This window comes from Castor canadensis, chromosome 3 (assembly GCF_047511655.1).
Source record: "Castor canadensis chromosome 3, mCasCan1.hap1v2, whole genome shotgun sequence".
In the NCBI taxonomy this organism is placed as follows: Eukaryota; Metazoa; Chordata; class Mammalia; order Rodentia; family Castoridae; genus Castor; species Castor canadensis.
Window position 1 is genome coordinate 70534731 of NC_133388.1, and position 121896 is coordinate 70656626.

General features: G+C 43.7%; 1 protein-coding gene, 1 long non-coding RNA gene and 10 other non-coding genes across 15 annotated transcripts; 7 read left to right on the forward strand and 5 right to left on the reverse strand.

Moving 5' to 3' along the window:
* The first annotated feature begins 9921 nt into the window (after positions 1-9921).
* Positions 9922-10085, forward strand: LOC141421883 (U1 spliceosomal RNA). Its single transcript, XR_012446573.1, has one exon. It is a non-coding gene; the product is annotated as a U1 spliceosomal RNA (small nuclear RNA).
* A 10836-nt stretch (positions 10086-20921) lies between these two features.
* LOC141421884 (U1 spliceosomal RNA) lies at positions 20922-21085 on the reverse strand. The gene has a single exon (XR_012446574.1). It is a non-coding gene; the product is annotated as a U1 spliceosomal RNA (small nuclear RNA).
* A 9518-nt stretch (positions 21086-30603) lies between these two features.
* LOC141421890 (U1 spliceosomal RNA) lies at positions 30604-30767 on the forward strand. Its single transcript, XR_012446580.1, has one exon. It is a non-coding gene; the product is annotated as a U1 spliceosomal RNA (small nuclear RNA).
* A 6016-nt stretch (positions 30768-36783) lies between these two features.
* LOC141421885 (U1 spliceosomal RNA) lies at positions 36784-36947 on the reverse strand. Its single transcript, XR_012446575.1, has one exon. It is a non-coding gene; the product is annotated as a U1 spliceosomal RNA (small nuclear RNA).
* Positions 36948-48243: 11296 nt separating this feature from the next.
* On the forward strand, positions 48244-48407 carry LOC141421886 (U1 spliceosomal RNA). The gene has a single exon (XR_012446576.1). It is a non-coding gene; the product is annotated as a U1 spliceosomal RNA (small nuclear RNA).
* Positions 48408-53295: 4888 nt separating this feature from the next.
* Positions 53296-53459, reverse strand: LOC141421887 (U1 spliceosomal RNA). The gene has a single exon (XR_012446577.1). It is a non-coding gene; the product is annotated as a U1 spliceosomal RNA (small nuclear RNA).
* Positions 53460-61763: 8304 nt separating this feature from the next.
* LOC109700641 (uncharacterized) lies at positions 61764-68449 on the forward strand. Of its 2 annotated transcripts, none has more exons than XR_012446195.1 (4): positions 61764-61815; positions 62359-62486; positions 64577-64635; positions 67907-68449. It is a non-coding gene; the product is annotated as an uncharacterized lncRNA (long non-coding RNA). The 2 variants fall into 2 exon arrangements; XR_002213710.2 differs by having other exon boundaries at positions 61771-61959.
* Positions 68450-72868: 4419 nt separating this feature from the next.
* Positions 72869-73030, forward strand: LOC141421919 (U1 spliceosomal RNA). The gene has a single exon (XR_012446608.1). It is a non-coding gene; the product is annotated as a U1 spliceosomal RNA (small nuclear RNA).
* Positions 73031-77778: 4748 nt separating this feature from the next.
* On the reverse strand, positions 77779-77942 carry LOC141421888 (U1 spliceosomal RNA). The gene has a single exon (XR_012446578.1). It is a non-coding gene; the product is annotated as a U1 spliceosomal RNA (small nuclear RNA).
* Positions 77943-80779: 2837 nt separating this feature from the next.
* Eapp (E2F associated phosphoprotein) lies at positions 80780-103628 on the forward strand. 3 transcript variants are annotated; one of them, XM_020185913.2, is made up of 6 exons: positions 80782-80984; positions 87116-87297; positions 89641-89736; positions 91134-91251; positions 96100-96213; positions 103066-103628. In XM_020185913.2, the coding sequence occupies exons 1-6, from the start codon at positions 80911-80913 to the stop codon at positions 103340-103342; spliced, it is 861 nt and encodes a 286-aa protein (XP_020041502.1). In that variant the 5' UTR covers positions 80782-80910; the 3' UTR covers positions 103343-103628. The 3 variants fall into 3 exon arrangements, with proteins under 3 accessions (XP_073924267.1, XP_020041504.1, XP_020041502.1); XM_074068166.1 differs by lacking the exon at positions 96100-96213 and having other exon boundaries at positions 80780-80984; XM_020185915.2 differs by lacking the exons at positions 91134-91251; positions 103066-103628 and having other exon boundaries at positions 80780-80984; positions 96100-96191.
* Positions 103629-107415: 3787 nt separating this feature from the next.
* LOC141421891 (U1 spliceosomal RNA) lies at positions 107416-107579 on the forward strand. Its single transcript, XR_012446581.1, has one exon. It is a non-coding gene; the product is annotated as a U1 spliceosomal RNA (small nuclear RNA).
* A 3583-nt stretch (positions 107580-111162) lies between these two features.
* On the reverse strand, positions 111163-111326 carry LOC141421894 (U1 spliceosomal RNA). The gene has a single exon (XR_012446584.1). It is a non-coding gene; the product is annotated as a U1 spliceosomal RNA (small nuclear RNA).
* Positions 111327-121896: the final 10570 nt, after the last annotated feature.

Here is a 121896-nt window from a genome sequence, read left to right on the forward strand (position 1 = left end):
GAAAGGGTGCCAAGGCAAAAGAAAGAGGCCCAGAAAGAATCCTTGCACTTGGAAATTAGGGACTCATGGGACAGTTTTGTGAGACCAAGGCCAGACCGGAGTAGAAGAGCAGTGTGTGACCAGGTCCTGGAGCAGACAGGAAGATCAAATACTCAGGTGGATACACAGCTCAGCCCTCAGCAGGACCCAGCTCCAAATCTCTGAGAGCACAGAGCTGGTGGTGACCCAATTTATTGTAGAGAGGTTTATTGATGGTTCTGAGGGAAAAGCAGCTGCTGGCATTTATTTCCCTGGGACATGGGAGGCGAGGTCACTTGTTAGGAGCAAGGATGTTGTGAAAGAGGTTGACATGGTACAAATTTGGAGCAGTGGCTGCAGGGAATCAGGAGAGAGTACCCCTGTTGGGGAGGGCTGAGTGGTTTTGGGAGCCTAGTGGGATTTGGAGACCATTAATGTGTACTGGGTAGTGCAGACAGTCATGACTTAAGCTGCTATATGCAGCTTAACTGTAAAGGCACAGTAAGTGATAATTAAATTGATCCCAAGTGTGTACATTAGCAAGCCATGTATGGCACAAGATCAATGGGAGTGGCCCCTGATGGAGAGAATCCCAGAAGAAAGAGGAGCAGAAAGGGCATTGACAGTGTGGAAATCGGGACAAGTCACAGACCTGGAGGTGTTGATAAGGCCACGTTAAAAGTGGAGTGAGGAGGATTCCAAGATGGCAGCTAGAGGGAGGAAGCACAAAGCGAGCCTCCTATAATGAAATCTTCGAGAGATGTTGGAGACACACTTTGCAGGCAAAATCACCGAGAAGAGGCAAAACTTTGACCCCTCCACACCTCCAGCCGGCACAGAGAATCTCTACTTCACACTAAATGGAGAAACCAGAAAGGCCCCAGGGCCGCCAGTTGCCCGCACCCAGATGGCTTGGGAAGACGCGGACCAGGTGAGCTTCTCGGTACCACAGTACTCCCACAGACAAGCCTGGGCCAGAGCAGCATAGCCCCTGGACAGACCAACCCCCACCGGGGAAAAAAGAGAAACTGAGTAATAAGCAATAAGAACAATAAAGACACGCAGGAAAGAGGGTGGGGCGCCCTGAGCACCAAAAATTGGGGGAAGGGAATCCTTCCCAGGATTGTAAATAAACAAGCTGGTGGGCAGGAGAGGCTCTGGTGGGAGCAGGGTCGCATGCCCAGCAACCAGGAGCAGGAAAGCTTGTGAGAGTGGCGGAGGGAGGAGAACTCCACAGGAGAGGAGGGAAGACCCACTTCCCATGTGAACTGTAAACAAACATGGCGGCTGGCAGGAGCAGCAACACCGCCCAGTAATCAGGAGCAGGAAAACCTGTAAAAGTGGCGGTGGCAGGAAAACTGCACAGTAGAGTGGGGAAGACCCACTTCCCACATGAACTGTAAATAAACACACAGGCCTGAGAATGCGGGTGCAGTGTCACCTTTCCCAGTGCTTGGAAAGGGGAAAGCTTGTAGCAGAGGCTCCCGCACAGGAGAACTCTGAGCAAACAAAGCCTGTGGGACCAGGTAAGTGCTAGCTCACCCCAGAGATCTGCATAAATAACTCCTCCAGCAACAGCAGGCTGACAGCAGCGGGCAGGCAAGCCACAGCTGCAGATACCATTCTCAGAACTGTCTCCAGACTCTTTTTTTTCTTTTTCTACCTACCCTTGATGAGAGAACAACCAAATTACACCTGCATGCTGAAAAACTAACTGAAATTGTATTGCATTTGAACTTGGGACACTTGGTGGGGATTTTGTGTGTGTGTGTGTAGTTTTGTTCTACTTTATGCTTCCCCTTTGATGAGACAACTACAGAACAACATCTGAGGCACCATCTCCAGGACTGGAGACTGAGACAGACACCCAAATTATTAAGACTGAAACTTCATTGCATTTGAACTTGGAGGTTTTTTGGTTTTTTAAAAAAATTTTCTATTTTGCATTTTATTTTATTTTATTTTATTTTATTTTTATATATAGATATTTCTTTCATTTACCTATTTTTTATTTTTATCCTTTTTTTAAATTTTCAATCCACTCTCTGTCTCTCTAATGCCTGTTCAGCTTACTGTCAATTAGTACACTAATGCTCCCTGTTTATACCTTTGAAACTTTCTTGTCTGATTCCTTCTATTTTCTCCTTCTTGTCTGCTTATTTGCTTTTCCCTTTCCTTTAACTTCTTGCTTTCCATCTCCGCTCATCCTTCCATTCTAAATATTTCCATTGTTATTATTACAAGCTAGAAAATACTTAATTGCACACAGTACAGGAACAATAACAACACCAAAGACAATGCCGGGAAGACAGAAAAAACAGGGAAACCAGTTTCCCCACAGCAAAAAATTAGTACAGGAACCAGAGGGGAATGAAGAAAACAGATACTCAGATCCAGACTCCAAAAAAATGAAGATAAATTATGCCAAAGGACCCAATGAAGCCCACAAGAATAATTTAAAAGAAGACATACTACAGGTACTCAATGAAAATTTTATAGAGATGATACTGGATATGGTCAACCAAAACGTACAGGAGACACTCAAAAAATTTCAAGAAAACAAAAATAGAGAATTTGAAAAAGCAAAAGAAGAAATAAAGGAAACCATAGAAGCACTGTATAAACACCAAAGTGAAAGAGAGAACACAATGAATAAACAGATAAATGAACTCAGGACAAAAATAGACAACATTAAAGAGGAAACTACTCAGGATATGGAAAACCTCAGAAAAAAGAATGAAACAGAACTGCAAAACAAAACGGAAGGCCAATCCAGCAGAATAGAACAAACAGAAGAAAGAATCTCAGAACTCAAAGATGAAATGGTAATTAAAGGAAAAACTGAAGAACTATTAATTAAACAACTCAAGACCTGTGAAAAGAAAATGAAGAACTCACCAACTCCATCAAAAGACCAAACTTGGGAATCATGGGCATTGAAGAAGGAGAAGAGGTTCAAGCAAAGGGAATGCATAATATATTCAACAAAATAATAACGGAAAATTTCCCAAATCTAGAGAAAGATAGTCCCATACAGATGCAAGAGGCCTCCAGGACACCAAAAAGACCAGATCAAAATAGAACTACCCCACGACATATCAGCATTAAAACAACAAGTTCAACCCATTGTTCATTAAGTAATGAGTTATTCAGTTTCCAGTTGTTTGCATGTTTTTTGTCTTTACTTTTGTTGTTGAGTTCTAGTTTTACTGCATTGTGATCAGATAGAATGCATGGTATAATTTCTATTTTTTTATATTTGCTGAGTTTTGCTTTGTACCCTAGGATATGATCTATTTTGGAGAAGGTTCCATGGGCTGCTGAGAAGAATGTATATTCTGTAGAAATTGGATGAAATGTTCTGTAGACATCAAGTAGGTCCATTTGATCTATTGTATATTTTAGATCTAGGATTTCTTTATTGATTTTTTGTTTGGATGACCTATCTATTGATGATAATGGGATGTTAAAGTCTTCCCATGACCACTGTGTTGGAGTTAATATATGCTTTTAGGTCTTTCAGGGTATGTTTGATGAAATTGGGTGCGTTGACATTGGGTGTATACAGGTTGATAATTGTTATTTCCTTTTGGTCTATTTCCCCTTTTATTAGTATGGAATGTCCTTCTTTATCTCGTTTGATCAACGTAGGTTTGAAGTCTACTTTGTCAGAGATAAGTATTGCTACTCCTGCCTGTTTTCGGGGGCCATTGGTAAATCTTATTCCAGCCTTTCATCCTAAGCCTATGCTTATTTCTATTGGTGAGGTGAGTCTCCTGTAAGCAACAAATTGTTGGATCTTCCTTTTTAATCCATTTCTTCAAATGGTGCCTTTTGATGGGGGAATTAAGTCCATTAACATTAAGTGTTAATACTGATAGGTATGTGGTGATTCCTGTCATTTAGTTGACTTAGTTGTTTGAAGGTTTGATTGTGTGTGCCTAAGTTGAGGTTACTCTCTACTTTCTTGCTTTTTCTTTTCCTGTAGTTTGGTGCTGCCTGCCCTTTCATGGTTATTCTGTGTTTCACTTTGTGTGTGCAGAATCCCTTGAAGAATCTTTTGTAGTGGTGGCTTTGTGGTCACATATTGTTTTAGTTTCTGCTTATCATGGAAGACTTTTATTGCTCCATCTATTTTGAATGATAGTTTTGCTGGGTAGAGTATCCTGGGGTTGAAGTTATTTTCATTCAGTGCCCAGAAGATCTCACCCCAAACTCTTCTTGCCTTTAATGTTTCTGTTGAGAAGTCTGCTGTGATTTTGATGGGTTTACCTTTGTATGTTATTTGTTTTTTCTCTCTTACATCCTTCAATATTCTTTCCCTAGTTTCTGTACTTGTTGTTTTAATGCTGATATGTTGTGAGGTAGTTCTATTTTGATCTGGTCTGTTTGGTGTTCTGGAGGCCTCTTGCATCTGTATGGAATAGCTTTCTCTACATTTGGGAAATTTTCTCTTATTATTTTGTTGAATATATTACGCATTCCCTTTGCTTGCACCTCTTCTCCTTCTTCAATGCCCATGATTCTCAGGTTTGGTCTTTTGATGGAGTTGGTGAGTTCTTGCATTTTCTTTTCACAGGTCTTGAGTTGTTTAACTAATAGTTCTTCGGTTTTTCCTTTAATTACCATTTCATCTTTGAGTTCTGAGATTCTGTCTTCTGTTTGTTCTATTCTGCTGGATTGGCCTTCCGTTTTGTTTTGCAGTTCTGTTTCATTCTTTTTTCTGAGGTTTTCCATATTCTCAGTCATTTCCTCTTTAATGTTGTCTATTTTTGTCCTGAGTTCATTTATCTCTTTATTAATCATGTTCTTTGTTTCACTTTGTTGTTTATACAGTGCTTCTATGGTTTCTTTTATTTCTTTTTTTGCTTTTTCAAATTCTCTATTTTTGTTGTCTTGGAATTTCTTGAGTGTCTCCTGTACATTTTGGTTGACCATATCCAGTATCATCTCTATAAAATTCTCATTGATTATCTGTAGTATTTCTTCTTTTAGATTGTTCTTGTGGGCTTCATTGGGTACTTGGCATAGTTTATCTTCATTTTTTTGGAGTCTGGATCTGAGTATCTGTTTTCTTCATTTCTCTCTGGTTCCTGTACTAATTTTTTGCTGTGGGGAAACTGGTTTCCCTGTTTTTTCTGTCTTCCCATCATTGACCTTGGTGTTGTTATTGTCTCTGTACTGTGTGCAATTAAGTATTTTCTAGTTTCTAGTGGTGATATTTAGAATGGAAGGGTGAGAGGAGATGGAAAGCAAAGAAGTTAAAGAAAAAGGGAAAAACAAATAAACAAGTAGAAAAAATCAAACCAAACAAATAACAAAAAATTTCAAAGATATAAACAGGGAGAAATAGTGCACTAATCAACAGTAAGCAGAACAGGCATTAGAGAGACAGAGAGAGGATTGAAAATAAAAAATAAATAAAAATAAAAAATAAATAAATGAAAAAATATATTAAAAATATCTCCAAGTTCAAATGCAATAAAGTTTAAGTCTTAATAATTTTGGTGTCCATCCCTCAGCCTCCAATCCTGGAGATGATGTCTCAGAAGTTGTTCTGTTGTTGTCTCATCAAAGGGGGAAAAAAAAAAAAAACAAAACAGCACAAAACAAAAATAACCCCAGAAAGTGTCCCAAGTTCAAGTGCAATACAGTTTTAGTACGTTTTTCAGCATGCAGGTATAGTTTGGTTACTGCCTCATGAAAGGTAGGGAGAGAAAAAAGAGTCTGGAGACAGTTCCATGAAAGGCTATCTGTGGCTGTGGCTCACCTGTCTGCTGCTGTCAACCTGCTGTTGGTGGAGGTGTTATTTATGCAGCTCTCAGGAGTGAGCTTAACACTCACCTGGCCCCACACGCTTTGTTTACTCAGAGTTTTCCTGGGGGTGATGCCAATGCTACAAGCTTTCCCCTTTCCAAGCACACTGGGGGAGGTGACACTGCATCAGCTTTCTCCAGCCTGCGTGTTTATTTACAGTTACATGGGAAGTGGGTCTTCCCCTCTCTCCTGTGGAGTTTTCCTCCCACCAACACTTTTACAAGCTTTCCCACTCCTGGTTGCAGGGCGTGTGCTGCCGCTCTTGCCTTTTCCAGCCTGGCTTGTTTATTTACAGTTCTGTGAGGGATTCCCCTCCCCTGCCTTCCAGGTTCAGGGCACCCTGCCCCCTTTGCTATGTGACTTTTTTGTTGTTATTGCTTATTATTCAGTTTTTCTTTTTTCCCTGGGTGGGGGTTGGTCTCTCCAGGGGGCTATGTTGATCTGGCCCAGGGTTGTCTGTGGGAGTACCATGTGCCGCTCAGCTCACCTTGTGGTCTGTATCTTCCTGAGCCATCTGGGCCCTGGTGTCTGGCAGCAGCATGGGAGCCCTCCTGTTCTCCATTTAACATGAAGTGGAGATGCTATGTGCAGGCTGGAGGTGTGGAGGAGTCAACGTTTTGCCTCTTCTCAGTGGTTTTTCCTGTAAGGTGTATCTCCAGCATCTCTCCAAGATTTTATTTTAGGAGGCACGCTTTCTGCTTCCTCCCTCTAGCTGCCATCTTGGAATCCTATCTCCAATTCTTTTTTCTTTTGGATATTTGGGCAGACTCTTGCCTCATACCCCTGACTGGCCTTGAACTCTCCATTTATTTACCTCCCACTCCCAAGTGCTTGAATTGCTGGTATGCATCACTATTGGCTAAGAATTCTTTGAGACCAGTCTTTTTACCAGATTTGTGGTTTCTAAATATTTTTCCCCAGTCTGTGACTTGTCTCTCTCATTCTATTGACAGCGTCTTTTGCAGAACAGGAAGTTTTATTCTTGAATTTTTTGGTGCTGAGGATTGAATCCAGAGACTTGCAAATGGTAAGTTAGCTTGCTACCACTGAGCTACAACCTCAGCCCAGAAATTTTTATTATTTTTTTGGAGGCAATGGGGTTTGAACTCAGGGTCTCACACTTGCCAGGCAGGCACTCTTACTAATTGAGCCACTCTGCCAGCACAGCCTTTGGTGTTGTATCTAGAAATCATAGCTAAAAACAAGATCATTTAGATTCCCTTCTATGTCATTTCTAATAGTTTGGTTTTCCCTGGTGGTACTGGGATTTGAACTCAGGTGAGGTTTTGTTGTTTGTTTTTGGTGGGACTGGAGTTTGAACTCAGGGCTTCAGGCTTGAATCAGATTTCCAGTCTATTTTGCTCTGGTTATTTTGGAGATGGGGGGGCGGTCTGAGGAACTATTTGCCCATGCCAGCCTTGAACCTTGATCCTCCTGATCTCAGCCTCCCAAGATCCTAGGATTACAGGTGTGAGCCACCAGCCCCTGGGTGAAATCAGGGTTTTGTGCTTGCTAGGCCAGTGCTCTACTCTAACCATTCTAGGAGTTCTGCCTTTTGAATTTAGGATTATGATCAGTTTTAAGTTAATTTTTGTGAAAGCTGTAAAGTCTGTTTACAGATGGAATTTTGTTTTGTGTTTTGCAGGTGGCTTTCCAGTTGTTCCAGAACCTCTTGCTGAATAAAGCCATCTTTGCTCCATGGTACTGCCTTTGCTCCTTTGTGAAAGATCAGGTGACTGTGTTTGCATGGATCTGTTTCTGGGCTCTCTCTACCCTGTGCGTCTTTCATCATACCAAGCAGGCTTTCTGTAGCTTTAGAAAGGAAGTCTTCAAGTTGGGTAGTGTCAGTCTTCCCACTTTGCTCTTTTTCTTGTATTTTGTACTGGCTATTCTGGGTCATTTATCTCCATTTAAACTCTATGGTCAGTGTGTTGATATCCACAAAATAACTTCCTGGGATTTTGACTGGGATTGCATTGAATCTAGAGATCAAGTTGGGAAGAGCTGGCATTATGAACTGGGTGTGATGGTGCATGCCTGTACTCAGGAGGAAAGTCAGGAGGATTGCAAGCTTGAGGCCCTAGCTGAAAAACAATGTGAAAGCAAAAGGACTAGGGGCAAATAAATGGTAAGACACTTGCCTAGCATGTACCACAAAAAAAAGAAAACTGTCACCAGTACCACACTCACACAACACACTCACACACACACACTCACACATAGTCACAGACACTCACACACACTCTCATACACACTCACACGTGCACACAGACAAACACAGTCACAGACAGTCACACAGACTCACACACAGACTCACACACACTCACACACATACTCACACACAGTCACAGACACTTATACACACTCACACGTGCACACACACACTCACACACACACACTCACACACAGACACACACACAGGCACACAGCCCTGACATTTTTACAATATCGACTCTTCCTATCCATGAACATGGAATATCTGTATGTACCTCTTCTGTTTCTTTCATCACAGATGTGCAGTGTTCCTCTTTCAAGTGGGGACAATCCCTCGTTAGATTTGTACTGATCTCTCCCATGCAGCATGCTCCCTCTGGTGTTTGCAGATGTTCTTTATCAGGTTGAGAAAGTCCCCTTCTAGTTCTGCTTTAGGGAGACAGTCATTTGATTATGGACAGTGCTGCTGAGAACTCCAGTGCCAGCACGAATAAGTTCAACAATTGGTACTGAGACAACTGAATAGCCACAGGTAAAAGACGTTTGACCTCTTCCTCACAGAACATATAAACGAGCTAAAATGATTTAAAAACATTTAGAAATAGTAAAGATGCAAAAGTTCCCAGTTTACTGACAGAGACCTTGTGGGATCCACTGTCTGCGCACAGTGGAGATGGGGACAGATCAAAAGACTATTGCAGATGGCGTGGTTGACATGACCCACAACAGGACACTTAGAACTTTCAGGTGTTTTAAGTCGCTGTTTCCAGTGGTATGAACTCAACCACAGCACCATTCGCACACCTGGTCCTGGTTTATCTTCAGGACAAAATCTGGATTTTTTTTTCCCCTTTAGGTTATCCAAGCGGATCACCCGTGGTGTGGAAGCAAATTCCCACAGCAGTACGGAGAAAGATGTCTCGGAAAGCCTGGCACCCGTGGCTCACACCTGTAAATCCTACCTACTGGGGAGGCAGAGATCAGGAAGATCTGTTCGAAGCCAGCCCAGGGAAATAGTTTGCGAGATGCTATCTGGAAAAAACCCATCACAAAAAAGAGCTTGGTGAAGTGGATCAAGGTGTAGGCCCTGTGTTCAAACTCCAGTACCAAAAAAAAAAAAAAATTGTCACGGAAAAACGACTTCCCGTGCATGTGGTCAGGGAGATCTCAGTACTCAGAGCTGAAGGAGGGGAAATGGGGACTCTGTCACCTGTCAGGCAGGGACACGTGGGGCTCGTGAGAGCCGCACGGGCAGAAAGGCTCTTCGTGCTGTGAGAATCAGCTTAGTTTGCTTCTTCTCTGTCAAAGGATTTAATCAGTGACCACCGCTGTTACAAATGGTAGTCTTACTAACGCGCTTCCTGTGTGCTCTTCATGGACTGCTTAACGCGAGAAAAGTTGCTATTAAGAACAAAGGGGTGTTATCCTCAGCTGACAAAATGCCGCTAGATGCCCTGCTTCTGGAGCTGATAACCTAAAACAGTTACTGCTTCCATGAGCTTTTACACTTCTTTGTCTTTAAAGTCCCCTGCTGATGTCCCCTTTCCAGTTAGCTAACCGCGTGAACCCAAAAGCTGCGCAATTCAGGGGAGGGGTAGCATTGTTTTAGAGAAAACCCCAGGGAGTTCCAGCTGTGTGGGCTTGCAGCTTGTTGTGCCGCAGCCTTCTGCAGAAGTAAACTGACATGACATCGCGCGCACCTACGCCTGTCCTGGGACCTGGGTCGCCTCCTGTCCCTTAGTAGGCGGGGTCGGGGAGGGGACATGGCACAGAGGACATGGTGTATGCAGATGAGCTGGCTTGAGGCCGCCGGTCCCTGTCGCTTCGAGCCTCACGCCAGCGAGGGCGTGGGTGGCGCAGAAGAGACAACTCATACTTACCTGGCAGGGGAGATACCATGATCACGAAGGTGGTTTTCCCAGGGCGAGGCTTATCCATTGCACTCCGGATGTGCTGACCCCTGCGATTTCCCCAAATGTGGGAAACTCGACTGCATAATTTGTGGTAGTGGGGGACTGCGTTCGCGCTCTCCCCTGGACCTTTGGAGTTATTATAACAGGAACTTTTTTCTTTTTTATAGAAGGTGTCGTTTGCCACTTCAATAACGTCGTCAGTGCCTCAGGCTGGTGTACTTTTAGGTTTCGTTGTTGGGAGTGGAGGGCACTCCAGCTTTTTCTTTGGTATCGTGGTGTCATATGCTGGTCATATTGAGAGTAGGCCTTTCTTAACAGTAAGTCATTTCTATGGGGTGCTCCTATTTGTCCCTGCTCAGTTTTCCTTAGTCTTTCCCTCTTGTAGTCATTTTACAGTCAACTGCAATTGTAAATTCTTCAAAAGAAGTCAGGGCTGGTGGAGTGGCTTCAAGCAGTAAAGGTACCTGCCTAGTAAGCAGGAACCCCTGTGTTCAAACTCCAGTGCCGCCAAAAAAAAAAAAAAAAAAAGAATGAGAAAACTATTACACTTGGCTCTGGTGGCTCACCCCTGTAATCCTAGCTACTCAGAAGACAGAGATGAGAGGATCGCAATTTAGAGCCAGCAAGGGCAAATAGTCCGTGGAGACCCTCTCTCAAAAAAAAAAAAAAAAAAGAAAAAGAAAAATCATAAAAAAGGGGCTGGTGGACTGGCTGAAGCGGCAAGAGCACCTGCCTAGCAAGTGTTAAGGCTCTGAGTTCAAACTCCTGTGCCTCAAAAACAAAAATAAAAGATGCCTCTTCGCAGGTTCAGACCTTAACATGGCGCACGCCATGCGTCAACCTGACCGCTCTCTAAAGCCCTCTATTTCGGCTCCACTGAGGTGGGCGCTGGCTCACGCTGTGATCCTAGCTACCAGGAGGGGGCGGTCAGGAGGATCGCTGAGCATCGCTGTTCGGGCAAATTGTTCGCAAGACCCTATCTCGTGGCTCAAGGTGTAAACCCTGAGTTTAAACCCCAGTACCCCCGCCAAAAAAAAAAAAAAAAAAAAAAACCCTTAAGAACCAATGAATATCGGTGGCATCATGCATTCCAGGAAAATCCAGGCAGTCTACAGGAGCGCGCCAGAATGTTCCGAGTTACACACCAAGCGAGCCCTTGTCAAGCAAGCCTGTAAGTTACACCAGCCCCTCCAAATAATGCCGTCCAGATTTTCCCCCATTTACCCTCGAAACTGCTCATTGACAAAGGTAGGGGCGCTTTAGTCATGGCCCTGGTTCTCACGTGTATCCTCCTGCCTATTCTTTCACGTCACTTTTGGGTAAAACTTTGATGCTGTTTTGTAATGTGTGTGTCTTTGTCCAGTTCTTTGTTCAGGACCCGAAGAAACACAAAAATATTGTTCAATCATGTCTGCTTTCCACGTTAACTCTCTGTGTGTGTGTGTGTGTGTGTGTGTGTAAGAGCGAGAGCGAGAGTGAGAGAGAGAGAGAGAGAGAGAGAGAGAGAGAGAGAGAGAGAGAGAGAAACTCCGGGCTAAAATATTCAGGGTCCCCAGGCCAGGTTTGGAGGCACACAAACCCCTGTCCTCCAGCAGAGCAGGTAGTTTATGGCTAAAGTAATCAACCCTCATCCCTTTCCCTTCCCTTTCCTTTCCCTTTCCCTTCCCTTTCCCTTCCCTTTCCCTTCCCTTTCCCTTCCCTTTCCCTTTCCCTTTCCCTTTCCCTTTCCCTTTCCCTTTCCCTTTCCCAGGAGTTGATCTGGGGCAGAGAGGCATAAAGAGATGCTAGAGGACCAGGGCAAACAGCACAGCAGAGAAAAGGAAGACGATTTATGAGAGAGGAATTATTAGAATGAAAGAGGCACAGAATAGATAGGTCTTTTCTGTCAAAGAGTCCAATCAGTAATAACTGCATTACTAACTTGCTTCCCCTACATACGCTCACTTCATGGACTCAACTTAATCTGATAAAAGTTTCTATTAAGAACAAAGGGTTGTTATCCTTAGCTGGGCCAGGGCAAACAGAATTTAAAAAAAGAATTCCAGTAGATGTGCTGGTTCCAGAGCTGATAACCCACGACAGTTAATGCTTCCCTGAAATTTTAAACTTCTTTGTTCCCAAAGGCCCCTCCCTTTCTAATTAGCCAGCTGTGTAGACTGTGAACCCAAAACCTGCCCAATCCAGGGGCAGGGGAGGGGCAACATCACATTAAAGATAAAACCCAGGCACACTTCCGCCCAGTGTGCTTGCTTCCCTCACGTTCTAGTGTGCACTCTTCTGCAGAAGTAAATTTTGCCTTGCCTATTGACTTCTGAGTTGTGTTGTCTCTGTCGTGACACATGAATATCTTAAAGATATTTCTAACAGTGAGGTAGCTCCTCTGGGATTTTCACATCATCCAGGGGGCTGTGGATACCCCCTCCTCGGGGAGGCACATCCCACTGCCTTGTTGCATCAGCTTCAGGGCTGAGGGAATCTGTGATCTCTGGAGCCAACAATGAACTTGAAATCAAAAGTCAATTGGCAATGCTGGGAAAGGGTCCAGCCCAAGCAAGCACCACCGTGGACCAGGTTAACTCCATGCACAGACCCAAGGGCCCTGCCCCTGAACCTTCTCCATCTAAGAGGCCAGGGAGCCCACAGGCAAAGTCACCCAGGGAGAGAAAAGAGGTAGAGAACGAGGGCCCTTGAGGAGCAGCAGCACACTCAGCACCTCCCTTACCAGGCGTTTCCTTTTCCAGAGTGAAAGGGGAATTAGAGCAATGTAGACAGGTTATCCCAAACTTTCCCTTTCCTTCCCCCCTACCATGAAAATTGATCCCAGACCCTATACCCTCTCCGGGAGGTTCTCTTAGGGCGTGGGGGAATTGGGTTTGCTAACACCCCCTCACTAGATTGGAGGTAAGAAATTTAAAGAGCGCTGAGGTCTCTGCTAGAAGATCGGCATGGGGTAGCAGATCAACTTGACCAATTGCTTGTCCCACAGGTTTATACGTGGTAATGTCCTCCTGAGCATCTTCTTCTCCGGAGAGGAAAGAGGAATGATAAAGAGGACAGCTGTGATGATTTGGGAACATGAACATCCTCCCTGTCCCAATGTCCTCCCTGCAGATGTACTTTCCCAGTCACAAGCCCCAGTGGGATAATAGTGATGCCATTTGTCAGGGCCACGTGAGATCTCAGAGATTTAATTAGAAAGGGAATCTCAAACACAGCCCAGAGCCTTTGATGTCCAACAAGGCAAAGAGGAATTCGAGAAAATACTCAGAACTAAATGCCTACTCACATGCCTAGGTCAGGGCATGTGAAGATTCCATTTTGTAACAGGAATAGCTGGCCTGACATAGCAAAAAAGTTACAAAAATTGGAAAACTGGAAAGATAAAAATATGGAAGAACTATCAAGGGAATCCCAAAGGTTTATGTAAGGAGAGATGAAGAAAAACAAAAACAAAAGGCCAAGATAATGCTGTCCACCATAGAGCTAATGACACAAAATAAAGCGGGCCTCCAGGCCTAGAGACAGTGAGCTCCCCAAGGAGGATGCCAGAAAGGGCAACACCCCAAGGGACAACCAAGGGAGAAAGAAATGTTACAAGTGTGGTAACAAGGGACATTTCAAGAGAGAATGTCCAAATTGGAAAAGGAGGAACAGGTGATAACCCCTTAGGTCATTCAATGAAGACTAGGGCTGCCAGGAGCTCTTTTACATTAAGGGATCCTACCAAGAGTCCTTGATAATTCTAGAGGTAGGATTTGAGCTAAATGAAATAACCTTTTAAACTGATTCCAAGGCAGCTCGCTCATCTTTAGCCTTCCATCCCCTTTGTATGCAGTTGTCATCTGACAGCTTATTAGTTTCTGGAGTGGAAGGCGAGGGATACCATGTCCCTTTATCCAGAGAAGGCCACATAAGATATAAACATAGACAGACAAAAGTAGTCTTTCTCTTTGTCCCTGAAGCAGGAACCAATCTCTTTTTTTATTTTTATTTTTATTGTTTTATTATTCATATGTGCATAAAATGCTTGGGTCATTTCTCCCCCCTGCCCCCACCCCCTCCCTTACCACCCATTCCGCCCCCTCCCTCTCCCCCCAGGAACCAATCTCTTGGGCTGAGACTTAAAGTCAGAATTAGGGATAGAATTAAACTTACATCAAAAACAGATTCAGCTATCTCTCAACCTGTTATCTCTGGAGGAAGCATGACAAATTCTTCTGGATCTCTGGACTAGGAACAGAAACCAAGGAGGACTAAAAGCTCCTCCAATTCACATAAACTAAAAAGTCAGGGAAAGACTGTCAGAAGGAAATATATCCAATTCCCCGGACAGAAGGCTGGGATTGCGATCCGCCATCAAAGGACTACTGAGAGATGGCCTCCTTGAACCCTGCATGTCCCCTTACAACACCCCAATCCTCCCACTTAAGAAAACTGACTGCTCTTATAGATTAGTCCGGGATCTAAAAGCCATCAACCAAACTGTCCAAAGCAGACACTCGGTGCTCCCAATCCTCTACTCTTCTCAGTGAGAAAACACACAATCGTAAATGGTTTAGTGTAGTCAACTTACAGGATGCCTTTGGGGCCTGTCCCTTAGCTGAAGAAAGTTGAGGTCTCTTTGTCTTTGAATGAGAAGAGCCCCAAATGAGGAGAAAACAACAATACTGATGACAGTTCTGCCTCAGGGAGTCACAGAATCCGCTGTTTGGATGAATTCTTGAACACTGGAGACTTAGAACTTTCCACAGATTAAGTTACTTCAATATGTAGATGATTTGTTAATCTTCAGGGACAAAAAGAAAGGGGTAACAGAGGCAACTTATTGCCTTGCTTAATTTTCTGGGTCAGCAGGGACTGAGAGTGTCAAAGTCCAAACTGCAGTTTGTGGAGAATGAAGTTAAATACTTGGAATATTTTATTAGTGAAGAAAAATGGAGACTAAGCTCAGAACAGCTTTCTGGAATAATTAGTATGCCTCCACCAACTACCAAAGGGAGCTGAGGAAATTCTTGGGCCTTCTTGGGTACTGTAGATTATGGATGGATTCATACACCCTTAAGGCAAAGGGGCCTCATCTTAAACTTTTATTTTTTCATCTTAAACTTTTGGATAAAGAATCTGACCTTCTTCTTTGAAAATTGGAGGAATTGCAATCCCTAGATGACCTAAGGCAGGCCCTTATCACTACTCAGTGCTAGCTCTGTCCTCTCTAGAAAAGCCATTTCACTTATTTGTAACTGTAGATAAGGGAACAAACAGCCTTATCTATGCAGGATCATGGAGGACAAAGATAGCCAGTGGCCTCCCTCGCCAAGATCTTAGATCCGTTCTCAAAGGGGTGGCCAAAATGTATTCAATCATTTGCAGCCACTGCTCTTCTAACAGAGGAGAGCAGGAAATTGACCTTTGGGAGAGCCCTAATTGTAAGCATGCCTCATCAGGTAAGGGCAATCCCTTAACCAGAAGGCAGGGAGATGGTTAACTGACTTGAGGATTTTAAAATATGAGGCTATCCTGTTGAAGAAGGATGATCTGACACTAACCTCAGATCATTGCCTAACCCCAGCTGAATTACTAGTGGGAGGGCAGTCTTCAAGTCCTGTTGAACATTGCAGTCTAGATTTGATAGAATACCAGACCAAGGTGAGACCACACCTACTAGAGACTCCCTTTGAGACCGGTGATAAGTTCATTGTGGACAGTTCTTCCTGGGTAACTGAAGGAAAGAGACATAATGAATACTCAGTAATAGATGGAACTCACTTAACTGTAATTAATCAGGCATGAATCAGACCAACTACCTAATAATTGGTCAGCTCAAAACTGTGAATTATTTGCACTTAATCAGACCCTAAAACTTTTGGAGAAAAGGGAAGGAACTATCTACACAGAGTCCAAATATGCATTTGGAGTAGTACACACATTCAGAAAAATTTGGACTGAATGAGGTTTGAGTAACAGTAAAGATATTATTCACAAGGAACTTACCACTCAAGTCCTAGAAAAATTAATTAAACCTGAAGAAAGAGCAGTGGTTTACATACCACGGCATCACAAAGGCATAATTTGGAGGTCCAAGGAACTAGGATGGCAGATGAATTGCTAAAGAGACTGCCTTGCAACCTGAGGCATCCATTTTCCATCTTACCCCGGTCAGGCGTCCCCCTTCCATTACCCCAAAGTTTTGTCTTTAGAGGAAAAACAATTATCAGAACTGGGACTTCCAAAACTCCTGAAGGAAAAATGGATTTTACCTGGTGGTAGAGAATTGCTTACCAAACCAGTAATGAGAGAAATAATGTCTCATCTTCATAAAGGAAGTCACTGGGGACCTCAGGCTATGTGTGATGTAATCTTTAGAAAATATGTCTGTATAGGAATGTACACCATAGCTAAACAAGTAACCGAGTTGTCTGACCTATAGAAAGGTCAATAAACAAGCTTCAAGAAAACAGCTCCAGGAAGGAAGGAGCCCAGGATTAAGACCATTTCAAAGTGTTCAGGTCGATTATACCCAAATGCCCAAGGTAGGGTGACTGAGATACCTGCTGGTTACAGTAGATTATTTGACTAAGTGGGTGAAAGCAATCCCATTGTCCAGTGCCACTGCCCATAAGGTGGCCATAGTATTATTGAAATCCATAATTCCAAGATTTGGATTAGTAGAAAATATAGACTCAAGACAATGGGAGCCATTTCATGGCCGCCATCATCAAAGAGGGTACTCAAGTCCTAGATATGTCTTGGGAATATCATACTCCCTGGCACTCTCCATCCTTTGAAAGGGTAGAAAGAATGAACCAAACCCTAAAGAGAAAAATAACCAAACTAATACTAGGGACCACACTTCCATGGACCATATGCCTTCCTATAGCACTCCTCAGAATTAGAACAGCCCCTAGGAAAGACATTGGCCTGTCTCCATACGAGATGTTAATATGGGTTATCCTACTTAGGACAGTCCCCAGATCTTCCCACTATGGAGCCAAAGGACCAGTTTTTCAAAAACTGCACATTGGGTCTCTCCTCAACTTTACTTTCTCTTAAGCTATAAGGCCTTTTGGCCCAGACTCCTCCCCTTGAATTCCCAGCTCACCCTTACAGAACAGGAGACTATATCCTGATAAAAATGTGGAAAGACAGAAAACTTGAGCCCACATGGGAAGGACTCTATCAAGTCTTACTTATGACTGAGACAGCTCTCTGAATGGCCGAACAAGATTGGACCCAATATACCAGAACCAAGAATTCTCCTGATCCTTGCCAAGGAGAACAATGGACGGTCATGCCACACACGTCGCCAAGGAGAACGATGGGATGGCCACTCCACACATGGGCTCTATAACACCAACTATAAAAAGGCTATGAGAGCCTGCCTGGTAATCTTAGGTGCTATCTCCTGTGCTCAGGCTGCACTACCTATGCTCTATGAAGGTCATAAATGGCTCCTTGCTATCCAAGGTAGGATGCACCCTATAAATTTGGTTATGAATATTGCTAAAGCTTCTAACCCACAGGTTATCTGCTTTGGTGTCTGTCTAGCCTTACCATGTGGGGATTTATCAAAGGCAATTATCCCAAGAAGACAAATATTTGTGTCCAGAAGGGGACATCTCTACTAATGTGTGAGGTCCCTTGTCTGGACTGGGATGATGTTTGGTGGACTACTCAATATCAGGGATGGATAGCTGACCCCAATGCACCTAGCATTGAGGGGCATAGCCCTTCCAAAACCAAAGATAAGTCTAACTAAAGGTATCCCAACCAAAAATTGCCCACATCTTCAATGTAATCCTCTCCTACTGACCATCCTTAACCCAAAGGCTGCTTGAGAGAACCCACAGATTGCACCATACACTTATGGAGTCTCCAGGTTTCACCTCATAGGCAAGCTCAAAATCTAAATGGGAGAACCTTCCCAATCTTTGTATCCTTAACCTACCTTACCATCCCTACTCCAGGAGAGGATAATGGTGAAAAGTCACTAAACAGTTGGAAAAAGTTGTAGTAACTGACTTACGACAAACTCTAGAGATAGAGACTAGATATAGAGATAGAGACTGGTTGGAATGGATAAAATATTCTGTATCTGCCTTAAATAAGGTCAATTGCTATTCTTGCACTGCAGGTAGACTGGAGACTCAGGTGGTATCATTCCTGCTAAGATGGACCTCAGCCCCTAATGGTATGGCATGCATGCTATCTGTATCACGAGGATTCGGCTGGGGAAATGAGTGTGCAAGGCCTTACATTACTGCTTCCAGCATTAAAAGGCCAAGACAGAAGCCCCTTGAACCATCAGGCCCTCATCCCTTGACACCAACTATGCCTCATGCCTCTGTAATGGAGGTCGATCCTTCAATGAGATAAGCAACCAAATGCACTGGCCAAAGCCCGAGCAGATGGCTGGTGGTGCTGCAGTGGGCCTTTGAGATCCTCCCGGAAAATTGGAGGATCAATTGGCTATCCCTTTCACCCTGACATTTCAACAACCCAGCCAGTCTAAAATTGGACGCAAGTCCCAAGATAAAAGAAGTACAGACAGAATGCCTCCAGGTAGGACATTTGACCCACATGTTTTCATAGATACCATCACAGTCCCCTGAATGACCCCCAATGAATTCAAGGCTAGAAATATATAGCTTCGAGTCGGTACTATTCTGTGGTTCACACTCAATAAAAATGTAGTTTGGATCAATTATATCCATTATAACCAACAGAGATTTGTCAACTACACTAGAGATGCTATCAAGGGACTAGCAGAGCACTTAGATGCCACAAGTCAAATGGCATGGGAGAATAGATTAGCCCTAGACATGATGTTAGCAGAAAAGGGAGGAGTCTGTGTAAGGATAGGACATCAGTGCTGTACTTCCATCCCCAATACCGCCCCTTATGGCACCATCTCAAAGGCTTTACAGGGATTAGCTACTCCAATGAACTTGCAGAAAACTCTGGAGGTGTTAACCCATTTAATAGCTTGACGGAACAATGGTTTGGAGAATGGTGAAGGCAGAGAAAGGAGGTTTATTACATGACTCAGGACATGCCATAGGAAGAGGCAGAGTAAGCACTCAGCCTATTCAGTCATCTTCGGGGACACGAGTTATAGATTTAAATAGACAAAGATTTGGGGACAGGGGTCAAAAGGTATTCATGAACAGTTCCAGTCACAGGTGTGGCCTGGCTGGTCATTATCCCAGTCTTATCTGGAGCCAGGCAGGTGGTCCACCAAAGGAAGGTCTACTGTCAGGTGTAGTTTCTGTCCCTTGTCATAACATTGCTATCTGTCTTTCCTGGAATCCAAGATGATTGCAAAGTTACTGCAAACAGAATGACTTAGAGCAAAACCAGATACAAAATAGAGGCAGGGATGCCAAGCTTCTCCAGTTTTTCCTCCATTCGTGGGTTCAAGATGGAGTCAGTGCTTTTCAGCAAAAGCAGTTTGAGTACCTCTTACATCTTTATTATAGTTTTCTCTTTTTGGGGGGTGGGGTGGGTGTGGGACTGGGGTTTCTTTCTTTTATCCTTCAAGAGGATGACTCACTGTGTTGCCCAGGCTGGCCTCAGACTCAATCTTCCTGCCTTCACACAAATGAAAATAAAACATTTTGGTGACAAGCGATCATCTTCATCTTGGGGCCAGCCTCCCTTAGCTTAACTCCCAGGGAGACAGGACAACACCACCTTCCTTGATGGTTACATCTCACAGAGGGAGCTTCAGGCCCTAAGGAATTCAGGAAGGTTGTAAAACTGTAAAAGGCTTATTTAACTGTCAATAAGTAAGATAAATTACTGGGGCTGATGGTGTAGCTTGGTGGCACAGGCAGTGTACACAAAACCCTGGGTTGATTCCCCAGCACCAAAAATAAAAATGTACAACCTTCCTTTTTTGACAGGGTCATGCTGTGGCCAAGGCTGGCCTCAAATCTGGCAATCATCCTACTTGGATTACAGACCTGTGTCATCAAATCGAGTTAAATTCAAAAGTTTTCTAAGAATGAGAGTAAGAAATGTCTCTTTTCTTTTTGGCATCACCTCTATCACTGTAGGGAATTTTTTAACTCCCCCGCCCCCAGTTTTGTCTTTACTGTTGCATTACACATCTGTCACTATCACTGGCAGAATAGTAGCCGGCCCCAAACATCCCAGACTATCTCGTTTCTTTCTCGGTCTTCTCAAAAGCAGTCAGAAGATTCGAGAAGACTGAACTCCCTAGTTCTTGAAAACCCCGGAGTTGAGTCTTCTCTGTCACCGCGGGACAGGCACATACATCTGCATGTAGCTGGAAGTGGTTGTCTCCCTCCATCCCAAACCTTCCCGAATACTTTGCTGCCAGCCAGCCCAGCACCAGCCTGCTGTTGCAAAAGTGGGATCCCCACGCACTCAGCCCTCGTAGGCTCAGGAGTCCTTCTGGCTGGGTCTCACCGGGCCTCAGAGGCTGATACCTGTATGCACCAGAATCAATGCTCATATCTGCTTTATCCTTGAGTTTCTAGAGGCTGGAAGCCATTTTCCCCGGTTCGCGGTTCAAAACCCTTAACTGCTTAGATAAAAACACTACATGAAAAACAGCTGAAATAAATGCACAGCCATACTAAATGGGGTCAGAAACCTGCCCGATCAACGCGCCAGCTCAGGTATCTGCCCCTGACTCCGGGTTTCAGAGCCAGAAGAACACTCCTCTTAACCTACCCAATTTCACGATATTTTAGGTCTTCCTACAACTTTTTTATAACACTCTCGAGCTTTTTTTTTCTCTCGATCCCCGTATTCAGGATCAGACACTACACTCTCAAGACTTTTACACCAGAACTAGACTTTCCGAGAGCTTTTTCCTCTCTCGTTTTCTGCCAACGCTTTACACTTGTAACTGTAAGTACACAACACAAAAAACACATTCTGCGTTCCATTCTCACAACCAAAAAACATTTTCTATTATTTCCACATCACAATCAGGGGAGAGCGCGAACGCAGTCCCCCACTACCACAAATTATGCAGTCGAGTTTCCCACATTTGGGGAAATCGCAGGGGTCAGCACATCCGGAGTGCAATGGATAAGCCTCGCCCTGGGAAAACCACCTTCGTGATCATGGTATCTCCCCTGCCAGGTAAGTATGAGTTGTTTGTCCGCCTTACACCCTCACCCTGACGCCAGCCTCACTCTTCACTCACGGTCACTTGCCTCACGCGCCCTCCGCACCGTTAGACCCCACATGCCCTCTCGGTCCCTATCCGCATTCAGGAAAACCAATCCCGCACCATTTGGCTATTTTCCACGCAGGAATGGAGGCCCAGGATGAGCTGGACCGGCAGTCTCTGCGCGCTTGCTCATCTGCATACACCACGCCCCTGTGATGACGTCACGAAGCTCGATCCCCCTGCAGCCCGGTGAGGATCTTCAGCACTTGGGGAAGTCTACTCTGACTTCCCCTTAAAATGAGCATTATTCTTGTACCGTGAAGTTTCAGGTTGGATTTAGCAGTGTGGTTTTCCCGTTATCTTCTGACGTTCCCCCATTGGGACATCGCAGTCCTAAGGCTCAGGCAGTTCGGTGGTCCCAGGTCTCCTTGCGCTCCCGGCGTTTCCTAGATCTCTGCGCTTCGGAAGGCGTGAGGCAGGGACTCAGATGTGAGTGACAAACACAGCACCGATCAACCAGAATTGATCAATTACCTAAGGCTGAGTGCGATCACGGGAAGAGTGGCCCTGCCTTGTGTGCCTTTTTATGGTTTATAACTGTTACTTTTCCATAGTTTTCAAGAATAAAGGAGAGACCTGAATAACAAACATAAACAGGTAAACCTAATTGTGTCTCAAACGAACATAACCTCACTGAAGTAGAAAAATGTAACTGTCCCGACGGCTTTCGCGCACAATACATGGACTATAAGCATCTTCAAAGTCTAAATGTAAATAAATAAATAAACAGCCTGGAGCCGATGTCTCACACCTGTAATCCTAGCTACCAGGGAAGCTGAAATCAGGAGAATTGCAGTTGGAAGCCAGCCCTGGGTAAATAGTTCAGGAGAACCCCATCTCCAAAATAATCAGAGCAAAAAAGACTGGAGGTGTGGCCAAGTGGTAGAGCACCTGCTTGGAAGCACAAAGTCTTGAGTTCAAACCCAAGTCCTACCAGAGAAATGAATGCTGATGTTGACAATATTAGATAGTGACCAGGAAGCACCAAGAGAAAAATGGAAAGAGATTATTTGATGTGGCAGAGGGGATTAGGAGGAGAATAAAAGAAAACCCAGAAGTTAGAGTTTTAAACAGAGTCATGAGAAGGGTGCTAAGGCAAAAGAGAGAGGTCCAGAACGCTGGAAAGTATCCTTGAACTTGGAAATTAGGGACTCATGGGACAGTTTTGTGAGACAAAGGCCAGACTGGAGTAGAAGAGCAGTGTGTGACCAGGTCCTGGAGCAGACAGGAAGATCAAATACTCAGGTGGACACACAGCTCAGCCCTCATCAGGACCCAGCTCCAAATCTCCGAGAGCACAGAGCTGGTGGTGACCCAATTTATTTGTAGAGAGGTTTGTTGATGGTTCTGAGGGAAAAGCAGCTGCTGGCATTTATTTCTCTGGGACATGGGAGGCGAGGTCACTTGTTGGGAGTGAGGATGATTGTGTAAGAGGTTGACATGGTACAAGCTTGGAGCAGTGGCTGCAGGGAACCAGGAGACAGTACTCCCATTGGGGAGGGCTGAGTGGTTTTGGGAGCCTAGTGTGATTTGGAGACCATTAATGAGTACTGGACAGGACAGACAGTTGTGACTTAAGCTGCTATGTGCAGCTAAACCGTAAAGGCACAGAAAGTGATGAATAAATTGATCCCGAGTGTGGACATTTGCAAGCCATGTATGGCACAAGAGCAATGGGAATGGCCCCTGACGGAGAGAATCCCAGAAGAAAGAGGAGCAGAGAGGGCATTGACAGTGTGGAAATCGGGACAAGACACAGACCTGGAGGTGTTGATAAGGCCACATTAAAAGTGGGGTGAAAGTGGCAGAGAAAACAGGAAGGACCTACTTAATTTTGGACTTTTGGGGCTGCTTCCTGACTTGATTGCCTTCCCCCTCAGGGTCTATGCTGGGAGTTGCCAGGGTGAAGAGCTCTCCACGGTTGGTCCTACACCCAAGATTTCCACTGCTGGGCTGGTGAAGACCACAGCCTGTCAGCATGATTTCTGTAGAAAATATTTCCTGACTGCAATGAATTAAAGTGGAATACATTGTCCCCTGTGTCATGGAAATGTGACTAGAAGAGAAAGAGCATGTTCAGAACAGGCCTTAGGTCTTGAAAATATCATGAGGAAGTTTTCTGCTGGCTGCAGATGATGTGTAAAACAGAGGAAATTCTACCATACAAAAATGTATCAAGCTGATATCAAGTGATGTCTTCTGGAGATCCCACCTTTAAGTGTACCTTGTGTCAAGAGTCATCTTTTTTTTTTTATGATAGGGTTTTTTAAGATAGGGTCTCTCAAACTATTTGCCTGGTCTGGCTTTGAACCGAGATCCTCCTGATCTCTGCCTCCTAGTAGCTAGGATTACAGGCATAAGCCACCATGCCTGGCCCTAATCCATCTTTACTGTCTGAATAGCTGGGATTACAGGTATGAGCCTCCATGCCCAGCTCAAGCAATTTCTTTTGAAGGAAATCTGAATGGCATATTTCCTGGCTACCATAATCCTTATTTCCTTCAGTGTTTGTATGTTGTTCTGGTTATTTTTGCTGTGGAATGAGCTATCCAGAAATCAGTAGCAAAAACAACTTTTTAGTGTGCTAGTAAATTCTCTGGGGCAGGAATTCAGAAAGCACAGACATGGCTTGCTGTTCATCATATCTGAGGCCATGGCTGGAAACACAGAAGGCGTGGGCAGGAGTGGTCTGAATGATCTTTTACTCATGTCTCAGGCTGTCGCTGGCTGTCACCTGGGACTTCTGCTAGAATGCTGGATGGACACCTCCATGTGGTCCTGTCATGAGGGTGCTTAGGCTTCCTCTCAGTACGGTGGAAAGATTCCAAAGTGAGCACCCCATGTGGCAGGACGTGGAAGCTGCTAGTTTTTGAAGGCCTGGGCACCTGCTCAGTGTTGCCTCAGCTATATTGGTCAGGCAGTCTCAGAGTCTAGATTCAAGGTGAGGGGACATAGAGCCTACTTTTCAGTGGATGGAGAGGAGTCACACTGTAAAACACCCATATTGTTGATTACTCTTAATCAATTCTGACTCTACTTTCTCTCATCTGTTCTCAGCTGTGGATTTAAGGAGTTCCAGTGCTAGGGATACATGTCAGCACTAGTGCTTGTCTAGCATGAAAAAGGCCCTGGGTTTGATCCCCAGCACTGAAAAAAGCTTCTGTAAGTTTATTTCTCCATAAAGCAATCTTTTAGAAGCTTTTTTAAACCTGGGGCCTTGTGCATGCTAGGCAGGTGCTCTACCACTGAGCTACATGCCAGCCATTTCTGACATTTCAATGAATAAATTAGGCATGTGGGAAAGAACACCCAACAGAAATGTAGGGATCAGGAAAATTTTACACATTTAACACAGTCTGTGTAATCAGCTCCCAGATCAAGAAGTAGTAAATAGCTGGGCACCAGTGACTCACGTCTGTAACCCTAGCTACCTGGGAGGTCGAGATCAGCATGATCATGCTTCGAGGCCAGCCTGGGCAAATAGTTCTTGAGATCCCATCTCCAAAATAACCTAAAGAAAAAAATGGACTAGAGAAGCTCAAGCTGTAGAGTTCCTGCTGTGGAATCATGAAGTCCTGAGTTCAAACCCCAGTCCCACCAAAAAGCAAACAACAACAGCAACAAAGAACTAGAATGTTAGGAGCAATCGGGATTTCTTGCTCCTCTTCAGCTGCCTTCTGAGTCGTCGCCTCCTGCAAGAATGACACTATTTTAGCTTATGGCATGGGGATTAGTTGTACTTGCTTTTATATTATATACAAACGCATCATTTTCGCACCTGTTCTTTGACATGTATTTTCATTTACTCAACATCAGTTCGTGAGATTCATTCCCATGTTGTTGCATGTAGGTGTAGCTCCTTCATTCTTATCGATGGACAATATAGTTTTCCATGAAGTTATTTGTCTATTCTGTTGACAGGAACAGAATGGCTGCTTCTCTGTTTGGGGTTCTTTACAGATGCTGCTGCTAAAACCATTTACATATTCTGCACGGAAGCGTGCCTTTCTGTTGGCTACACAGAGCTAGAAAGGAACTTGGCAGTTTATAGTGTATCCATGCCAAAGGCTTTGTAGATGTGTCCAATGTGGTTCCCAAAGCAGCATCCCTATGTAACCCAGGCTGGCTCACACTCACACTTCACCTGCCTCAGCTTCCCCAGTGTTGGGATTACTGGTGCAAGCTACCACACCTGGCTCACCTATACCAATTTCTACTCCCTCCTAGAAGGAATGTGGGCATTCAGGCTGCTTCCTGAGCATTCTGATTCTTGCTGATTTCACCTTTATTTTAGCCATTTTGGCTGTTCTCTACAGTAATTTTGTCTCATTCATGTCTTGAGTTCATTTGGTTTTAACCAAGCATAGTAAAAGAATAGTAATGAATTTTTAAAAATCAAAAGAATCTTCAAAAGGGCTGGCTGCATGGCTCAGGTGGTAGAACACCTGCCTGGCAAGAGCAAGGTTCTGAGTTCAATTCCCAGTACTGTCAATAAAAAAAAGAAAAAAAAAAGAAAAGAATCTTCAAAAACAAAACTTTTCAATTCTTGTGGTCTTGTTATGCAGCTAGTGGATGTGGAGTAGTTAGCTCTGCTTTATTGTCACTTGTGTTTGAGTTGTGTCATCTGCTGAGTGTTTCCCTGTCCTTTATTTTGTGAAAATCTGCCCATCAAAAAGCAAATAGAGGCTGGGTGTGGTGACTCATGCTTGTAATCCCAGTTATTCAGGAGGCAGAAATCAAAGGACCTGGGTTTGATGGAAAGGTTAGGGAGACCACATCTCATTCAATAAGCTGAAGGTGGTGGTGTGTGCTTGTCATCCAAGCTATGATGCAGTTCAGGTTAGTCCAAGCAAAAATGTGAGTCTCTATTAGAAAACTAACTAAAGCAAAAAGGGCTACGAGTGTGGCTCAAGTGGTAGAGCACCTGCCTTACAGGTGCAAGGCCCTGAATTTAAACCCCAGTATGACTAAGAAAAAAAAAGAAAGAAAATACCATCTAAGATGGGTGCTAGAGGCTCATGCTTGTCATTCTGTCTACTCAAGAGGCTGAGATAAGGACCATCCAGGCAAATAGTTTGCGAGACCCTCTCTCAAAAAAAACCCACCACAAAAAAGGGCTGGTGGGGTGGCTCAAGAGTAGGCCCTGAGTTCAAGCCCCCTGTACTGAAAAAAAAGAAAATACCCAATACAGAAAGGCTGATGGAGGGCTCAAGTGATAGAGCACCTGCTTAGCCAGTGTGAGGCCCTGAGTTCAAACCCCATACTACCAAAAAAATGTATTCCATCTAAACAGTGGTGCACATAACTTTTATCAAATAATCAATAATCCTTTATCTTTGAATACTAGGGACTTAGAAATATCATAAAAATTATTTTTCTTTTTCTATATTTTGTGTTAGCATATTTTAGTTATACACAGGGATTTCATTGTAATATTTTCATGCATGAGTATAATGGACTTTGATCAAATTCACCCTATTACTCTTTTTTTCTTTTTCTTTTTTAATGGTACTGGGGCTTGAACTCAAGGCCTACACCTTCAGCACATCACCAGACCTTTTTTTGTGATGGGTTTTTTTGAGATAGGGTCTCTCAAACTATTTTCCCAGGCTGGCCTCGAACCTCAATCCTCCTGATTCTGCTTCCTGGGACCTTGGGATGACAGGCGTGATCCACCAACACCTGGCTATTACCCTTTCTTTTCCCTCTGCCCCAACTAATTATTTTAAATCAATTATGTCTTATGAACTACTGACATGGGATGAACAGATAAAAAGAACTATTCACTTTTTTGTTTCTTTTTCATAACAATAGGGATTGAACTCAGGGTTTGGGTATGCTAACCAAGTGTTCTACCATTAAACTATATCCGCAGCCCAACTGTTCACTCCTGAAGTCTTTAAATTCATTTTATCATTATATAATGTTGTTAATAGGTAACATTTTAGAACATGGCATTACAAGTAAATCCAATTCTTTTTTCTTTTGGATATTTGGGCAGAGTCTTGCCTCATACCCCTGACTGGCCTTGAACTCTCCATTTTTTTTACCTCCCCCTCCCAAGTGCTGGAATTGCTGGTATGCATCACTATTGGCTAAGAATTCTTTGAGACCAGTCTTTTTACCAGATTTGTGGTTTCTAAATATTTTTTTCCCAGTCTGTGATTTGTCTCTCTCATTCTATTGACAGTGTCTTTTGCAGAACAGAAAGTTTTATTCTTGAATTTTTTGGTGCTGAGGATTGAATCCAGAGACTTGCAAATGGTAAGTTAGCTTGCTACCACTGAGCTACAACCTCAGCCCAGAAATTTTTATTATTTTTTTGGAGGCAATGGGGTTTGAACTCAGGGTCTCACACTTGCCAGGCAGGCACTCTTACTAATTGAGTGACTCTGCCAGCACAGCCTTTGGTGTTGTATCTAGAAATCATAGCTAAAAACAAGATCATTTAGATTCCCTTCTATGTCATTTCTAATAGTTTGGTTTTCCCTGGTGGTACTGGGATTTGAACTCAGGTGAGGTTTTGTTGTTTGTTTTTGGTGGGACAGGAGTTTGAACTCAGGGCTTCAGGCTTGAATCAGATTTCCAGTCTATTTTGCTCTGGTTATTTTGGAGATGGGGGGGCGGTCTGAGGAACTATTTGCCCATGCCAGTCTTGAACCTTGATCCTCCTGATCTCAGCCTCCCAAGATCCTAGGATTACAGGTGTGAGCCACCAGCCCCTGGGTGAAATCAGGGTTTTGTGCTTGCTAGGCCAGTGCTCTACTCTAACCATTCTAGGAGTTCTGCCTTTTGAATTTAGGATTATGATCGGTTTTAAGTTAATTTTTGTGAAAGCGGTAAAGTCTGTTTACATATGGAATTTTGTTTTGTGTTTTGCAGGTGGCTTTCCAGTTGTTCCAGAACCTCTTGCTGAATAAAGCCATCTTTGCTCCATGGCACTGCCTTTGCTCCTTTGTGAAAGATCAGGTGACTGTGTTTGTGTGGATCTGTTTCTGGGCTCTCTTTACCCCGTGCGTCTTTCATCACACCAAGCGGGATTTCTGTAGCTTTAGAAAGGAAGTCTTCAAGTTGGGTAGTGTCAGTCTTCCCACTTTGCTCTTTTTCTTGTATTTTGTACTGGCTATTCTGGGTCATTTATCTCCACTTAAACTCTATGGTCAGTGTGTTGATATCCACAAAATAACTTCCTGGGATTTTGACTGGGATTGCATTGAATCTAGAGATCAAGTTGGGAAGAGCTGGCATTATGAACTGGGTGTGATGGTGCATGCCTGTACTCAGGAGGAAAGTCAGGAGGATTGCAAGCTTGAGGCCCTAGCTGAAAAACAATGTGAAAGCAAAAGGACTAGGGGCAAATAAATGGTAAGACACTTGCCTAGCATGTACCACAAAAAAAAGAAAACTGTCACCAGTACCACACTCACACAACACACTCACACACACACACTCACACATAGTCACAGACACTCACACACACTCTCATACACACTCACACGTGCACACAGACACACACAGTCACAGACAGTGACACACAGACTCACACACACTCACACACATACTCACACAGTCACAGACACTTATACACACTCACACGTGCACACACACACTCACACACACACTCACACACAGACTCACACACACACAGACACATAGCCCTTACATTTTGACAATATCAACTCTTGCTATCCATGAACATGGAATATCTGTATGTACCTCTTCTGTTTCTTTCATCACAGATGTGCAGTGTTCCTCTTTCAAGTGGGGACAATCCCTCGTTAGATTTGTACTGATCTCTCCCATGCAGCATGCTCCCTCTGGTGTTTGCAGATGTTCTTTATCAGGTTGAGAAAGTCCCCTTCTAGTTCTGCTTTAGGGAGACAGTCATTTGATTATGGACAGTGCTGCTGAGAACTCCAGTGCCAGCATGAATAAGTTCAACAATTGGTACTGAGACAACTGAATAGCCACAGGTAAAAGACGTTTGACCTCTTCCTCACAGAACATATAAACGAGCTAAAATGATTTAAAAACATTTAGAAATAGTAAAGATGCAAAAGTTCCCAGTTTACTGACAGAGACCTTGTGGGATCCACTGTCTGCGCACAGTGGAGATGGGGACAGATCAAAAGACTATTGCAGATGGCGTGGTTGACATGACCCACAACAGGACACTTAGAACTTTCAGGTGTTTTAAGTCGCTGTTTCCAGTGGTATGAACTCAACCACAGCACCATTCGCACACCTGGTCCTGGTTTATCTTCAGGACAAAATCTGGATTTTTTTTTCCCCTTTAGGTTATCCAAGCGGATCACCCGTGGTGTGGAAGCAAATTCCCACAGCAGTACGGAGAAAGATGTCTCGGAAAGCCGGGCACCCGTGGCTCACACCTGTAAATCCTACCTACTGGGGAGGCAGAGATCAGGAAGATCTGTTCGAAGCCAGCCCAGGGAAATAGTTTGCGAGATGCTATCTGGAAAAAAACCCATCACAAAAAAGAGCTTGGTGAAGTGGATCAAGGTGTAGGCCCTGAGTTCAAACTCCAGAACCAAAAAAAAAAAAAAAAATTGTCACGGATAAACGACTTCCCGTGCATGTGGTCAGGGAGATCTCAGTACTCAGAGCTGAAGGAGGGGAAATGGGGACTCTGTCACCTGTCAGGCAGGGACACGTGGGGCTCGTGAGAACCGCACGGGCAGAAAGGCTCTTCGTGCTGTGAGAATCAGCTTAGTTTGCTTCTTCTCTGTCAAAGGATTTAATCAGTGACCACCGCTGTTACAAATGGTAGTCTTACTAACGCGCTTCCTGTGTGCTCTTCATGGACTGCTTAACGCGAGAAAAGTTGCTATTAAGAACAAAGGGGTGTTATCCTCAGCTGACAAAATGCCGCTAGATGCCCTGCTTCTGGAGCTGATAACCTAAAACAGTTACTGCTTCCATGAGCTTTTACACTTCTTTGTCTTTAAAGTCCCCTGCTGATGTCCCCTTTCCAGTTAGCTAACCGCGTGAACCCAAAAGCTGCGCAATTCAGGGGAGGGGTAGCATTGTTTTAGAGAAAACCCCAGGGAGTTCCAGCTGTGTGGGCTTGCAGCTTGTTGTGCCGCAGCCTTCTGCAGAAGTAAACTGACATGACATCGCGCGCACCTACGCCTGTCCTGGGACCTGGGTCGCCTCCTGTCCCTTAGTAGGCGGGGTCGGGGAGGGGACGTGGCACAGAGGACATGGTGTATGCAGATGAGCTGGCTTGAGGCCGCCGGTCCCTGTCGCTTCGAGCCTCACGTCCCGCGTGGAGGATAGTCCACGGTACCGGGGTCCTGTCCTGAGTAGCTAAGGGAGCACCAGGGGGCGCGCGGGGGCAGAGGGCGCGTGTCGCGGTGACCGTGAGTGAGGAGTGGGGCGCCAGCGAGGGCGTGGGTGGCGCGGAAAGGACAACTCATACTTACCTGGCAGGGGAGATACCATGATCACGAAGGTGGTTTTCCCAGGGCGAGGCTTATCCATTGCACTCCGGATGTGCTGACCCCTGCGATTTCCCCAAATGTGGGAAACTCGACTGCATAATTTGTGGTAATGGGGGACTGCGTTCGCGCTGTCCCCTGGCATTCTGTTGGTTTAAAAGCAGGACTAGAGCTAGGTTTTGCTCAGAAGCCGTGGAAGCGCTTGGTTTCAGGAATTGTATAACGGTAGTTGTAGCTTTAACAGTCTTCCCTTCTGGTGTGTTACTTCGGGCCTTATCAATGCAGCGGCCTGTTAACTTGTAACTTCCTTGTTGTTGTTGTTGTTTCTGGAGGGACTGGGGTTTGATCTCAATGCCTTTTGGTTACTAAGGCAGTCGCTTACCACCTGAGCTACTCCTCTTGCCTGCCTTTTTTTTTTTTTTTCTACCCCGGAATCTAATTATTCTTCAACCCCACCAGGCTGGCCTATCCACTGCTGTTTGAGCTTTGCACACACTCCCTAGATAACCTTCGTCTCTGTCTTCCCTACCTAGCTTTCATTCCATGGCATCCTGTAGGGATGCGCTGACTCCTTGCTGCTCTCTGCCTTTTCATAGCTCCCTGGCAGAACAGCAACCTTGTTAAATGTACCTATCTTTGCATTTGCATGGCTGCCCACTCCCTTTATTTAACCATGAGCAAAGCGATAGAAAACCGCTGCATCAGGTTTTCTGTAGCTCCTCTGTACGTTGAGGGCGTTCGTGTATAACCAGCCTCCCATCGAGGCTAGCACAGGTCGGTGGTGGAGCGCCTGCCTACACGTGTGAGGCCTGAGGGAAGGGGAGCAGGGCGAGCGGGGAAGTGCTGCGCGCTCCGGGGTGGAGGCCCAGGAAGATGATGGCCTTGAGACGAACATGGCTTCAGTCCCTAGCACAGCAAAACTAAGTAACTGAAATTGAAATGAAAAGGGCGGGGGGAAGTACTCAGCGTGTGCCTGTGACCCCAGTACAACTCCTCTTCGGACCCCTCGCATCCAGGTGCCTTCAAAGAGGACCCGGTCAATGTCTCAGCGACCCATTAGTCCCTGACCTTATGGTTCAATCCTGCTGGGTTTCCCACCTTAACAAGGTAGCTGTGTGTGTGTGTGTGTGTGTGTGTGTGTGTGTGTGTAAGAGAATGACAGAGAGACAGACACTCTGGGCTAATATGTGCAGGGTCCCCAGGCCAGGGTTGGGGCACACAAACCCCTGTCCTCCAGCAGAACAGGTAGTTTATGGCTAAAGTAATCAACCCTCATCCCTTTCCCTTCCCAGAGTTGATCTGGGGCAGAGAGGGATAAAGAGATGCTGGAGGACCAGGGAGGGCAGCACAGCAGAGAAAAGGAAGACGATCCATGGAATTCCTTCTCAGTTTTTCTCGATCATTTGTCTGTCCCACATCATGTTTAACTTTCCTAGAACAATGACACTGGTCCCATAAACATCAAGAACCCATTTGTGGAGAGAAGGGAGGACATAAGGGAAGGGTGAAGGAGGGTGAATATGGTAGAAGTACTATGTACTCATGTATGAAAATGGAACTTGTTGAAAATGTTATAAGAAGGGGGAGGGGAGATAAAAGAAAGATGGAGGAAGGAGTGAATCTAGATATATTGTAAGCACTTTTGTAAATGTCACAATGTAACCCTAGCATAACAATAATATGCTAATAAATCAATTAAAAAAAAAAAACAGACTGGAGGCTCATGCCTGCCATCCTAGCAATTCAGTGTGTCTACATCAGGAGGATCATGGTTTGAAGCCAGTGTGGGTAAATAGTTTGGGAGACCCCCATCTTGAAAAAACCCAACACAAAAACAGGACTGGTGGAGTGGCTGAAGTGGTAAAGTGCCTTCCTAGCAAGCATGAGGTCCTGAGTTCAAGCCCTAGTACCACCAAAAAAAAAAAAATCTATTTGGTTAATATGAGGCCCATACAAGAATCCCCATAAATACATTAATTTATCCAAATCCAAGGAACCAAGGCCACTGCAATCAGAAGTTCTCAGTTCCAGGATGGCTTCTTGCAGGCAGTGTTGCTAGCTTCCTGAATGTTTCTACCCTTAAAGCTGATAGTGTCCCTGATGGGATTTCAGAGCCCATAGCCTTCAGGATTTTTTTTTTCATTTTTCTTTTATTATTCATATGTGCATACAAGGCTTGGTTCATTTCTCCCCCCATCCTTCAGGATTAATAACATCTTTATATAGGACAAATGAGGGTTGAGCTAGAGGCAGACTTCTTATTCCTAAGTGTCTCTTATCTAACCATTTAGGGCCACAAGATTTTTAGCTGATACACTCAAGTCGGGAACTGCCAACATGATGCCAGAATGCTTGGGGAAGTAATTAAAAATAAAACCTCATTTAAAAAGCATTAAAACCAGGGTTGAGGGTATGGTAGAGTTTCTGCCTAGCAAGCATTCAAGCTCTAGTATTGAAATAATAATATGACAATATAATTATAATACTATAATTATTATTAATAAAAGGTATTAAAACCAGTGATGGGTATAACAGGCAAGCCATGGCTGTCACAAGAGACCACAGACTGGGTGACTTAAACAACAGAAGTTTATTTTCTTCACAGTTCTGGAGGTTGGACATCCAAGATCAAGGTGTTAGCATATTGGCTTTCTTCTGACGCCTGTCTTCCTATCTTGCACATGGCCACCTTCTTTGCCTCTGTATCCTCAAAAGTCCTTTTTTTCCACGAGAGCACATGTGTGGTGTCCTTATTATTATTATTTATTTCCTTTTCCTTTTTCTTTTTTTGGTGGTAGTGGGGCTTGACCTCAGGGCCTCATGCTTGCTGAGCAGGCACTCTACCATTTGAGCCTCCACCAGCCCTATTTATTTTTTCTTTTGAGATGAGGTTTCACTATGTGTCTATGTTGACCAGGCTGGTTTCAGACTTGCAATCCTCCTGCTTCAGTCTTCCAAGTAACTGGTACTACAGACACAGACCACCATGCCAAGCTTTTGTCTCTTATAAAGACACCAGGAAGCCATGTCTGCAATCCTGACTTCTTAGGAGGCAGAGATCAGGAGCATTTCGGCTAGAAGCCAGCCCAGGAAAATAGTTTGCAAGACCCTATCTTGAAAAATATCTAATATGTAAAAGGGCTGGTGATGTGACTCGAAAGGTAAGAGTGCCTGCCTAGCAAACATAAGGCCCTGAGTTCAAACTCCGGTACCCCACTACCGCCAAAAAAACAAAACAAAAAGGACTGAAGATGTGGCTCAAGCAGTGGAGCACAGTCCACTGAGTTCAAACTGCAGTCCCACCAAAAAAATGAGAGGGAGAGAGAGAGAGAGAGAGAGAGAGAGAGAGAGAGAGAGAGAGAGAAACAAATAAACCAACCAGGCAGGAGTCAGATGTGGGCCAGGTGCCTGTTATCCCACAAGCAGGAGGATGGAGACTTTGAGGCCAGCCTGGGTACATAGTGAGACCCTGTCTCAAAAAACAAAACACTCATATTGGGTTGTGACCTTATTGACCTCAGGGGTTAGACCTTTAAGATGAATTCAAGGGAGGATGGACACCTATGTGTAAGCTAAGAAGTTTTACCCCTTTGATACAGACAGGTGGACAATTCATTACATCCATGCTCTCAAGAACTTGTCCTCAAGAAAGAGGTCTTAACTGCACCATTGGATACATACCAATTGAATTAAGTGAAGTGGTCAATTCAATTCATTGCTGTTACCCAACAGAAAAACAAAACATATTTCCGTTACAAGCTGGTAGTTACAACTTGGAGCCAGCCACCTTAGCTAAATTCCCAGGGAGACAGGAAGAAAGTACCTTACTTTAACTGTCTACCCCTAAACCCCCATACTGGGGTTGAAAACGCTGGGCCTCTATAATACTAGGCAAGCATTAAACCATTTGGGCCATGCCCCCAACCTAGTTATCCACTTTTTTTTTTTCATACACTTGTTGCTGTGTAGCCCAGCTGGCTTCAATCCCACTACTTCTCAGCCTTCAAACAAAATTTAAAGGTTTCTAACCAAGGGAATGGGAAATGCCTCTTTTCCTTTTAGCCCTGCCTCCACACTTGGGGCTCAGTGGGTGAGGTGAGGCTGGACCATAAGAAATTAGGATGGCAAGTCATTAGCAACACCACCACCAACAGGTGTTGATGAGGATTCGGGGAAAAAGGAACCCTCTTACACTGTTGGTGGGAATGTAAACTAGTACAACCATTATGGAAAAAAAATTTGGAGGCTACTTAAAAAGCTAAACATTGATCTACCATTTGATCCAGCAATACCACTCTTGGGGATATACCCAAAAGACTGTGACACAGGTTACTCCAGAGGCACCTACACACCCATGTTTATTGCGGCACCTATTCACAATAGCCAAGTTATGGAAACAGCCAAGATGCCCCACCACTGACAAATGGATTAAGAAAATGTGGTATCTATGCACAATGGAATTTTATGCAGCCATGAAGAAGAACGAAATGTTATCATTCGATGGTAAATGGATGGAATTGGAGAACATCACTCTGAGTGAGGTTAGCCTGGCCCAAAAGACCAAAAATCATATGTTCTCCCTCATATGCGAACATTAGATCAAGGGCAAACACAACAAGGGGATTGGACTTTGAGCACAAGATTAAAGCGAGAGCACACAAGGAAGGTATGAGGATAGGTAAGACACCTAAAAAAATAGATAGCATTTGTTGCCCTCAATGCAGAGAAACTAAAGCAGACACCTTAAAAGCAACTGAGGCCAATAGAAGGGGACCAGGAACTAGAGAAAAGGTTAGATCAAAAAGAATTAACCTGGAAGGTAACACACACACACAGAAAATTAATGTGAGTCAACTCCCTGTATAGCTACCCTTATCTCAACCAGCAAAAACCCTTGTTCCTTCCTATTATGGCTTATACGCTCTCTTCAACAAAATTAGAGATAAGAGCAAAATAGTTTCTGCTGGGTATTGAGGGGGTGAGGGGGAGAGGGAATGGGCGGAGTGGGTGGTAAGGGAGGGGGTGGGGGCAGGGGGGAGAAATGACCCAAGCCTTGTATGCACATATGAATAATAAAACAATAAATAAATAAATATTGCAGGGAAAAAAAAAAAAGAAAGAAGGATGGCAAAATGGCAACACTACCACTGGAGGGAAGTCCCACTTCAGAGTGATGGCCCAAAACAACACAGTCTCTCATTTCTTCCTGGGTCACGCTCAGAGGCAGTAGATTCTCTCTTCTCCCAACTGCAGTACAAGTCCCAGTGTTTTTGGTAGGTTATTTTTTTTTTGGTGGAAATGGGGTTTGAATTCATGGCTTCACACTTCCAAAGCAGGCACCCTGCTGATTGAGCACGGCCTGCAGTCCATTTTTTTCTGTATATTTTTGAGACCAGATCTCAGTTCAGGAATTATTTGCCTCCGAAGGCCTCCAACTGCCATTCTGATCTCATCCTCCCAGGTAACTAGGATTACAGATGTTGTGTTAGCCACGGTTCAAGTTCATGATGGCCCCCGTCAGGCCTTCACTATCAAAACAGGACTGACAGACATACGTCTGCCAGAGGTTTTTCCAAGCTTTAGAGGTGGATGCCTGGTGCGCCAGGATCAGTGCCCACACTTCTTATTTTCCCGGTGCCAGACCAGTCTTTTCCACTTGGATAAGAATCCCGTGTGAAAAGTAAATGTGGTTAGACTCCTCACTCACTAATCTGACTCTACCACCTTGTCAGCTCAGGTGCTTGTCCCCAGCTCTCCCTAAGTACTGACCAAAGCTGTTTTCTTGCCTACCACACTAGTTGGAAACTTTCCTTACTGGCACATCACACCCAACGTGAAGCAGAAAATCTCCTACCAACTCTTCCTAGTCTCCACTTACTGTTTACTTCTAACGTAAATGACCCCGTGCACAATAACTTCCCTTCAGCTTACTGAGCCCGTGCACAGTAACTTCCCTTCAGCTTACTGCCTCACAACTTTGACGAAGAAGGGAACAACTAAAGATCTACAGAAAACTTCTCAGATCTGCTACACTAACAAAGTAAATTATAACCACTTTCTCAAAGGACACGTGTCAAGCATACACCTTCCAGGGTGTCAAAAAGCCAACAAACTTAACAGCCAGCGAGTACTGCATCTGACGTTTACAAACCATAATCAGGGGAGAGCGCGAACGCAGTCCCCCACTACCACAAATTATGCAGTCGAGTTTCCCACATTTGGGGAAATCGCAGGGGTCAGCACATCCGGAGTGCAATGGATAAGCCTCGCCCTGGGAAAACCACCTTCGTGATCATGGTATCTCCCCTGCCAGGTAAGTATGAGTTGTTCGTCCGCCTTACACCCTCACCCTGACGCCAGCCTCGCTCTTCACTCACGGTCACTTGCCTCACGCGCCCTCCGCGTCCTCACACGCCTCCCGCATCCTCATCGCCACTCGGGACATCCATCACAGAACCACGCTGGTACCGCTCTTGCGGGACCTGGGGGCCTGGGACAAGATGAACCGGCAGCCTCTGCGCGCCTGTCATCAGCATATGTCGCGCCCTGTGCTGACGTCCCCGAACTCCTGTCTTGTCCCTCTCCTGCCGCCCCGCCCACTAAGACCCTGGACGTTCCCGCAGGTATTTTGGGACAGAGCGGGCTCAAGTTGGCGCGTCGCAATGAACCTGTCACCTGAAGGGGACACGCGTGAAGTACGGACCTCGCGTCCCGTCAGCCAGCCCTTGGGCGACCCTGCGCGGGTGACCCTGCAGGAGCGGGACCGCCAGCCTCTGGGCGCCTGCTCATCTGCATACGCCACGCCCTCTCATCTGCATACGTCACAACCGTTATCTGCATTATGCCATGCTAAATTTTGCGTTTCAGTTGACTCAGCTGTAGAGTGAAAAAAGTACTGAGAGTTCGGGCAGACCCAGTGTCTGTTTACTTCATCTGGTGCCTAAGGAGTGCAGCAGTTTGGCTTGTACCTTGGGAGGGAGAGAGACTTGGGAAAGCTGGCAGCCACTTCAGCACACAGAAGGAAAACGCAAGAGAGAGAGCGAGAAGTGAGATTTGGGGCTGGCGTCAGCACACAATCGCAGATAGCGAGAAGAAAATCAACTTTGGGAATGGTGGAGTGGCTTAAGTGGTACAGCGTCTGCCCAGCAAGTGGGAGGCCCTTAGTTCAAACCCCAGTACCTCTAAATAAATGAATGAATGAGGAAATAAATAACCTTCTCACCTGGATGATGTCCTAGCAGAGGCCTCAAACACCTGTTACCAAAATCAGTGAGACTCCAGAGAGGGGTTCTCCAAAAGGGAGAAAGTCTCCACCTGGTTCCTGGGTACCAATTTTATGTTGTCCAAAGATTTTTAGGATACCAGAGTAATACTTTTCCATTTATGGCTAGTACATGAAGAAGCAAATTTTTTTTTTTTTTTTTGGCAGTATGGGGTAGACCTCAGGGCCTCACTGTTGCTAGGCTGGTGCTCCACCACTTAAGCTACACCTCCAGCACTTTTTGGTCAGTTATTTCTGATACATGGCCAAGCCAGTTCAGCCTGGACTAAGATTCATGCTTGAGTCACAAATAGAATTACAAAGTTATTATTTTCTGATATATTCATGATACTGTTTTTCATAAAATATTCTCTCCCCTAATTTCTACTATGGCTTCTTTTCCAAGTAAGAGCCATGTGATATCTTTGTGTCATCTGATCCAGGAAGTCCTGAGGTAGGACATATCGATCGGGGAAAATGAGGCATGGGAAACAACAGCCAGGAGTTTAGAGGTAGACATTATACTAATGAATGACTTGATTAAAAGCTCACAGGCACCACTTTTTTTCCCTTAAGCCTTACACTCAATGAGCTACAACATTAAGTAAAAAGAGAGAAGCGAGGTGCCGGTAGCTCACGCCTGTAATCCTAACTACTCAGGAGGCAGAGATCAGGAGAATAGCGGTTCAAAGCCACTCTGGGCAAACAGTTCCTGAGACCCTACCTCGAAAAACCTTCACAAAAATAGGGCTATTGGAGTGGCTCAAGGTGAAGGCCCTGAGTTCAAGCCCCAGTACCACAAAAAAAAAAAAAAAGGGAAAAGGAAAATAGCAGCTCTTTCCCTGTGACTTGATCATTTGCCCAAATGATTAGCATACTCTGGTAATGACCAAGGATATCTTAGAGACAGACACTTGCCCTAAAGAACTAAAGGTTTGGGGTTGAGGGGGGGAACTGGAAATGCAGCAGTCCAGCTGCAGTGGGGTCTCTGACTCTGGCCTTGGGTGCTTGAGTGGTGAATAACGATAGGAACTCAGGATTGTGTGGGGCAGCAATGGTTTAGTTAATTTTCTGAAGAGTGTATTTAAGCAGTGCAGACAAGCAGGAAGGAGTCCGTGGCAGTCCCCAGGTTTCCCTTGACCTCTGTACTAGGATTGGTTGTCACGTTGCTATGGCTAGAGCCCAAGTGTGGAACATCGTGTTCTCTGGACTGGGTTTTCCCAGTCCCACGCAGAGACAGAACACGGTTGTTCAGCAACTATCCTTTTGGACTGTTGCAATCTCTCTTAGGGCTGTTGCACAAAAGCTGCAGTGACTCTGCTCCTTTCCAAGAAGCTTTGTGGGTCCTGAGGGTTTCCCACTTCTCCCCCTTTTTTATTTTTTATGAAAAAGATGTTTAGAAATTTTTCCTTTTTGTGGCAGTTAGTGTCTTGAGTGATCTTTTTAGCCATATGATACTAAGTAGACCCAAAAGCATGAGCCCACCTATGCTTATTAGTCCTTTGAATTAAAAATTAAACCAATGACTAGGATTAACTTTGTTTAGCCAACTCTGCACAGAGTCCAGGGAGATAGTAGAGAGATGGGCAGCTTGTAGGTCAAGAATATCTTTAGTCAGGCATTGGATGTGTACAGTTGAATTTTGAGTCCAAACTCCCTGAATATAATGGTGTATCAAAGTCCAGTTGTGGTAAGTGCTGTTCCATTGAGCAGCAGTAACGCAAATGTGAGGATACCGGGAATCACAGGTGAGCTCTATGTATTCGACTACTCCAGTGAGGGTTTCTTCCATAAGGTTCAATTCTTCCTGTAGTTCGAGGATCCCTTGTTGAAGGTCCCTATTAAGGTCATTTTGAGAATGCACTATGTTAGAAACGTTTTTGGTGAGAGTATTTACATAATGAACTGTTTGAATTTATTGGGTTAATGTCATTGAAGCAGTGGTTGTGCTGGGTATGAGCATTATAAGAGAGACAGTTCCAAAGATGAGAGCACCCAAAAATCTCTTGGGCTGATGAATCTGTTCCAGGGCTAGATGTAGTAATGCCAATCCATTGTCACCAGTCTAGGTATGGTTTAAGGTAACTGGTAACCAAGCAAAGGGAGGGTGGTGCACAATTAAAAAAGAAGTGACTGAGGAATCAATACAAGCACATAAGGTACAGTTCTTACATTGTATATGTTCTAACATCTGGCTTGCAATAACAGAAAAATTTAGATTACCAATAAGAAAGGCATGAGGAGGTCTGACACAACTGGCAGAAAAGTTGAGTGGATGATTAGAATTACAGGAATCCCAAGAGAAGATTAGATTATTAGGAAAAACAGCGACATTGCAAGAAGAGAGGTTATAAGGTTTCAAAGAACCGAGGAGCATATCCAAGATGGTGTACACTTGAGATTGATATTGAATAACGGAGTGGCAGAGGGTGGGGTCTTGCCATATTTTGGGTCTAGATCCCCATTTAGTATCAGAGAACTGCTGAAGGTAAACCGATTTAGAGGGATTAGATTCATTCCAAGTAGGGAGAAGGGTCCAAGACATAAAAGGGACCCGAGGATGTATAGGTGCAAGGTAAAGTCCTATGCAAGTTGTCCAAAGCACATGATCAATACCGAGGCCTTGTGCATAAGTCTGCACCTTAGGGCAGTGGGGGAGAAAAGGAGGTGGTGTAGGGGGTCCAGTGCAGTTAGCATCAGTACAATTATTAACAGGGATGACTGTGGAGAGTAGGAGCCCCACTCCAGTAGAATTGTCCCAAGTATATCTATAATTAAGTTGAGCCTGTAGACAAGGTATGGGGCAAGTCATATTAATATCTCTAGGGGGACAAAAGCACATAGGGTGTCCTACAAAGGAACCATCAAATTGAGATAATTGTAGCTGTTCAGAGATATTATAACCAGCAGGCAAAGGTCCACCTCTTAAGGCATGAGAAGCATTATTCCAAAATACAGGCAATGGTTCTCCCCAAAAATTGGGACGAACGACTGGAGGATGAGGCACAAATGACCAGTGTGTATACTTTTCCTCTGCTTTGGCCCCCTGGGAATTAATAGTAAGGATACCCAGCAAACAGACAAGAAGCATCTCAGATTTAGTAATATCATGTCCAGTAGTAACGCCCCAGCGCTCAGCTTGGGTGATTAATCCTTTAAGGGCCCCCCAGGTCAATGGAGGGGGTAGAGTTTCTTCTTATTTTTTGGTCAGCGACAAGATCATGGTCAGTCGTCTAGCCGAAGTGTCTTCATGGGTCCTGTCAATAGCTGTGACTGGTTTGATGCACCGGAGAGGCAGCCATCTTGGTTGTCGTTCATGTTCTGGAAAGACACAAGCATACCCTCGACCTGTAGTTAGTAAAGGGTCAGGTCTCTGCCATGTGTTTGTCTCTAAATTTTTCCAAAGAACACGCACAGGTGGGCAGGTGTTCCATGCATGGAAGTGCTTTTCCATAGGTGCGATGCCTTGATCATCGAGTGAGAAAAAATTTAAAGTTAATAGGATGAGATCTAATTGGGTATGTGGAGACTTGGGGGTGAACTCCCCTTTTTTATTTTAAAAAGTTGGTTTTTGATCTTTTGATGTTGGCATTCTACAGTGGCCTGGCCTTGAGGATTGTAAGGAATTCCAGTACTGTGAATCTTGTCCCATAATTTATAGAATTCTTGAAATTTTTTACTTGTATAGGTGGGACTGTTGTCCGTCTTTATGGATTTTGGAATTTTAAAGGTTGCAAAAGCACCAAGCAGGTGACCAAGCATGTTTGGTAGTTTCTCCTGTGTGGGCTGAGGCAAAGAGGACACCAGAGTATGTGTCCACTGTCACATGAACATGTTTTAAGGTGCCAAACTGGGGAATATGGGTAACATCAGTTTGTCAGATATGGTTTGCTTTCAGACCATGAGGGTTGATGCCAGTATTAGGGCCCAAAGGTAAAAGAATACTGCAGGTGGGGCAGGCCCTAATAATTTGTTTGCACTGGTCTCAAGTCAAGGTTGGGAATTGTTTGCGTAGCATGTTAGCACTCTGGTGTAGTAAAGAGTGGCTCTATAAGGCCTGTTGAAAAATGGAAGAAGGATTTTGAGAGTTCTCAACAGCAGTGAAGGAGATGAGCTGGTCTACTGCTTGATTTCCCTTGGCCATAGGGCCAGGCAGGCCTGTATGTGAATGGATATGAGTAATCAAAAATGGGGAAGTATGAGCCTGAATGACCAATTGAGTCCGTGTGAATAACTGAAAAATGGCAGAATTAGGATTTCCTTTTAGTCTAGCTGTTTCAATAGAGTTAATGGCTTTAACTACATATTGGGAATCTGAAACTATATTGACTGGACCAGGGAGAGCTCACAGGGGGGCAAGAACTGCTAAGATTTCAGCATGTTGTGCAGTTGCTCCTGGAGTTGCAAAGTTTATTTGTTCTGTACATGTCCCTGAGGGGGAGTAAATGATATAGCCAGCTCTCCCTTTACTGGTGCCATCAGTATATACTGTGATAGTATTGGCTAGGGGTTTGGTGGCTGTGATGCAAAGTAGAATCTAGGCCTGAGAAGTTAAAAATTTTATGGCAGGGTCTTTGGGATAGTGATTGTTGTTCTGAGTAATTACTAATTGCAATTTGCCATAAACAGTTTTGTCAATAAAGATAGTCTATCTGAATATTAGTGAAGGGAGTGACTATGAGTGATGGATCATTGGCAGACAATTGTTTGCATCTTTGTCTTCCCTTCATAATTAGATATATTACCTCTTGTATATAGGGAGTAATAGTCCTAGGGGGTGTGTTATGGGTAAAGAGCATTTCTATCATTTTATTTGGCCAGTTTATTATAGACCCTGTTGGAGTAGTTGGAGTACCCCATATGAGTAGCTGGGGGGCTGACTGGGGTCTATCTTGTTGATAAAACTATGTTGAAGAGTGGTTTCAACAAGTTGTATAGCGTATTGTGCTTCTGGAGTTAATTTTCTTAATGAGTTTAATTGTGAGTCTCATTTTAACAGTTCAAATACAGGTTTTAAAGAGTCCGAGGGAATCTTAAGAAAAGGCCGAATCCAATTAATCTTTCCTAATAGTGTTTGTAATTCATTTAAATTCATAACCTCTTTTATGTCTAATTTTAGTTTAGGAGGTTTGACTATATTATCAACTATAGTGTGTCCCAAATATTTGAATGGTGGACAGAGCTATGTTTTGTCAGGAGCTATACTTTTTTTTTCTTTTATTATTCATATGTGCATACAAGGCTTGGGTCATTTCTCCCCCCTGCCCCCACCCCCTCCCTTACCACCCACTCCACCCCCTCCCTCTCCCCCCACCCCCTCAATACCCAGCAGAAACTATTTTGCCCTTATTTCTAATTTTGTTGTAGAGAGAGTATAAGCAATAATAGGAAGGAACAAGGGTTGTTGCTGGTTGAGATAAGGATAGCTATACAGGGCATTGACTCACATTGATTTCCTGTGCGTGGGTGTTACCTTCTAGGTTAATTCTTTTTGATCTCACCTTTTCTCTAAGGAGCTATACTTAAACCTTCCTTGGCTAGGCATCTTTCTAAGTCTCTGAGGGCTTGCTATAATAGTGTAAATGAGGGATGAGCAATTAAAAGATCATCCATATAATGAAAACATTTAATTTGTGGGCATTTTTTATAAAAGGATATGAGCGGCATGGACATAGGCCTGACATATGGTGGGACTGTTTTTCATGCCTTGAGGTAATACTTTCCACTGATATCATTGAGCTGGTTTTTCATTATTAATGAATGGCAATGTAAAGGCAAATTTTTCCTTATCATTGTCATGTAATGGGATAGTAAAAAAGCAATCTTTTAAATCTATAATTATAATTGTAAGTCCTGCAGGAATCATGGCAGGAGAAGGGAGGCCAGGTTGTAAAGATCCCATGGTTTGCATGGCTTTGTTAATGGCTCAAAGTCCATATATTAATCCTTATTTTCCTTTGGCCTTTTTTTCTATTATAAAAATAGAAAATAGAAATAGCTATTCCATGGACTATTCGAAGGCTCCAGATATCCAGTTTTTATTTGTTGTACCAAAATATGAGCCTGTTGTAATTTTTGTCCTGAAAATGGCCATGATCAACCCATATAGGCTTATTGATTAACCATTTAAGGAGTATAGCTGTGGGCTGAGACTTCATGTCAGTGACCCCTAGGAGGGGGGTGGTTACAAGAATAACCAAGGCCACAGTGACAGGAGAACTTTGGGAAAGGGCCTCCTCCCAAGGCCTTATGATCGTCTTACCTTGTTGACCCTGGGAAAGAGCCTCTTCCCAAGGTTGAGCTTTGTGCGTGGTAAAGTCATATGCAATTGTTGCATTTTGTCTCTCCCCCATAAGCACAATTATAGTCCTGTAATTATGAAAGGTTGAAAAGTCCCTGAATTGCCTTCTTCATCCTCCCATTAGAGTACCTCTGCACTAATTTTGGCTAATTGTGGTCCCCCTACTCCTTGTACTCTGTTTCCTCTTTTTTGTTCCCCAATGTTTAGGCTATAATGATTGAGGGATAACACTCTGATCTGATCTTGTGTCTAGAAGACCTCAAAAATCTATTTCCCTAATATAGATAGTAGCTAAGGGCCTCTGATCAAAAATGGTCTGAGTCCAATATATTTGAGGAGAGGTCTCATATGGTAAAGGCAAAAATATTGCAATTTTGGCATCCTTCTTTAATCTCAACCATTGCCTAGAGCTAGAAACATAGGCTATTGGAGACTTGGATTGCAACATAGTATAATAAGGATGCACATGTAGTCATTGAAGAAGATACTCTTCATTCCCCATGATTATTCCTGTTAATTCTTTTACAGAGTTATAGAAATGACATGTCACTGGGACTGGTGTATTACCCAGAGAGATGGTTAGTGCCTCTAAGACCAGGAGATTAAATCCTGAACTCCGGGAGTTTTCCCACTGGATACAGGAACTTGTTCCTTCTTGGGGTGAGGCTGAAGGTTGCCCCCAGTCCTGTTTAAAGGTGTCCCATCAGCATGATATTTGGGTTTACAATCTTTAGCCCAGTGATAGCCTTTATTGCCTCATGGGCACATTTTAGAAGGTTTTCCTCTTGGTGGGACATGCTTTGGGCCCTGGTAACCTTTGTCCTCAGGGCATTCTCTTTTCCAGTGGTCTTTTTGTCTACATCCAAAGCATGTAGTGTGGGAGAGAGTAGGACTCCCTTTTATTAGGGCAGCCACAAGAGCGGTGGCCATATAGGTTTGGGTGCCAGTATCCTGGGTAGCAGAAACCCAAGTAGAAAGAGCTCCATTTTTTACTGGTCTGATAGCTTGTTTACATTCTTTGGTAGTCCCCTCATATGCAATTTGGTGAACCAAGAACCTTTGTGCATCTGTATGTTAAATTTTGCAGGTGATAGCACGTTTTACACAAGCCAAGAATTCAGCCCATGGCTCATTGGCCTTTTGTTTTAGTTGTAAGAAACTTTCAGTTGATTCTCTGCCAGAGTCAGGGAGGCTACTCCAAGCTCTCTTGGCACAAAGTCTTACCTGATCAAAATACTGGGGCATGCCTTGCATCTGCTGAAGGGCATCGGCAAATGGGCTAATCCCCTGCAGTTGGTCCTCAGCTAAAGGAACCCCTGTATCCCTATTTCTTTGTGCCTGTTCATCACATTCATCATAATATTTTGCTTTCCAAATAAGGAAATCACCAGGGCTAAGGCAAGCCTGGGCTAACTGTTTGTTGTTCCATGGTGTACAAATTTCTCGACTGAGATTTTCCAATAGAGTAAGGGTATAGGGACCATGAACCCCGTTCTCCCTGACTGAATCTCTAAATCTTCTAAGTACCTCAAGAGAAATGGGTTCATGTCTTCATTGTCCCTGAGGCCCCAGGATGACTGGAAGGGCCAGAGGATTCTCTGAAGATGAAAGAGCCAAAGATGGAGGAGAAGGGTCATTACTCCCATCCTCCACTAAGAAGTGCCTGAAAGTTCTTTCTAGGGAAACATCTTCATTTTCCCTTAGGTATGGCACCAGTCTGAGGATCAACCTGAAATGGGGCCAATGATGGGTAAAGGCCAGCATAAGGTGGTGCAGAATCCTCCCTAGAGGAAAACTTAAATTTTACATGTTTTTGTGGGGGAGGCTTTTCCTCCTCCTTATTGTCCTTTTTATTATCCTTCTTATTGTCTTATTGTTTTCCTGAAGACTTGATTCATGAGCCTCTTTAGAAGGATCTGCTAGAAGTCCCAAGCAATAATAAATAGAGGACCACATGCCAAAAAAATGAATAGGAATATTTTCCCCTCTTTGGTGAGCTCTTTTTGCATTTTCTCCTGACTGCTTCCCGCTATCAGGACCCAAAGTTCCATACTCAGGAAACCAAGGATTAAATTGGATAACTGCCTCTATAAAATCTTCAGTTTGTCCCTGGGTGTAAGATGTACCCTTATTTTTTAGCAAACAGGGCAGTAGCTGTAAGAAATGCCTATGTTCTGATCTCAGTGAGTTCCCCATTCCATCCCCCAATTTACAGTTCACAACACCTTGGGTTGGAGCTCTGCAGAAAGCCTGTCCCTCCTTGAATTATACTGCCAAGACGTTTAGAGCGGATCCGAGTCACAGCACCACTTGCCACAGTCCAGCTGCAGTGGGGGCTCTGACTGGCCTTGGATGCTTGAGTGGCAAATAACGACACGAAGTCAGGATTGTGTGGGGCAGCAATGGTGTAGTTTATTGTCTGAAGAGAGTAAGCAGTGCAGACAAGCAGGAAGGAGTCCGTGGCAGTCCCCAGGTTTCCCTTGACCTCTGTACTGGGATTGGCTAGAGCCCAAGTGCGGAACATCATGTTCTCAGGACTGGGTCTTCCTGGTCCCTCTCAGAGAAAGAGAGACAGACAGAGAGAGAGAGAGAGAGAGAGAGAGAAAACAGGGGAGTTCAGCAACTGTCCTTTTGGAATGTTGCAATCTCTTAGGGCTGTTGCACAAAAGCTACAGTGACTTCACTGCTTTCCAAGAGGCTTTGGGGGGGCTCAAGGTGAAGGCCCTGAGTTCAAGCCCCAGTACTGCCAAAAAAAAAAAAAAAAAGGTGTGGGGGGGGGAGGAAAATAGCAGCTCTTTCCCTGTGACTTGCTCATCTGCCCCAATGATTAGCATACTCTGGTAATGACCAAGGATATTTTAGAGACAGACCCTTACCCTAAAGAACTAAAGGTGTGTAGGGGAACTGGAAAAATGACACATCACAGGCTGGCAAAGTGGCTCAAATTGGAGAGCACTAGCCTAGCAAGTGGGAGAGCCCCTGACTTCAAACTCCAGTGCTACCAAAAGAGAGAGAGAGAGAGAGGAGAAGGAAAATACTTATCAGGAAGATGGATACCTATCATAAAGGGAGTTTCTGGAAGGACCCATCCTTTTTTTAAAGGGATGCCCAGCACCCATGTCATTATGTCCCAAAGTTTAATAAACAGGCAAACCTTCACAATCTCTGAGTCCAACTGATAAGGTAATGTGACAGCAAGGATGATGGAATATGCGAGGTGTCCAGAACAGCAAGAACTCATCCCAGGGTAAATGAGGGTGGACCCCTCCCACCCTCGGCACCCCCTGCCCAAATCAATTTTTCACCATGAATACCCTTGACGTTGTGGCACTCGCTGCACCTGTTACCAGAAATGTCCACAACCAATGCCTGGGCTGTGTACTGTCTTTCTCTCTTTGGTTTGCTTCACTAATAAATTCTCCTGGTGTCTACCTCAATGTGTGCTTTAATTCTTTTTCCGTGCAAACACCACAAGGGCAGTACACAAGAGCGAGCTGGAGGCCTCCTCCCGCTAGTACTTCTCCACTTCTCCTTTTTTTCACTCTACAACTCAAACAGATTTAGCGTGGCGTATGCAGATGAGAGGGCGTGGCGTATGCAGATGAGCAGGCGCGCAGAGGCTGGCGGTCCCGCTCCTGCAGGGTCGCCCAAGGGCTGGCGGACGGGACGCAGGGTCCGTACTTCAAGCGTGTCCCCTTCAGGTGACAGGTTCATTGCGACTCGCCAACTTGAGCCCGCTCTGTCCCAAAATACCTGCGGGAACGTCCAGGGTCTTAGTAGGCGGGGCGGCAGGAGAGGGACAAGACAGGAGTTCGGGGACGTCAGCACAGGGCGTGACATATGCTGATGACAAGCGCGCAGAGGCTGCCGGTTCTTCTGGTCTGGGGCCTCCAGGTCCCGCGTGGGCGGCACCGGAGTGGTGCAGGGATGGGTATCCCGAGTGGCGATGAGGACGCGGGAGGCGTGTGAGGACGCGGAGGGCACGTGAGGTAAGTGACCGTGAGTGAAGAGCGAGGCTGGCGTCAGGGTGTGGATGTAAGGCGGCTACACAACTCATACTTACCTGGCAGGGGAGATACCATGATCACGAAGGTGGTTTTCCCAGGGCGAGGCTTATCCATTGCACTCCGGATGTGCTGACCCCTGCGATTTCCCCAAATGTGGGAAACTCGACTGCATAATTTGTGGTAGTGGGGGACTGCGTTCGCGCTCTCCCCTGATTGTGATGTACAAATGGTAGAGAATATTTTGGATGTGGGTGCTGTCTCGCTTTTAATGTTTTAATACCTGTTTAGAGTTTTAATTTCACATGTTTGTGGCGTTACGGTAAACTTGTATTTTAGCAAGGTTTTAGCTATGCTAGATCTCTTTATATAACTTATGTTTTTTACTTTAGATTTTTTCTTTCAAATGTGGTAGGATATTGTCTTGAGTTTGCCTATCTGTTCGAGTAATAGAGGCATCTCTGTTACCAGGCAATGCAAGAAGGCTGTAAAAACCTACTCCCCACCCTGACCCATGGGATCACCGGTTTTCGGGTCCCAACTAAATTCTCTACAAATGAACCTCTGCTGTTTGTCTGTGCTTTCATTCTCAGAGCAGGCTCAAGAACCCTTGAGCACCTGAAATTCCTGCGCGTGTCATACGTGCATCAATAGTACTCAAGGCTGTGAAGGCTCTCAAAGTAGGCTTTCCAAAAATTGCTGATTTGTGTGGTTTTGATGTACTTGGTATTGACACAACTGAAGTCATTTAGAAAAATCCTTCCAGGGTCTGGCTAAATAACTGTCAGAAAATTCTCTGCTTATCGCATTCGTGGAAGGCATACTTTGAGAGCCTCCACAGCTTTGAATACTGCTATTACTTGAACAGACCCTGCTAGGGTCTGGGTTAGGGTTTATGTAGAACTTTTCTGTAGTAACAGTGGTGCCATTTTGACATGCTTAAGTCCATCACTTATGGATTTATGCCCATCACTTGGGCAAGTGTAATTCAACACTAAAGACAAAATTGAGGCCGGTGTGTACTCCTAACCACTCAGGAGACAGAGATCAGGAGGATCAAGGTTCCAAGCCTTCCCCAGCAAAATAGTTCCACCCGATCCTGTCTCAAAAAGAGGGCTGGTGGTGTGGCTCAAGGTATAGGCCCTGAGTTCAAAGTCCCCTACTGAGGAAAAAACAAAACAAAGCAAAAACCTTGGATGCAAAAGGAAATGAGGTATTTCCCACTCTTTTTCTTCCAAAATGGTAATTTAGCTGGTTCTGGTGGGTGGGCCAAACCTGTAATCCATCAGGAGGCTGAGAGGCAGGAGGGGAGATTGCCAGGTTTGAGGCCAGCCTGGGCCACAGGGCAAGACCTTGTCAAAAAAATAAACACATAAAGCAAAAGAATAAAGACAAGGAGTGTAGCTCAGTGGTAAAATGCTTGTTCAAGGCCTTGGGTTCAATCCACAGTCCTGGGGAGGGGGGCATGTATAGGAAGGAACTGGGAACTGTTACCCTATCTCACTGGGAGTTTAGCCTCTGCTCCAAGTTGCAACTACCTGATTGTCACCAAAATATGTTTTGTTTTGCTGTTGGTTGAAAGCAATGACACCAACTTACTCCATTTAATTCAGTGTAGCAGTGGTCCTCTTTCTTGAGGCCAAGTTCTTGTATGCAATGAGCTATCTGCCTGTCTGTATTAAAGGGGTTAAGTTTCCTAGGTTGTAGACCTCCCCCAAATTCACGCTGACAGCCTAACACCCCAAAATTTATAGACAGGACTGTTAAGGCAGTAATTAAATTAAATGAGGTCAATAGTCACAACACAATATGATTGTTTCTTGGATTTTTTTTTTGTGATGGAACTGGGGTTTGAATTCGGGGCTTTTGCATTTGCAAAGCAGGCACCCTACTGCTTGAGCAACACCTCCAGTCCATTTTATGCTCTGATTATTTTGGTGATGGGGTCTCTAGAAACTATTTGCCTGGACTGGCCCTTGAATCTTGATCCCCCCATCTAGGCTCCCAGGTAGGTAGGATTACAGGTGTGAACCCACTCCTGACTGGTGTCTTTATAAGAAAAGAGACAAAGGCTGGGCATGGTGACCTGTGTCTGTAGTCCCAGCTACTCGAATGATACCGGACTGAATTGTTATTCCTCAAATCCCTGGCGCAGTTGATGATAAAGCACCAGTTAAGAGTTAAAGCAAATTTACACCACAGACCAGGAGTTAAGAGTAAAGCAAGCAAAAAATTTATTGAAAGGACAGCAAAGCACCCTGATGGGTGGGACTTAGTGAAAGATCTAAGCCAAAGTATGGCTGAAGTTCATGAAATTTAAAGAGGGACTGACTTCAGGCAACCTTCCCCATTCGACTTTTGGAGCTGTAGCTATAATTGGCTGTTTGATTAACTTGTTGCTGAACCAGACCATCTGGCTGCCCCTCATCCTTATCAGGGCAGACATTCCAAGAGGATCTCATTAGTGCATCTTGTCCTTGAATCTTGTCATGTATATTTTATGACTACACTCATTATTTTGGTGAGACCACTTTAGTTATTTATCTTGGGAAAGTTTGCTATGTTACTTTTCTTTTAGGGGTCTATATCTCATCCCTTTAGGAATGTTTTATCTGTGCACTAAGCTGGTTTCTCAGTCTCCCTAAATGTTTTGCTTTTAAATATGCCTTCCTGTCTCATTTATCTAAAACAAAGTTATGTATGTCATCTGTCCCTTTACATCCCCAGGGTTGCCATTTGTCCCTAGGGACATTTCTGCCATTTTATTTCCCCTCACACTTGTCCTCTTACAAGAAGGCTGAAGTAGGAGGATTGCAAGTGTGAAGACAGTCTGGGCAACACAGACAACATAGTCAGACCCCATCTCAAAATAACAAATAAATAAATAAATAAGATACCGGGTGTATACTCACATGGAAGAAAGACCTTTTGAGGACAGAGAGACAAAAAAGGTGGCCATGTGCAAGCCAGGAAGAGAGGCGTCAGAAGAATTCCAGTGTGTCCACACCTTGATCTTGGATATCCAGCCTCCAGAACTGTGAGAAAATAAATTTCTAATGTTTAAGTCACCCAGTCTGTGGTCTCTTCTGACAGCATCGGCTTGCCTGTGATGCCCATCATGGTCTGGTTTTAATGCATTTTACTTCTTTATACCCTATTGTTATTTTAATTATTATTATTATTATTATTTTCCTGCAGGACTGGGGCTTGAAGGATTTCTAGCCAGGTACTCTACCCTTGAGCCTTGCTCAGAGTCCTACAATACTTTTTAAATAAGCAGGAGGATAGGAGAGGATCAAGTGGTAGAGTGAATGCCTAGCAAGAGAGCACTATAACCTGAGTTCAACTCCAAGTACCACCATCAATCAATCAAAAGGAGGAATACTTAAAATTTTATTTTTAATTACTTCCCTGAGCATTCTGGCGTTGTGTTCACAGTTCCTGACTTCAGTGTATCAGCTTTAAGTCTTGCGGCCCTCAACAGTCAGATAAGAGACACTAAGGAATAAAAAGTCTGCCTCTAGCTCAACCCTCATGTCTCCTATATAAAGATGTTATTAAGCCTGAGGGGGATGGGCTCTGAAGTCCCCATGAGGGTCACTATCAGCTTGAAGGGTAGAAACACTCAGGAAGCTAGCAACGCTGCCTGCAAGAAACTATTCTAAACGGTAATGTTTGGTAATGTATTTGGAACAGGCATACTTATGACTCCCAGTGGCCTGGGTTTCTTTGATTTGGATAAATTAATATATTTGTGAGGATTCTTGCATGGGCCTAATCTCAAGCAAATGGATTTTTTTCTTTAATTGATTCATTAGCATATTTTAGTTGTACCAGGGATACATTGTGACACCTTACAGAAGTGTTTATAATACATCTTTCTCCTGTATCTTCCCTCCCCCCTCTCTTAGAACATTGTTGGTAGGTCTCATTGTTCCATTTTCATACATGAGTACATAAATTTCCACCATATTTGCCTGCCTTGATGGGTTCCTTATGCCTACCCCCTACACACACACTCTCCATTCTACCCCCCCCCCCACCCCTGCAATGGATTCTTGATGTTTATGGGACCAGTGTCACTGTTCTAGGAAAGTTAAACATGATGTGGGACAGACAAATGATCGAGAAAAACTGAGAAGGAATTCCATGGATCGTCTTCCTTTTCTCTGCTGTGCTGCCCTCCCTGGTCCTCCAGCATCTCTTTATCCCTCTCTGCCCCAGATCAACTCTGGGAAGGGAAAGGGATGAGGGAGGACAGGGGTTTGAGTGCCTCTGACCCTGGCCTCGGGACCCTGCACATATTAGCCCAGAGTGTCTGTCTCTCTGTCCTTCTCTTACACACACACACACACACACACACACAGCTACCTTGTTAAGGTGGGAAACCCAACAGGATTGAACCATAAGGTCAGGGACTAATGGGTCGCTGAGACATTGACCGGTCCTCTTTGAAGGCACCTGGATGCGAGGGGTCCGAAGAGGAGTTGTACTGGGGTCACAGGCACACGCTGAGTACTTCCCCCCGCCCTTTTCATTTCAATTTCAGTTACTTAGTTTTGCTGTGCTAGGGACTGAAGCCATGTTCGTCTCAAGGCCATCATCTTCCTGGGCCTCCACCCCGGAGCGCGCAGCACTTCCCCGCTCGCCCTGCTCCCCTTCCCTCAGGCCTCACACGTGTAGGCAGGCGCTCCACCACCGACCTGTGCTAGCCTCGATGGGAGGCTGGTTATACACGAACGCCCTCAACGTACAGAGGAGCTACAGAAAACCTGATGCAGGAGTTGCTCAAGTGGTAGAGAACCTCCCAGCAAGCAGAAGCCTTGAGTTCAAAACCCAGCCCCGCCACAAGAAAAGAAAACAAAAAATTGTGAGAGAATAGTTATTGGTACCCCAAAGCACTGGGTATTCCTTTGAACGTAGATGGAGGTTGCCATTTAACTGACGTTATAGACAAGAAAAGACCGCATCTATAAAGCCAGAGCGCTGTGCAATCACACTTCTAATCCTACACTCGCCCAAACGGGGAAAACACAATAAGCGCCAGAAAACATAGCACTCTCCTAATAATAACTCCAGCCTGCCATTGAAACACCGAGAAGCCAGGGGAGAGCGCGAACGCAGTCCCCCACTACCACAAATTATGCAGTCGAGTTTCCCACATTTGGGGAAATCGCAGGGGTCAGCACATCCGGAGTGCAATGGATAAGCCTCGCCCTGGGAAAACCACCTTCGTGATCATGGTATCTCCCCTGCCAGGTAAGTATGAGTTGTCCTTTCCGCGCCACCCACGCCCTCGCTGGCGCCCCACTCCTCACTCACGGTCACCGCGACACGCGCCCTCCGCCCCCGCGCGCCCCCTGGTGCTCCCGTCGCCGCTCGGAACAGGACCCCGGTACCGTGGAGCTGTCGCCCACGCGGGACGTGAGGCCCGAAGTGACAGGGACCGGCGGCCTCAGCGCGACGCCAAATCTGCATAGTCCTCGCCTCTATGCCCCTCCCCGACACTCGCCACTAAGGGAGGGGATGTGGCCAGGGGTTCCGGGTCTGGGCGGGTGTAGGTACCAGAGGTGTCGCGTCTGGGAACCGAGGGGACCCCGGGGGGACTGATCAGCTTGCGGTCCGTGCCACTGTCCCCTTCGTTTTCGCACAAGGGGACTTTTAGCCCGTTCTGCTCTTACCAGCTCCACGGAACTGGTCCTCGCGGGACACAGTGACAGAGTCCCCGCTTCCCCTCCTTCACCTCTGAGTACTGAGTCCTTCCCGACCATCGAATGGAAGCTAATTGGAAAGAGTAATTAGCAGATCCATATGGACTGTTGGATCCCCTTGTCCTCCCTTAACCCATATTGTAACAAGGCAGATTCTGACATCCATAATGGGACAGGTTCGGCTTTCTATACAAAACCTTTACAACTAGAGGTGGGCCAAAAAGAAACAGGTTTGACCCACCTTAGGAGAATAACCCCAAAAGATAAAGGGATGCACATGTAGGCTTACATGGGTAAGTGCAAATAAACCCGATATGCCAGTACTCTCTTGTGGATGTACACAAGAGAGATGGCGAATTGGCAATGAATATTTCTCCCTCACCAGGGACAAAAATGAAAGCTAGAGGGACACCCAAGTGCTCTCTTTTTGTCATTTCTCTTTTACCAAATATATCCCTCTAGAATATATTCTGAATAATTGGGGCCAGTTTGATCCACAGTCACTGAAAAGGAAGCGTCTGATACCGTATTTCACTTGAGCTTGGCCTAAATACCAAGTTGGAGATGGAGAGAAATGGCCATTCAAGGGAAGTTTTAACTATAATACTATACTTCAGCTAGATCTATTCTGTAAGAGGAAGGGAAAATTGTCAGAGGGCCTATGTGCAAACCTTCTTGCCCTTTGAGACAACCTAGGAACAAGAGGTCTGAAAACAAAGAGAGCAATGGGCATTGTTCTAGACTTATTCACCCTTTCAGGATCCCAGCCCCAAATATGTGCGTTGGTCTCATCTCAGGTGCGCTTATAGTAGTTGCCAGGAAATTTGTCCCCTGTGATCGAAGAGTGAAAGTCACAATGGGGTGGACAAAAGAGCAGATTTCATTTAAGCAGAGAGGAAAAGTGCAGAGAGGGAAAGCATAGAAAAGCTCCCATGTACACAGGAGGGATCTCAGATCTCCTAGCTTGCAGTCTCAGGTGAACGCAGGACCAAGGGCCCTGGCTTCTGGATTCAGGTCCAACCCTTCAGCAGCTGCCTTTGTAAGAGATGCCAAATAGATCCAGCCATCTTAGCAATGTTAAATGGAAAGAGTTCTGGCCCTAAAGAGGAGACTAAGAAATGTCAGCTAGATTCGACCCTCTTAGAAGTTTTGAAGGACTCCCCTAACTTAGAAGTCACTGAGACAGCCCCCCAAAAAAAGAAACAAGACAAAACTGTTGTCCCTACTCCCCCAGCGTGTCCCCCCCAGCTAAGGAATGAGAAGGTCACTCTACCCTTCTTTGTTTCTACTGCCAGAGCAGGATATGGCAGTAGATGGCAGACCTATAAGGGTTTTCACTACAAAAACATAACAAATAAAATTAGAATTGGGGAAATTCTTTGATGACTCAGATAAGTACAAGGAGATCTTCAGAGAAATCCCAGGTGTTTGATCTCACTAATAATGGGTTTGAGTTCGAGGAGCTCTTGCCCAGAGTCAGTCCAGTAATGGTGAACCCAGACAATGAGTAAGTAGTAGGAGGAAGAGAAGTTTATTAAAGAAAAGAAAGACAGAACACCTCCGTGGGTGGGACTCAGAAAGACTGAGCTGCTCATGGCTCCTTTGGTTGGGGGTTTTATAAAGATTCTTCTTCCCCAATGAAGGGAAGCCCACTGTGTCCCAATACCATTGGCTTGTTCAAATTACCCACCATGTATGTTTTTTTGTCCATTTCTGATCAGTCCAGTACTTCAATCACACAGTCTGCAGGATGCAGATTCCAAGGCGCCTGGAGTAGTTTCAGGATTCTTTACATCTTGTTTATCTCACCTCTGGATCAAGGAACATCCACTTAATCCCCTTTCTCTAATCTAACCTGCCTAGAAAGACCCTGTCCCCTAGTTTCCAGCCTCATTACTTGAAAGGACATTATGCTACTTTTTAATAAAGCTCTAACCTCTAATTCCTGCTTACAAAGATGATGGCCTTACAGGCTGCTGAGGCTTCTGGGGATGAATATATAGTATAAATGAGAATAATGACAGGCTAATTGGAATGGGAAATGGAAATGATCGCTTCCCCACTGGAAGTCAAGGAGTGCCTAATGATAAACCAACCAGGAATCCAAATGACCCCACAGGTTATTGGAAGCACAGGCATTTCTTCTTCTGTGTTGTGGAGGGACTGAGGAAAGCATACTTTAAGCCTCTAAATTGCTCCCAGTTGTCTCTGGTCACACAGGGTCTGGAGGAACCTCCCTTGGCCTTTTTATAAAGACTGAGAGAAGCTTTGACCAAATATACTAGTATGACCTCTGACTCCTATGAGGGCCAATTAATGTTGTGAAATAAGTTCAAAATCCAGTCTGCTCCAGATAGCCAAAAGAAACTTCCAAAGACTCCATCAAGACCTAAAAATACCGTAGACAGTCTTTGAAAACTGGCTATAAAAATATTTTACAACAGAGATGAGAAAGCAACTAAAACAAGAGAGAAATATCAAAGGGAAAAGTTGGTGGCCCCGGTGGCTGCTCTATGGGAGACTGACCTGAAAAGACACCCCTAAGGGAGAAAGGAAAATCCAATAAGTCTCGCTTTAAATGTTGGCAAAAAGGACACTTCTATCGGGAATGCACTTGGAGGGAAGGAGACCATTGGAACTCAGACCTTTGTTACTGAGATCAGACACCTCCCTGATGACTCAGTAACAGGACTAAGGGGCCAAGGTATCCTCAAATAGCTCCCATTTTTCAGATTGACATCTCCAACTGGAACCTCAGGTGACCTTAAATGTTAAAGGGGGCAGATAAACTTCCTCCTTGACCTGGGAGCCAGCTATTCAGCTCTCAAGCCCTGGACTCCTCTCTACCCACCAAATAACTGTAAAGGATGTGTCAGGAAATACTCTAACCAGATACTTTTCCCACCTTCTCAGTCGTAAGTGGGATATTATTCTCTTCACACATGCCTTCCTAATTATACCAGAGAGCCCAACCCCTTTACTGGGGAGAGACATCTTGCCCTGCATGGAAACTCCTATGGCACTGGGACAGTCATTATGTCTATCACTAATGGAAACAAAAGTGGACCCATTGGTTTGGGCCATTCAAGACAAGATAGGCAGGTCAATCAAAGCCACCCCTACCAAAATCTATCTTAAGGACTCACAGCCTTCCCTCATCAGATACAATATCCTCTGAGACCTGCAGCAAAGCATTGATTATGAACTATAATAGCAACCTAAAGTAACAGGCTTTTAAAAATTTTTTTATTGTTTTATTATTCATATGTGCATACAATGCTCTGGGTCATTTCTCCCCCCTGCCCCCACCCCCTCCCTTACCACCCATTCTGCCTCCTCCCTCTCCCCCCCACCCCCTCAATACCCAGCAGAAACTATTTTGCCCTTATCTCTAATTTTGTTGAAGAGAGAGTATAAGCAATAATAGGAAGGAACAGGGTTTTTGCTAGTTGAGATAAGGATAGCTATACAGCGAGTTGACTCACATTACTTTTCTGTGCGTGTGGGTTACCTTCTAGGTTAATTCTTTTTGATCTAACCTTTTCTCTAGTTCCTGGTCCCCTTCTCCTATTGCCCTCAGTTGCTTTTAAGGTATCTGCTTTAGTTTCTCTGCATTGAGGGCAACAAATGCTATCTAGTTTTTTAGGTGCCTTACTTATAGTCATATCTCCCTTGTGTGTTCTCGCTTTTATCTTGTGATCAAAGTCCAATCACCTTGTTGTGTTTGTCCTTGATCTAATGTCCACATATGAGGGAGAACATATGATTTTTGGTCTTTTGGGCCAGGCTAACCTCACTCAGAATGATGTTCTCTAATTCCATCCATTTACCAGCGAATGATAACATTTCATTCTTCTTCATGGCTGCATGAAATTCCATTGTGTATAGATACCACATTTTCTTAATCCATTCGTCAGTGGTGGGGCATCTTGGCTGTTTCCATAACTTGGCTATTGTGAATAGTGCCGCAATAAACATGGGTGTGCAGGTGCCTCTGGAGTAACCTGAATCACAGGCTTTTAAGGCCCTGCAATAATCCCTATAATTCCCCTATCTTGGTAGTACAAAAACCAAATGGAGAAGGGATTCTAGTGCAGGATCTCTGGTTAATAAATAAAGCAGTAGTTCCTATCTATCTGCCAGTCCCCAAGCTATATACTCTATTGTCCCAGATTCCTACAGATTCTAAGTGGTTCTCAGTGTGTACATCTGAAAGATACCTTTTTAAGTATTCCCTCACACCTGATTCTTGTTTTTTGTTTGCGTTTAAGGACCTCTCTGATCAGTCCACCCAGCTAACGTGCACTGTTCTACCTCAAGGATTTAGATACAGCCCACATGTATTTGGACAAGCCTTGGCACAGGAATTACTCCAATTTGATCACCCTTCAACAAAAGTCATCCAGAAGGTTGATTATATCATTGTATGTGCCCCAGCAGAGGAGACTTCACAGGAGAGAACTCGAGCTTCAATTGACTTCCTAGCAAAAAAGGGATACAAAGTCTCTAAGGCCAAAGCACAACTCTGTCAAAACTCTGATAAATACTTAAGATTAATAAGGAAGGGGACCCAAAAACTGAGGGAGGAAAGAATAAAACCCATAACCTCCTTCCCAACTCCTAGAACTCTCAAATGGTTAGGAGAATTTGGGGGAATAACAAGATTTTGTAGGTTGTGGATCCCAACATATGGAGAGATGGCCTGTCCCTTGTACCAAACAATTAAGGACACTCAAAAATCAGGTACCCATCTCTTAGAATAGGCACTGGATCAACAATTGGCTTTTGACTAACTCAAGTAGGCTCTCTCCAGGCACCTGCCTTGAGCCTTCCCACCGAATTATCTTTCAATCTATTTGTCACTTGCTAGTCAGGTGCTTTTGCCGCTTGAGCCACTCTGCCAGCTCTCAATCTAAATGTCCACGAGAGAGAGGGAATGGCTTTGGGAGTTCTGACCCAGACTCAAAGGTCTACTCAACAACCTATGTGATACTTACATAAAGAATTAGACGTAGTGGCAAAAGGATGGTCGACTTGCCTTTGGGCCTTAGGAGCAACTGTTCTCCTGATTCCCAAGGCAACCAAATTAACTCTGGAAAAGGACTTGATAGTACAATCCCCATAGGATTGCTTGCCTTCAAAGGGAGTCTCTGGTTCTCTGACAGCCAACTCCTCAGATATCAGTCTTATTACTCAAGGGACTGGCTATCCAGTTAAGAACTTGCTCTTCAGGCTGATGGAGTGGCTCAAGTGGTAGAGTGCCTGCCTAGCAAGCATGAGGTCCTGAGTTCAAACTCCAGTACCACCAAAAAACAAAACAACAAAACAAAACTGCTTTTACTCAGTCACTGCAAGTACAGTGTTCCCATGCTGGTGACCCATTGCCAGGCACACCACATCTCTGTGACACAAAGGTAATAGCATCTGCTGGGCACCAGTGGTTCACACCTGTAATCCTAGATACTCAGGAGGCAGAGATTAAGAGGTTTGAAGGTTCAAAGCCAGCCTGGGCAAACAGTTTGAGAGATGCTATCTCCAAAAAAAAAAAAAAAAAAACCCATCACAAAAAAGGGCTGGTGAAGGGCTCAAGGTGAAGGCCCCAAGTTCAAGCCCCGGTACAACAACAACAAAAAAAAAAGGAAAAGAAAAAGAACTTGTTCCTCACTAAATCCTGCTACTTTTCTTCCTAAAGACAGAGGAGATGTAGAACATGATTGTAAGTGGTGATAATACAAACTTATGCAGCTAGAAAAGATTTAAAGAAAACTCCTCTAGAGAATTCAGACTTAGTCCTCTTCACAGATGGGAGCTCCATTACAGAACAGGGAGTCCACAAAGCAGGCTGTGCTGTGGTGACCATAGGGGCTACTACTGAGAGCTCTCTCCTCCCACCTAACACTAGCACACAACTGGTTGAACTTATAGCCCTCGCTCAGGCACTGGAACTCAGCTAAGGAAAGAGGGTTAAAATCTACACTAATTCTGAATATGCTTTTCTGGTTTTCCATGTGCCTGCTGTAATCTGGAAAGAAAGACACTTTCTGACAGTCTCTGGATCCCCCATCAAATATCACAAGGAGCTAGACCAACTGTTATCATCAGTCTATCTCCCCTCTAAGGTAGCTGTCATACATTGTAGGAGTCATCAAAAAGGAAGTGATGAAGTATCTGAGGGGAATAGATTGGCCAATCTAGTGGCTAAGGCAGCACCCAAAAGGCCCCTAACACTTGAGGCAACTGAGGCACCTTTGATCTGGGATAGCTCTTTGAAGGAGAACAAGCCCCAATTCACCACTACAGAAAAAGAATGGGCCTTATCTTGAGGATACACACGTCTTCCTTCAGGATGGCCACAGAGAAGGAGAAACTACTAACACAGGCTAATCAATGGAAAATTATTAAGGATCTTCACCAAGCCTTTTATTTAAACATAAACAAAACATATCAAATGGCCCACAAGGTTATTCACAGGTAAAATCTCTTAACAACAATCTGACAGGTGATTAGGGTAAGTGAGATATGTCAGAATAATAACTTCCTTAACATAAAAATAGCTCCCCCTGACATACAATGTAAAGGCAATTACCCTGAGAAGGATTTTAGTCTATGACTAAAGGAAGGCTATCCAATATCTTTTGTTCTGGGTAGATACCTTCACTAACTAGGATAAAGTCTTTCCTTGTTAAAGTAAAAAGGCATCAGAAGTAGTAAAGATTTGGTCTCTGAGATAATTCTAGATTTGGACTTCCACGGAGCCTGCAAAGTAACAATGGCCCCTCCCTCAAAGCAGTTGTTATACAGGGAGTCTCTAAAGCACTGGGAATTCAATACCATCTGTATGGTGCCTGGAGGCCCCAGTGGCCATGACACTGGACTGTTGATCCCAAGTTCATGTCCAGGCGAAGTCAGTGATTGATGACAAGGGACCATGAGTTAAGAGTAAAGCAAGCACAAGGTTTATTGAAAACACAAGAAAAGCTCCCAGTGTGGGAGGGGCTAAGAAAAGCCAAGCCATAGTATAGCTGAAGTCTAGGAGTGATATAGGGCTCTGCCTGGCCTGGGTCCGTCTATTCTACCTTGAAACTGTATTTGTGATTGGCTGGTGCCTACTCAACTCTCTGTTGAAGCAGGGCACCTGCCCATTCCCCTTTTATGGAGCAGAACATTCTTGTCTGGTCAGCTCTTCTTGGCCTTGGGGCCCACTGCCCACATCTTGCAGCTGCATTTTGTTATTTTGGTGAAAGGCTCATTTGTTGGGGACCAGGCATGAACCCTGGACTGGGATATAATGGAGTTTGCACAGCCTCTGCTACCATAATTTTCCCAGTACCTGGTGTCTTGACCTTTGTTCTCATATCTCCTTGAAGAATACAACCTGCTGTGTCCACACACCAGCCCCCAATGGAAAACTACATAAAGTACCAGAACTCTTAGGAGACTCCCAATGCCAGATTAATCAATACCTTAGATAGGGTGTCCTGCATGCCTTGATTCCAGAACTGAATGTGTTGTAATTAAGCTTCCATAGCCTTAGGAAAATTAGCCCACTGTGGTGAACACATATAAGTTTGTTGTTGTTTTGAAGGATTGTATTGTGCTAAAGTATGAAAAATTGTTGAAATAAGGAATATTATATTATCTAGTGTGTGTTAGGACTTAGAAACCAGCCAGAGTATGACAGGCTGATATGCTAATAAGCCAAACCTAAGGTGGTGGCTGATATGCTAATAAGCCAAACTTAAGGTGGTGGCTGATATGCAAACAAGCTAACCCTAAGGTGACAGTGTGGATAACAGGGGTGGTGAGGTCACCACCGGGTATATAAACTCAGGCCGGAACCCAAAACCTCACTTGCCTCCTCGCCCAGCGGAGATCACTCGGTCAGAGTCCATCCTGAGGCCCTGATGTGGAGGTAGCCACCATTTGTGAGCATGCCCCTTCTCCCGATGACCACTGGGTGTTCTGGTGAACCGTGAACTGGACCTGCACTGAAGGTGGCTGTGAGGATCCCCTGGGGTGCAGCTTCACCCCCCTCATCAGCTGAGAAGGCGTTCTGGTGAATGAGACTTGGGGGAAGGTCTGAGTAATTCCTGGCTGGCTAGGGTAGCAGGGACAGGCATTAGGATCCATAGGAAAGTGCCGTGTAAATTTGTTTGAATAAAAACCTGTTCTCTGAAATAAGAGTCTCCTGAGTACTGTCTCTCTGTACTCAGTTGAACCAATAAGTGCTCGTGACACCCACCAAACCTCATTCCTTTTACCTTGCATCAAGAATTGTTAATGCTTGATTTTTACCTGAGTCTTTTCCTTGTACTGACCTATAAAATAAACACTCTGGCTCAGGTAGGCGCTCATGTTTCCCATCAGGAACGTGCAGTCCTTCCTTCCCCAGCTTTTCTGTTTTATATCTGTATGTCTGTGTGTGTCTTATTTCTCATTCCCCCATCACTCTTAGTCAGGTTCATGCAGCATACCCACAACAGGCCGGGGCAAGTGGTGCCCAACATGGGGCCTGACTACAAGAGAGCTCATTGGACAAGTTGGGGGAACGCTCTCCAAGGACGAGTCCACAAGGAAAATGAGGTAAGGGGAGAGCAAAATTCTGAATATAGTCAGGAGTAATAAATATGGGATCTAAAGAAAGAGATTGCTATGTATGTATGTTTAAAACTGAAGGTAAATCTAGTCTTCAATGTCTAAGAGTACACTCGAAATTAATGTAATTGTTTTGTGTTTTATTGTGTAAATTTTGTGTGTATTGTTTTGTATTTCATTGTGTGAATTTTGTGTATGTCTATTGTGTGATTAACTTATTAGAGACAAAAAACTGATAGCTATGGCAACAGTCTTATTAAAAACTGAGACTGACCTAAATCACTTTCCTAAAATTGATTCTTGCCTCAGCTGTTAAGCTGCCCAAAATGAGTCCTAAAAGAACAGAATGGGACACTTCTCAATCTGCTCCTAAAATTTTTTAAAAAATAACTTATCAATGTACTTGTGGCCACTTAGTTAATTTTTACATGTTCTTGAGCTCTTGAATCTATGTGTAAAAATTGATATTTATCGCATGCCTAATATAAAACCTTTTTTACGTATGTGTATATTTAAACATGTCTAGGAGGATTTTTAAAATAACATTATTGTAAAGAAATACAATAACTTCTGTTATCTTCCCTCCCCCACCTCTTCTGCTGCTACTTTTAAGAAAAACCAGTTTTTTAAAGGCTATGTTAATCAGGTCTATCTAACTAATTACAAGCATTATTTTATGGACAGTAACCTTAATCTGTTTCATTTTATCATAGGTGTAATTTACATTCAATTCTTTTATAATTATATCTATGAACAAAAGTTGCCTTTAAAAATAAGGCTAATTGAAAAAACAATTTTATTTAAATTTCAAATTCTTATAAAAGTTATTTTAAAATAAAAGTTACAGAGTGAACAAGCAGAAAAGATATAGATAGGTATCGAGTGTATATTTTGGGAAAAAGTTAAAGGAAAAAAGGAAGGTTTTTAGATGAGAAAGGACTTTATAAAGAAGGGTTTGTCCTGAAGACTGTTTCAAATATGGAGATGAGGGATAAGGACAACCATCAGATGGTTTAGTATGTTGTATGAAGGTCTGAGTAAGTTTTAAAAGTGTATAATAAGAAAGTTCGGTGTGTGATAAAATAAAAGTTGGCTATAAGAGTTGCCTAAAAGAATTTTTTTAGGGTCATGTCAAACTAATGTCTAATTCTCTATGCCCATAAAATAACAAGGCTATCTTAATATTATTCTTCTATGAGTAACATCTGCAAAAAAAAAGAAAACAAACCTTTTATTTGGATAGATTTTATCAAAGTACTTATTTGTGTTTTCTGTTTATCTTGTCAAGTTTTAGTACTACTAAATCAGAGTTCATTTATGTATTTGCTCATGCAAAGGTCTCTTAAATGACCACCTTATAACTGTGTTCTGTGTCTATACTATCAAAATAGGGCACAAACATTTGCAAAGTTAAAAGTGTCAGTTTATGTAAAATGATGAGCTAAAGCTCTCTTTTATCCAAAAGTGTTTTATTTAACTGACCAGCCTAAAGTTGTTTATTCAAAAGCATTGCATCTAAACCTTCAACATATAAAATGCTTAATGAAACTTTTGGCAGGTGTGCCATTTTATAATCAGTAACATTCAGAAAAACCTTTCCTTTTGAGCAATCCTGATACTTAAAACCTGGCCTATATTAGTTTTAGTCAAATAAGTGTTACTGTATATGTATACAATGTAAGTATACTTCTAAAAATAAGGCTATTTGGGATCACAGGCATTGGCTCCATAACTTAAAGAGATCTACAGTTAACAATGCCAGACTTTACAAGCTTGTGTCCACGTGTTCCTAATTGTAACAAAGAGCATTAGTGCTGCTGTTTTAATACTATCACTCATAATTATCCTCCTAAAATTGCAGTCTACAGTAGAAATAGCTAAATGTTCTGACAATTCCCAAACTACTTTTCAGTATTTTAACCACAGCTATTCTAAGTCTTTTCATTCTCAGTCTTGGTCCTTCTTCAGAGCATTTACAATTACCCAATACCTATTTTCAATTGAGTTTGGCCTTCTAAATATTTACTTTTGTTGGATTTTTTCAAAATCTACAACTGTTGTCTGTTGACATTCTGCAGCATTTTTAAGTTGTCAGAATATCATCTATAGTCCAGCCAGAACTAAAAATGGATGCCAGGTAAGCCCACTTCTTCTAAACTTCTTTTGTTGTTTATAATTTGGCCAAATAGGTCTTATTGTAGCTCCAGATAAGGTACAAAAGCAATCTTCCTTTTCATATTTGGGACAGCTTATTGAGGGATGGACTATCTGCCCCCCCAAAATAGAAATCCGTAAAGATAATTTAAAAAATTTAAATGATTTTCAAAATTATTAGGTTGTTGTGGCAGTATAGTCAGACAAGAAACCAAGCGACACTTGGAGGAGTGGAGAACTCAGATTTTATTTTTACACCAGGGGGCTCAGTCGTGTACCTGTGTCTGAGCACTGAACACAGGATTCACAAGATATTTAAAAGGCAGTGCAGGGCATCAGGTTACAAAAATGTGCTCAGGTTATGGTGTCCTAACCAGTGAGTTAGAGGCCTAAGATTGTTTAGGTTAATTGGGCTGGTAGTGAGCTAGGGACCTAACGTTGTTTAGATAAGGTCAGCAGGGGAGACCTGCTTTGGAAAGTTTATTTACAAGTAGAGACAAAGAAGGGTGGGAATGGATGCTTATCTCTGCATTATGCCTTTCATCTCAGTTCTGAACTTTTGCAAGCTCTAATGGTCAATTCCTCATGCTTTACAGCTCTGTCCGAGGTTACAGCTTTTAATTGACATGTTTTACGACCCTGTTTCAAGGCTATCTTGCTCTTCAAGGTGATATAAATTGGCTACATCCTGCCTTAAAACTTACCACCTGTGAACTGCTTCCTCTCTTTAAAATTTTACAGGGAGACACTCAACCATCATCTCCTAGATATCTTACACCAGAGAGTCATATGGCCCTGGCTAAGGTCGAACAAGCTCATCAAATTGTTAAATCATGTTCAAAATGTGCTCCTTGTTTGCCTGTGCCCAGTGAGAGAGTTAACCCTTGTAGGCTTCATCCTCTATCATTTTGGCAGATGGATGTTACTCACATTCCATCTTTTGGACGATAGCGTTACGTCCATGTTGTCATTGATACTTACTCTGGTTTTGTTTTTGCCTCTCCGAGATCAGGAGAAGCAACACGCCATGTCACAGATCACCGTTTAGCTGCCTTTGCTGTGATGGGCAAATCACTCCATATTAAAACTGATAATGGTCCAAGCTATACATCTACTGCCTTCAAGGCTTTTGTTCCTCCTACAAAATTCTTCATACCACAGGCATACCCTGCAATCCCCAAGGTCAAGCTATGTGGAACGAGCTCATCAAACTTTAAACAGAAGACAAAGACAAGAAAGGGAGACAGCTCCTTGGCCAGTCAAATTAACAAAGCTCTTTTTACTTTGAATTTTTAAAATTGCTCTGAATCTGGCTTTACTCCAGCAGAAAAACATTGGGAACATTGTAATAAACAACATTTGCCACAGGTATTGTGGAAAGATGTAATGACTGGGGCCTGGCAAGGCCTTAGCCTGGTCTTGTTATGGGGCCGAGGCCATGCTTATGTTTTTACTGAAGGTGCAGAGCACCCAATTTAGGCACCCTCATGGTTTGTGAAGACCCACAGAACCCATCAGCCATCAGATGCAGAAGCTCCACCTGATGGAGGAGGAGAGGAGCCCAAGCCTGCCAAAAACCAAACCGACAGAGATCCTGTCACTGAAAGCAATAAGGAACAACCCTAGCAGGTCCTATAAGAGGCAACATCATCACCTTGACAAATGCAGTAAAACAACCCCGGGATCTACTCCCCAACTTGGGGTCAAATAATATGCTTGGTGGGTATGGCCAAGAATGCCATTAAGGGGTGGGGACAGGAGGAAACTCCTGCTGTTCTTCTGCTAGCTGTGGTTCCATCATTAGTCACCAGGTGAATGCTGCAGAAGCCCAAACTTAGTACATTGGCCTTTTGTGCCTCATCCACCTCTGCTTCATGCAGTTACCGGGAAAAGTCCTTCTATATCAGTTTTTACTAATGACGCTGATCTGGTAGGAGGTCACTCCAGTGGACACCTGGTTCCTACTTTCACTAATTATGGTTTTACAGGACAAGCTGTTGCTTTACCCATATGTCTGGAAAATGTGCCTTATTGTTTCCTTCTCACACCTATTTGGAAAAGTGCTCTGTTACGGAATGGTACTCAGTTTCTTGATAAAAAACTAGAATTTTTCAGATTTAATGCCACTGAGCCATATAATGTACACATTGGCCTCACTTTCCCCGCTGTCATGACAAACACAATCCCTGGCGCCCCCATAAGGGAGCCTCATGGGAGCAAAGTATATTTGCTTCTCCAATGGCTATTAAAGTTACAGACTGCAAGCTTGTGTATGGGTCTTATACTGGCACTTCTGACACTAATATTATGGGGTACTGGACCACCCCTCTGGTGGGACCAGACGGAGGAACCATTCAGTCAGATATATGGAAGCTCAGAGCTGCTACTGCTAATATCAATCTAACTAGCCATTCAGGCAGCTCTGTATTAAAGGATTGCAAGCTTGTGTTCAACATCCATTTGCTTTATTGGCTGGATCAATTAACATTTCTAGAAATGGAACTATTTTTGATATCTCTGGTTGTAATTGTAATTTAACCTCATATGTGGATAATTACATAAATGGCAGCCTACTTATAGTAAAACAAAGCCCCTATACTGTCCTACAAATTTCGCAGGACCTTGATATCATGATAGAGGACTACAGGTTGTCAAAGAAATAAAATCATTATTAGTAAGAGAAAAAAGATTTGTAGGGTTCTTGATAGCAGGCATTGTGGCAGCCATCACTGCTATTGCCACCACGACTACTGCTGCAGTAGCCCTCTCCCAAAGCACTCAAAATGTTCATTATGTTATTACCTTGACACAAAACGTCAGTCATGCCTTTCAACAACAAGTTGCTATAGATGAAAAAATTGATATCTGCTTAAGTTCTCTAGAAGCTGCTTTGCTGGCTATGGGAGATGAAGTTCAAATGCTGAAATACCATCAAGATTTACTGTGCCGTGCAGGCTTCCAACACATTTGTGTCACTGCAGCACCTACAATGCCACAGACTTCCCGTGGAAACTCGTTAAAACACATGTCATGGGAGCCTGGGAAAATAACAGTGATTCCCTTAACCACAGCCTTACGGGCAGCAAATTTTAGCTATGCAGCGAGCACACGATCAGGTGGCTGCTCCTGCAGATAGAGCAAAAAGTATATTAGATGAACTGCAAGGATTTAACCCTTTTAATATACTAAAATATTTCTTTTGGTATTTCATTGGCATTGTGTTATTAATGATTTGTCGTTTTGCTTACTTTCAGTTGGAACTTGAAAGATCAAAAGGCGACTCCTCAGATTAAACATAGAAATGCATCAGGAGCTTTTAAGAAATAAAGTAGGGGGAGATGTTGGAGACCAGGCATGAACCCTGGACTGGGATATAATGGAGTTTGCACAGCCTCTCCATGTAGAAGTTTGCACAGCCTCTTCTACCAGTACCTGGTGTCTTGACCTTTGTTCTCACATCTCCTTGAAGAATACAACTTGCTGTGTCCACAGACCAGCCCCCTGATGCAAAACTACATAAAGTACCAGAACTCTTAGGAGACTCCCTGATGCCAGATTTATCAATACCTTAGATAAGGTGTCCTGCATGCCTTGATGATTCCAGAACTGATGTGTTGTCATTAAGTTTCCATAGCCTTAGGAAAATTAGCCCACCAAATCTCATTCCTTTCACCTTGCATCAAGAATTGTTAATGCTTGATTTTTACCTGAGTCTTTCCCTTGTACTGACCTATAAAATAAACACTCTGGCTCAGGTAGCCGCTCATGTTTCCCATCAGGAACGTGCAGCCCTCCCATCCCCAGCTTTTCTGTTTTATGTCTGTATGTCTGTGTGTGTCTTATTTCTCATTCCCCGTCACTCTTAGTCAGGTTCATGCAGCATACCCACACAGGCTGGGGCACTCATTATTTCTCTGAGAAACATGTTCTCATGCCCCTTCACGTGTCATCTGCTTCTAAAATATCTCTGTCATCCAAAATGGAGTCACCAACGTCATTTGTTCCCCTTATGCTCAGAAAAGCTGGAGAAAATTAATGACCTCCTTAAGAGGCACCTCAGGGAATTGACAGAGAAGACTCACCTTCCTTGGTCTGTTCTGCCTCCCATGGGTCTGTTGAGAATCAGAAACACTCCCCAGACTTTAGGACCTAGCCCATATGAGATGTTATATGGGTGCTCGTTTCTCACAAATGATCTTGTACTCGACAGTGAGAGTTCAGAACAGATTAAAGACATAATAGCCCTAGCCAAATTCCAACAGACTTACAACAGTTATCTGGAGCATTTCACAGGGAGACTGGCATATCACAGGAGACTTAGTGTTAGTCAAGTCCCGGGTACCCCTCACAACACCTCTAGAGCCTACTTGGACTGAGCCTTACGCTGTAATTCTATCACAACAACTGTAAACACTACATGAATAGACTCTTGGATTCACCACTCCTCAGTCAAACTGTGGAGGAAAACACTGGACACAGAGGTATAGGAGGACCTTGGCCCCTGTTTGTGTAAACCATTAGAAGGCCTCAAGTTGCTATTTTAAGAAGACATTTGTTCCTCTCCTCCTCAAGATAAGTAATGGTTGAAAGTCTATACTGGCTAATTATTTCATTGAAAAATCTCATTCTTCTGGTCTTTGGAATAGAGCTTTACTTTGTGTCCCCTCCTGGGTGGACTGTAACAAAAAAGTTATTTCTCTGTTTTGCCTTTTCTGTACAGAACTTACATTCTAGAGCTTTCTCCTGACTTAAGCTTGCTTCACACATTTCTCCAAATATTATCAGATACCCTCACATTTCCGAGTCAGCCTGTTATCAATGATATCCTCAGCTCCTTGAATTTATCACTGATCTTTGGTACCAAGGAGATTTAATAACTTTACCCTACCTCAAATCCACCTGTACACCTGGGTCTTGGTTATTGTTATCTTTGCCGATTAATGAGCACCCTTGCCATATCCGTCTTTCTAAACATTTGCTTGCCTTCCATAGTGCTATCTAATCCAATGCTCCAAGTCCTTACTAATGTGGCCCAATTAACCAATGAATGTGACTGTTTCTTATGTCCAAGAGAGGAGCACGTAATTGGTGGGCTGCCTTTGATCGCCATTCCCCCACATGGGAAACACAGATCAATATGTCTGCCTGGCCAAGGTGTCAGAGACAGACCCAGACCCTATGATCCTATATTGATCATGGTACTCAAAAATCTCCTCTCTGTGGAAATTGTAAACAACAGAGCAGGTATCTTTTCAATCTGCTTCATGAACACCAACCCTGAAGGACCGTATCTCGGGTGCATGTCTAGTAGTTACTGCAACAATATGCTAGTTTTTAACTCTGCTACCATGGAATGGGAACCATGGGAAAGTCAGGTGGAATGTGAAATTGAAAGGGTTGATTAAACCTCTTGGTGGGGGGAAATGATAATAACAAAGTAAGTTGTCATAACAAGCTAGAGGAGTGCCTAAAATACACTAGCCCAATGGCCTACTCTTCCTGATAGGACAAAAATTGGGCCTAATATTCAATTACTCCAATGCAGTTCCTTTAGCACCAAAGTACTGTTACGTGCCAGTGTGAAATGTTGTGGGCCGGTGTTGAGGAATCTCTTCGAGGGCCAGAGAGCTGGCTCGTGAGGCAGCTGATTGACTTGTGAGCCAAAGCTGGTACAGGAAGTAGGGTTTATTAGAGAAAAAGGAAAGGCTACAAATAGAGCAGTGCAGCAGAGCCTGGAAACCAGTGGCTCACTGCTCAGGTAAAGGCTGGGGTTTTTATGGACGATTTAGCTCTGGATTAGGGTAGGAGTTAGGTGGGTTCTTATCACTGGCTGTGGATTCATGCATGCGGGCTCTCTTAGATGAGCTGGTCTGTTTGCCCTTTACTGGGGGAAGCAACCTTGAGAGCATTTTGTTTATCAGCCCTGTGGCAGATTTATGAGACCCTGCATCTCCTCCACAGGGTGCAGGAATGCAGATTTAGGAGCTCCTCAGGGTGCAGGGCCCAGAGTGCTTCTCCATGGGGGCTGGGATACTCACTCATCTGTCCTTTTGGTCCCCAGACCCAACAGTACTACTTGTTCTAACCCTTAGAAATCTCCAACGTCAACACAATCATAGTTACCGCTCAACTGAAAAGGATTTTGCCCCTTTATGTGTGGATGGTTCATTCTCATGGCACAGACCTTCTACTATTGGTACACGGGACTCCTGGGACCCAGCAATCCATCTCAATTACAAAGGGTTCCCTGATGCCCCCAGTGCACACATCTAGATTAGTGGCCCCACGGCAGGGGTAAATCTTTCTGTGACTAGGCTCCATTTCCTTTGTGGACAAAATTTATCCTTACATGTACCACTTCGCTGGAGAGGATACTGCACCTTTGTCTATGTACTTCCTGCTCTCTTTGTTTTTTCTGGTATTGGAGTTTGAACTCAGGGCCTACACCTTGAGCCACCCCACCAGCCCATTTTTCTGATTTTTTTTTTCTTTTTTCAAGTTAGGGTCTCTTGAACTGTTTGCCCAGGCTGGCTTCAAACCTCGGATCCTCCTCATCTCTGCCTCCTGAGTAGCTAGGATTACAGGCATGAGCCATTAGCGCCCAGCTTGATCTTTTAATACTATACAAAATGTCTTTTCCTCCTGCTGAGAAAATTTCTAACCTCAGATCTTTTCTGGAACAGAGCCTTGCACCCCGACATAGGTAACTAGGGCAACTGGCCAGGCTGACCCTCCCAAACTATGGCCCCAACTATGGCCCTTTGAGTACTCACCATGAAATCCTGGAATGTAATTCTTGAGACGTTCCATTTTTAGGGGCCTTATTTATTGGGATCTCTTCCCTAAAAAAAAAAATCTATCAGGAATATGTCTTTATCATTACAATATACACAGTGGGAGGCCTGTGTTGATTTTTGAATCCCAACAAAAATCTATCAACTCTTTAGCTCAAGTGGTCTTTCAAAATCCTTACTGCTGCAGCAGGGGAAATATGTGCCATTCTTTTTGTTTGTTTGTTTTGCAGTAATGGGGCTTGACTGCTACACTCTATGCCTCTGGCTAGCAGGAAGCAGACAGAGCCAGAGCGGTCATGGTCCTTTTTTCCTCTCCTCGGTTAGGGTTACCTCTTCAGAGAGGGGATTGAGACTGGAAAAAAGAGGTAAAGACTGGTTAGGAAGATTAGGGTGGGGGCTTTTGGTGGAGGGGCTGAGAGGCTGTGAGAGACACAGAATGTAAGGGACCTTGAAACTGTTGCAAGCCTGGGAGTTGAGATAAAGGTGTGGGGAGTGGGGAATTTTAAAACCTCTCACTCAAGCCTTGAAACTGCTGAGGCATGTGAACAAGCACACGAACCATGCACTACTAGGATGCCCAGCTGGTGCCCTGAACCTCACAGCCAATCAGGAAAGAAAAGGGGAGCATGCATAAGCGCCCCTTTGATGTTCATGGGCTGGCACAGATGTACATCCCATAAATAGACCAACAGCACAGAGACACAACCAGCTTCTCTTCAACCAGAAAATACAGGCTCCAAAACAAAGAAGCCTCGAGGGGCTCAGCCCTTTTGGGAGCTTTTCTACTCTTTCCCTCTCTGCTTAAATAAAACTTAGGTTTTTCTCTCTGCTTTGCCATCCCTTCCGTCTGCCTTGTCGTCAGAACACCGCCTGTTTCTCTTCTGGCCCTCCTCCCTGCTACATTTTGTCACTCACATCCGACTCCCTGCTTCCAGAAGCGCAGAGATCTAGGAATCGCCGTGAGCGCAAGGAGACCTGGGACCACCGAACTGCCAGGGCCTTAGGACTGCGATGTCCCAATGGGGGAACGTCAGAAGATAACGGGAAAACCATACTGCTTAATCCAACCTGAAACTTCACGGTACAAGAATAATGCTCATTTTAAGGGGAAGTCAGAGTAGACAGACCTCCACGAGTCCTAAAGTTGCTCACCAGGCTGCAGAGAAGCAGCTCCATGACGTCATCGCAGGGGCGTGGTGTATGCAGATGAGCAAGAGCTCAGAGACTGCCGGTCCCGCACATCCTGGGCCTCCATTCCCGCGTGGGGAATAGCCAAATGGTGCGGGATTGGTTTTCCTAAGTGTGGTTAGGAGCCGAGAGGGCACCTGGGGTCTAACAGTGTGGAGGGCACGTGAGGTAAGTGACCGTGAGTGAAGAGTGAGGCTGGCGTCAGGGTGTGGGTGTAAGGCGGACAATCAACTCATACTTACCTGGCAGGGGAGGTACCATGATTACGAAGGTGGTTTTCCCAGGGCGGGGCTTATCCATTACACTCCGGATGTGCTGATTGGCAATTTCCCCTAATGTGGGAAACTCAACTGCATAATTTGTGGTAGTGGGGGACTGCGTTCGCGCTCTCCCCTGGTCGTCACAGTGTGAATGACAGACTAAGGTTGTGCTTTGAGGTGTCCAGAATGTTTTTTAACGTGTAGGTTGCTGGTAGTGTAAGATGAGGAAAGTGGGAGTTCTGAGTAGCAGATATTTTTAGTGTAAGATGACGAGACAAATTCATGTGTGAGTATAACAATTCTATCACCCAAGCTTGGGTGTGAAAATGAGTACATAAATAAATAGGTATTACAAGAGCAGTCTTGGTTTATGATGGGGGTGGGTCAAAAGTCCGGGCCACTAGCGCCCGGCCAATCATGCGATTCTCATAGACGGACTAGGCACTTGAGGAAAAGACAGGTCACGAAACCTGAAAGTCAATAATAAACGGGTTATGGCCGTTGATCCTGGTGCAGGTTCTGAGACTTGGAAGGATCTGCCAGGAGGAGATGGAGTCCATAAAATCAATAGATCCTATAGGTGGGGCACACGGCAGGAGGCGGCATGCTGGTCTTTGTGAAGGACTGGGATGGGGAGACATCCCACTCCTAGTTGGATAGAGAAGTGATGGTAGCAAAGGCCTAACTACTGGGCCTTTAAGAACTGGGAACATGTGCTATTTCTGATGGACTTGGTTGTTGGGGCAAGACTGCCCCTGCCAACTGCAAAGGGCCTATGAGTGCTGGAAGGAGGGAATTTTCTGGTCTTGAGCATGACCCTGGGAAGAAATGAGAGACGGATATTTGCAGCCACCATCCTGATGTGGAACTTTGCTCCCGTGGTAATATTGCCATGTCACCATCGTAAATCCATGTGCTCAAGCCTCGCTCAGCTCACGCTCACTAGGCATGTGTAGTGAAGACAAAACAAGCTGGGCACCGGTGGCTCACACCTGTAATCCTAGCTACTCAGAGGCAGAGATCTGGAGAAGCGCAGTTCAAAGGCAGCCCGGGCAAAATAGTTCTGCCAGACCTTATCTGGAAAAAGGGCTGGTGGAGAGGCTCAAGGTGTAGGCCCTGAGTTCAAATCCCAGAATTGGGGGGGGGCGGGGAAGAAAGACAAAAGCAGGGCACTGGTGACTCACATCAATCCTAGCAATTTAGGATGGCGATTGCATGGATAGAGGCCAATCCCAGCAGGGTGATCTGCAGACTCCATTTCAAAATATTAGCTGGGCCAGGTGGTGTGCCCTTGGCACCCTGAGCTATGCGTGAGGCTGCGAAAAGAAGGATCTCAGTTCCTGGTCAGCCAGCCTGGACAAAAACTGGGCGTGGTTGTTGCAGGAAGTTGTTGCAAGCACCGCTTTATTGTGCCTGCACAGACTCAAGGACTCATGTCCAAAGGCTGAGCCCCAAGAACAAGGGAATCTCACCCTATACACCCTTGCAAGCAGGTTACAGAAGCAAAAAGCAAGGTCTAATCCATATATGATTATAGTTAATTTTATTAGCTACTTTATCCTAGTGCTACGTGACTTTCCTCGTGTTCAGATTTCACAGGGTTTCTCTCTCTGCTATGCCATCCCTGCCTCCCCTACTTTCTCAGGACTCAGGTCTAGGATGTTTTCTTTTGATCCTCCTCTCTGCTACATGGTGGAACACGCCTGTCATCCCAGTGACACGGAAGCTTAAAATAGGGTAGCGGTCTTGGCCCGTTGGGGCAAAAAGCAAGACCTTATCTTCAAAAGAACCAGAGCAAAAAGGTTGGAAGCGTGTCCTAGCAACTGGGGCCTCCACGTCCCCGTCTAGCAATCAGGAAACCCCTGAGTTTGACCGGGCCACACAGCAGCACCGTACCCACAAAAGGGAAAAGAGGGCTGGATGTGTGGCTCAGAGGTATGAGTGCCTGCCTAGCAAGTTCTGAGTTCAAACTCCAGGAACGCAAAAAATTAAAAAAGAGGGAGGAAGGACCAAGATTTTTTTTTGTTGCTGTTTGTTTTTGCAGTACCGGGGATTGAATTTAGGTGCTGTACCACGTGAGTCATTCCACTAGCCCTTTTTTGTCTTGGATATTTTTGAAATAGGGTCTCCCAAACTATTTGACCGCACTGCCTTTAGAACCTTCATCCTCCTTATTTCTGCCTCCAGAGCAGCTAGGATTCCAGGCATGAGTCACCAGCCCGACTAGGTTGTTAAGTTTTTAATTTTGTATTATTTATTTATTTATTTATTTATTTTCACTTCTGGGTTTGAACTCAGGGCCTCACACTTGCTAGGCAGGCACTATAGCACTTGAGCCACTCCACCGGCCCTTTGTTTTTATTGTTATTATTATTATCAGTATTACTATTGGTGCTGGGGACTGAACCAGGGTCTGCTGATGCTCAGTACTCTGTACCACTGAGCTACACTTCCAGCCCCACTGCAGATTTCCTTAGGGCCTAAAGGTCCCTCTAGGAGATGGGAGCATCATGGAAGGGATGTTGCTCTGTCTCCCTGGGAGTTTAGCTCAGGTGGCAGCCCCAAGTTGCAGCTACCAGCTTGTCTCAGTTTTAGTTTATTTCTTTATTTTTATTTTTTCCGTACTGGGGTTTGAACTCAGGGCCTACACCTTGAGCCACTCCACCAGCCCTTCTTCTGTGATGCGTTTTTCTGAGATAGGATCTGCAAGCTGTCCCGGGCTGGCTTCAAACTTGATCCTCCTGATCTCTTCCTCCTGAGTAGCTAGGATTAAGGCATGAGCCACCCGGTGGTGCCCTATGTTAATGCTTTTAAAATGAGCACATTTTATTTTTATTTACTTTCCCAAAAATTCTGGCGTTGTGGGCAGTTTGAATGCATCGGCTGAAAAAGTCTTGTGGCCACACAACAGTCAGGAAAGACGCCCTGAGGTATACCAAAGTCTCCCTCACAGCTCCAATATCAAGATATTATTTTATAAGCACCAGGGGTATAGGCTCTAAAATCCCCATCAGGGTCACTATCGGCTGTTTTGGGAAGGATGGAGGGCCTGGGATTTGACTCAAGGCTTCCTGCATGCAAATGCTTAAGCCACGCCTCCAGCTCATTTTGCTGTAGTTATTTGGAGATGGGGTTCTCGAACTATTTGCCTGGGATGGCCTTAAACCACCATCCTCTTGAGCTCAGTCTTCCAAATAGCTAGGATTACAGGAGTGAGCCACAGGCACGTTAGGGTAGAAAAATAGAGGAATCTAGAAATGTTGCTTGCCAGACTCCCTTCTAAATGGGTAATGTGTGTCGTGTTTACAGCCATACATATGAGAGCCTCAACTCATTAATGTTTTTTCCAGGATTCTTGGGCTCCAAGGCAAATGGATTTTATTTTTAGAGGGGGGAGGAATGGGGTTTGAACTCATGTGCTTTACCTCCTGAGTCACACCTCCAGTCGCATGGATTCTTGATCTTTATAGGATGAGAATCCTTAAAATGATTGAAAAGTGGAGGAGAAAGTCAAGAGTTAAGGTCATTTCTCTTCCACAGACCCTCTATTTCTTTTCTCTGCTGTCCTGCTCACCCTCGCTCTGGTCTTCCAGCATCTCTTTATGCCTCTCTGCCTCAGATCAACTCCTGGGAAAGGGAAAGGGAAATGGAAAAGGAAAGGGAAAGGGAAAGGGAAAGGGAAGGAGGTAGCCGATAAACTACCTGCTCTGCGGAGGACAGGGGTTTGTGTGCCTCCAACCCTGGCTCAGGGTCACTGCATGTCTTAGCTCAGATTCCACCTCCAAGAGTGTCTCTTCCCCCTCCCCTGCACTGTTAAGGTGGGAGAGCCAACAGGATTGAATGTGATCTGGGACTAATGGGGCACTCATAGAAATTGACCGGGTCCTGTTGCACCTGATGGGTATTTTTTTCCTTTTTATTAATTTCCAATTTCATTTATTTTGTTGTGCTGGAGATTGAAGCCAAAGTCTCACACGTGCAAGGTGTGCACTGTACACTGATTTACCCCAGGACTTGGTGATCCAATATTCATTGAATTTTACTGCCACTTTCTCTACAGTAGGAGTGACAGAGTCACTCAGATGGTGAGAGTGCCTGACCCAGGCTGCAAAAAATAAAAAGAAATTTAAAAAGACAGATTACCGCTCAAAGTCGTGTGGGTAGCATTTCTAACTTCCTGTTTTTCTCTGCTCAAAACTGATGGTGAAAAAGGCAGAAAGAAAGAAAGAAAAAGAATAAAACAGTGACCCTGTTGAATTTTAGAGTCCGTTTCCCTCAGGTTTACTCAATAATCTTTGCTTCTTGTTTTTTGTTTTGGTGAGACCTGCAGGACCTGCAGGACCTGCGGCACCTCAGATCTATTTTGCTCTGGTTAGTTTGAAGGTTTTTTCTTTTTTTATTGTACCGGGGCTTGAACTCAGGGTCTTCCTTGAGCCACTCCACCAGACCTATGTTTGTGATGGGATTTTTCGAGATAGGATCTCAGAAACAATTTGCCTGAGCTGGTTTCTGTTGATTCTCCTCATCTCTGCCTCCTGAGTAGCTAGGATTACAGGTATGAGCCCCCAGCGCCCGGCTTGTTTCTTGTTTTTGTCCTTCTAGTGGCCTTGGGGTTTGAACTCAGGACTTCACACTTGCCAGGCACACTCTCACAGCGTGAGTTCCTTTGCCAGGTCTGCGCTTGCCCACAATAAGACAGAAATAGAAAGGAATTAAAAGCCTGTTGCTGCCCCAACTTAAGCCACTCCAACAACCCTATATGACATGCAGCATTTTTGAAACAGGGCGTCAGGAGCTGTTTATCTCAGTGTAAGACTATACATGAAATTAAGATCTCTCCAACTACAAAGATTAGCAAATACCACTGTTTTTCCACTGTAAGATCAGGGGAGAGCGCGAACGCAGTCCCCCACTACCACAAATTATGCAGTCGAGTTTCCCACATTTGGGGAAATCGCAGGGGTCAGCACATCCGGAGTGCAATGGATAAGCCTCGCCCTGGGAAAACCACCTTCGTGATCATGGTATCTCCCCTGCCAGGTAAGTATGAGTTGTCCCCTCCGCGCCACCCGCGCCCTCGCTGGCGCCCCACTCCTCACTCACGGTCACCGCGACACGCGCCCTCCGCCCCCTGGTGCTCCTGTCGCCACTAAGGACAGGACCCCGGTACCGTGGAGCTGTCGTCCACGCGGGACGTTAGGTCCGAAATGACAGGGACCGGCGGCCTCTGAGCGACGCCATATCTGCATATTCCACGCCTCTGTGCCGACGTCCCCTCCCCGACACCCGCCTACTAAGGGACAGGCAGGCGATCTGTGGTCCCGAGTCCGTCCGGCGAAGGTGCGCGCGGTTTCGGCTCTGGAAACGGAGGGGACCCCCGAGGGGACCGGGCCTCGCGACCCCCGCCAACGCCTGCGGGACCCCACGGGGCCGGGGCCGCATGCGGTCCGCGCCGCTGTCCCCTTCCTTTCCGCAGAGAGACTTTCAGCCCCTGCTGCTCTCGCCAGTCCCACGGAACTCGTCCTCGCGGGACACGGTGACAGAGTCCCCTCTTCCCCTCCTTCAGCTCTGAGTACTGAGAGCTCCACGACCACCCGAACGGGCAGTCGTTTTTCCGTGACATCGTTCTCCGCACTCCTGTGGGAAATTACTTCCACGCCTCAGGCGCTCCACTTGGAAAACCTAAAGGGGAAAAATCCAGATTCTGTCCTGAAGAGAGTCCGGGACCAGGCTCAGACTTCGGGCACTGTGCGAATCGTGCTGTGGTTGAGTTCGTACCGCTGGAAACAGCGACTTGTAACACCTGAAAGTTCTAAGTGTCCTGTTGTGGGTCATGTCAACCACGCCGTCTGCCATAATCTCTTGATCTGTCCCCATCTCCACTGTGCGCAGACAGTGGATCCCACAAGGTCTCTGTCAGTAAACTGGGAACTTGTGCATCTTTACTAATCCTCCCATGACAGATGGAGTCACATTACCCTCTCCTTAGTGACTCTGATCAATCGGACCGATAGAGAGTGACAGAAGCGATGTCCGGGAACTTCTGAGGAAGTCTTGCATCCTCACTGGGTCTTAGGGAAAGTCTTGAAGAAGGCTGACTGCTATGACGCGGCCACGTCTGGGGCAGCCCAGGCCTCGCGCACGCGCACGAAGACGCCTGCAGAGTTCTGTCCCGTGCTGAGACCACTCATCCGGGAACAGAGTAGTCCCTGCCAGGACTGCCGATCTGTGGTCCTCGTAAACGGCCACGTGTCACAGCCTTCGGCTCTCAAGATGCTGCTTTGCTCTGTACTTTCTTCTGCTCCGCGTCCACAGCGCACAGGGCCTCAAGCAGCCGCCCGGAGATGGCAGCCTCAGCCCCAGAGCTTACTTTTGATGTTGCAGGTCCTACGTCCACTGCCAACTCCTTAAAAGCTAAGCCTTGGTTTTAGGTGCGTGGGAATGGGCTTCTAATAGACCCAAGTTTTACAGAGCCTGATGAACGTGGACATACCTTCCTCCCCTGCACGGAGGGGAAAATTGCCTAGGCACGGTTCCCAGGAAAGGAGGGGGGAAAAAAAAAAAAAGGTTCCAAACAGGCATTCTCCTTCACATCGCTGTTACACCTAGGTGTATTGCAAGGGCGGGAAAAGGGGTTACCTCCTTCTGCCCATCTATCATAAAGGGTCATGGCCGCACCACAATGACAAAAGTGGGGTTTCCAATAGAATGTGTAGGAGAGGACATGTAGGAGAATAGTGGTATCTGACCCATCCAGTGACGATTGAGCCCTGATACCATTCATCACCCATGCTCTTCAGTTTATCCCTGCCTATGATCACTTTAGGTGCCCTGGTCAGCAGCTGTTACTCATTTCTGGGTTTTTTTTTTTTTTTTCAGTACTGGGGTTTGAACTCAGCCTCATGCTCTACCACTTGAGTCATTTTGCCAGCCCTCTTTTTGTGTTAGGTATTTTTGAAATAGCGTCTTGGTTTTTTCCAAGTTGGCCGCAAACTGAAGTCCTCCTAGCCCTGCATCCCAAGTAGCCAACATTACAGATGTGAGCCACTGGCGCTCAGCTTTATATATTATTTGTGGGATGGGGCTTGAACTCAGGGCTTCACCCTCTGAATTATGTGCTCTACTGCTCGAGCAGCACCTACAGTTCATTTTGCTCTGGTTATTTCGGAGATAGGGTCTCGAGAGCAATTTACCCGGGTGGCTTCGAACCGAGTTCCTCTGGATCTCAGCCTACCAAGTAGCAAGGATTATTAGGCTGAGCCACTGGGGCCCAGCTGTGATTTATTTTGTTTTATAGTTGGTCACAGGCCATCTTGACTCTCAGGTGGTGATGCTCCTCCTTTCTATCCATCATAAAGTTCATGACTGACACCAATATGACAAAAGTTAACGAGAGAAGCATAATACATTACGTGTCAACAGGACTGGCACCACTATGACTCGGGAGTGGGAGTGCATGAGGAATGAGCAGGAATTGGGACTGAGGAGAAGCCAAGAAAAGTAAGCTTTCGACGGAATTCATCATGCAGACTCAACAGTGTGAAGGCGAGGAGAGAGCCAGGAGATGAAAGGCAGGCAGAAGGGTTTGATGGTCGGAGGTTGGAGGTACTCATGTCTCGTGTCTGGGAACCTGTTAGCTTTCAGGCTTCCTGTCCCTCAGCATCTAATATTTCTACATGATAGGTCACGTGAAGCATGAATGTGGATTCTACCACGTACATAAAGACTGCCATCACAGAGACTACTGCTTACAAGATGGAGACTAGTATTTTCGAGGATAAGGTCCCTGTTGTTTTCACACAAGCAGGAAACACAATAAGCAGCACATGTGGGTCTGGGATCCGCCCCCTTCTCCCTTCTTCCGGTCCCTTTGCCTGGACGTTCTGCGCAGGCGCGCAGGGAGGACTCGGCAGTGCGAGCGGAAGTGGAATCGGGGACGCCTTAGGGGAGGGATGCTGTGAAGTAAACACAGGAGCTTCGGGCGGTCAGTGGACCTGTGGGCCGCTGTATGCAGCCATGAACCGGCTCCAGGATGATTACGACCCCTACGCGCTTGAAGAGCCTAGCGACGAGGATCCGGCTTTGAGCAGGTGGGCCGCTGTCCCACCTTGGCCCCTCGCCCCAACCAGCCTCGGGCTGAGACCCGCCCTTCGATCCCTGTCACTCACTGTCCTGCGGAGTCTGAGGACCGCCGGCCCAGCCGCTCCGGCGGCCGTGGCGCCCCACTGCCGCTTGTGGGAGGGCACCGGGGTGGGGGAGGATAGGGAGGGGGCCTTCGGGATGGGGTCGTGGGCCCCTGCGGAGGCAGGGCTGCCACAAGCGAGAGTACCCGGTAAAAGGCCTTCCGGAATCGCGGGGGCCCAGTGTAAACCTTCAAAGCCATGACATCAAGTCCTGCCTTTACAGCTTACTAGTAGTGTGGCCGAAGGCAAGTCACTTCTCGGCTCCTAATTTATAACACGGAAATATAAGTATGGAAATACATACTTAAGCAACTGTCAAACAGAAGTAAGGCAATATTGAACAGGCGCTTTTCTACCATATTATCCCTGCTCTGGTTTATAAACCATAAGATCCTTGTCTTCCACAGGCTTACATTATAATAGGGGAAATAAGATAAAGTAGCTCGGAAGAGCATTGTAGAAAATGACCTGAGATGAAGTTCTCCGGAGTAATTTCCAGAAGGGAGGATTTATCCTATCTGGGGGAAACTTGCAGGTGTAAATATGGGAATTGAACCCAGGGTCTTTCGCAATGGAGGCAAGTGCTCTACCATTGAGCTGCACTACCGTCCCCAAGATTAGGGTTAGGATTAGGGATAATGCAATTGTGTGGGGTGGGGGGGGGAGGGGAGGTGCTGGAGGTTGAACCCAGGGCCCTGTGCATGCTAGGCAAGCACTGTACCACTGAGCCATATTCCGAGTCTCAAACTTGGAGTTATAATGCTAAGAGATTTCCAGCCAATCTTAGCTATTTCTTTAGCTGCCAGCAGGTCCCATTCATATAATTAATTCTGAACATTAATTTTTGTCTGATGAAGCTGGCTGTGAAGCTATTCCTTCTTCATTTGCATGTTTCCTCATTATTTTGGGGAAGGGTGTTGGACATGGAAGATTAGACTACTGTGAAGATTTCTGTTGTGAGGTAGGAGGATGGACACCAGGATTCCTGTGAAAAAGTTTCAGGTAATGGGTCCTGTGTGTGAAAAAAAGTACATGCCAGCTTCAAGAGGTAATTGAGTTTGATTGGGATACAGCAGTGTTTCCTGAATTTGAGGGTTTTTTCCTGAGTTTTACCATCTCCATATACACCTGAATTGATTTAATCTCTCTCTTAAAGGTAAATTCACATTTTTAATAATTTCTTTTATTCATATGTGCATACAATGTTTGGGTCATTTCTCCCCCTCCCCCTACCAGGCAGAAACTATTTTGCCCTTATCTCTAATTTTGTTGAAGAGAGAGTATAAGCAATAATAGGAAGGACCAAGGGTTTTTGTTAGTTGAGATAAGATAAGGATAGCTATACAGGGAGTTTACTCGCATTGCTTTCCTGTTCTAAACTAACCTTTTCTCTAATTCCTGGTCCCCTTCTCCTATTGGCCTCTGTCACTTTAAAGTTTCTGCATTAGTTTCTCTGCATTGAGGGCAAAAATTGCTATCTAGCTTTTTGGGTGTCTTACCTATCCTTATACCTCCCTTGTGTGCTCTTGCTTTATCATGTGATCAAGGGTTGTGTTTACCCTTGATCTAATGTCTGCATATGAGGGAGAAATCTCTTGGGCCAGGCTAACCTCGCTCAGAATGATGTTCTCCAGTTCCATCCTTTACTTGCGAATGATAAGATTTCATTCTTCTTCACGGCTGCATAAAATTCCATTGTATATAAATACTACATTTTCTTAATCCATTTGTCAGTAGTGGGGCATCTTGGCTGTTTCCATAACTTGGCTATTATGAATAGCGCTGCAATAAACATGGGTGTGCAGGTGCTTCTGTAGTAACCTGTGTCACATTCTTTAGGGTATATCCCCAAGAGTGGTATTGCTGGATCGTATGGTAGATCTATATTTAGATTTTTAAGAAGCCTCCAAATTTTTTTTCCAGAGTGGTTGCACTAGCTTGCATTCCCACCAGCAGTGTAAAAAGGTTCCTTTTTGCATTCCTCCACCAACCCCCCTCCCCAGCATCCTCGCCAACACATGTTGTTAGTGGTGTTGCTAATGATGGCTATTCTAATGGGTGAGGTTGAATCTTAGTGTGGTTTTAATTTGCATTTCCTTTATGGCTAGAGATGGTGAGCATTTTTTCATGTGTTTTTTGGCTAAATTCACATTTTTTAGTTAATTTTTTTCTTGAATGTACTGGTGTTTGAACTCAGGGCCTTGGTGCTTGCTAGGCATGTGCTTTATCACTTGAACTATGCCTCCAGACGTGTAGTTAAATTTCTTTAAGGAAGCTTTATAGTCTTGTGATAGTTCCCACTGGTAAGGTAACTGTAACGGTAAATACTTCGAAAACAATGTTATGGGACCGTATTGCCTGCTGAAGGCTCTGACCTCAGTGCTTTTTTTTTGTAGATAAGGTGTTATGTAGTCCAGCTGGCTTGGAACTCTCAATCCTTCTTATTCAGCCTCCTTAGTTCTGGGATTACATGTGTGCACCACCACACTCTTGGCAGTACTTGCTTTTTTTGATGAGATTGGGCTTTGTGCTTTGCAAAGGAGGTGCTGTACTGCTTGAGCCACATCTCCAATCCAGTTTTTGCTCTGGTTAATTTGAGATGGGGGTCTCTGGAACTATTTTATCTGGGCTGGCCTCCAACCTTGATCTTCCGGATCTCAGCCTCCCAAGAGCTAGGATTAAAGATAAGAGCCACCAGTGCTGGCAGTATGTTGTGTTAAAAAGGAACATTGGTGTTAGATGTCTGTCAGAATTTGCTTTTATACTACTGATAAGATAATACATTCCATCCTGTTACTGTGTTATGGAAGCCGGTGGAGGACATGAGACTGCTGAGTCAGAGAGGAAAGAGTACACATAGCAAGCATCATGTTGTGTTGATTGACCTTACTTCTCAACCCTACACACCAATGGGTTTAATTAGATAAATGCTGCTCACTCAGTGTGTTGGTGATGTGGCTAAGGAACACTTGAGTGTAGAGAATCTAGTTCTTCCATAGCAGACAGTAAATAAGCCTGCTCTCTGTCCTGGAAAGAGACATTAACCTAATTCCTCAAGGTTGCTCACTGGCAACACAATGCTGAGAATCAGGGTGGGCAAAGAGTGATTCTTGGCATGCTCAACAACAATGTGCAGGGCATATCATGTTTTGTCCCTTCCAGCAGTGCTAAAGACAGACTTTACTTGAGATAAGCATGAGGATTGGAGAATTTGCAAAAAGAGTAATCCCTTTGCCTTATTTATTTATTGCAGTTCTGGGACTTGAACTCAGGGCCTACACCTTGAGCCACTCCACCAGCCCAGACCTTTTTTATGATGGTTTTTTTTTTTTTTTTTGAGGTAGGCTCTCACTCACTATTTGCCCTGGCTGGCTTCAAACCTATGATCCTCCTGATCTCAGCTTCCTGAGTAGCTAGGATTACAGGTGTGAGCCATTGGTGGGTGCCCAGCATCCCTTTGCGTTGTAATTCAATTATTTTTTTCCTTCAGTACTGTGGTTTGAACTCAAGGCCTCACGCTTGCTAGGCAGGCTCTCTACCATTTAACCACTCTGTCAGCATGATTCGAGTTTTAAAGCCTTTTTGTTTTGAAGTTATTGTGGATTCATATGCAGTCATAAGAAATAATACAGACAGTTCCTGTGTACCCTTTATCAAGTCTTCTCCAATGTTAGCACACTAGCAAACTATAGCGCAGGGTCACAATTGGTATAGATACTAAGACAGTCAAGGTATAGAACATTCTCTCATCACATGGATCCTATTGCCTGTCAGTCTATCTCTCTCTCTCCCCCTCCCTCCCTCTCTGTCCGCCCCATTGTCTAGATCAGTCGATGCAGGTTTTTGCAGGTATTAGTAGTTTATTTCTTTTTTACTGAACAGTTCATTCACTGAAGGACATTTGGGTTATCTGTACTTTTTGTTATTGTGAATAAATCTGTTGTAAACATTCCTGTAGAGGTTTTTGCTTTTTTTTTGTGGTACTGAGGTTTGAACTCAGGGCCTCATTAGGAAGGCACTCTATCACTTGAGCCACTCCACCAGCCCCATATATAGGTTTTGTATGAATACAGGTTTTCATTTCTACAATGCCTTGTAGTATTGTTGCTGGCTGCTGGGTTGTGTAGTAGTTGCATGTTTAGTTTTATATACTTATAAAAACTACCAAGCTATTTCTCATGGTGTCTGTACCATTTTATGTTTCTATCAGCATTGGATTCAGTATTACTTAGTGGGCTGACTATTCTGCTATTACTTAAAATAATCTTTTTTGTGTGTGCATGATACTGGGGCTTAAACTCAGGGCCTGTACCTTGAGCCACTCCATCAGCCCTTTTTTTGTGATGGGTTTTTTCAAGATGGGGTCTTGAGATCTAGTTGCCCAGGCTGGCTTCGAACCATAATCCTCCTGATCTCTGCCTCCTGAGTAGCTAGGATTACAGGCATGAGCCATGGGCACCCAGCTACTTAAAATAATCGTGTATGTCACACTCTGCAAACACTGGGATGTAGGATCAGAGTTTCTCAACTGTAGTAGCATTGGCATTTTGGGTCAAATAGTTCTGTTTGTTGGGGATATCTTGTGCATTTTGGATGTTTAGCAGCATCCTTCCTTAACCCTTATCCACTAGATGCTAGTTGTCCCTCCCTCCGTTGTCAATCAAAAATGTCTTTACCCATGCTTTATATACCATGAGGGCAAAATTGTGTCTAATTAAGGACTAAGAAGGTAGATAGAGGGTAATTGTGGGAGTTAAGGTTGAAAAAATAAAGTGGAGCCAGATTGTGGAAGGCTGTTTTGAATGCTGTGCTCAGAGGCTGGCATGGAAGACTCCTGAGTTGCATAGTGAAGTGATGAGAGTCTTTTAGGAATAACATTCTCCAGTAGCATTGAGGGTGTGGTGAAACAGAAGAGAGTTGGGAGGCCTGGAGACCCTTAGCATATGGTAGTACAGACAGGGTTAAGAGGACTCGAGTGAAAATAGTACTGGAGAAAGGGAGCATGCTAGTTAGGATGTTGATTTATCTGTCAGATGGGATAGTTTCTAGGAGTGGATTCTGGCTGAAGCCTCAATCATCAGTGCAGTTAGCTAGAGAGAATTGTGTTTTTATGGTTGATCTTTTGCTGGACCTTCAAAAGCTTTGTTCTCTAAGAGAAAATAGAGAAAAGTCAGGATCATTATGTCTTCACTAGTCTATGAATAATTGAGTATTATGTATTACTGGTTCTATTACTGTATCTCAGGCACTTAATTCATTTTGTTAATGTTTCATTCCTCCTCATGTTTGGTTTAATTCTGTCATAATACTGTTGATGGGGAACCCCAGTCACACGAGGCAAGGTAAATTGGCAGAAATTGCTTAGGAGGATCTGGAATATAATTTTGCTTTCTCTCTATTTATAGTTCTCTATAGTACTGTGTCTTTTAAATTGTAAAAATTAATTACAATCTTAGTATATTTTGTGTGGATATGTTAGCTGTATATTAATTATGTATATTAAGTTATATTTAAATATCTACAATTTTAGAAAGGTCCCACTTCTGTGAAGTAAACTTTTTATTGCTGGCGTAACTATGAATTGGTGCAGTAGTTTTGGAAAATAGATAGAAGTTAGATATTTGTGTCTAATTATACACATTTGTTCTGGGGAAATCAACAGAAACAAAATTGCATATACAGAAATTTTCATTATACTTTTTAAATAAAGCAAAGCATTTAGAAATAAGTACATAACACAGTATAAAGGAAATGTTATCTAAATTTTATATTTAGATAACATTTATTTAGATAGTATATTTGGAAATATGCAGAATTAGTGGATCTGTTGATAATTGCTGAGTGTAATATGATAGGTATATCAAAACTTTTGTAAAAGTTAAAATTGCTGTTGAACAGTGAGATGATGGGGAGTTTTAAGTGATTTTATTTATTTATTTTTGCAGTGCTAGGCAGTTGCTCTGTCACTGAGCCATATCTAAAGCCCTGATTTTAATTTTTAAATACTCATATTTTTTGTGACTTTAAATATATGCTAGCTCTGAAGATGAAGTTGATGTGCTTTTACATGGAACTCCTGACCAAAAACGAAAACTAATCAGAGAATGTCTTACTGGAGAAAGTGAATCATCTAGTGAAGATGAATTTGAAAAAGAAATGGAAGCTGAATTAAATTCCACTATAAAAACAATGGAGGACAAGTTATCCTGTCCGGGAACGGGTAAAGTTTTGGTTCAGTTTTCATATATATTTTTGTAAGTTCTACAAGGGCAGGAACTGTATCTGTGCTCTTTTGTGTCTCTAGTGCTTTCTGAAGGTACTCAATTTACTTATTAAGTGAAGGAATAAATGTGTTTGGTAACCTGAGCCACACTACTTTCATTTGATGATCATGGGGCATGCCATGTGTATTTAATATTGTTAATTTGTAACATTTCCTTTTGTAGTTATTACTGTAGGATTTTTAAAAAAAGACACACCTGCTTATAAAAGTATTTTTAGGGTTAGATGGCACTAACGTTAAATTTAATGATATGTTACCACAAATTCCCACCTCATTTTATTTACTTATTTTTTTGGTGACACTGGGGTTTGAACTCAGGTCCCCATGCTTACTAGACAGGTGCTCTACCACTTGATACACTCTGCTAGCCCCATTTGTTTTGTTTTTTGAGACCAGGTCTCACTATGGAACCCAGGCTGGTTTCCAACTTGTGATCATTCTGCCCATCTACCTGAGTGCTGGGATTGCATACATGTACCACCACACCTGACTCATTTTGAGGTCTTTATGTAAAAAGAATCGGACCCAAAAACTGGATTGTGCAAGTAGGACTCTTCAACATTGATTTTCATGTTAATTTGCTGTGTATTACTTTTGAAGAACTGACAGTATATAACTAAAGCAGGTGTTAATTAAGAGGAAGAATTAGGAACACAGCATGTGAAGACATAAATGTAAGTAGTGGCGTGGCCCTGAGTATAGCTGGAGAGAGGAAGAGTAGTTCTTGACCAATACCCCTGCCTTCCTGTAGTATTCTTATCCTTTTCCCACTAAGGACCCTTAAAACAAGACATTCAGAATAATTTCGAAATATATTTTATTTGTGTAGGAAAATGGTATGACAGAACACACTGAAAGCTGTTGACTAATGGGGGTAGAGGGGAAAGGGAAGGGAGAATAATAGAGTTAATCTGATTAAAGTGAATATATTCATGGGTGAAATACCATGGAGAAACCCTGTTGAACAAGGTGTATACACTTGAAAAATGAAAGACTGGAATGAAAAACAGATCCTGTTGGAGGGTGGGTACTAGTGAGAATGGGGAGGATAAATGGAGAGCATGAAGGAGGAGGAAAAATGTTGATGTACTTTATATATTTGTATGAAAATACATGAAGAAACTTGTTGAGATTATTTTAAGTGTGTGTGGGGAGAAGGGTGGAGGGGATGAGTGTAACCAAGGTACATTGTAAACATACATGGAAATGTGACAAATGAAACTCCGCCATACAAGTAATATATGCTAATAAAAATGTTTACTCAGAAAACCAAGACACTCATTTCCTGTTCTCCACAGTATCCTGTAGGACTAAAGGATAGAGAGACAAATGCTGGTAACTTGAAAATATGCCCTTTTTTGGGGGGCGGGGTTGAACTCAGGGCTTCACAATGGACAAAGAAGGCATTCTCCCTCTTGAGCCACACCTCCATTTTCTTTGGGTTATTTTGGAGATGGTGGTCTCTAGAACTTTTTGCTTGGGCTGCCCTCGAACTGTTGTAATCCTTCCCATCTCACCTTCCCAATAGCTAGGATTATAGGTGTGAGCAACCAGTGCCCAACTAGAAAATTTATTTATTTATTTATGGGATTTGGAAAATGCATTTTGTTAAGACACTGTCTCAATGCTGTCATTCTTTAGCAGAGGCTGCTTGCCACCTCCAGTACCTTCTCTCTTTTTTTTGGTGGGACTGGAGTTTGAACTCAGGGCTGCATGGTTCCAAAACAGGTGCTCTACTGCCTGAGCCACACTTCCAGTCCAAAATACGGCTTTTTAAAAATTCAGTTGAATTTGGGTCAGGCCCTGGTTAATCCTAGCTACTTGGGAGGCTGAGATCGGAAGAACAGAAGTTTGAGACCAGCCCAGGCAAATAGTTTGAGAGACACGCATCTCCAAAATAACCAGAGGAAAATGGACTGGAAGTGTGACTCAGGCGGTAGAGTGCCTGCTTTGCTGGCACAAAGCCCTGAGTTGAAACCCCAGTTCCACCAAAAAGAAAAAAGAAATCATTTGGATTTGTAGAAAGGGAGAAAGAATAATTTTCTCAGGGTTTGGAACACTTTAATCAAAGAGGGGCAAGTCCTTATGTAGTAATTGTGTAGGACAAGTAACTGTGTAGGGCATAGAAATAGCAAGTAAATTGTGAGAATATTCACCATCCAGATGAGATTGTGAATATGTTAATGTTACTTTGGAGTGATGGAAAAATATGTGGTTTTTTTTTTTTTCTTGTGAATTATGTATGGTTTAGTCTGTAAAGTTCACTTCTGGTTTTAACAGGGTCTTCCTCAGGAAATGGGAAAGTTGGAATAACTCCAACAAAGTACTATGATGATATATATTTTGATTCTGATTCTGAGGATGAGGACAAAGCAGGTAAGTAACATTTTGTTTAGCAGTTTAGTTTATGAAAAAGGTTCACCTAACAATTATTTGATATTAGGATTTCCCTCTTAGTTTTAATTTTTCCCGCTTTTTTTATTTTTTTAAAAATAGGGCTGTTGGTATAAAAAGAAAAGCAGGATTGGCTAAGAAAATGTGTACTCAGACATGAGTACACAGCTATGTTGGTGCACCTGGGGAAGAGGGAGAGTGTGTCCTGACTCACCACCTCCCCCGAAGAGGGCTCTTTTCCACCTATTTTCCTCTATTAGGTTCCTTGGAGTCCAAACATTTGTTTTCACATCTGCAAATAGTTTCCATATTTTATTTTCCTAGGGAATTTTTCCTAATGTGTTAAAAATAACTAATTACTTATAATAGGAGTTACACTAGAATACACAAATAACAAATTTATATAGTACAGAAAGTTTTTGTGTATTATGAATTAAATATTGACCTGCTAAAGAACATTTAAAGAGTGTAGTAGGGATGCCTATAGTTTTTGTTGGTTTTTTTATATGTTGAGGACAGGGCTTCATGACTATGAGGCAAGCAGTCACTGAATTATAACCCCCAGGCTCATACTTTTAAGTTTTTTTGGTACTGGGGTTTGAACTCAGGGCCTACACTTTGAGCCACTCCACCAGCCCTTTTTTGTGATCGGCTTATTTGAGATAGGGTCTCATGACCTATTTGCTTGGGCTGGCTTCGAACTGTGATCCTCCTAAATCTTTGCTTCCTGAGTAGCTAGGATTACAGGTGTGAGCCATTGGCACCTGGCTTCCTAATTTTTTTTAAGATGGGGTCTTGATATGTTGCTCCAATAACTGGGACTATAGGTTTGTGTCACATGCCCAGGTAGGTTTCTTTTTTTCATTTTTGATTTATTTTTGCTCTGACTTTAGTAGTATTTCATATATGAGAACTTGTAGAGAATTTGTACATCAAAAATAGTTCCTTTTTTTTGGTTTGTTTGAGAAGCCGTTTTGAGACCTGAATTCTTTTATTTGGGCTTCATCCTTGAGGTACTACTCACTGATAAAGAGATAATTTTGAACCAGGTATGGTGACACACAACTGTAATCCCAGCACTCCAGAAGCTGAGGAGGATCATGAGTTCAAGGCCAGCTTGAACTATATAGCAAGACCCTGTCTCAAAAAACCAAAAAGAAAAAAAAAAGTAGCAATTTTGGTCTTCTCTGTCATCATTATTTTAGTGCCTTGTTAATTTGACAAGAACTGCTTTTGAAGAATGGATTTAAAATTTTTCTAGAATAATATAAATAGAAGAAGTATACAGCTTAGGGAACAGGGAATTCTTCATTTTATATTAAAGAAGTGTGAACTTTATACATGATACTTAGCTATATTCTTAATCTTTTAAAAATTAGCACAAGTGACCAAGAAAAAAAAGAAGAAACGGCACAGGATTCCAACAAATGATGAATTACTATATGATCCTGAAAAAGATAACAGAGACCAGGCATGGGTTGATGCACAGAGAAGGGGGTAAGAATTTAATATTTAGAATCCTTAGAAAAAATACCAAAAAATGATTTTCATTACATTCACAATGCCCTATATGTTTATGTTACTGGGATTTGAACTCAGGGGCCCAACCTTGCTGGGCAGGTGTTCTACCACTTTTGCAACTCCACCAGCTCTTTTTGTGTTGGGTATTTTTGGCATAGTGTCTCAAGAACTGTTTGCCCTGGCTGGCTTTGAACTGTGATTCTCCTGTCCTCTGCCTCCTAAATAGCTAGGATTGCCACTGGCGCCTGGCTATGTGTATGTTTTTATACTCACACATAAAAGAAGTTTGAGAGAAAAAACTACTGAGTAGTTTATTTTGAAAATAACCAGAAAATTGGTTTTTAAAAACTATTGTCAGATACAGACTGAATGTTAGTCTCTCCATTCAGGAAAGAAAACTGACTTTTTAAAATTATTTTGGGATTAAGAGTTTATGTGGATGAATTGATAATTATGTTAGCACCTAAGTGTTCTTTTAAACTATTAACAAACTTTATTTTTTAAAATGTGAAATTTACAGAACATAAAATTGACTATTTTAAAGGGAACAGTTGCTTGGCGCTGGTGCCTATAATTCTAGCTAGTTGGGAGGCAGAGATCAGGAGGATTGCAGTTTGAGGCAAGCTCCAGCAAATGGTTCGAGAGATACTATCTTGAAAACACCCAACACAAAACAGGCTGGCTCAGGAGGCAGAGATCAGGAGGACTGCTGTATAAAGCCAGTTTGGGCAAATAGTTTGTGAAACTCCATCTTGAATAAACCCAACACAAAAACAGGGCTGGTGGAATGACTCAAGGTATAGGCCCTGAGTTCAAGCCCCAGTACTTCAAAACAAAACAAAAACAAAAACAGGGCTGGCGAAGTGGCTCAAGTGGTAGAGTGCCTGCCTACCCCTGAATTTAACCCCAGTTCCACAAAACAAACAAACAAAAAAGGGAACAATTTAGTGGCATTTATATACAATATTTATTTATTTAGTGGCATATTTATACAATATTGTGTGGCACTCACCTCTCTAATTTCAAACCATTTTCATTATCCCAATAAGAAACCTATACCATTAAGTATAGGTAGAATACTATAAGGGGGTAGAAGCTTCCCTTCTACCCTCTTAATCCCTGGCAAATCCACAGCTCTTTATTCTGTCTCTGTGTATTTACCTATTCTGGGTATTTTGTATAAATGGGATGTCATACAATATGAACCTTTTGTGTCTAGTTTCTTTCACTTAGCATAATGTTTTTGAGGTCCATTGCAGCATATATCAGTATTTCTTTTTATGACTGAATGGTATTTTTTTTTGATACTGAGGTTTGAACTCAGGGCCTCATACTTGCTAGGCAGGTGCTCTGCCACTTGAGCCACTCCGTCAGCTCTGTTTTATGTTGGGTATTTTTTGTGTGTGTGAGTAAAAAGGGAGAGTTAATTGAGATAGAAAAGTTGTAGCAGAGTAGAGCTCCCAGAGCTAGCAGGGGTCCCAAGATAGGGTTTCTTGAACTATTTGCCCAGACTATCTTTGAACTGAGATCCTTCTGATCTCTGCTTTCCGGGTAGCCAGGATTATAGACCTGAGCCATCGCAGCCAGCATGACTGAATGATATTTTATTGTGTGTATGTATCCGTTTGTTTATCCATTCATTCACTGGGGGATGTTGGTGGTGTTTCTGTTTTTGACTATTGTGAATAGTGTTGCTGTGAACATTGGTGTAGAAATTTGAGTCTTTACTTTCATTTCTTTTGGTTCTGTACCTAGGAATGGAACTGTTGGATCAAATGTAATTCTGTAACTTTTTTCTCCCCACACTGCTGGGGATTGAACCCAGGGTGTTGCCCATGCTAGAACAAGTGTTCTACCCCTGAGCTACATCTCTATATTTAACTTTTTGAAGAACCACCAAAGTATTTTTCACTGAGGCTGAATCATTTTACATTCTCACTAGCAATATATAGTGGTTAACAAACTTGATTTTGCTATAAAGGCTGATTTCACATAAAACTAAAGCTGGGCAACTTAACACCGTTATCCAGTGCTTCTCTAAGCAGTCAGTATCTGCCTGGGGAGATTGAAATGCAGACCCTTGATGTCTTGGTTTTTTAGTGCTGGGGCTTGAAGCCAGGGCCTCTGCGTGCTAAGCACATACTCTATTATTGAGCTACACGCTCAGCTCCTAGGGGGTCTTTGATTAAGCTCCCGAGGGGTCCGAGTATCTTTATTTTTCAAGCCTGGAGAGATTGATGTATGGGGATCTTTGTACATCACCTGTTAGATTCTCCTTTCCCACTTTGTCCCTTTTTCCTTTCCACGTTTTGCTCATGCACTGTTTCCTTCACTGTCCCCTTGTTTGTAATGATTTGAATTTTTTTTTCTAAAGTCAGAATCTCTGAAGCACAGGTTGGTCTGGAATCACTATGTATGCTGTGTAGCCTAGATGGGCCTTAGGCACTCAAGAGTTTTCTGCCTCACAAGTACTTTTTTTTTTTTTTTTTTTTTTTGAGACATGTCTCACTAGATAGCTCAGGCTGGTCTTGGACCCAAGATCCTCCTACTTCAGTACTAGGATTACAGGGGTGTGCCACCATGCGTGTCTGAATGGATTTTTTTTTTTTTGATCACGCACAGCATGAAATGAACATTTTAAGTGCTACAAGTAATATTGAGATGGTCAAGGAGCTTACAGTCTAGCAACAAAATTTGTCAGTTAAGTAAGATGGAATGTGTTTTCTTTTTTTTGGGTGTGATGGGGATCAAACCCAGGCCTCATGCATGCTAGGCATGTGCTCTACCACTGAGCTATGTCCTCAGTCTTTTTTTTTTGGTGGTACTGGGGTTTGAACTCAGGACCTACACCTTGAGCCATACCACCAGCCCTTTTTTGTATTGGGTGTTTTTGAGATAGGGTCTTGGAAACTATTTGCCCGGGCTGGCTTCGATCCTCCTGATCTCTGCCTCCTGAGTAATTAAAGAATACAGGTGCCTGCCCCCAGTCTTTAGTTTTTTGAGACTCATCTCATTATATAGCTGTCCTTGAACTTGAGATTCTTTTTGCTCAGCCTCCTGAATGTTGGGGATTACAGGAGTATGGCACCACACATGAATGGAATGTATTTCCATTGTTATATAATCTTGAGAAGTAATAATTCATTGATTTGTTATTCATATTACTGTATCAGGCAGTAGCCTTTTAACACCACAGAAACCAACTTCATATAATGAATTCATTACATTTTATACACCACAGATAAAGTAGTCATGCCTGTGTCATTCAGTGCTGTATCTCTCACATCTTACACGTTGTTAAATAGACAGACAGTAAATACCTATTATTGAATGAATGAATGAGTTATTTTCTTGGGGTTTTGGTTTTGAAATGTGCTAAGTGTTGGAGGTGTTTTGACAAATATTAAATATGTATCAGGAGTTTTCCCTACAGTATTTAAAGAATTTTTAAAGCAATACCAAATGACTCACTGTACAGTATTTTTAGGAATTTGCTGTATGTCTTCTAAAAAATAGATACTCATATGTTAGTGCCTCTATAAATGGGTTCATGCTTTATTCTTTCAGTCAGCAAATATTTTTTGAGCATTTATTATATTCTCCACACAGTCTACCAGCCCTTTTTGTGTTGGGTGTTTTTGAGACAGGGCACTAATTGCCTGGGCTGGCTTCATTTGAACCGTGATCCTCCTGATATGAGCTTCCTGAGAAGCTAGGATCACAGGCATGAGCCACCATGCCCTGCTGTCCACTGTTCTGAAATACAGTAGGGAGCAAAGCAAACAAAAATCTCAGAGTTTACATTTCTGTTTCTTTAATGTAGCTTTCTGTATTTTTAAATTAATAGGCTTTTTTTTTTAGAACAGTTACAGAAAGATTGAGCAGATAATAGAGTTCCGATATACCATTTCTTAACCTCAACACACACAGTTGCTCCTATTCTTAACATGTTGCAGTTAGGGAACCAATACTGATGCATTATTGTGAACTAAAGTTCATAGTTTATTAGATTTCCTTAGTTTTTACCTGATGTCTGTTTTCTGTACCAGAATCCTACCTGAGATACCATTCTGCATTTAGTTAATATTTCATTCAGTTCTTCCTGATGATGAGCCTAAAAAAGTTTCTCAGATTTTCCTATGTATGATGACTTTGAGGAGCACTATTCAAGAATATGAAGGAGGTCCCTCTGTGAGAAATCATTTTCATATGCTTCTCATAATTAGACTGAGATTGTGTTTTTGTTTTGTTTTGTTTTTTTGAGACAGGGTCTCTTATATAGCCCAGTCTGGCCTTGAAATCCCAATCTTCCTGCCTCAGCTTCCCAAGTGCTGGGATTATAGATATGTACCACCATACCCAGCCATACTGTACTTTTTGAAAGGAAACCACTATGCGTAGCTCAGACTAATGCTCTACCACCCTGAGAGTGGAGTATAAGTTTGGAATTCTTCTGTATGGTAGATTTATTTGTTCTCCCCCATTTAGTTATTTATTCAATCGTTTATATTAGTGTGGATCATGAGTATTTTTTGAATGTTGAATTATATCCCATACTGTTTTATTTTGTTGTTCAGCTTTAGCTATTGGAAGCTCTTTCATTTGACTCCTGTTCCCTTTATCATAGCCCCTTATTGTTTTGTGTTAAGTAAGCACTTCTTTACTTTCTGCTACTGCAAGATACTGTGGCTTCATCCCATATGCCATATTCCCAAAGTCAGCTGTTTCTCTGAGTAGTGGTTCCTTTTATTGGAGAGTAGCATTTAGAAACCAAGATTTGGCTGTAATGTGTTTTTTTCCTCTCAATATCCTTTTCTGTTCTAGTTATCATGGTTTTGGATTACAGAGGCCTCGTCAACAACAGCAGCCTGTTCCAAATAGTGATGCTGTCTTAAACTGTCCTGCCTGCATGACCACTCTCTGCCTTGATTGCCAAAGGTAATGGATGAAGGTTAACACACAAAACAAAAAGAAAAGAAAACCAAAACAAACCACAAAAATACTTGGGGGTCCTTTGTTTAAAACAGAAATAGACTTTTTGTTTTGTTTTGTTTTGAGACAGGTTTTCACCATAGCCCAGGCTGGCTTTGAACTCATGATCCTCCTTCCTCAGCTTCTGGAGTGCATATGTCACACCTCTGGAAGATACAGACTTTTTGTTTGTTTTGGTTTTTTGAGAAATAGACTTTCAACGTATTTAGAATTAGGTATTGGAACTAGGGTCTGGCTATGTAGGCCAGGCTGGCCTCCAGCTCACAGTCCTGCCTCAACCTCTCAAGTGTGGGAATTATAGGTGTGTAGCACTATGTCCAGCTGAGGTTCTTAGGAATTGTGATAAGGTCTGTTACTTACAATCCTTGGTGCTACATGACTGACCTGTATTGTGGGGAGTGGATTATGAGAAGCCTATGAGAAATTGACATAAGCACAGTTGTGCTTAATGATCTGCAGGCTGAGTTTGGCACAGCCCTAGCCACAGAAGAGAGCGAAGGCAAACTGCAGCACAGCTGCTTTTCCTAAGTTGCTTATGTTCAGAGAAGTAGGAACACAGGTTTCTCTTGTTACAATGTCATGTCCCTCCCTGAGAACTCTTGCACCACTTCTTTGTATAAAAGATTCCCTGAAGGAGGACACAAGGTTTTTTAATGGAGGATGGATTGATTGGTAGGCAGCTTGCAAGGGGACTGCTGCAGAATGACGCTGCTGCTGCTGAGTTATGCTAGAGATTAGAGGAAATATGGAACAGTGCAAGTCTGAGCACCAAGACTTTCAGAGAGAACATGGGACAGTGCAAGTCTGAGGGCAAAGACTTTAAAAGAGATTAAAGAAAACATGGGACAGAGCGAGTTTAAGGACCGAGACTTTTAAGAGTTATGCTAATGCAGTTTTTAGACATGGTTGCTGCTGTTTGTCTGTGAGTCTGAGCACAAAGATTTTAAGAGAGAACATGGGACAGTGCAAGTCTGAGGAAAGAGACTTTAAACTATAGAAAAGAAAGACTTCAGAAGTAAGGTCTTAATGAACAGAGAAAAGAGAAGTAAAAGAAGAGTTATTAGAGAAAAGAAGCAACGAGGCTGTTGCATCTCCATCCAAGCACCCAGCATATCTGGCCCCTACTTTATGCATGTCTGTCTTCTATCATTTGTCCTTTCTGCATCTCCCGTTGTCCCCAGTTATGTTCAGTAGAACCAGGAGCTCGAGGAAGCTCACTACACTCTGTAGAAAAATTTTGAATATACTTTATTCTATTAAAGTAGCTTTTAAAATAAAACACTCGCCAACGCTAATAAGGATTTAGTGAAACTGCATGTATGTTGTGGAATGACATAATCTCATAAAGGAAAAAAACTTGGGTTTTTGTTTTGTTTTGTTTTGTTTTGGTGGTACTAGGGCTTGAACTCTGGGCCTCACACTTGCTAGACAGGCACTCAACCACTTGAGCCACTCCACCAGCGGAAAAATGGTTTTTATACTCATATTACTTTTCCCATCCAAGTACTAACTTGGCCTGACTCCGCTTGGCTTCCAAGATCAGATGAGATCAGGTGTGTTTGGGGTGGGATAGCTGTAGACCTCATATTATATTTTTTTGGCGGGGGCTGGAGGAGGAGTGGTACTCTTTTTGTTTTTCACAGTTTTAAAAAAAGTTTATTAGCATAAACTAATTGTACAAGGGGGTTTCATTGTGGTATTTTCTTACATGCCTACATGCAATGTACATTGATCAAATTCACCCTATCTGTATTACTCTTTCTTTTTTGGGGGTAGGAGGGTGTCAGTACTGGGGTTTGAACTCAGGGACTCATGCTTGCTAGGCAGTGCTCTACCACTTGTGCCCGTTTTGTGTTGGTTATTTTTTTAATTTATTTTTTGGTGGTACTGGGGTTTAAACTCAGGGTTTCATGCTTGCAAGGCAGGCACTCAACCACTTGAGCCACTCTGCCGGCCTTTTTTTGGTCATTTTTGAGATAGGGTCCTGTAGACTATTTTCCTGGACTGGCTTTGAACCTCAATCCTCCTTATCTCTGCCTTATGAGTAGCTAGGATTACAAGTGTGAGTCACCTGCTCTTGACAATTACAAGTGTTTTATGAACTCTGGTCAGGGTCTAGAAGCAAAGACCAGATGTATTTATTATGTCGCATCTCAAATATACTTATTTCTCTTATTGTGGTAGTATATACATAAAACTTATTATTGTAACCTTGCACTTACTAGGCAGGCACTCTACCACTTGAGCCACCTTCTTAAAAGTGTACACTTCAGTGGCATTAATTTTTCCAGTGTTGTGCAACTCTCCATTTCTAGAACTTTGTCGTCATTCCAAACAGAAGGTCCCTACCTAATAAATAATAGCTTCTGATTTTCCAGCCCCACCTGCCCAATTTCCTGCTAACCTCTATTCTTTCTATTTCAGATTATTCACTAGATTTTTTTTTTTTTGGTGGTACTGGGTTTTGAACTCGGGGCTTTGCCCTTGCTACATAGGTACTCTATGGCTTGAGCCACACCTCCAGTCCTTTTTTTAGAATTTAAAATTTAAAAAATTTTTTTAAAGGTAGGGTCTCACTTTGTAGCCCAGGCTGACCTGACACTTGGTATGTAACCCAGACTGGCCTTCATCTGAGATCCTCCTAGCTCAGCTTCTCCAGTGCTAGGAATATAGATGTCTACCAGTGTGTTTGGTTAGACAATGTTTTTTATGTGTGATATATTCTGCAACTTTGCTGAATTTGTTTATTAGCTCTAACAGGTTTTGTGTGTGTTCGTGTATGTGTGTATGTGTTTCTTTAAGGCTTTCTACATAAGAGATCATGTTGCCTTTGAACAGATATAATTTATTTTCTTCCTTTTCAATGTGGATAACTAGTTTTTTTTTGTCTTAATTTCTCTGGATGAGAATTTCTAGAGGTAGTAAAGTCAAGCATTCTGTTTTCAGTCTTTTACTATTATGTATGACATTAGTTTGAGTTCTTCACGTGTGGCTTTTTTTTCAGTTCTGGGGCTTGAACTCAGGGCCTACACTTTGAGCCACTCTGCCAGCCCTTTTTTTGTGATGGGTTTTTTTGAGATAGGCTCTCACAAGCCATTTGTCAGGGCTGGCTTCAAACCTTGATCCTCCAGATCTGTCTCCGTCTCCTGAGTAGCTAGGATTATAGGCCTGCCACTGGCGCCCAGCTCACGTGTGGCTTTTAAATTATGTTAAGGACATTTCCTTTTTTTATACTGTGCTGAGGATCCCAGGGCCTTGTACATGGTAGGAAAAGCACTCTGCCACTAAGCTACATTGTAAGCCCTGTGTGCAGAGAAATTTCTCCCAATTCTTAGTTTATTGGGTATTTTATCATGAAATAGTTGAATTTTGTCAGATGATTTTTCTGCATCGATCAATATGATCATGTACAATTTTTCCCTCTTTATTGTATTAATCCAAATCGTTTTCATTTTTTTTCTTTTTTGGCGGCTTTATACATGGGTAACTTAGTCCATGTTCTGAATCAAGTTAACTAAAAGTAAGTAATGAGACCTATGAGCTCATGTCTGTAATGCTAGCTACTCGGGGCAGAGATCAGGAGGACCAAAGTTCGAGGCCAGCCCAGGCGATAAGTGAGACCCTATTTAAAAAATACCTAACACAAAATTAGGGCTGGAAGAGGGGCTCAAGTGGTAGAGTGTTTGCCTACTAAATGTGAGGCCCTGAGTTCCAACCCCACTATTGCTGAAAAAAAAAAGACAAAGTAATTGATGATACAGATGGTGGATTTTTTATTTTTTTTAGGAACTAATGAGTAGCCAGGTACAGTTTATTTTTATTAGCAGCTTGAGGATCCTGATTGTCTATAACAGTGAATTTTGTACCCTACTGCAAGCCCTAAATTATTTATGAAATGAAGGAAATGCCTGTATACATAAGTTACTTCTCTTCCATCTTAATCATAACATAGAGTTCTAATACTCAAAAGAAGTGGTTTCCTGCTGGGCACAGGTGGCTCACACCTGTGATCCTAGCCACTCAAGAGGCAGAGATCAGGAGGATTTTGGTTTGAAGTCAGCCCAGGCTAATAGTTCCCGAGACCCTACCTCAAAAAAAGCCATCACGGAAAAAGGGCCTGTAGAATGGCTCAAGGTACTGGCCCTGAGTTCAAGCCCCGGTACTGGAAAAAAAAAAAAAAAAAAAGAAGTGGCTTCCTGATCTACCAGTCGAACTTGGTCTTGGTGAAGACTGTGTATTAATACAGGTTCCTATGTAGTGGGGTAGAAGTGAAATGTCTTCTGTGTGGATTTTTTTTTTTTTTTTTGGTGTTGGGGATCAAACCCAGGGCCTCATACATGCTGAGCAAATGTTCTACCACTCAGTTACCCGCCCCGCCATGTATTTAAGAAATTTTTTACAGCAATGTCTTATTAGTTGGATACTCCTGAAGTCCTCCTGTAATTCAGACAACAAATTCAAGACACAGGACTAACTAATTTTAGTTGAAGTTATAGCTATGTTGAGCCTATGTATCATGGTGTCTACTGCATAATTTACATTTCAGCCCCCTCCAACTTGATTTTAGGCTTGATCCAATTAAATATTCTTGTGTCTGTGGAAAATTTAAAGTTTGTGGACGTGATTTAAGACTTCTAAGAGTATTCAGTTCAAGTATAGTGGGATTGTGTTTGCCTATAATTCCAGTATTTGGGAGGCAGGAGGATTGTGAGTAGGAGGCCATTCAGGGCTACGTAGTGAAACCCTGTGTCAAAAATGTGGTAGAGGTGGGAGCCAGTGGCTCACGCCTGTAAAACTGGAGGCAGTTTGAAACCAGTCTGGGTAAATAGTTTGCAAGACCCTCCCTTGACAAAACCCATCACAAAAAAAAGGGCTGGTGGAGTGATTCAAGGTGTAGGCCCTGAGTTCAAACCCCAATACTGAAAAAAAAAAAAGTGGTAGAGCTCTTGCCTAGCATGCACAAGGCAGTGGGTTTGATCCCAGCATGGAAGAAACCAAAAACCTCAGGTTTTCTGGGCATGGTAGTACATACCTGTAATTCCAGCTGTTTGGATGGCTGAGGGAGGGGAATCTCTTGACCACACCAGTTTCAGGTGATCCTGGGCAACACAGTGAGACTCTGCTTGAAACACAAAAACAACAAAACAAACAAAAAGGACTTAGAAAAAGTATATGTTGTAATATACATGAAATATAGAGAAGGGGAAAATGTGAATGTGCAAGAGTTTTATAGGTGTCTACTGTCATGCAAGCACATGCTCACATGTGCACAGTAAACTAGAACTATTTATGAGTGAATCTATTTTTTGAAGGATTGTAGTTTTACCTGGAGAAGTGCCATCTTGTTCTTTCTTATTTCCTGGTGCTTTGTGGTGGTGCTGGTGAAAGTGGAGATTAATATTTTGAACCAATGAATGAATACTTCGAGTTCACTGCTTTTAGGCATAATATTTTTGTTGCTTGAGGTGTAAGGGGAAAAAAAGAAAAGCAACTTAGTAGGTGGGGAAAGAAGGATAAAAATGTTGTGTATGAAGAAGAGAGGAAGCAGGGTCTATTTGTTAGACTGGTGGGGTATAGCCAAGAGTAGACATTAAGTCAGAAGCCCTTTAAGCTTTTTAACCTGTAGCTTTTATGTGTATGGTGACCAGAATGACACCACCTGAAATGAGGCAGGTGGAAGGCAGTCTCAGACCACAATGGGAAAAGTTAAATTCAAAGTTTATTTAATTCCAGCATTTGGTAGGCTGAGGCTGAGGTTAGCCTTGGCTACGTAGTGAGTTTGAGGCCAGACTGGGTTACATAGTGAGACCCTCTCAAAAAAAATATTTAGCTAGGCACCAGTGCCTCACACCTGTAATACTAGCTACTTGGGAGGATGAGATCAGGAAGATCAAAGTTTGAGGCCAGCCAGGGCAAATAGTTTGAGAGGCCCCTATGTACAAAATAACCAGAGTGAAATGGACTGGCAGTGTGACTCAAGTCATAAAGTGCCTGCTTTACAATCTTGAAACATTGAATTAAAACCCCAGTCCTACCAAAAATACTGTCAAGTTTCCAATAATTTTTCTTCTCTGAATTTAAAGAGTGAATAATCAGGGCCAGATGTGGTGATGCATGTCTGTAATCTCAGCTACTCAGGAAATGACATCCTGAGGGTCAGGGTTTGAGGCCAGCCCAAACAAAAAGTTAGACCCCTACCCCAACAAATAAGCTGGGCATGATGGCATGAGCCTGTAAACCCAGTTACGTGGGAGACACAGGAGACTCGTGGTCTGAGGCTGGCCCAGGCAAAACCATGAGACCCTATCTGAAATATGACTAAAGAGAAAAAAAATTTTTTTTTTCTGGGATGAAAATTGCTTTTAAAGAAATAGAAAAAAGACCTGTGCATGTGAGGCAAGTGCTCTATCACTGAACTATATCCCCCATCCAGCCTTGTTCAATAATACATTTCTGCAGGATGTGCCAGTAATCCTAACACTTGGGAGGCTGAGCCGGGAGGATCGAAAGTTCGAGGCCAGCTTGGGCTATAGTAGTGAGATCCTGTCTCCAAAAAAAAAAGTTTCTCCCTATCCTTAAAATTTAAAATTTGAAAGAATTAAAAATTTTCTGTTATGTTCCCATATATTTGTTTTAGTATGTATTTCAGTGAGTTTTTGATTTCTCAAATTTAATCTAAAAGGTAACTTGAAAACATAAATCCAGGAGGCCCCTGACTTCAAACCCCAGTATCATCAGAAACAAACAAAAAGCCAAAAAACCCATAAATCTAAATTCTCCATTTCATTTTCCTCTTAGGCATGAATCCTACAAAACTCAGTATAGAGCAATGTTTGTGATGAATTGTTCTGTCAACAAAGACGAAGTTCTAAGATACAAGAACTCAGAGAACAGGAAGAAAAGGCGGGGCTTTAAGAAGATGAGGTCCAACCCTGAAGATCCTGCAGAGCAGGCAGACACAGAAGTGGAAGAAATCTATCACCCAGTCATGTGCACAGAATGTTCTACCGAGGTGGCAGTCTATGACAAGGATGAAGTCTTTCACTTTTTCAATGTTTTAGCAAGCCATTCCTAAACAGCTCAGCTGGCATTCAGTTCCCCAGTACTGTTATAAGGCAAATGTGGAAATGTTTTCCTCTTATCTATTCATAACCTTAAGTGATACTAAATTACTTGAGGAAGCAGTGTTTTATCTTTATGAAAGAGAATGGTTATCAGTCTTTCTCTCTTCCCCCTTCCTTTGTTTTCCTTTAGTTTTCTCTTGAATACTGATGGGATTCCATTCTTGATGGACATTTGGAAACTTTGGGGCTTTTTATTTATTAAAGCCTTCATAATTAAAATGTTCTGGTGTTAAGTAATATTTCTTTCTGAGTGTCTTAGTCTACTCAGATAAAGGAAAGGCAGTGCTACAGCACTGTAGGTTGTTGTGACAACCTACAGTTGGGTGCTTTCTGAAGAAAAAAGGTTAGAGCATCTGCATAGTAAGCATGAGTCCCTGAATTCAAATCTCAGTATTACCAAAAAAAAAAAAAAAAGTATTTAATGTTTTTGGGGCTGAAAGTCCAGCAGGTGGCCCCATCTGTTTGGCTTTGTTAAGGGCCTCCTTGGCAGTGTCACTTCATGGTAGATGGCACCATGTCAACAGCACATGCAAGAAAGAGAAGTTACACTGGACACCAGTGGCTCACACTTGTAATACTAGCTACTCAGAAGGCAGAGATCAGGAGGAGCAAGGTTTGAAGCCAGCCTTGGGTTTTTTTTGAGACCCTATCTTAAAAAAAAAAAAAAAAATCAAAGGGCTGGTGGAGTGGTTCAAGTGGTAAGAGTGACAGTGACTGCCAAGCAAGCATGAGAGTCTGAGTTCAAACCCCAGTACTACAGGAAAAAAAAAAGACATTCAAGACAGGAAGCCAGAGTTGGATTAGGAGTTAGGTTTATTTTTTTAATCATAACTCAACTTTATTAATTTAAGTTTTGGGGGAAGTACTGGGGATTAAGCTCAGGGTCTCATGCTTGCTAGGTAGGTGCTCTACAACTTGGGCCATGCTCCTCACCCATAACTCATTCTTTTTTTCTTTTTGGCGGCACTGGGGTTTGAGCTCAGGGGCCTCATACTTCCTTGGCAGGGGCTCTACCAATTGAGCCACTCTGCCAGCAACTTTTTTTTTTTTTTTTTGACAGTACTGGGTTTGAACTCAGGGCTCATGCTTGGTAGGGGCTCTCTCTAATTCACTCTTGAGGGAACTACTTGGAGTCCCTTGAAGCTACATTAATCCCCTCCAAGGGCAGTGTCCCAGATACTTTCCACTAGGCCCCACCTCTAAAGGGTTCTCCATCTCTCACATTGCCACACTAAGGCCAAGCCTCCCACATACGAACTTTCTGGGGACAATCTATATCCATAACACTGAGTATTCTTTTTTTATTTGTATATACCATTGGCATGATTGAACTAGGAGTTATTTCCCAACTTTTGTCTGTATTGTTTTTGCTAAGAAGTTTTGCCCCTCCTCAAGATGGAGTGATAATTATAGCAACTGCTAGAATTTTAAAGAGTTGATGTCAGATGCCGTGAGTAACAAGTCTTTCCCTGGAAAGGGTTGCACTTACCAGGATTCATAATGAGTGATCATTTTAAAATAGAAATTCATGCTGGAGGGAGAGCAACCTTCCCCTCTGATCAGACTTTAAAAATCCTGTGGTCACTCTTGTGTCTGCCATTTATTCCTTGTTGTCAGTACCAAGTTAGCTTTTCAGTATCAATAATGCAAAAATCATTAGTAGCACCTTGGGGAGAAGTTGTACTGTAGGTATCTGCATTTTCCTGTTTACAGAACAACAAGATTTGTACTGTTTACAAAAACACATAAAACCTTTTTATTCTAACATAGCATATGTGATAGAATGGAAAGTAGTCAAGAAATGTATTTGAACTCATGCTACTTTTGGGAGCACTTGTTCCTGTGAGGATCAGTTTTCTTTTTTCTCCCTCCCTTCCTCCCCACCCTTGTTTTTCAGTACTGGGGCTTGAACTCAGGACCTACACCTTGAGTCACTCCACCAGCCCATTGTGTGTGTGTGTGTGTGTGTAAAGGGTTTTTCAAGATAGGGTCTCTTAAACTATTTCCCCAGGCTGGCTATGAACTATGATCCTCCTGACTTCTGCTCCTGAGTAGCCAGGATTACAGGTGTGGGCCACTGACACCCAGCTCCTTTTTTGTTTTTAGACAGGCTCTTCCTGTGCAACTCAAGCTGGTCTTAAACTCCTGATCCTCCTGCCTCTGCCTCCCTAGTGCTGGAATTACAGGTGTGCACCACCACTCCTGGCTGAGGATCAGTTTTCTAGGCAAGTGCTCTATGATTGAACTACATTCCCTGTGCAAGGATCAGTTTTCTTGTCTATAAAATGAAACAGTGGCGGAGTGCTTGCCTAGCATGTGTGAGATCCTGGGTTTGATCCCAGCTCTAGAAAAAAAACAAAGTACAATACAAGAACAAAAACAACAAAAAACTGGAGGAGGGCAGTGATTTCCCCAGAGATATCAGGTCTCAGAGCTTGAGAGGACTTCCGCATAGTCCAAGAGGAAAATGTCCTTCCCGCCTACTTGCCTCTGAGCTTTCTATAGGCTGCACTTAAGGAGAGCTGGGACCCAGTGTATGACGTGCTATTCTGTGAATGGCACGGAAGCACAAGCTCCGCAGTACAGCGCCTGCTGCACACAAGGGAGGCCCTGGGTTTCATCCCCAGCGCGCACGCACACGCATACACATACACACACACACACACACACACACACTTGTGCACACACACAAATCAATTTCTAAGAAATTTCTGCTGCTGTTCCTGGAATAGTGACACACAAGTGTAATCACAGCAGTGCAGAGGCTGATGCAGGTAGATCTTGAATTTGTGGCCAGCAGGGACTATGTTAGTGAGACCTTGTCACACAAAGACACACACACACACACACACACACACACACACACGTGTGCACACACACAAATCAATTTCTAAGAAATTTCTGGTGCCGTTCCTGGAATAGTGACACACAGCTGAAATCCCAGCATTCTAGAGGCTGAAGCAGGAGGATCTTGAGCTTGACACCAGCGTGGGCAACAATAGTGAGACTTTGTCACTCATAAAGACACACACACACACACAGAGAAATTTCCAGTAGTTTAATAACGTTTGGTAATTTGATAATATGCTGATACCTATCTGGATGGAGGGAATGCCAGAAGAAAGTCACAGTACCCATCTGTTTGTACTGTAGCCTTGTGTTGCCATATTGTAACTTTGCAAGATTTGTTTTGCAAGATTTCCTGTTACTTTTTTTCAGTAGTACTGGAGTTTGAACCCTGGGCCTCTCCAGTGGCTGTACCACTTGAGCCACTCCACCAGCTCTTTTTTTGTGATGTCTTTTGGAGATAGGGTCTTGGGACTTATTTGCTGAGGGCTGGCTTCCAACTTCCTGATATCTGCCTCCTGAGTAGCTAGGATTACAGGCATGAGCCACGGGAGCCCAGCTCCCTTTGTTATTCTCATTGCAAGATCTATCTTTTTGTGATTATAAATAAGACAGTTGCTATTTAAGCTCAGTTGATATTAAGCTAGTTTGTTATAAATTTAAGTAGAAAATTATACGTCCTCCAGGATAGCCATGAGAATATTACAAGAAAAAAATTGGAAATGACCAAGAATGCACAATATATTTAAGTATTATGAAACTATTCACAACTTTGGTTCTTTTTTTTGGAAATACTGGGTTTGAACCTAGGGCCTCAAGCTTGCTAGACAGGCGCTGTACAAATTGAACCACTCTGCCAGCCCCAGAGGGTCCCGAAGCCCAGTCCCCTTGAGGTTCCCGCCCGCAGTCTCCCTGTCCCTTAGTAGGCGGGTATGGGGGAGGGGACGTCGGCACAAGGCGAGGACTATGCAGATTTGGCGTCGCGCTGAGGCCGCCGGTCCCTGTCACTTCGGGCCTCACGTCCCGCGTGGGCGACAGCTCCACGGTACCGGGGTCCTGTTCCGAGCGGCGACGGGAGCACCAGGGGGCGCGCGGGGGCGGAGGGCGCGTGTCGCGGTGACCGTGAGTGAGGAGTGGGGCGCCAGCGAGGGCGTGGGTGGCGCGGAAAGGACAACTCATACTTACCTGGCAGGGGAGATACCATGATCACGAAGGTGGTTTTCCCAGGGCGAGGCTTATCCATTGCACTCCGGATGTGCTGACCCCTGCGATTTCCCCAAATGTGGGAAACTCGACTGCATAATTTGTGGTAGTGGGGCACTGCGTTCGCGCTCTCCCCTGGCTTCTCGGTGTTTCAATGGCAGGCTGGAGTTATTATTAGGAGAGTGCTATGTTTTCTGGCGCTTATTGTGTTTTCCCCGCTTGGGCGAGTGTAGGATTAGAAGTGTGATTGCACAGCGCTCTGGCTTTATAGATGCGGTCTTTTCTTGTCTATAACGTCAGTTAAATGGCAACCTCCATCTACGTTCAAAGGAATACCCAGTGCTTTGGGGTACCAATAACTATTCTCTCACAATTTTTTGTTTTCTTTTCTTGTGGCGGGGCTGGGTTTTGAACTCAAGGCTTCTGCTTGCTGGGAGGTTCTCTACCACTTGAGCAACTCCTGCATCAGGTTTTCTGTAGCTCCTCTGTACGTTGAGGGCGTTCGTGTATAACCAGCCTCCCATCGAGGCTAGCACAGGTCGGTGGTGGAGCGCCTGCCTACACGTGTGAGGCCTGAGGGAAGGGGAGCAGGGCGAGCGGGGAAGTGCTGCGCGCTCCGGGGTGGAGGCCCAGGAAGATGATGGCCTTGAGACGAACATGGCTTCAGTCCCTAGCACAGCAAAACTAAGTAACTGAAATTGAAATGAAAAGGGCGGGGGGAAGTACTCAGCGTGTGCCTGTGACCCCAGTACAACTCCTCTTCGGACCCCTCGCATCCAGGTGCCTTCAAAGAGGACCCGGTCAATGTCTCAGCGACCCATTAGTCCCTGACCTTATGGTTCAATCCTGTTGGGTTTCCCACCTTAACAAGGTAGCTGTGTGTGTGTGTGTGTGTGTGTGTGTGTAAGAGAAGGACAGAGAGACAGACACTCTGGGCTAATATGTGCAGGGTCCCGAGGCCAGGGTCAGAGGCACTCAAACCCCTGTCCTCCCTCATCCCTTTCCCTTCCCAGAGTTGATCTGGGGCAGAGAGGGATAAAGAGATGCTGGAGGACCAGGGAGGGCAGCACAGCAGAGAAAAGGAAGACGATCCATGGAATTCCTTCTCAGTTTTTCTCGATCATTTGTCTGTCCCACATCATGTTTAACTTTCCTAGAACAATGACACTGGTCCCATAAACATCAACAACCCATTTGTGGAGAGAAAGGAGGACATAAGGGAAGGGTGAAGGAGGGTGAATGTGGTAGAAGTACTATGTACTCATGTATGAAAATGGAACTTGTTGAAAATGTTATAAGAAGGGGGAGGGGAGATAAAAGAAAGATGGAGGAAGGAGTGAATCTAGATATATTGTAAGCACTTTTGTAAATGTCACAATGTAACCCTAGCATAACAATAATATGCTAATAAATCAATTAAAAAAAAAAAACAGACTGGAGGCTCATGCCTGCCATCCTAGCAATTCAGTGTGTCTAGATCAGGAGGATCCTGGTTTTATGCCATGCTGGGTAAATAGTTGAGGAGACCCCCATCTTGAAAACACCCAACACAAAAACAAGGTTGGTGGAGTGACTCAAGTGGTAGAGTGCCTTTCTAGCAAGTGTGAGGCCCTGAGTTCAAGCCCCAGAACCGTAAAAAAAAAAAAAAAAAAAAGAAAGAAAGAAAAGAAAAAGATAAAAAGAATTCATGTAAGAATTTCCACAAAAGCTGGGTGCCAGTTATTCATGCCTGTAATCCTAGCTACTAAGGAGGCAAGGATCAGAGGGACTGAGGTTTGAAACCAGCCTGGGCAAATATTTTGCGAGTATCTATTTAAACAAAAAAACACAACAAAAACCAAAACATTATATAAAAGGGCTGGTGGAGTGGCTCAAATGGTAAGAGCACCTGCCTAGCAAGCATGAGACCGAAGTTCAAACCCCGGTACCCCAATTCCCCCCCCCCACAAAAAAAGGACTGGAGGCATGGCTCAAGCAGTGGAGCATGCTGGAAGTCCTGAGTTCAAACTTCAATTCCACCAAAAAAATTAAAAGAAGGACACCAGGCAGGAGTCAGATGTGGGCCAGGTGCCTGTTATCCCACAAGCAGGAGGATGGAGACTTTGAGGCCAGCCTGGGTACATAGTGAGACCCTGTCTCAAAAAACAAAACACTCATATTGGGTTGTGACCTTATTGACCTCAGGGGTTAGACCTTTAAGATGAATTCAAGGGAGGATGGACACCTATGTGTAAGCTAAGAAGTTTTACCCCTTTGATACAGACAGGTGGACAATTCATTACATCCATGCTCTCAAGAACTTGTCCTCAAGAAAGAGGTCTTAACCGCACCATTGGCTACATACCAATTGAATTAAAGTGGAGTGGTCACTGTTGTCATTGCTGTCACCCAACAGAAAAACAAAACATTTCCCATTACAAGCTGGTAGTTACAACTTGGAGCCAGCCACCTTAGCTAAATTCCCAGGAAGCAGGTAGAAAGTACCTTACTTTCTAACTGTCTACTCCTAAGTCCCCATACTGGTTTTGAAAACGCTGGGCCTCTATAATGCTAGGCAATTGTTCTACCACTTGTGCTGTGCCCCAGCCCAGCCATCCACCTTTTTTTTTTTTCATGGTCTTGTTGCTGGTAGTCTCAGGATTTTTCTGCATCACTAGATCCGACTAAATTTAAAGGTTTCTAACAAAGGGAGTGGGAAATGCCTCTATTCCTTTTAACACCACTTCCTACCACACAAGAGGCTCGCTGGGTGAGGTGAGGCTGGAGCATAAGAAATTAGGATGGTGAAATGGCAACACCATCACTGGAGGAAAGTCCCACTTCAAGGTGATGGCCCCAAACAACACAGCCTGTCATTTCTTCCTGGGTCATGGTCACAGGTAGTCAGAATATTCTCCTTTTGGTATTTGTGGAAGGCCTTTTCTACAAGGCTAGAGTCTTTCCTGCACAAATCCCTCAGGTCCCCAGGTGTTTTTTTTTGGGGGGGGGGAACTGGGCCTTGAACTCAAGAGTTTTGTATTTTTTAAGCACGCATTCTACTGATCTTGGCATCCATTTTTCTTTTCTTATTTGGAAGACGGGATCTCAGTTCAAGAGCTATTTGCCTACGCAGGCCGCCACCCGCCATACTGATCTCATCCTTCCAAGTTACTAGGATTACAGGCGCAAGCAGATCCCCAGCTCAAGTCCCAGTTCATGATGGCCCCCGTTGGGCCATCACTGTGCCAACACAGGACAGACACAAGCCTCAGAAGTGGATGCCTGATGCGCCAGGATCAGTGACTAATCCCTTTTAACCCCCGCAAGTGCCTGACTATTCTCCATTTAGGTAAGAACCCCGGAAATGCGGTGATTTCTTTCTCGTTAGTCTGACTCAACACCCCTGGCCAGCTCAGGCGGCTTGTCCTCAGTTCCCTCAGCCTAGCCCTTTTTACTTGCCCCCGACACCGTAATTTTCTTTGTTGGTACCTCACTCCCCAGCATTAAAAACTCGCCCTGCCACACGCAGATCTCCATTCACTTATTTTTTTCCACACGCACAATAACCTTTCTCTTTTTTCTATGCTTCCTCTCAAATCTCGACTTAAAACCAAAAGTAAATACAATTTTCACAACTACAAAAAGCTTTCATCATTGTAGCTCCAAAACGATAACACGCCACCAATCACGAAAAAAAGCTTAAGAAAAAAATCCTCGTAGTCTGTCATTAGTACATTACAACCAGGGGAGAGCGCGAACGCAGTCCCCCACTACCACAAATTATGCAGTCGAGTTTCCCACATTTGGGGAAATCGCAGGGGTCAGCACATCCGGAGTGCAATGGATAAGCCTCGCTCTGGGAAAACCACCTTCGTGATCATGGTATCTCCCCTGCCAGGTAAGTATGAGTTGTTCGTCCGCCTTACATCCACACCCTGACGCCAGCCTCACTCTTCACTCACGGTCACTTACCTCACGCGCCCTCCGCGTCCTCACACGCCTCCCGCATCCTCATCGCCACTCGGGACACCCATCCCCGCACCACTCCGGTGCCGCCCACGCGGGACCTGGAGGCCCCAGACCAGAAGAACCGGCAGCCTCTGCGCGCTTGTCATCAGCATATGTCACGCCCTGTGCTGACGTCGAACTCCTGTCTTGTCCCTCTCCTGCCGCCCCGCCTACTAAGACCCTGGACGTTCCCGCAGGTATTTTGGGACAGAGCGGGCTCAAGTTGGCGAGTCGCAATGAACCTGTCACCTGAAGGGGACACGCTTGAAGTACGGACCCTGCGTCCCGTCCGCCAGCCCTTGGGCGACCCTGCAGGAGCGGGACCGCCAGCCTCTGCGCGCCTGCTCATCTGCATACGCCACGCCCTCTCATCTGCATACGCCACGCTAAATCTGTTTGAGTTGTAGAGTGAAAAAAAGGAGAAGTGGAGAAGTACTAGCGGGAGGAGGCCTCCAGCTCGCTCTTGTGTACTGCCCTTGTGGTGTTTGCACGGAAAAAGAATTAAAGCACATATTGAGGTAGACACCAGGAGAATTTATTAGTGAAGCAAACCAAAGAGAGAAAGACAGTACACAGCCCAGGCATTGGTTGTGGACATTTCTGGTAACAGGTGCAGCGAGTGCCACAACGTCAAGGGTATTCATGGTGAAAAATTGATTTGGGCAGGGGGTGCCGAGGGTGGGAGGGGTCCACCCTCATTTACCCTGGGATGAGTTCTTGCTGTTCTGGACACCTCGCATATTCCATCATCCTTGCTGTCACATTACCTTATCAGTTGGACTCAGAGATTGTGAAGGTTTGCCTGTTTATTAAACTTTGGGACATAATGACATGGGTGCTGGGCATCCCTTTAAAAAAAGGATGGGTCCTGCCTCCCTTTATGACAGATGGGGGCCTGCGTTCATGTTCTTTGCTTGTCTTTTTAGTGCTTAAAAGAGTAGCCATGAGTGGAGGTGTGGCTCAAGCCATAGAGGGCCTGCTTTGTGAGTGTGAAGCCCTGAGTTCAAACCCCAGTCCCACCACAAAGAAAAATAAAAGGCTTCCCGTTTAAGAAAAAAAAAAAAAAAAAAAAAAGAGTAGCCATATCTTATTTTGAAAGAATACCTTTGGGGGTGAGAATACTGTTTCCAAGGCTCTCTGGTTTGAAGACAGAATCCCACCTTACCTCTTGTTCCTCACCTTCTAGTCTATAAAGACATTCAAGGGTAGCCAGCCGCTGGTGGCTCACGCCTGTAATCCTAGCTATTCAGGAGGCAGAGATCAGGAGGATGGTGGTTTGAAGTCTGCCCTGGCAAATAGTTCTTGAGACCCTATCTTGAAAAATGCATCACAAAAAAAAGTTCAAGGGTGTGACATACTCGATCCCTATTTTTTTAAGGATATAAGTATACCTTCCAATTTATGTACAGGAAATTTTGCTAACTATTGGGTTACTGCTTCTACAGTTCTTTAGTATGTAGTTAAGGGCTTTCAAGTACAGAGATCTTTCAATCAATGGCTGGGATCAGTCAATGGTAGAGCAGAGCACTTGCCTGGCCTGCATAAGGCCCTGATTTCAGTCCCCAGCACAGCAAAAATAGTAAAATTGAACATAAAAAAAAATCCCAGCAGTGCGCGGTGTCTCAGCCCAGAGAACCCTCGTCTTTTCTGAGTGCTGCGTCTCATATGCCTGATGATCTCGTTGTCCCGTGGGCTTTCCCGTGTTAACTGTGTGTGAGACACTGACACCTCTTGGAGGTGGAATCTGGACTAAGACATGCAGTGTTCCTGGGCCAGGGTTGGAGGTACACAAACCCCTGTCCTCCAGCAGAGCAGGTAGTTTAATTTCTAAAGTAATCATCCCTCATCCCCTTTCCCTTTCCCTTTCCCAGGAGTTGATCTGACGCAGAGACAGACAAAGAGATGCTGGAGGACCAGGCGAGCAGCACAGCAGAGAAAAGGAAGACGATCCGTGGAAAAGAAATGACCTCAGTTCTCAATTTTCTTCTCTGCTTCTCTCGGTCGTTTGTCTTTCCCACATCACTTAACTTTCCTGGTAGTATGACACCCGTCCTATAAGCATCAAGGGTCCATCTCCTTGAGATGAGGCCCATATAAGAATCCCCAATTCATCCAAATCAAGGGAACCCAAGGCACTGCCATTCCAGGTACTCATATGTGTACTCGTACCAGACATGACAAAGGTGGGTTACCTGTTTACCATGGAGTCATGCAGGCAGCACGCTGAGCCTGATGGGGATTTTAGAGCCTGTATCACTCAATAACCTCAATCTTTAAAAAAAATTTTTATTTTACTGTTTTACATTTATTTACATGTGTATACATTATTTGGGCCACCTCCCTCTCCCCTCTTTTTAAATTTATTTATTCATTTTTCCAGTACGGGGGTTCGAACTCAGGGCTCACACTTGAGTCACTCTGCCAGCAATGTTTTGTGTTGCTTTTTTTGAGATAGGGTCTCATGAATTATTTGCCTGGGGCCAGTCTCAGAATGCCATGCTTCTGTTCTCTGCCTCTTGAGTAGCTAGGATTACAGATGTGAGCCACCAGTGCCTGTTTCTTTCTGTTCCTTTAACTTTGAAAAACAATTCTTGAAATATCACTTAAGGAAGTTGGTGTCTAACACTGTTTTGGCTTAACACAGAGAGGGCTGCAAAAGGTTTTGCACCTCAACTTTACTGTGTAGGTTTTCTGTTTTCTTAGGATGCTGTCTATAAGCGGTTGCATCTCAGATTATTCAACACTCACAGTGCTTTTCAGCATAGCCTCAGATAGTATATTTTTTTCTTTTGTGTTTCACTACTACCAGTGAATTATTATAATTTCTTTTTATTTTTGCAGTACTGGAGTTTGAATTCAGGTCTTGCACCCTCAGCCACTCTACCAGCCCTTTTTTGTGATGGTTTTTTTTTTTTTTGAGATAGGGTCTTTCAGAACTATTTTGCTCAGGCTGGCTTCAAATTTTGATCTTCCTGATCTCTGCCTTCTGAGTAGCTGGGATTACAGGCATGAACCACTGGCACCTGGCTTACAATGCTCTTTTCATGGAGTTTGCTATGGCAAGAAGAAGACTGACCTGGTTGATTTCAGATAATAACTATGATGTGAAGACACTGAGTGTGTGTGTTTAAAAAAAATTTTTTTTTTGCAGTGAAAGTGATAGGAAAGGAGTACACTTTCAATAATAAGAAAACTCTGAGAAGGTCTCAGAAGTGACATTGAGCAGAAACCTGTAGTTTAGTCCACTCTGTTGCTAACAGCACAATTTATGAAAAGAAGCTTGTTTATTTTGGCTCACAGTCTGGCCCAACATTGAGGGGCTGAAGCAGGTGATGCCTTTGTAGCTGACAGAGTCCTGAGGGGTACGGGGCCTCCATGACATGGTGAGAAACAATGAGCCTGTGTGTGTGTTTTCTGCCCTCTCTCTCTCTTCTAAAGTCAGCAGTATTCAACTCTGAGACCTCCACCCTGATGATTTTATTAATCTTAATCACCTCCCAAAAGCCCCATCTTGAACACCTTAATTGGATTAAGTTTTCATCCTCTTAATATTGCCACATGGAAAACCAAGTACCGAGGTCAAAAAACACTGTAAATTCCTTGCATGGGCCACACGGTAGGAGCTCAGCTAATGTTGAAGATGAAAGAATGGATGATTGAGAGCATGAATCATGTGCCAGGTGGCTGTCATGGTCCACAAAGGTTGCAAATGACCTGGGTCCAGGGTGCTGGGAAAAGTAGATGAGTATGGGACATTTGAATAGAAAAAGAAAATACTACTCAGTAGAAGTAGGGAGTAAAGAATAAAGAAACAAGGAAAACTAACTTTTTAATACTACACAACTAGGAAGTAAAAAAAAAGTGTGTTATCTTTATGAATTAATTACAAAAACCAAAAGACAGAAATAAGAAGGGGATAAGCAGGTTGGAGATGTGGCTCAAGCAGTAGAGCAAGCTTGAAGCCATGAGTTCAAACCTTAGTCCTACCAAAAGAAGAAGAAGAACATCCTGGCACAGGATCCTCACACCTGTAATCCTAGCTACTTGGGAGGCTGAGATCTGGAGGATCAAGGTTCCAGGCCAACTCCAGCAAATAGTTCTCAAGACCCCATCTCCAAAGTAACCAGAGTAAAATGGTTGGAGGTGTGCCTCAAGCAGTAGAGTACCTGTTTTGCAAGCGCAAAGCCCTGAGTTCAAACTCCAGCCCCACCAAAAAAAAAAAAAAAAGAATGGGGGAGGGAGGGTGCCTAGCATAAGAAAAACATTATAAAGATGTCTATACACCTCAAATTTATATATTGAATGTAGTTTCAAGGCAAAATGAATGCAAGTGGACCAAGGAGACATATAAACAGATAAAATCAGTATAAACAACAGCACAAGGGCTACATGCCTGTAACCCCACCACTCAGAAGGCTGAGGCAGGAAGATTGTGAGTTTGAAGCCAACTGGGGATAGAAGAAATTTCCTAAAATCCCCAGGGGCAGGGGTGTTCCAAGTGAATGTTCCCATCTCCTGATACTTTTCCTTCATTTGGATTTATCTGTTCTGAGCACCATGTTCCCAACATTTTTACCCTTAAGTTTAACTCTTAATTTGCCGGGTGCCACTGGCTTATGCTACTCAGGAGGCTGAGATCAGGATATTTCAGACCAGCCCAGGCAGAAATGTTTGCAAGACTTCATCTCAAGAGAAAAAAATCATCCCAGTGACTGTGAGAAATTTAAAAAGTAGGAGAATTGTGGTCCAGGCCATGGTGGGCAAAAATGAGACCCTATGTCCAAAATAACCACAGCAAAAAAGGCTGGAGATGTAGCTTACGTGGTAGAACACATGAATAGCAAGCATGAAGTGTGAAATTCAAACCCAGAACTGCCCCCGCCCCCCAAAAAATGAGTCAGTTAAGGGAAAACCACATTAAGGGCTATTTCTGCACTACAGAACTCAAGAATGACTTTTCTAAATTTCAACACATCTAAAGGATTTCTTTTTCTTAAAATTGCAGTACTGGGGTTTGAACTCAGGACTTTGTACTTGTGAGTCAAGCGCTCTACCATTTGAGCCTGCCCCCAGCCCTCAACATGTTTTGAAATGATCTTTCTAATTCCTTGGGTTTCAAATGAACAAATGAAAGACAGGCTGGAGGTGTGGCTCTAACAGTGAATAAGCATTAGCATATCACATTCCCATGGGAGCAGATAGCTTACTCTCTTAGATAAGGTTTACAAGTGTGATTACAACTTTGCATTCAGATAGGCTGGAAGGTTAGTGTGGTAACCAGTGTCCAAGATGGCTCCAGTGATCCTTGCTTCCTGGCATATTTACCTACTTGTATAACATCTTCCCACTCTGAATCATGATTGGCCTCTAATAGAAGGGACACAGAAGAAACACTGCCTTGCTGCCCAGGCTAGGTCAGAAAAGATACTGTCCTTTATACCTTCGTCTTTGATCCAGTGCTGGCCTCAAACTCAAGATCCTCCTACCTCAGGCTCCTGAGTGCCGGAATTACAGATATGTGCAATTAAGCCCAATTTAGTTCTGTATCTTGGTTGCAAGAATCTACACATTAATTAAAATGCATAGAATTAAACACATGCATTGTACCAATGTCAATTTCCTAGTTTACCAATTAGTTTCCAAATTTTCCTACTACCATTATATAAGATGGAATAGAATTCATGGTATAGACTACATGGCATTCTATGTGCTATTTTTGCAACTTCCTGTTATTCTACAATTATTTCAAAATAAAAAGTTAAAGAAAAAAAGATAGAAGTAGCCAGATCCAATGGCTTATGCCTATAATCTCAGCTACTCAGAAGGCAGAGATCAGGAGGGTCAAATCTCAATGCCAGCCCAGACAGAAAGTTAGTGAGACCCCCATCTCAACAACAAAAAAAAGGCAGGCATGGAGGTGCACACCTATCATCCCAGCTACTCAAGAAGCATAGGAAGATCAGAGTCTGAAAAAACAACCTAAGCAAAAAGGGCTGCTGGCATGGCTCAAGCAGTAGAGCACCTGCCTAAGAAGAAGTTACATTTCTATGTAACACAAAATTATAATGTCTTTGTGTGTGTGTGTGTGTGTGTGTGTGTGTGTGTGTGTGTGTGATGCTGGGGATCACACCTGGGGCCTTGCACATGCTAGGTAAGTGTTCTACCATTGAGCCACATCTCCATCCTAGAATGTAATATCTATATATAAATAAATATATATTTATTTATTGGTGGTACTGGAGTTTGAACTCAGGGCCTAACACTTGCTGAGCATGTGCTCTACCACTTGAGCCACTCTGCCAGACAGGAATAAATATTTTTAAAAGAGATGCAAGAGTGGTATAGAAAAGATTATAAAAATTTCATTGAAGAATAAATAGAGAAATAGTGTATTCATTGGTAGGATGACTCAACATTGTAAAAATGTCAGTCTCCAAAATGACTTATAGATTAAATTATAGTCTAGTCAGCACTTTAACACCAGCCAGGCATGGTGTCACATACCTGAAACCCCAAGCATTCAGGAGACTGAGAAAGAGGGATCACAAGTTTGAGGTCAGCCTAGGTTACATAGTGAGACCCTGTCTCAAAAAAGAAAAAAGAATTTGACACAGTTTTGACACAGTTTTATGGAACTTGACAAATTGATTCTGAAATGTAATAGAAGGGCTGGTGGAGCGACTCAAGTGGTAGAGTGCCTTCCTAGTAAATGTGAGGCCCTGAGTTCAAACCCCAGTACCACCACCAAAAAAAAAAAAAAAAAAAAAAAAGCCCAGAGACAGATCCATGACTATTTGGAACTTTGATAAGACAGGCATAGCCATTTTGGTCACTGGGGAAGGAATGGCCTACTTAATAAAATGTGTGAGTACCCACTGAGAAATCTAAATCAGTAATGAACTGAATAAATATGAACTAAAATTTTTTAAACTTCCAAAGAAAATATAAAAGACTATCTTTAGAACCTCAGAGTAGGGAACAAAACACAAAATGTGGTAACCAGAGCTGGGCTCAGTGGTACAATTATTGGGATTATAGGTAGGAGGGTCACAAATTCAAGAGGATCACTTAGGGAGGCCCTGCCTCAAAATAAAAAAAAAAAAGGGCTAGAAGTATAGTTCAGTGGTAGAGTATTTGCCTAGCATGCAGGAGGCTCTGGCTCAATTGCCAGTACAACAATTAAAAAAAAATGTTAAAATAAAATGACAAATTTGACTATCTTAACAGAATTTCTATTAATTGACAGAAACAATAAGGAAGGTGAAATGACAAGTCCCAAAGTGAGAGGTTATTTGCAACACATATTTTTGACAAATGATCAGTACCCAGAGTATATTACATTTATGTTTTAAAAGGATAAAATGAGGCTGGCAGAGTGACTCAAAAAGATAAAATGAAGCCAGGCTCCAGTGACTTACATGTGTAATCCTAGCTACTTGGAGGCAGCGACTGGCAGAATTGTAGTTCAAGGCCAGCTCAAGCAAATAGCAAGATCACATCTCCAAAATACAAAATAACCAAGGCAAAATGGACTGGAGGCATGGATTAAGTGGAAGAGTACTTGCTTTGCAGGTACTGAGTTCAAACACCAGTCCCACCAAAAATAAATAAATAAATAAAATAAAATGGAAAAGCTGGGTTTGGTGGCATACCCAGGAGGCTGAGCTAGGAGAATCTAAAGTGTCAGGCCAACTTGGGCTACACAGTAAGACACTGACTCAAAAAAACAATAAAAAATACTTAATCAAATTTTAAAGTAAATGGATAAGGAAATTAACCAACAGTAATTGGGAAAATACAATTTAAGATCCCACTGAGAGTAGGGGGGTGCAATTCAGTAAAGAGCTTCCCAACATGTGTGAGGGCCTGAGTTGGAGCCTCCACACCAGAAAGCAAAAAATTAAAAATTATTTTGTATTCTTTAAAGTGCTAGAAGTTAAATCTAGTAAGTATTGGCAAGAAGGAAGCACTCATAGGACTATCAGGAGATTTCTCAATGGTATCTCTTGATTTCCTCATGGCTGTGTGACTTGGCTTGCCTAGTATGTAAAAAGATGAGCTCTGTCTTGAAAACTGAACACTTACATAAACCAAAACCTATCATTACTACTTCTAGATTCATATTTTAAGAAATTCCTAAAAATTAAAACAAAATAACACCTGGAAATACATGCCAAGAAACGTATGTTTTGCTTTGTAGTACTGGGGTTTGAACTCAGGGCCCACACCTTGAGCCTCTCCACCATCCCTTTTTTGTGTTGGGTATTTTTGAGATAGGATTTGCTGTGGTTGGCTTGGGGCCTCAATCCTTTTGCCTCCTGAGTAGCTAGAATTACAGGCACAACCCACTGGCACCTGGCAAAGAAACATGTTTAAGGTTCACAGCACCAGTGTTTATAACAGCAGAATAAACAAATAATAAGAAAAACAACTCAGATATCCACCAGGAGATAAGTCTCTTTCCCAACAGACTGATGCTCTCCTTTGGCCTTGGTTTGTTCCCCAAGGGCACATGTGTCAGAGGCTTGGTCCTCCATGTGGCAATATTAAGAGGATGAAAACTTAATCCAATTAAGGTGTTCAAGGTGCGGCTTTTGGGAGGTGATTAGGATTAATAAAGTCATCAGGGTGGAGGTCTCAGAGTTGAATACCTGTGACTTTAGAAGAGGGAGAGTTACTCAGGACTCTGTCAGCAACAAAGGCATCACCTGCTTCAGCCCCTCAATGTTGGGCCAGACTGTGAGCCAAAATAAACAAGCTTCTTTTCATAAATTGTGCTGTTAGCAACAGAGTGGACTAAACTACAGGTTTCTGCTCAATGTCACTTCTGAGACCTTCTCAGAGTTTTCTTATTATTGAAAGTGTACTCCTTTCCTATCACTTTCACTGCAAAAAAAAAATTTTTTTTAAACACACACACTCAGTGTCTTCACATCATAGTTATTATCTGAAATCAACCAGGTCAGTCTTCTTCTTGCCATAGCAAACTCCATGAAAAGAGCATTGTAAGCCAGGTGCCAGTGGTTCATGCCTGTAATCCCAGCTACTCAGAAGGCAGAGATCAGGAAGATCAAAGTTTGAAGCCAGCCTGAGCAAAATAGTTCTGAAAGACCCTATCTCAAAAACAAACAAACAAACAAACAAACAAAAAACCATCACAAAAAAAGGGCTGGTGGAGTGGCTCAGGGTGCAAGACCTGAATTCAAACTCCAGTACTGCAAAAATAAAAAGAGATAAAATAAATAAAATAAATTCACAGTAGTTGTGAAACACAAAAGAAATCAACCAGGTCTGTCTTCTCCTCACCACAGCAAACTCCATGAAAAGAGCAATGTAAGCCAGGTACCAGTGGTTCGTGCCTGTAATCCTAGATACTCAGGAGGCCGAGATCAGGAAGATTGAGGTTTGAAGCCAGCCCAAGAAAATAGTCTGAAACACCCTGTCTCGAAAAAAAAAAAAAAAAAAAACCCATCACAAAAAAGGGCTGGTGGCTCAAGGTTTAGGCCCTGAGTTCAAAAGAAATTAGAAGAGAGAAGGAAAGGCAAAGTGGATGAAGATAGTTCATAGAGGTTTCAAACAAAAAGTGATAAAGAAAGTCAAGTTATAGATGCTAGCAACATGGAATGGAGTGCTCAGTACCTGGAATTTATACTAATGCCTTAGGGAAGAACCTGGGAAAGACAAAATAAAAGATTTATGGAGAGGATCTGGATAGACAATATTGAGAAATTCTTTGAAATCATTCTCATTGTTTTATTTTGTTTTTGTCTTCCAGTAGTGGGGCTTGAACTCAGAGCCTACACCTTGAGTCACTCCACCAGCCACTTTTTTTTGTGATGGATTTTTTCGAGATGGGTGTCTCGGCGGACTACTTGCCCAGGTTGGCTTCAAACCATGATCCTCCTGATCTCTGCCTCCTGAATAGCTAGGATTACAGGCGTGAGCCACCAGCGGCTGGATACCCTTGAATGTCTTTATAGACTAGAAGGTGAGGAACAAGAGGTAAGGTGGGATTCTGTCTTCAAACCAGAGAGCCTTGGAAACAGTATTTTCACCCCCCAAAGGTATTCTTTCAAAATAAGATATGGCTACTCTTTAAGCACTAAAAAGACAAGAGGAGAGTGGGAACACAGTTCCCCACCTGTCATAAAGGGAGTTTCTGGCAGGACCCATCTTTTTTTTTTAAAGGGATGCCCTCAAACACCCATGTCATTATGTCCCAAAGTTAAATAAACAGGCAAACCTTAACAATCTTTGAGTTCAGCCGGGCACTGGTGCCTCACACCTGTAATCCTAGCTACTCAGGAAGCAGAGATCAGGAGGATTGTGGTTCCAAGCCATCCCAGGCAAATAGTTTGTGAGACCCTATTTCAAAAAACTCTTCACAAAAATAGGGCTGGTGGAGTGGCTCAAGGTGAAGGCCCTGAGTTCAAGCCCCAGTACCTAAAAAAACAAAACAAAACAACTC

Excerpts from the sequence above, each read along its gene's own strand:
- Eapp (XM_020185913.2), top strand. The coding sequence starts at position 80,911 with ATGAACCGGCTCCAGGATGATTACGACCCCTACGCGCTTGAAGAGCCT. Across the intron at positions 87,298-89,640 it reads GTTATCCTGTCCGGGAACGG|GGTCTTCCTCAGGAAATGGG; the intron begins GTAAAGTTTTGG and ends TGGTTTTAACAG. Across the intron at positions 96,214-103,065 it reads CTCTGCCTTGATTGCCAAAG|GCATGAATCCTACAAAACTC; the intron begins GTAATGGATGAA and ends TTTTCCTCTTAG.